This window comes from Erpetoichthys calabaricus, chromosome 12 (assembly GCF_900747795.2).
Source record: "Erpetoichthys calabaricus chromosome 12, fErpCal1.3, whole genome shotgun sequence".
Lineage (NCBI taxonomy): Eukaryota > Metazoa > Chordata > Cladistia > Polypteriformes > Polypteridae > Erpetoichthys > Erpetoichthys calabaricus.
Genome location: NC_041405.2, coordinates 26879718 through 27023896, shown reverse-complemented (window position 1 = coordinate 27023896; position 144179 = coordinate 26879718). Strand labels below are relative to the sequence as shown.

Here is a 144179-nt window from a genome sequence, read left to right as displayed (position 1 = left end):
AGACAAAGATGAACCTCATCAGAGAGATGGCGAGCAAAATGTGGAGATCAAAAGGAACTGCCCAAGATCCTAAAGCACACCACCTTATATGTTAAACATGGTGATGAGGGTGTTATGGCTTGGGCAAGTATGGCTGCCACAGGTCCTGGCACACTTGTCTTCATTGATGATGGAACTGCTGACAGCAGTCGCACAATGAATTCTGAGGTGTGTAGAAACACCTGATCTGCTCAAGTTCTAGTAAATGCCTCCAAAGTCAAAAGACGGCGCTTCATCCTACAACAAGATAATGACCCCAAACACATCTTCTAAGACAACACAGGAGTTTTTCAAAGTTAAAAAATGAAAAATTCTTGAATGGCCAAGCCAGTTACCCGATTTAAATGCAATTGAGCAGGCCTTCCATATGCAGAAGAGAAAACGTAACAGAACAAGCCCACTGGAACAAGCAGGAGATGGAGATAGCTGCATTAGAGGTTTGGCAGAGCATCACCAGAGAAGAGTTCAGCACCTGGCGATGTCTATGAATTACAAACTTCAAGCAGTCATTGAATGCCAGGAATATGTGACAAAGTCCTAAATATGACAATGGCTTTAATAGACCTGCCATTACTATGTCCCAAACATTATGGTGCCCTCAAATGGAAGGATTGTGTGTAAAAACTATTGTCATTTCTACATGCTGAGACCAAAATGTATGCAAATCCCCTTAAATGAAAGTCTGCAGTGTGCACTTCAACCATGATGTCTGAATTGTTTGATGTGTAATTTTATGATTTCTAATCAAGGAAGATTGTGTCTTTGCCCCAAACATTATGGAGGGCACAGTAAGCACTGATTACTTTAGACATGATTCATACTGTGACTTTTTGACTTTTTTTCCACTCACATAGTTCAACAATTTTATTCAATTCAGTTTAATTTTTTTAGCATTTCCTTCTTTAAAATATTTTTAAGTACTAAATGTGGGACAAGGCCGAATACCAGACGAGACATTTTGCATCTTATGGGTACCTAAGAAAAGTACATCACCATCCAGATCCCCACTTGTGAAGGAGGTTTATTTCCATGGCACATTTTCACACAAAAGTGTAGCTCAAATCTTTACATATAATACGCTACCGTGCCTGTTCGTTTTGTCTGTCCAGGATTTTAAATCACCTGTAGCTCGCAAACCGTTTGACCTATTGACCTGAAATTTGGTACACATATACTACGTGACATCTACTATCCGCTTTCAGGGTGATGATTGACCTCCAAGGTTATTCATCTTTTTATTTTTATTTTATTGTAGAATCAACTCTCGGCAGCGGCCATGGCGGTTCTCATCCCTTCCACCTTCACCGTCACTTCCCCTACCTCTTCATATCTTAAATCATTCTTGAGGCAGATTGAAGAGTTAAGTGCCAGCTTAAGTAAAGAATTAAAGAAAACATACTAAGTAATTGCAACACAAACTCTGACTTAATTAGTTTTAACACGAAAAGATGCCGACAGAAAAAGAGAAGAAGCGGGCTGCTAGGGTAGAGGAAAGAAGAGCTGCTCAGGAAGCAGCAAGCGCATCAACCTATGAGCAAACGAATGTTTAACATACAGAGAAAGAGGATGAAAACTAGGAATGCTGAGGTCAAGTGTATTCACTGCACGTTATCGTGTGGTACGCCGTTACTGGTTGTTTTATAAGAGGTGAAAGAAAGAATTACAGTTGCAATAAAAATATATAGAGAGTACAAATAAATAAATAGAAAGTATTCAGTCCCTCTCACTTTCTGCACACTTTATTGTGTTGTAGATTTCATTTTAAATGGAAACGTGCCTTTTCTGACTGTCAATCTACACTCATTAATATCCAGTGTGTTTTCAAATCTTGCGACGAGATGTGATCTTTTGAAGAGAGACAGAGAGACACTTTCATGCCCCGTCGAGATGGTCAAGTCACGTCGTACTTACAGCCTTTGGAAGTAAGTTCCGTGATACACATGCAGAGCAGGTTAGAGATAATGGAAGTATGAACATTGGAAATTCTCAAAAAAATGAGAGTAAAGATCGCATTAGCGCAAACAAAAGGAAAATATTACTGGGTGAAATAACGGAACAGTGAAAAAAGAGATTGCATAGTGTTTGAGGATGTCTGGGGGAGAAGAGAGACAAGGCAGTGAGACAAAAAGACATCTGCTGTACTACTTTTAAACATTCGAAGCGCTGCATGAGATGCAAATCATGTGGCACTGCAGCAGCAGCAATCCAGCAGCTGATCGAGCAAAGAGGGGGTAAAAAAAGGCAACTGTTGTTTGTTACTTATTGTATCACTGTTTAAGAGGGGTTCTGGAGGAGTGGCCGCGTCTCCTTGGGGTGCGTTCAGCCCCCCTCTTCACAACGGCACGTAGCAATGGTGGGGTGGGGGAGGAAGGGGTTGGCGAGCGAAGTGAGCAGGGGGCAAGGCCCCCTAGTTAATAAAAAATAAATTTTCAACAAAAATTGAAATCTCTCATTCATATACGTGTTCAGAGCTTTCCTGTGGCACAGCAAATTGTGGCCAGGGGCATCACGTTTGCTTTAATTCTTCTTGAGATGCGTCTAGAAGTTGATTGACGTCCACTTGCAGCAAACTGAATTAAATGAACATCATTTAGAAAGGCACACATCTGTGTATCTAAGGTCCTATAATTTATACTGCACGTCAGGACAAAAACCAAGCCATGAACTCCAAGGAACTGTCTGTAGACTTCCGAGATTGTGGTTAGGCATTGATGATGGCGAGGAGATAAAACCATTTCTAAAGCTTTGAGTGTCCCCAGCAGCACCTTGGCCTCAATAAGTAGGAAACGGAAGATGTTTGGAACCAGTCAGTATGCGAATTGAAGTTTACATTCAAGTCCATAACAACCCCTAGATTCTTTACTTCTGCCTTGATTTTAAAGTCAGTTTTTTGCTTAGATCCTCACTTTTTATTGCTGTCAATAACTAAAAAATGTTTTTTTTTCTGTATTTAGTTTGAGGACATTAATACTAGAGGGCTTAGAGTCTCAGGGTCATTTGCCGGTATTGATAATTAAAGCTGTTTATTGCCTGCAAAGCTGTGGCAGTTTATCTTGTATGTTGAAATAATCTGTCCTAACAGGATGTAAATTGATGAGACTTTGTTGCTTTGCTATTTGCACTTGTAAGTCAATTTTAATGATGTTTGAAGGATAAGAAAAAACTAAAAAAAGAAAAAGTACACATTTATACACATATTTATCCATTCAGTTTTTAAAGGTGATCTCTTATGCTGTAGTAATATATCATCAAAGTCCAAATAAATCATTTGCTGTAGATATTGAACTGAAGAAGAAAAACTCCAAAGTTAGTGTTTATATACAGTAAGTAGTTCAGTTATAATTCAAAGTCTAGAGGCAAAGTTAGCCCTGGAGACCTCAGTCAACTGACCACCCAGCTCCACAACTTGTCATCCTAGTCTGTGCTTGGCCATCTAATAAGATGACAGAATCTTTCCGTCTTTAGTCACATCCTAACAAGTTCGGCTGTTCTGATCTCACTATTACGTTGTAATAAAACGCCTCCCTTTATCGACATAACGACTCGGCGACTAGCTTCACATGAGGTGTACAAATCTTGAATCTATTAATAAAGAGCAGGTGTGAACCTATGAGTAAAGAAACATAATATTTAGCACGCAAATAGCAAACTGTTTGGTAACGCCTTTAAACTATAAGTAGCAGTACAGAACGGTAACATTTTACAAATATAAACTTACTGGCTATGCTACCATAGGCTTAAACAGGCGGGATGAACTTCGCTGTATGTATTTGTGGCAGATACATACATCACTTACATTGGGAATGCCCCACTGTAAGGCGGCTCAGGAAGGACAAATATCACAAAGTAAGCATATCTAAACATAACAACAGTTTATAAAATTAAAATGGTTAATAATTAAGCATTTTGCACATCTTAACAAACATGACACCGGCCATAAACAGTGACAAATCTACTAAAACACCTAGTCGTAAGGCGTCTGTATTGCTTCTTCCTTAATGTCATACTTTGCATTCACGTACACTTGTCTCATATCAACCTACATCTGAATTTTGTCCAGATCCCTCTGATTCTATTTTGCTGGCTCAGTGGCAATTGCTGATTCAGATAAATGAATTTTACCCAAGTGTTCATAACATTTTTATCTAAATCATGCATCACTATCATCAAGCTCTCCGCATTCTTGAAGAGTTAACATAAATATCTTTGCTAAGATGTAGCTCATTCAATTTCAGTAAGGCAGAATGTCTTTCTTAGGTGTATTGTATCACCATTCCTCCACACTTTTGGTATTGCCTACTTTTTTGTAATTTTATTTTATACAGTATGGGATTTAAGCACTTCATTGTATGAAGAAGTCGGGAGTGGCAGAGAATTACTGTACGTAAGAGTTGTACAGGATATGTACGAGGGAGGTGTGACAGTGGTGAGGTCTGCGGTAGGAGTGACAGATGCATTTAAGTGGGAGGTGGGATTACATCAGGGATCGGCTCTGAGCCCTTTCTTATTTGCAATGGTGATAGACAGGTTGAGAGACGAGATTAGACAGTGGACTATGATGTTTGCTGATGACATTGTGATCTGTAACAATAGTAGGGAGCAGGTTCAGGAGACCCTGGAGAGGTGGAGATTTGCTCTAAAGAGGAGAGGAATGAAGGTCAGTAGGAATAAGACAGAATACATGTGTGTAAATGAGAGGGAGGTTAGTGAAATGGTGAGGATGCAAGGAGTAGAGTTGGTGAAGGTGGATAAGTTTAAATACTTGGGATCAACAGTACAGAGTAATGGGGATTGTGGAAGATTGGTGAAAAAAGAGAGTGCAGAGTAAAGATGTTAAGATTTGCATTGGGTGTGACGAGGATGGACAGGATTAGAAATGACGACATTAGAGGGTCAGCTCAGATTGGACGGTTGGGAGACAAAGTCAGAGAGGTGAGATTGCGTTGGATTGGACATGTGCAGAGGAGAGATGCTGAGTATATTGGGAGAAGGATGCTAAGGATAGAGCTGCCAGGGAAGAGGAAAAGAGGAAGGCCTAAGAGAAGGTTTATGGATGTGGTGAGAGGACATGCAGGTGATGGGTGTGACAGAACAAGATGCAAAGTACAGAAAGATATGGAAGAAGATGATCCGCTGTGGCAACCCCTAGTGGGAGCAGCCAAAAGAAGAAGAAGAAGAAGAAGAAGAAGTGGAATGGGATTTAGGCACTTAATGTTACTGTTATAATGTACTTAGTATCAGAGTTACCAGTGGGCAGATATTGTAAAGAGATGACCAAAGAATGAATAAGACCTATGAAGGACATCCATACTAGCAGATGGAGAGCTCCATTGCACACCAGTGTGGGGGGTTAGGGACCACCAGGGCAATGGAAAGTAATGCTTATATGAAAGCTCAGTGGACATCAGCATTAGAGTAAGAACACATACTGTAGCTACAGTATATATAAAGCATATAGCAGCCATACCACATGCACTTCAGAAGATGTCATCCACCTGAAGCTAAGCATGTTCTGTCCCAGCCAGTAGTTGGATGGGAGACCGTCTAGGAAGGTTGCTGGTGGAAGAAGTGTGACGCCAGCAGGGGGTGCTTACCCTGTGGTCTGAATGTGGATCCCAATTCCAGAGTGCTGTAACGGGGACACCATGCTGTAAAAATGGCACAGTCCTTCAGATGAGGCGTAAAACTGAGGTCCTGACTCTCTGTGGTCATAAAAGATCATAAAGAGCAGGGTGAGACTAAATTGCCCTCCATGACCTAATCATTCTGGTCCCCTGATCATCCCGTGTCTCTAATTGGCTAACTTTCTAACCATTTCACCATGTGTAGTGAGTGTACTGGCACATAAAAAATGGCTGCCGTTACACCAACCAGGTGGGTCAACTCCTTGTGCCTTTTTTTTTATTTTGCTCTTTGAGATTTTTTTTAACTTGATACGTGTGTAATAAATCCTTTGTTTGCCCTGTCCAATGATTTAGTGTCACACTAGCATTTCTGAAGAAACATTTATATTATTTTTCCATTTCCCTCTTTTTAGGGCCTGCTAGGCCTAAGCCTTCAGGGAGTGTCGAGGAGTGGCAGGATTGATGTGGGCCTCTGCTGGGTAGTCCAGTTTGGATTCTGGCCTGCTCCGCAGATGCCTCACCTTATTTTGCTTCAGATGAAACTCCCAAAGCGCAACACCTGAGCCTTCACTTGTTCTTAAACAGCTGGTGTGGTTATCTCGATATCCAAAATGGGAAGGTGAAACTTTCAAAAACTCTGGCCACACTAACAAACCTTTAATAATTAAAGGTATTTATTTTAAGTAATATATACCAAAAACATGAAAGAAGCAAACCTGTTAAAATCCAAAAATATCAATAGTTCAAATTTAGGAAGCAAATAAGATAGATAGATAGATAGATAGATAGATAGATAGATAGATAGATAGATAGATAGATAGATAGATAGATAGATAGATAGATAGATAGATACTTTATTAATCCCAAGAGGAAATTCACATACTCCAGCAGCAGCATACTGATACAAAAACAATATTAAATTAAAGAGTAATAAAAATGCAGGTAAAAAAAGACAATTACTTTGAATAATGTTAATGTTTAACCCCCCCCCCCCCCCCCCTCCTGAAGAGTCGCATAGTTTGGGGGAGGAATGATCTCCTCAGTCTGTTAGTGGAGCAGGACGGTGACAGCAGTCTGTCGCTGAAGCTGCTCTTCTGTCTGGTATAATAATACAAAATTACCCATCCAAAAATCCAAAAAAACAAAGAAATACTACGTTAGGAAACTAAATTAATTTCTGAATTCAACAATACTAAATAAATTCAAAACTAATTTTAAACTAAATGCTTAAAAGAGCATAAAATTTAATTTAGCACCAAACTAAGGAGAGAGCACAGCTAATGTTAGCAAATGCCACTGCAACTAGTAGTGACCAAGACAGCTGCTTAAATAGAAGTTTCCTCTGAGGTGTCTACAGTGACAATTACGACAACACCTGAGAGGAGTTTACAGTTATGGAGACTCATGCTTATGCATAAAGACGTAATTTCAGGTAGAATATCAAGAATAAATTAAAAATACAAAACAAAATTAAAACAAAGCATATATAAGGGGTTGGTAAAAAAAGATAAAGCCAACAAAAAGTTAAACCAAGGATAAGAAAAATATGATGCCCTTAAACAGTTGGCTTTCTGGGACAGCCTTAGCCTGTGCATTCCTTTAATAAGAATGACAAAATGCTGCTCCCTAGCTGGTAGACAAGAGAGTATCGTCCTCCTGCAAGTGCTATGTGTACTCGAGCCTGGTCAGAGTCTCTTTGTGAGTGGGGTGCCACCTGAGGACTTCCTGTCTCCTGCCTGCCCTCTTTCTTTCTCACACAATTGCCTGTTGGGTCACCTGTCCGCTAGTATCTTAGGGGAGCCCTACAACCTCCTTGTCTGAATGTATCTGACTTCATTTGTGCCCCTGCAGATTGTCTTGAGACACCAAACTCACATGCCGGACATACGGTTACTTCGCTCCCACAATGTCATGTGCAGGAATTTTTATGTCGTGAGTGTGTCTTTTTCTCTTCTTTGGTGGTATCTTGCATGACATTAGGCTGCTGTGTACTAACTGAAAGATGTCCGGTTTGTTGACTGTATTTTGCCAACTAAGCATCCCTTCATACAACACTGAGCAGAAAAAAAAAATTACCCATTTTTTTCTTGCTTTAAGGGGGCATTAATGCGGCTGAGAGCAAATTCAGACCTCCAATTTAAAAGTGTTGCTTTATTTCTCACTTTCATTTGCAGAAATAAAAGAAACGAGTCAAACAACAATGCTGTTTCATGTTCCTGTTTTCTCAGTGACCATTTCCTCTTTAAAAGTTGTCCAGACAGAATCAACCTCTTATCTTATACACGCCCTTTTGCCCACTTCTGCAGACAGAGACAAACAAAAGTTTTGTTTGTTGCATTTCTGTAGAAAACATTACCCCCCCCCCCCCCCCCCCATCACACCCTCCCCACAATTGCAACCTACCCTTGAATTACTCTCCGAAAGGATAAGTGCTTCATTGTCAGTACACCAGAGTGATAAAAGGGTCTTTCAGGTAGGCCGTAAACCAATCCTGGGCATTTCCTATGAGGGTGTGCCTTCACCTTCTCCAGTATCCCGGGGGGACCTCAGTTTTGGGAGTGGTTGTATTGTTGAAGAGTGTGAAAGCCAGATGGTGAATTCCGGTTGAAAAAGAAGAGCTGCAACTTGAGAATTACACAATGGAGGACTGGAAAAATGTATATATTATTTTGCTATGTATTCCATTTAAACCCAAACTCATGTAATGACTTTCTTTTTATTCAAGTTTTTTAAATTCTTCTGGCATTGGACAAGTTCTCTTTTTTAGGAAAAGAAAACACATTCAAATGGGTTGAGAAGTGCACTGCAGTGATCAGTTAATAAATTGGGTTTAGACCGAAACAAGAAATATGAATGCTACCTTTGGAACAGACAAAACAAAATAAAACAGAAAATGTCCACACATTTGCATCAGTGGAAGAAGAAAAAGGGGGAATGTGTGAAGACAGAAACATTTCAAAATTAGAAAGTTAGTGAATTAACCTAGGCGTTATGTTATTACCTACAGTTCATGTATGCTGTGGTCAAAGGAAGACACGGTAAGGTGCCAGTCAGGTCACCTCGGCTTAATACTGCATCTTTCTTACAGAAAACAAAGAAGCACACAACAGGCAAATGCTGCTATTGAAAAAGAGGTCAGTGCTGCTCAACAGAGTAGGTCTGTCATGGTGGACATCTGTTCCAAGTGAGACCCCCATCTTCTGGGCTGTCAGATTTAATATGACTCTGACTAGAAGGAATGGAATCAGTTGCCCTCATAGGGAATCTTGTCAGTGATGTGGATGAGAAAAGAGATGATGCTGTTAGTGATAGATAGATAGATAGATAGATAGATAGATAGATAGATAGATAGATAGATAGATAGATAGATAGATAGATAGATAGATAGATAGATAGATAGATAGATAGATAGATAGATACTTTATTAATCCCAGGGGGAAGTTCACATACTCCAGCAGCAAAAAATATTAAATTAAAGAGTAATAAAAAATGCAGGTAAAAAACAGACAATAACTTGAATAATGTTCAACGTTTACCCCCTCTGGTGGAATTGAAGAGTCGCATAGTTTGGGGGAGGAATGATCTTCTCAGTCTGTAAGTGGAGCAGGACAGTGACAGCAGTCTGTCGCTGAAACTGCTCCTCTGTCTGGAGATGACACTGTTTAATGGATGTAGTGGATTTTCCATTATTGATAGGAGCCTGCTGAGTGCTCTATGCCAACAATAGAGCCTGCCTTCCTCACCAGTTTGTCCAGGCATGAGGTATCCTTCTTCTTAATGCTGCCTCCCCAGCACACCACTGTGTAGAAGAGGGCACTCGCCACAACCATCTGATAGAACATCTGCAGCATCTTACTGCAGATGTTGAAGGATGCCAGTCTTCTAAGGAAGTACAGGCGGCTCTGTCCTTTCTTGCACAGAAAATCAGTATTGGCAGTCCAGTCCAAATTATCGTCCAGCTGCACTCTCAGGTATTTATAGGTCTGCACCCTCTGCACACAGTCACCTCTGATGATCACGGGGTCCATGAGGGGCCTGGGTCTCCTAAAATCCACCACCAGTTCCTTGGTTTTGCTGGTGTTCAGTTGTAGGTGGTTTAAGTCGCACCATTTAACAAAGTCCTTGATGAGGTTTCTATACTCCTCCTCCTGCCCACTCCTGATGCAGCCCACGATAGCAGTGTCGTCAGCAAACTTTTGCACATGGCAGGACTCCGAGTTATATTGGAAGTCCGATGTATATAGGCTAAACAGGACCGGAGAAAGTACAGTCCCCTGCGGCGCTCCTGTGTTGCTGACCACAATGTTAGATCTGCAATTCCCGAGACGCACATACTGAGGTCTGTTTGTAAGATAGTCCACGATACATGCCACCAAGTATGAATCTACTCCCATCTCTGTCAGCTTGTCCCTAAGGAGCAGAGGTTGGATGGTGTTGAAGGCGCTAGAGAAGTCTAGAAACATAATTCTTACAGCGCCACTGCCTCTGTCCAAGTGGGAGAGGGATCGATGTAGCATATAGATGATGGCATCTTCCGCTCCCACCTTCTCCTGGTATGCGAACTGCAGAGGGTCGAGGGCGTGTTGGACCTGTGGCCTCAGGTGGTGAAGCAGCAGCCACTCCATGGTCTTCATCACATGTGATGTTAGAGCGACAGACCGGAAGTCATTCAGCTCACCAGGACGTGATACCTTTGGGACTGGGGTGATGCAAGATGTCTTCCAAAGCCTCGGGACTTTCCCCTGTTCCAGGCTCAGGTTGAAGATGCACTGTAGAGGACCCCCTAGCTCTGATGCACAGACCTTCAGCAGTCGTGGCGATACTCCATCTGGACCTGCTGCTTTGCTGGCACGAAGTTTCCTCAGCTCTCTGCTCACTTGCGCTGCTGTAATTGTGGGTGGGGATGTCTCTCCTATGTTGGTATCAGCAGAAGGATGTGTAGAGAGTGCAGTACCGAGGTGAGAGTGGGTTAGGGTGGTCAAACCTGTTAAAGAAGATGTTCATTTGGTTTGCTCTCTTCACGTCTCTCTCGATGGTGGTACCCCGCTTCGAGCTGCAGCCAGTGATGATCTTCATCCCATCCCACACTTCCTTCATGCTGTTGTTCTGCAACTTCTGCTCCAGCTTTCTCCTGTACTGCTCCTTCGCCGCCCTGAGCTGGACTCGGAGTTCCTTCTGCACGCGCTTGAGCTCATGCTGATCACCGTCTTTTAAATAGTCTTTTGATAGCGCTCCTCTCCTGTCCGCTCCTCTCCTATCCTGGAGTGGAAGTACATACTGTAACTCTGACAACCATGGAATTTGAACCTCCAACACACATGTGTGATAATGTTCAGTGTGTGTGTGTATGTGTGTGTAATTTGTTGTTGAGACACCTAAAGTTTTATATTGTTAGTCTGGTGACACCCTTTCATGTTTAAGTTTTTGTATAGCTGTCACCATTATGTAATGGTTTCATCATTATTTATGCTTAACCCATGACAAAAAGCCTAAATATTTCAAAAAAAGCCAGAGAACGCAATAAATAAATCAACAAATAAATAATACATTTTATTTATTTAGCATCTTCCCAATGCTCAAAGCGCTTCACAGATACTTAAAGGAATTCAATAGGAAAAAAAACAAGGATGAAGTTAATAACACGGGGATATAAACTGATATCAAACATTAAATAATAAAATAATTTTATATATATGTATTATTATTATTATCATAAATGTCTACGCGTGGAAGTGTGTGTGTGTCTGTCTTGCCTGGAAGTGAGAGGTGGAGTCGGGGTTAGGGCTCCACCTCCGAGGATACACATCAGCAAAGTGAAACCTCCGAAGAAAGACTCACTCTCTTAGTGGCTAATACAGAAGCGAGGCGAGCACATCGGCAAAACGGCATCCCTTTTATTTTTCCTCCTGCCGCTAATACACAAGCGAGGTGAGCACGCCAGCAAAAGTAAACCTCCGAAGAAAGACTGTCGCTTAGCTGCTAATACACAAGCCATGCAAGCACGTCGGTAAAACAAAATCTCCTAGGAGAGAGATGCCCTGAATAGTTCCTTTCAATTACCTGACATCTCTATATTTCATTTTTTTTTCTGATGAATTCAATAGTTTTTAGGACCCCAGGCTTTTTACAGCATGGGCTTACACAGCTAGTAACAGGTAAATAAATGAAAGTCAAAGTTCTAAATTAAGATTATGAAGCCAACATTAGAAGAAAGATATGAACAAATAATACAATTTACATAGGCTTACATGTAGCAAAATAAATGAAGACGTTACAATCACCCACGATGGTAAGAAACAATGGATCAGTCTTAGACCCAAACACTAGAAGGACATCAACCACTACTGAAACTGACTGAGAAGACTTAAGGACATGTCCTCCTCTGAGAGACTCAGAATTAAATCTGTTTAGTCCTGGGTAGAGGAAAGTATGTGGGAACCTAATTCAAGTTGTCAAAATTCTGGGGATCTAATCCACGTGGTCAAAATTCTAAAAGGCATTGGTGAACTAAATCCATGCAAATTCTTTCAACTTAATGGTGAATTATCTACTCGAGGACAATGTTGGAAATTAAGGTGACGTGCATTTAGGACTTAAGCCAAGAAGCACTTCTTTACATGAAGAGTTGAGGGAATATGGAACACACTACCAAGACATGAAGTAGAAGCAGAAACCTTGACAACCTTTTAGAAGAATCTGGATGAGATATTGGGACACCTTAGGTGGCTAAACCATGACCTTGATGGACTGAATGGTCTCCTCCTGCTTGTCAAATTTCTTATGTACTCATATAGTCCATGTTAGCAATTGGTGGATGGAAGACAGACTGGCCATGATGGAGCATATCAATGAAAACATAGACACGCTACTCACAGAGATTTAGAGCGACCAAGATTGAAGAAAAGCCTGAAAATGCCAGTAAGTGCAAAGTCCACACACAGAACAGCCCAGCCTGTAATCTGACTAGAAGCCATGTGCCAAGTGTGAGTATCATACTGCACTTCTTAAAGATATGTTTTTTGACAACATGGTCTTTGTGAAAACATTGACGCTTCACTGTTGAGTTAAGATCCCGCCATGTTACGCTCCATTTCCCCTGTGACTGATTATTATTAATAAGAATGTGTAAAAACTAAAAGCCCAAATGGATGGCTAGCTGGATGCACTTAATGATTAATAACGCTGTTTCTCCATTGTTGTCCTAGTAGAGAATTTCCCAACTTCAGTCAAGGGGTTAAACCATGTTTGTCAAATTTCTTCTGTTTTTATTCAATGGCTAAACATATAATATTCACTTCAGACCTAACCATTCCAGGTAGACCCCCAGACAGAGTCGCCTCATTTAAAGATGTAAACTCCTCACGTTTTTTTCTGGTTTTGTATGAGATGTTAAAATTGCAGTCTGCAATGCATCAGATAGGATAGGGAAGGGTAAGTAGGCTTTATAATCCCAGAGGGAAATTTGTTTTGCAGCAAGAAAGTGCAAAACAGAAGATATTCTCACACAGATACAAGAAAATAAGCCAAGACTAGTGTTATCATAAATACACACACTCGAGATTAGTACAAAGAAGAATAATTACCTTTAAAATTACACAAAATAACAACTCTGAATTTAGCAGAATCCCTACAAGTAACAGAATTCAAAATGCTTACAGCTCTGGGAATAAAAGACTTTTTAAATCTGTTGTTATTTATCCTCAGGAACCTTAAATTGGAGCCTGATGGTAAAAACTGAAATTTAAGAAAAAGAGGATGGCGACTGTCTGGTTGTTGGCTTTCACTCTTAAGCATACCGGATCTGTAATGGCACTATATGGTCCTTTACTGGGTTATGTGGTTCTTCAAAGAATAATTGCTTGACCATTCTGGGAAAGGTTCTTTGCAAAAGAAGTAGGTTCTTTGTGCTTTGAAAAACATCCTAATATGTAGAAAAAGCTTTAATGTATGGTAAGCTACCGGGCTGAACACTAACAGATTAACCCTTAACTACACGCGCTGGTGTATTCTGTACACCAATCTCAGTTATTTTTGTACAACATCCTTTTACTTGAACCTACCGGCAGCGTCCGCCATCTGTGCTCAACTTGATTCACTACAAGTACAGTGTTGCAATGGTTTCCCTCCAGTGTGCCCCCAGCCAGATTTATGAGTGGATGGTAGTTTGTTCCATATGGTGCTTTTTGGTACTTACGTATGTATAAAAACGATGAGATGTTCCTCTTGCAATGACTTTGTCTACAAAGAACATTCAACATCTGAAGTGAAATGTTTCGCATGGGCAAATCCTGCAGTAGATGAAAGTGTGACAAATGAGCACTGGAGAAGTGAATCAGGTGTATATTCAGATAGTTCTAGACTGTGTCATACTATTAGGTAATATGGAATTAAATCACACTAAAAACATGTACAATTTAAATTATTGTAATATTTTATATTACAACCTCACAGCAAGCATATAAATAGCCAATTTAACACTGCTGCATAAAGTACACCACGCGAGTACTTAACAGATGAGAAATGGTGTGAATAATTAAAGGTTAAGAAAACCTGAATTTAGCCTGAGTTATTCTATGCAGCAAGAGTCTTCGAAATCACGACCCATTGGTATTTCACAAATCTGTTACCATCTATTCATGGATATTTACTCAATGAAGCCTGCTATGGATCTAAATAAATAAAAGTTCTTTCTGGAACCTTCATGTGGATGAATCTTTTGGGAACCAAAACTGGTTCCCCCATGGCATCATTCGGAAGAACCACTCTGCCACCTTTATTTGTAAGAGTGTTCTTTCTGATGTGTTTGTGATACAGTTCAGTTACAGACACCTGCTGCAAAACAATTACTTTACTGCTCATTTTTTTTTTACAATATTGTCAATATATATTTTTAATTTTGAGGTTGCCATACCAAAATTTAAAATGTAACAACATATTCTATAAAAGTGTCAATATGGTTTAGTTCTCTTTAAAACAATTTAATTTCCTAAGAAAGAATGTCCGCCCTTTGTTGTAAATTTGTTCCTTGTTAAGATTAAAGTTTAGCTCGTTATCCAATGATTGTTCCTAGATATTTGTAGTGCTCCACCTTGTCCACAGTCTCCCTTTTAATTATTGTTTGATAGTGAGATGAGAAGAACAACTAAAATCTACAACCACATCCTTAGTCTTAGAAGTATTTAGCTTGAAAAAGGAACAATCACACCGTTGAACAAACTCATTGACAACAAGTCCATGGTGTCCTCCTTGTCTTGTAAAAGACTCAAAATTAAAGAGTCAACTGCAAGATTCAGGATATGTCCGTCCACTTGTGAACTCTGGCAATCCTTTGTGTACAAAATAAACAGAAGAGAAGCCAGACAGTGGCCTTGAGATGATCCCATGAGATCCAGTAGATGAGTTAAGACTAGAGCTCCATTCCAATTGAGAAGGTAGTCTCTTTATATCATATGTCTGGTTACACTATGGATAAGATTAGAGTTGAGGGAATGTTATCTGAATCAAGTCATGTAAACCAAGTCACAAAAACCTGCAATCCAACTGGCTGTCCAGCAGAGCTACTGAATCGTGGAGCTGCGGAGGTCTGCAGCAGGATCCATCTCAGAAAAACAGCCATTACCACTCACTATTTGTGAGAATCCACTGAGTCCTCCCCAAAACTAGATAGTTCTAGTGCTTTACCATTGATAAGCCACATGTTAATTACGGCAATGATAGATGTAAGAATGTTTGTTGCACACAGATCCATTGCCAGAGTTTATTTCAATACAAAGCAGATTTGGTGCTTTACTCTTATGATAATAAACCCTGAGTGGGATGGCATACTACAAAATTAAAAGAGCTGATGTGCTCCCAAACAACAGCCTGGTGACTTTACGAACATACTGCAGAATTCAAAGTATATTAAGATTATTCCAGTTCTAACCATTTACTATCGATTGAGCATTTAACACACAGAAGTTCATCACAATACCATTTCAGCATAGTAGAAACTCGAGAAATGGCAAATCTGACTTAGAGACTGAACACTGGGTCAGTAAGGAAGAGCAGCAGAGCAGAGAAAGAAAAGTTGAACACAAGTCCAAAAAAAGACATTGAGATGTACACAAATTAATTCAGTAGGGCTACTGCATAACTAAAACAATCCAGAGACAAGAAGAGGCCTTATCATAGCAGCACCAGGCTGAGAACATAAACAGATGGCGCTGGTAGTAGCGGTTCTAACAGCTGTGGAAGTTGCAATTTTAGTAAAATCAGAATTCAAAGTAAAATACAAATTGATTGAGAAGAAGGGAAACAGACTTAAAAAACGCAAAACACAATGAAGATAAGTGAAAAAGTGTAAAAAAGTAAATAAGCAACTCAGTCCTTGAAAAATGGGAGAGGGGAACCAAAAAAACCCTTTCCCAATAAAACAAGCCTTGAAATTGTATATTTAATTTAATATGTGAAATGTGAAGATATTTTTAAAAACTCAAAAAAAGTCAAAGGAGATATTGGTAGAAGCAACTTAACGTCCACGGTCCCATAAGTCTATAGTAGAGTTCAGAAATTTCAATTGAAGAACTGCTTGTAGCAGAGGGAGCAAACACTAATATCTCTTGTATATAAAAACCATTGTGCTGCCAGGTATATAACGGTACAGTACTTATATAACCTATAATAGTCTTGATAGTCATAATAAATATCCATGTTGCTGACTTATGTATGTAGTGTACAATAGTTTCTATCGTTATTTAGTGTGAACTTTCTCTACTTACAAATAAAACATACCATATAACAGTGTATTCTTCGACTTGTAAGCAACAGTGCCAAGTCTCATGTGTATCATGTGTGACACGAGTATTATGAGTGTTATAGTGTTATCTCTGTTTAATTTTCGTTCGAAAATATTACCATGAAGTACATGAATTTCCCATTGGGATTAATAAAGTATCTATCTATCTATCTATCTATCTATCTATCTATCTATCTATCTATCTATCTATCTATCTATCTATCTATCTATCATGGCACCCATGGTTGAAACTTAATAGTGTATGTGTACAGTATCTTGGCTATTTTGTCAATACAGGTACACTACAGTATCTCATATAGCTTTGCTAAGTACTGAATATATTACGGTGTTTGCAAAACATCTCAATCCCATAATGCCCTATTTTGCAGAAGAAATAATGAAAATTATGTGACACATACCTGCACAATATATTCTCCAAAAGAAAATAATAATTACAAAATTCAAATTTTGCATAAACAAAAAGCCATCAAATCCAAAAATAACAGAAGAGCACAAAACATGAAGAGAGTAACAAAAATGGAGCTGACCATCATAAGCTAAGTAGAAGCTGAATCCTCAGCCCAAGGCATGCTGGGACCTTAAATGTTAAGATCTGAACTTCTCTATCCACTCTATCCTTTTCTATCCACTTTTCTGTATTCTTAGAAGAGTGGAAGCACTGAGTGGAAAGGGCTCAACATCCATTAGTGAGTTTACTGATGAGAAGAATGTTTCTTGTATAAAATCAGGTAAAAGTTTGAATGCAAGACACATCTGCTGGTTACTCTTCTTCAGCTTCTTCAGTTATTTCATATACAGCTGGAAACAAAATCATTGAAGAAGACGCCCCTTCCAAACATCTGAGGAAATCGAAAATGATTTGCAGACTGAGTTAAATATTCCTTCAGATTGTTTAGCTGGTGCCATTAAAGTCGAGGATTTGTAAGAGAGTAAACAGAGTTTAAGATGTACTTCCATCCTCCAGATGTTTCTAACAATTGAATGGTTGTACTAGAAGGGGACAGAGGGAAGGTAGTAGCGGGGACATGATTTATCAGTTTCTGGTCACATAAGAACTCCTACAAAGGTTGTTAATATATTCCATCTTCCCATCTCATCTGTTTCTTCAACCTTTCTGTAAAAAACCTTTTGGGTGCACTCAGAGCCTAAACTTTAGAAGAGGGTTCCATAAAGAACATGTCAGATGTTGTCTTGATTTGTTTATAATTTCAGAATTATAATTCTTTTGAGGTTTTCTCATTTCCACTTCATTTTATTGCAACCATAATCATGTGCTTCGTGCCTAGAACTCCCCAAGTGTAATGTTTCACCAGGGAGCCATTGTTGTTTATTTCAGGCATCCCCATGCTTGTTTACAGTTGCTGTAATTTAAACATTCATAAATACGTTTCAGGTAAATGTATAGACAAAAGAAATGAATTCCTCATGAACTAAAAACCTGTAACGGGAGGATCTTAGAGTCAAAAACAGAACAAAGAAGTTCCAAAAATTCAAAATAATCCCAGGTCATAGATGAGCTGAAAAAAAGACAAAAACACAATGAAAAACAAAATATCAAATGTAGTAATTTTAAAACATTTACATTGGAAAACACACAAAAATAAGCAAAAAATAACAGAGGAAACAGAGACAGGGATTGGAACACTGGCACCACCACATTGGATTTTCAAAGGGCTGTGGCCATGTTTTTAGGTTTACAATGTTAGTTGGTGGTCATGTCCAAGAGATTTATATATCGCATTGTATCACCCCTTAACACACACACCACCGCCTATCTATAAATGTTGGCAGTGGGGTTTGTTCTGCATCCAAAGCTTTTGATATTCTTAAAAAGATAATCTTTTGCTGGAGACCTTTGCAACTCTCTTTTGTGATTACTGACTTTTGGATTTTGAACGGACAATCAGGAAAATCTTATTAACTTCCTGGTTTCTGACCTCCGTCCCTTCACACAATATTGATAATCTTAGTCATTATTCTTTTTTTTCAAATTGTACAATTTTCTTTCACACCATTTCTCTAATAGCCATAATCTGTTTGTTTTTTTCAGATTAACTGGTCATGACATTAACAAGAAGCTAAAATCCCAGGCCTTATGGTCAAGCCCACAGAGGATTACTTCACCTATGCCCAAACACAACCCGTGAGTGCCTGCCAATGTGATCTATTTCCTAAAGAGCAAAACAGTGTAGCGCTGAAAAAGTGAAAGGCAGAAAAGATTAACAAAAACTCACAAACATTACATGATTAAAAAATAGGAAGGAAAATGTATGTGTGAAATACACAGGACTAACAAGGTGATGATCTACCAATTTTTACAAGACTACTTTGATAGGGAAAAAAAGAGAAAAATTGGTTTAATGACACAATACAACTCATGTGGCCATGCTCACCCTAACATTTAGCCAAGCTTCCATTGCTATATTTTGGATCCTAAAAGTTAATAGTGGATGACCGCCGAAACATAATAAAACGAGAGAGAAAGAAATGATCAATTATCATGTTTTTGAGGTACTTCTTAATGAGGAAATACCACATAATACCAGTCTTTTGGATTGTATGCATGGAAAACATTCCAAACAACTCACTCTTCTCACTTTTTGGCCCCGAGGACAGTCAACTAGAACTAGACTATTGTGAGCCATTCTTGTGTGTGACAAGGAGCAGGGTGGGCGTAGAGCCCTGTAGTAGACCACCCATTTGTTAGCAAATTTAAGTCTGAGAAAAAAAATAATTTTACTTTGATTTATAATACTTCTGTTTGGCCATCCATCCTCCTGATTATTTTATTTCATTTGTTGTACCATGGCACTGGGACATAGCCCAGCGGCAACAGGCTCAGGACAGAAGCTCTGTGAAAGAGATGCCAGACTGTTGCAGGTAATTTCTTGTAGTCTGTGAAATGTCATTTTCAGATTCAATACCACAGAATGAAGTACACTACAACTTTATCCCCTTTGGCTTTTCATTTTTGCAGTTCTTTCCCAGAACACAGGCATTGCTCCAATATGAGCATTTTAATTTAATTCCAGACGGATTCTCCTGACTCCATTACCCATAATGCATTGATCCATAAAGAGTCACAGAGAAGCACTTGGTTTTCACTCAGCTCAAACCCCTAAAGTAATGTTTTTGGGTTTTAGAATGTAGAAGCATTTTAGCATTGCAATCCATCAGCAGACTTTCATTTGTGGATTGTTTCCATTTGAATCTTGACGCACAAGTATCAAAAGGTGTCTTAATTGACAAGTAAGGTTCTTTTTCATTTGGTTGTAGTTGTTTTGTAATGTATACAATTGTCATAAGTGTAAGCATTTATGTTCTATATTACACAAGCAATTTCCTGAGCAAAGGATGTGAAAACTGCTCTGGCAATAACAAATTTAAGACTAGAATAAGCCTTGACCTTTTAAAACATAATTGTATGAATTAATATTATTAAGACTGGGTACAAAAAACAAATAGATGAATGGATTAAATATACTAGTATATTGCATTTCTAACAAAAATTAGTGGGGACACAGAATGAAAATTATTGGCAGTTATGCTTCATGAATCTTACTGGGTTTATGGTTTTTCGGTTTGGCCACATGTGACTGTCTGTGTGATCATCGAGTTGTTACTTTGATTCCTGGCTTCTGTTGTCTTACTAATTGTTTTGTTGTGGCAGGATCCTAAAGTGACCCTCTTCCACTTTACACTCTATTACGTAGATCATAACAGAATACACCACATCCCATTCTCTTTCCACATTGTCAGGATTGACTGCTGTTGTAGTTTAATACCTCCTCCTTTCTTCTACATCTAAGACCCCAGGCAATTAGATGAGAGTACTAGAACAGTCAGGATAGAAAGTTAAAAAAATATTAATCACAGATATAGATAAAATCCATAAAATAATAATCACAGTAATATGATTGTGAAAAACATGCCCATTGTAATCTAAATATTGCATCCATAAGCTTAGCACCAGGTGGCTTGCTTTTTCAGCATGTTAAGTGGTCTCTAGTCTGGCTTAGTCTTTGAATGGAGATACTGATTGGCTGGCCTCTACGAATATAAAATGGCAGAGAGAGAGAGTATGCCTTTGCAGCCCGTTTTTTAATCAAATTCTAATGGTCCTTGACACACCTCTTGAACAGTTGGGAGTGTGCAGTTCCCAATAATTCAGCTGAGGTAGATTCACCTCCCATACCAGTACTTACTTATAAAGATGTTATAAACTCTATCTGTTTCATTCCAGGCCATGCTGGCCTGTTAATGGCCTTTTATCTCAGCCTACCTGTATTCCCCCAGGCTAGCTGACTAGTCAGATATTGCTTTGGAATTTCAGCATGGGCTAAAATCTTATGTGATGAATGGACTGGATTAAATATTAAAATAAAAATATAAAGACAATTAAATAAAGACAATCTCCCCGTGACCCTATGTGAGGATATAGCGGGTTGGACAATGACTGACTGACAATCTACAAAATATTTATCATGTTAGATATTACATTTTCCCACTCCACTACACTAGTTTTCACTTTTAAATTTCTGTTTTCATTAAGACCCAAATGCACATATTGCTGCTAATAATTTAAATAGAAGGAATAACCTCAAGCATGACAAGAGATGCTAAACAGATTTCAGAAGGACTGTCAGAGGTGCCAGAACTCACACTGGCTAGCTGAAGAGGTAGTCTAAACATAGCCGGACATAAGTCATTGATAGTAGTTTTTCTTGGACTTTTAGAATTTACTTGTTGCACTTGGTGAGGAACAGATGTATCAAGTAGAGTAATATTTAAGTATTTAATTTTATACTCTGATACTCTAAGCAGTGTGAGCTGTGGAGCTGGACGCACCTCCAGAGAATACAGACGCTGCTGGGAAAACCCCTGAAAAACGTTAACAGACTACCTTCACATTCCTCCTTACCTTTCTGATGGCTCTGTCTCGTAATATGCCTCTCGCGCGGTACTCTGCTTACTTAAAAAGCTTGTACGGGCTTCTGTCAGTTTGGTATTGATTGTTTGTGCTTCTCCTTCTCTCCCTCAGACTTTTCCTGCTCCTGATACGTACTCCTTCAAAGAAGAAGATACCTATGCTTACTTTTAATTGAGAAACAGAAGTGTCGACTCTATTCTGTCAAGGAGCACATTTTAAACCTTTAAAAGAGACCAAATGTTTGTTTGCAGTGTTTGAATAAAGTTCCAGTCTCTTCAACCTCCTCTGTCTTCTGTGTAATTCTGTGACCCAAGCGTGACAGCAGGCACACATTGTCGTCTTGATTTAAGAAATGTTTTGAAAATTACCGCAACTACATAGGAGACCTCGGGTAGGTTGGCTTCACTATTGCTGTTCTTGATGGATCAACTGGAAAGCCTTCGAGAAATGCGAGGCTTGATCAAGCAGGGCTGGTTCCCCTCGTCAAAAACTCATTACTTAATGGTTAATAAATGTGCTTCAGCTTTGAAATATGGACACGAGATGGCACCACTTGTTTATGTCAAGTTCATTAAACAAAGGGCAAACTGAATTTTGCATAGAATGACACGATTTGAAATTGCCAGGAGAGACACTTCCAGTGGAAGTCATTGGGCCGAAAGAAGAAGGTGCGAGAAGAAGAAAAAGAACTTAGAAGACAGAAGAAAAAAATAATGCTGCAGTATCTAAACAAACACCTCATAGCAATGAGAAGTCCGTGCCAGAAAAAAAGATTGCGATTCTGCAGACACCGATAGAAGCCACACGAGTGGAATTCATAACACTGTTTGAACAGAAACAAAACTTATGGAAGGAAAGAGACATTTACGAATGTAAAACCATGCTACTTAACAAGTTGATTCCAATCCAGATGTTTTTTACCTGGTAAATTTCTTTTCGAGAGATGCCAATGATCACTTAAAGTGCAGTAAAATCAGAATTGCTATAATGTGATCTTGTGTTCTTCATAATACCATTTTTGGCCGGTTCACAATAAAAGCTGGCAGCAGTAAACTTCGACATAGAAAACTAGCTGTGGTACCTGCTGTTGGTCAGGTATACTTATATAAAGGGTTTAGATGAAAAGGCAGACATTTGTGTGTTCTTTTTAAATGTTGCCCTTTAATCATTACTGGCTGATCTATCATCTACACTAGCTAATATTTAGACTGGCGAGCTTTGTTGGGCTGAATGGCCTGTTCTCGTCTAAATTGTTCTAATGTTCTAACACTAAGAACCACTGTGACAGCAAGTGACTCACCTGAGGACACCGAACACTGACAGGTAAACACTTCCGATTCAATTATTTCTAACAGATTAATTGTTAGGAGAAAGATTCACTGCTGCCTTTTCTATGCCTGTCTTATTATTTTTTTTTTATAAATGCACCTAAGTCAAAAAGTTTTGGATCATCCATTAGTGTCATGATTCATTCAATTAGCCTGCATGAAATCTATTTTTTCTCCCAGTTTTTATGGGTTTCAAGAAGACAGATGTCACTAATGAATCATTTTGCACTTAAGGGAAAAATCTGAAATTAGTCGAGTTAGGGACGTGGATTCGATCGTCAATTGATTCTTTATATGCCAGAACTGCCTAGGGGACAATATCCAAGTTAAATGGAAAAATTGTGAATGAGAAAGAAAGAAAGTCCAGCCATGTGAATATGTTGCTCTTTTCAAACTAAACTTTTGCCTTACATATTGAAAAAATATAAAATTATTCGAGTTGTGACTAGGAATGTGGCTTCGATCGTCACTCAGTTCTTTATAAGCCATAGCTGCCTAGAGAACGATGTCTAAGCTAAACGGAATAATTGTAAATGAGAAAGAAAGAAAAAAAGAAAGTCATTGTGTGTTGTCACACATGTGCGCATGGGAGGCAGCTAAAGGGCTTGAGTAAGGGCAGTTCCGAGACATACCGGGATGTGGCAGAGTGCACTGACTCTTTTTCTCCCTTGCCTGCAGACCATTCACGGGAGATTCCACCTGGTCCTCTTGACGTCACTTCCGGGACCGAGCCAATGGAAGGAGACCTTGCCGGCTCCGGACCCTGTGATGTCACGTCCAGGCTCGCACCAATGACAGAAGACCTACATGAGCCCGACCCCTTTGACTTCACTTCCTGTCTTCCCCTTTAAAAGCCTCCACCTTTTCCCTATTCCCTCAGTTCTATATTGGACTCGGTTGTGTGCACAGCAGTGCTATCAACTTAAAAATGATTTGCAGCCAGGATACTATATTATACAGGTGGCTGCCCCAAACCTTGCTATGTCTCTTTGTGAGTTTTGTGACAGTGTGAAAACGTTATTCTCTTCATATCAGATTTTTACCTTACATATTAAATTTTGCTGTCCGTTCTTTTTGTCGTACTGGTTTTGCCCCCTGCTAGTTTTCTGTTGCTAATTTCATCTACTGATCCCTTTGCTCTTACCAAACAATTATATTTTGTGTGCTGCTTTTTCAAGGTAAGACATCAGTAATTTCAAGCCCTTTCTAAGTATAATGTCCACCACCCATATAAACAAGTGCCTTCAGCGTCCTGTGTTCAGATATCTTCTTTCATTTCTAGCTTTGCCCTGTGTGCTATGCAGCAGGCTTTGCTGGAATGAAGAGGAGGATGTGAAAGTAATCCCTTTGCTTTCCCACAGGTATTTAAGCATAGATCATATTTTAATGTTTCCGATTTCATGCTCCTGACCACATGTCCCTGGAGACCAAAGCTCTGCAGACACCCGAATCTTCTGTTCAGATAAACTGTGTCTGGTTTTCTTGCTTTGCTGCTCCATGTTTGATTAGTTCAGGCAGTATGGGCAGAAAGAAAGAAAGAAAGAAAGAAAGAAAGAAAGAAAGAAAGAAAGAAAGAAAGAAAGAAAGAAAGAAAGAAAGAAAGAAAGAAAGAAAGAAAGAAAGAATACAGCCATATCATCTGTACTGAATGAAAACTCCAAAGATCCCTGAGGTGCAGACTGGTGTCCATCATTTTCATCTCTTTACTGAAGAACAGATGTTGAAGTGAAAGTTGCTATCATTTTATTGGACCTTTCCACACTGGAATTTAAAATGTTATGCTCCACCTTCGATGATTTTTCTCTACTATTTTTTTAACAGACTGAACAAACCCCTCCTGTTATAATTTTTCCTATGCTTCCTCAGCCTTCAAAGTTGTGGTAGCTTAATATTAATGTCACCTCTATTACTCCTTCTTGATCAAACATGTTCATTATGTTAACACTTGGCCTCACAAACTGTCAATATTTTTTTAGCAGGACTTCTTGACTTCTGCGGTGGGTTGGCACCCTGCCCGGGATTGGTTCCTGCCTTGTGCCCTGTGTTGGCTGGGATTGGCTCCAGCGGACCCCCGTGACCCTGTGTTCAGATTCAGCAAGTTGGAAAATGGATGGATGGACTTCTCGACTTTGTGCACCATACAACAATATGGCCCCAAAAAATTACTTATTTTATTACATCAACTTTGTCACGTTTCAGCCAGGCCAGGGTTTGTTTCTTGGCTTCGTTTCATATTCCTTTCCTGTGTCTTCTTTGTTTATTTTAAAGCATTATTTTTCACATGTTTATTGTATTGTTTTGTTTTATATTGTCTTGTTTATTTATTTTTATTATCTTTGTGTAATATGTATTACAGCCAGTGTGATATAGAGGTTAAGGCTTTAAATCTCAAACCCTGAAGTTGTGAGTTCAAGCTACTGACCCCATGTGACCCTGAGCAAGTTGCTTAACCTGACAGTACTCCAACTAAAAAAACAAAGGAAATGTAACAAACTGTACCTCAAATGTTATAAGTTACCTTGGATAACACTGTCAGCCTGATAGGATTTGGGGTCCTCAAAGGCCGCCAGTGTTTATTTCCATCGTTAGGTTTGCTTCCTGCATTGCTAGGGGCATGGCCTCTGAGGTCTGGACATGGCTGGATTAATGTGGGTGCTATTGATGCTGCAGCATTAGGCCCATTCCTGAAATAGGCCCAGATGAAAACAGACGAGAATTTTCCGGAAGCTGAACAGTTTTCCTTTGCTATATTAATCTCAAAATTTGGAGTCTGACTTTCGGACGCCTAGACACAGCGTTACTTATTATATAGTTACTATTGTTCTTTACGCTGTGACGTAACTATAACATCGTTGTGTTTATTGTTAGCCGAAGATTTCAAGTTAATGCTATCAATTTTACGTTAAACAGTTTACTTAGTAATTTTGCTGCGTTTTTTGCAATATCTTGGGGATTCTTGCCACTTTATTATTGTTCTATAAGTGCCATGTAGTAAATTTTTCACCTTGAAAGTTAGTTGTACAGTAAAAATCGATGGCTATTTAAACGGTTATCTGTAAAGGTAAAACTAAAAGCTGGCCCGCGGGCCCGGCATGGATGTTTAGAATTTTTTAAATCCTCGACAGGATTCTGGTCTATTATGAAATTTAAATCGTGGACAAATTTTTACCCTCAAGAGCCTGAACTGAGTCACTTTGACCCAATATCTCTGCAAATTCATTTTTTCTTACTCTGTTTCGTAAGAGAATTGCGAAATTTTCTGTATTTCATTGTTAGGTTTTCTGCATTAAGTGCACTTTTCAGACAATTGCTATTGAATGTTGATGTTACATAGTTTGATGTTAATCTCGGGTTTTTATGATACTACGTCGTTATTATTATTCATGTTCAATAAAGGCTGGCTGGTTGTATCGCAAGCAATTAAGGCTCCTTGGTCAATCTGAGTGCGCATGTACGGCCTTTTTTGCGCTGCAGCATCAGGACCAATTTCGTCTTAATCCGGGCCTGGGTCTGGACACATGTGTAATCGACGTGACAGGATGAAATGACAGCCACGAGTACAAATCCTTATCCAATCTGCGGATATCAACTCTCCAAAGCATTGAAAGTGTTTCTTTGTTCTATTTTTTCATGTGTACTTTCTCGTTTGTCTCTCTTGTTATCTCAGACCATAGTTATTTTCTCTCATATTGGGGTTCGGTTTCATTTTGTTTTATATATTTCTTTGTTTTTCTATGTTTTTATGCAATTGTTGCTCAAAACTTTACCTGCCTGTTCACTGGCCAAAAAAAAAGTTATTCTCTTATGTTACTTGTATTTTGTGGTTGGAGAGCCAAGGGGCAGGGCCACCCTGATACCACCACTGAAGGAGGAGAGTGGATCCATCAGTGGTTCATTGTTGTTTCACTGAGTGACTTTCTTTGTATTGATTGTTCGGCTTCTTAATTTTGCTCCTGTTTTGTTGATTTCCTCTCGATCAAATTGCAATTTAGGATTAATTTGCTTTGAGTTGCCTTATAGGCAAACCCTTTTTGTTTCTTGATGTATTTGTTGTTATGTTTGCACTTCTGTGCATTTGTTGAAATAAGTATCTTTAGATAAACATTCTGCTTTGTCCTTATCCCTCCTAGCCAGAGGTTTTTTTTGGATTTTATCCCTAGAATGTCATGCCATGTATTTTTGATATATTTTGGAATATTAAAAGAGTGTTTTAAAACTTTACAAGCAAGGGCCCCTTTTAGGTCTGAGTGAGCCAAAGCCATCCTTTGGGATTTAGGGCAAGGCTGCCTGGGGTAGGCCTTGTTTGTGGATTCTTTGGCGGCTTCCACCTTTTTGCTATTAGAGTGCACTAATTTCATGCCGCTTTTATTGTAAATAGCGCTGAGAGGTTGCATCAGCCAGGGAGGAGTCACCCATAATATAAGCTGGCATTCCATTACACAAATGAGCCACTCCAAACTCAGTGGCAGGTGTGCCTACAAAAGTGGCAAGTCTGCAATGTGGCAAATAGTTTTCCATTTAGTGTGGCTACGGCAAGCAGTCATTTTAAGGATAGCAAGCCAACTAAAAAAGTCAAGTGAAGAGCAAAGGATCCATTTCAGCATTCGATGCTGGTGCTACAGTGGTGTTAGAAATGGATCTGTTTAAGGTCACCTAACAAAACAGATGATTTATGCACACCATAAGTCGGAGTGATGACGGTACAAAATTAAGAAGCAGTGCAAGCAAACTTGAAAGCATATTCTTGTTGTCTCATACTCTGTAGGCATCTCTACCCACGGTAAGAAGCCAGTCAATCATTATTTAATCTGAATAGTCCTAAACAGGGTTGCCAGGGGTGCTGGAGTCCATCCCAGCTAGTATCGGGTGTAAGGCAGGAACAAACTTTGGACAGGGGGCCAGTGTAGTACTGCCAATCCATCCAACCTACATGTCTTTGGACTGTGGGAGGAAACTGGAGCACCCTGAAAGAAAGAAAGAAAGAAAGAAAGAAAGAAAGAAAGAAAGAAAGAAAGAAAGAAAGAAAGAAAGAAAGAAAGAAAGAAAGAAAGTTATCTTGAAGAATACCACCAATTCATCTGAACTGAATGAAAACTCCAAAGATCCCAGAGGTGTAGACTGGTGTCTATCATTTTCATCTGTTTACTGAAGAGGAGATGTTGAAGTGAAAATTGCTGTCATTTTATTGGACTTTTCCACACTGGAAGCCACATGTCAGATTTGCCCATTAGTGGTCCCCAGAGATATCCTTGACCCCAAATTAGTCCTAATGTCTTTAATCAAATACCTAGCTGCACATATTAAGACTACCACTCCCCGCTGGTGTCAGTTACTGGCGATTCCAGTTCAGTGTCCTAATCTTGTTGATCATGGGGCTGAAAAGTGATGATTGTATGTTGGCCAGACATTCGTCCAAGAATTTCATCATATTTCGTACACGTTACGCCTACTAAGTGAGTAGTTCAATACGCTCTTTAGTTGTGTGCCAGCAAGAAAGGAAGCCACGCTCTTTTCTCCACTTTTTTCATTTTTCATGACTAGTAACACTTAGCCCTCTAGGCAGGCCACCTCCTGTATCTTCTGTGAGCCGTAGTCGGTGCAGGACGCCACAGCCGGATGTTGTGGTTATGGTCTCAAAAGCAGAAGTGAAATTGAGGAGAGTGAGCACTAAGGGTATGCAACAATATAAAGAATTTCTTTTGTAATATGAAGTTTTGATTTCACACACTATGTAGGAGGTGAAATCCAAGTTGGGAAGGTTCCTCCGAGTGATAGCTCCCGAGTCCTGAGTACAATTTGGAAAAGGGCATGAGGATGATCACTCATCCTGATGATGTGTTGAGAGGAACACTGGCAAAGGGGAAGTTGCCGTAAGGGAAAGACACCATTGTGAAGGGGCAACTGACATCTTAACTATGACGACTGCATGTTGATGTGTGAACAAAAGTGACAGAAACTTGAGATCATTTGGCTGAAATTGGCAATAGAACGTGAGAGTAGATACTTTGAAAAGCAGTCTGTTAAGAAAGATACTATGTTTGGATTGAAGTGAAAATGGAAAGTAACATAATGTGGACCACTTGGGTGCGTACAGCCAACCCAGCCCCAACACAGACAGGCAGAGACACAAGTCCTGCACTCAAGTCACGTTTATTCCAGTGGGGAGACATTTTTGTCTCATTCCTCACAGCACAGCACAGTACAAGCACCAGACAACACAATACACCATCCTTTTTTTCTCTTGTCTTTCGCTCTCTGGTCACTTCGTCCTCGCAAGCTTTGTCCACCTCCTCCCGACTTTGTCTCCCTGAGTGGCTTCTTTTATAGGACACCCAGAAGCTCTCCAGGTGTCCAATGACCTCCTTCCGGTAGCAGTTCCGGGTGTGGCAGCAGTGCTGGCAAACAGGGCTCAGCAAACGTCCAGGGGCCTCCTGGTGGTTGCCACGGGCACCAGCAGGATTGAGCTTCCATGCTCTAAACCCATGATTCTGCTGCAAGTGGGGGGTGAGCTGCACTGTTGCGTAACGGGGTAGATAATGTCCTCAATAAGCTCAGTCCTTCCACTATTGAGGCATTACAAAAGTGCCGCCACAACAGAAAAGTTGAAGGAAAGTTTGTGTCCCAGACGGGAAAGCCCCATCTTACATATAAATCGTCATATTACAGCCACATACAAGCCAGTATTACTGTAACAGAAAATATTACGGACGTACAAGCCTATATTACTGTGACTATCTACTAACAACATGCCACCTAAAAAAGAAGAAAAAGAAAATGAGCGTCAGAAAAACGCTAAAAGAGAAAGACTCATAAGAGCAAATACTGTAGATCTATAAAAGTAAAGGAAAATGAGCATAAAAAAATAATGATAATCACTACTGTTCTAGCGCCCGTTATTGTAACGGGCTTAATGTCTAGTCTATATATATATAATTCTCTAAGCCGCCGCCAGAGCGGCACGACACCCATGAAAGCACGCAGGAAGGAGCCATATATGGATTCTCTAAGCCGCCGCCAGAGCGGGTAAGACACCTATGAAAGCATGCAGGAAGGAGCCACGCCCACCAACTCTAAGACCATTGGATACAGTGAAAACTCACAGAGCCACGCCCACCAACTTGGACGCGACGCCTCGAAAAACATGCCGTCATTTCTGTTTGTCTGTGCTACAGTCTGCATGCAGCTCTGAGCCACATTGACTTTTCAGTTACGACGCACGACTGAGTGCAACATCGCAAACTGTTTTACACGCTACATACAGCAATTCGCATCCGCGACAAACATGCGTCTTCTTAGATGGTCCTGCAGGAACACGGAAAACGTTTCCCGCCCACCAAAGCAGGACCATGTAAGAAGAGGCATGTTTGTCGTGGATGTGAATTGCTGAATGCAGCGTCTAAAACAGTTTGCGAGGGGTATCCCATGGGATCCTTAAAACAATCCTTTAAAACTGAGGTTAAAACACAATGAAGGAAGCAATCTTTAAAAACCAATAAGCCCTGTGCCTCTGTTTCATTAGTGTCTCACCTGCTTCACCGATGCAGGCCCTGCAACAGTCGAGATGCTCTCTCAGCAGCTGACCTTCTCTGTGCCTGACTCCACTATAGGCTGCAACAAAATTATGAAAGTATGGGCACATTTTTTCACACAAGCTGTGTGGGTGGGTGTTAGTTAATTAGTTACTCGAAGGATTCCAAGATGTAATATGCACAAGCGGTAACACTGCAAAAGCAGCCCAAACCAGAAAAGACGGCTGGCAAAAAGTGGCCGACAAATTAAACGCGTGTGCATTGTACTTACTGAAAGCAGCGTTACGGATTTTGCAGATGTTCATTTTTTTCCCTCGGTATGCAGCGTGTAAAACAGTTTGTCGTGGATAATTTGCCTTTTACTATTACACGAAGACAATTTCCTGTTAATACTTCATTACATTGATATAGCGGTGTTCTCAGTATTCAAAGCGCTATCCACACAGGGAGGAACCGGGAAGCGAAACCACAATCTTCTTACTGCAAAGCAGCAGCACTACTACAGCGCCACAAGGCAGTTAAAGAATACACCGGGCTCGATTTTCTTATCACTTCTGTTTACAGAGATCGGGTCGTAGATAGCATTGTTACAATGTTACTTTTCTTGGTGGCTTATTACATTATACGGATGTTTCACATGTTCATTTTTTCCCCTGTGCTTAAAAGACATTAGCAAAGTGTTTCTCAACTGTGACTCCGGAACATCTCAGTACGCAAGCTATATTAAGCGTCAACAACGAAGACTCGCTACACCTTAATGTACAAGTACTGACACTTATCCCTACCGACGAAGTAACTTTCACCAGCATGGCCTTCTTCGTCACAGATGATCCCGGTTTCAGTCATGGACAATTATATGTTGCTCTCTCCAGAGGTCTATCTTTTCATTCACTCACATTGGTATCCACAAACCCACCCCATTTGGACAACTGTGTCGTTTAGGAAGTGTTCACCCATCAATACATAATTATGCGGTGTATGCTACGCCGCGGGTTGGCTAGTATTATATATTAGTAAACCTTCAAAATAATGTGCAGTTAAAGTCTCAACAGCATTCTCAGCATTTCTGGAGCTTAGTAGAGACAGATAACTATAAGAATCTTCACCAAGCAGCTCTGAAAATGTCTGCTTTGTTTGGGTCTCCATACCTCTGTGAGTCTGACATGAATGTCATGAAATCAAAGTTCAGAACAAGACTGACAGACGAACATTTAAAGGACTCCATAAGAGTGAACCTAAGTGGCTCCACTCCACCATACACCTCTGTGCCAGTCATCTGACTAACTAAAAAACACATCACATAATGCAACTGGACATGTGAATAAAGTGACACAGTGACATGGGACAAAATGACAAATGAATAAGTCATATCTGTGTATTTGGAATTGCATTGTTTTCTTTTGACAGCATTCAAGTTTTAATTCAATCGTGTGAGATACGCTAGAAAATGTATACAGACGTACAAAATGCACTTGCAGGTGAACTAAATATTTTTTTGTGATGTTTTAATGCAAAATGTGAGTTGTGGACACCAACATTTTGTAAATGTTCAGACAAAAGCAAGCTTATTCAGTTTGTTCGGGTTGAAATTAGCTATGTGAATAAACGTTAGAAAACATGAGTAGCTCTCGGCCATTTTCATTTTGTAAAAGTAGCTCTCAGGGGTAAAAAAGGTTTGAGACCCCTGGCATAGACACAACTGTCACTTGGGTGCTTAAAAGGTCACAGCATTATGGGCTAGTGGCAGAAGAACACCCAACACTTTGGCTACAGTCTGCCAGAAGGTGCATGGAAAATTCAGCTGGAAGAAGGTCCTGCAGTCTGATGGGAGTAAAATTGAGCGTTTTGACCATCAGACTAAACGCCATGTTTAAACAGTGCACATTACTTGAAACACAACATCCCCACCGTCAAGCATGGTGGTGGCAGCATCATATGGTGGGAATGCTTGTTTGTAGCAGGCCCTGAAAGGTTTGTGAGGGCAAAATGAATGGTGAAAAATCCAGTGTGGAAACCAGGGGCGCTCCAGTCGCCCCAACCCCGACACAGACAGGCAGAGACACAAGTGCAACACACACTTTATTTCTGTGGGGAAACGCTTTTCCTCGCTCCCCACAGCAGCACAATACAAACAACAAAGCACCAAAGCCCTGTCCTTTTCTTCTCTCTTTCTCCGCCTGCACTCCTCTCCCAGCAAGCTTTGTCCACTTCCTACCAACTCTGGCTCTCCGAGTAGTGGTGGATGGCTCCTTATATAGGACACCGGGAAGGTGTCGGACCCAGGTGTCCGAAGTGCTGCCAAACAGGGTTCAGCAAATGTCCAGGAGACCCATGACGGTGGCCATGGGCGCCAGCAGGACTGAGCTTCTATGCTCCAAACCCATGGCCCCCACTGCAAGCCAGGGGGGCTGCCCTCTAGTGTTCCGGGGGAGATAGTGTCTGGAATAAGCTCTCTTCCATTATTGAAGCGTCCCAGCTGGGAAAGGGCCCCGGCAGTCCGTCACACCAGGGACAAAGTGATGTTGTCGGCAAAAATAAATGCATCCTGCAAGACAATGAAATGAAAATGAAAGCTACCTAGGAGCAGCTTAACAGAAACAATGTTAATGTCTTGGAATGGCTACGTCGGAGTCTAGATGTGAATCTAAATGAGAATTTGTGGTTGTTCACTCACGATCTCCATGCCACCGCACAGAGCTGGAGCAGATTTGCAATGTGAAAAAATGTCAACGTCCAGATATGCAAAGCTGTTAGAGATCTGTGCACACCGACTCAAGGCTGTCATGGCTGCCAAAGGGGCATCTGCTAAATACTGACTTGAACGGGGTGAATTCTTACGTGATTAGCTGTTTTGCGTTTATGTTTGTAATTAATTTAGACCACTTTGCAGAGCTCTCTTTTCACATGTGCACTAAAGAGCCTTCTATCTGTTGAACAGTGTCATAAAATCCAAATGAAATGCAATGTGATTCAATTTTGCATAAATAAATAAAATGTGAAAACTTCCAAGGGGGTGAATATTTGTTGAGGCCCTGTATTTATGGGCAAACCTTAAACCTGAACTGAAATGAGCCATTTTTAAAAAACGTACTTATTGAAAAGCAGCATGCTTCCTGCATGTGAAAATGTCAAACCTTGGAGTGCATTCAACTAACAGGCAGCTAAAGAATCAAAATTTACACTGTAAGGAAATCAGTTGGAATTCCTCGCTTTGTGAATCTAAGAAAATCATTTGTCAACAGTACAATTCTAAAAATTTAAAACAAATTTTGCTTGATTTACCAAACACATAAAATGTCAGGGTGGCATGGTTGGCACAGTGGTAGCACTGTTACCTTAAAGAGACTTGGGTTAGCGTTAGTGTAGAATTTACATGTTCTCCTTTTGTCTGATTGGGTTTCCTCCCTCTGACCAAAGACAAGCATGTTGGGTGAATTGGCAATGCCAGCTGTGTGTGTTTGGTGTGTGTGTGTGCCTACCCTCCAATGGACTGACACCTACCTTGCTCCGTATGCTAGTTGGGATAGGCTCCAGCCCCCCTGGCGACCCTGGTGTGGTTTAGAAAATGACATAACATGACATAAAATTTCAGCAGGGTGGCACAGGAAGTAATGCTTCTGTCTCACAGCTAGATAATCCTAGGTTTGAGTCCAAATTTAGGAATCACAATTATTGAGTTTGCACTTTCTCCTTCTGGTAGCATCGCTCTTCTGGATTTTCTGTATAAGCTAATTTACAGCTTTAAATGTGTCTGTTATGATTGAGTGGTCAAGTGTGGGCTATAGTGGACTGGCATCTGGGCAAGGTGAGCTCCAGCCTTTGGTCAATTAATGCCCAGATAGTCACTGTAACAGGCCATGAACTCAATTAATATTCAATATGTCATTGTGGTCTGTGTATTCAAAATGCAATTACAACCATATAACTGCTTATGAAATGTTCTTCTTACATGCACCATTTCTTCTTCTTCTTTTTCTTCTTCTAGTTCAGGGCTCTCCAACTCCAATCCTGGGGACCTACTGTGGCTTCAAGTTTTCATTCTAACTCTTTTCTTAATTAGTGACCAGTTTTTGCTGCTAATGAACTAGTTCCTTTTATTTTATTTGACTTTTCTTGAGGCTCTGACTGCTGAACTTATTTTTTTTTCCTTAAACGACACCTAAGCATAAATTTGATGTGAAGTGAGCCACCAGATGATCAACTAAGTTGGGGCCTCAAACTCCAACCAACTTCACTTCATTCAGTTTCTTAATTTGAAGCCAATTCTCGTTGCTCGTTAAACCCGTTATTTAATTCCATGGTGCTCCTTCTGCCATGGCAGACATTTCCAAAAGTGTTGATTTTCTTTTTTAAGGGCGCTGTCAAAATGTTTTGTGGACCTGAGCAGATCAACATCACTGAGGCCTTCACCTTTCTTTTTTTTTCAGTTATTGTGTGATTTACGCAGTTTTTTGTTGATGTGTTTTTACATTTTGTGTCTTAGTATTGTTTGGTTGCTAATTAAAGAAAAAAGAAATAATTAAGGGGCCTGAGTCTTAAGATGTGCATCAATTAAAATTAAGGCGAAGCGTTAATTAGCAGCAAAGTCTGCTCACTAATTAAGAAAAGGGGTAGAATGAAAACCTGCAGCCATAGTAGCTCTCCAGGACTGGAGATGGAGACCCCTCTTCTAGTGCATTACTTGCTTTTTTTCTTTATATTATAGACTCTTTCTTTTGTTTTCATTATTACACTGCATCAATCTGTGAGAAAACATTTTTTGGACAGCGTAAGAATAAATGCTGATAAGGTCCTTTGATTTCAAAGATTTTCTAGCAAGAGCTGATGAAGCTCCTAGTTAGACACTGATTGGTTTATTATGCCAAAACAATATTATCTTTAACTTATAAAAGGGGTTGCCAAAAAGGGTTTGAGACCCCAGAACTAATGAATCCCTGCATGTTGGGTCACCACAGCTGTTCAACACCGGAACTTTTGAATTGCGGCCTCCTGTAACCTTCAAACCAAATGTTTACTACCTCTGAGAACATCTAGAGAAGACAGCATCCGAATTACTGAGAGGACTTCAGCTAACTGCTCCATGCATTTCTTTTAACTTTAATTGGGGTCTCCTGGCAGACCCTGATTGTGGATTTTTATGCTGAATTTGTACTACAAAGTTAGGGTTAGGGTTATTTGTGTTGTGTTCGTCACCATGGTGGCATTCAGGTAGCACTGTGAGTGGTCCCAGCATTTAACCTGGTCCATTCGTGCAGCTAACACTCCTTGCTGGACACAGCTCCTCACAACCCATAATGGAATAATTTGGTGGTTAGAAAAAAGACCAATAAACTAAACAAAGTTTTAATTATAACTATGGCACGCTATACCTTATTGGTCCCTAACAGTTTGGTCCTGTGCCAGTCAAGGCCTTCTATTTCAGATCTTCTTTTACTTTATCCTTCCACCTCCCTCACCTTCTCTTCCCCTACACTTCCATTCCCATCATTCCTTTGCCCACATGTTCATTGTATCTCCTTATCACATGTCCTTACTACTTCAATCTACTTTCCTGTGCTTTCTTTGATATCTCTCCCACTTTTGTTGTACCTCTGATTTTCTCATTTATTTTTCTGTCCTTTTTTGTAACTCTACAAATCCATCTCAACTGCCACATGTAACTTCTTCTCCTGTGCTCTCATTACTGCTTAGATCCATACGTCATTGCTGGTCTTACAACTGTCTTAGAAACCTTATCTTTAACCTTCACCTTACTTTTTTGATGACACAACACTCCTGATACTTTCTTCCAATTGTTCCATCCACACTACACTCCATGGGTTATTATCTCTGCATCTAATTTTCCATCTTGAGCTAACACTGATCCTAGAGATTTAAATTTATTCACTCTTTTCAATAGCTCCCCCAGTAGGCTAATTTCTTTTAAGGGGAACTGCATTTAAGGCTGAAGCCAGGAAGAACTTCTTTGTGCAAAGAGTTGTGGGATTCTGAAACAAACTACGGAGACATGGAATTGAAGAAGACACCTTACCAGCCTTTAAGAAGAATCTGAATAAGATATTGGGGACAACTTAGCTATTAGCTAAACAAACAGGCTTGATGGACTGAATGGTCTCCTCTCATTTGTAAGATTTTTATGTTTCTCACGTTTCTTCTGAATCCCGATCATCATTAAACCTCATATTTTCTGTCTTCTTATTCCTATTTATCAGCAATCCTCTACTTTTCAAAGCCCTTCTTCATTCTTCCAACTCCCTATCCACTTCCTATTTTCTGGTGCTACACAACGCAACGTCATCAGCAAAAAAGCACATACCAGGGGGACTGGACTTTTATCCCTGCCATAAGCAGATCAAAGGGGTAAGGACTCAAAGAAGATCCCTGTCTTAGACCATCTCTAATTGGGAACATGTCTGATACCCCCTAAACTGGTTTTTTACTTTCTTATATACGAAGTATAGGGAAAGTATTGGAATCGTCCAAAAATTCAATTTCGAGATTTTGATGAATCTCGATGTTTTAGACCTCCCTGAGTTCGAAAGAAACGTTTTTGGAATTATGTTTGTGTTTCTGTCTGAGTGTGTGTGCGTCTGTAAACATGATAACTTGAGTACGCTTTCACTTCAGTCAACCAAATTTTGCATACAAGTATTAAGTACAAAACGTAGATTTCTATCAACTTTTCGGCTATTTCCGCTAACCAGAAGTGATACTTTACCTGAAACGCTTCCACAAAAATATAAAAAATTTGATAATGTCACATCATATTATGGTAAAGCATCACCTTCTGAGCATTTTTTGTGGCTTTGCATTTTTTTGAAAAACGACCGTTTTTTGAGATAATTGCAGTTTTCTGTTTGATATTCAAATGGTAATACATACATATTTGAGAACATTTTTGCTTTACATTAACAAAATTTTATGCATTACACATTACTAAAATCTCTTGTAACTTTTGACCCACTTCCACTTAATGAAAGAGGTAATTTACCTGAATTGTTCGCAAAAATAAAATTATCATTGCAAATTTGTTATTCATGCAGCTGCAGAGTCGGAATTATTCAACTTTACTTTTTTAATAATTGTTCAATATATTATTAATTTGATTTGATTTGTTGTTGATGGTTCTTAAATGTGTATAATATAAAAATATAATCATTGTCTTGTGGTTTACTCCTCAAATATCCATCCCCATATCTGAGTATATGAGAAAGTCTAGAGGAGACCACTCTTGATTTTTAAATACTGTATTGTGGAAGTGTTGTATCATAAACCCTCGACTGCATTATGTGAATTAAGTGTATCAGCTCATGCTTATTGAGGATATATAGGCATAAGGGATGGAGATTATTCTGGCAGCACTGAGAATGAGGCAGGACACAGGTTGGCTCCACACTCCACGGTTGTATCCAGGAGCCTCTTGAGCCCAGAAGAGTGGCGCAGTGGTAGTGCTGCTGCTTTGCAGCAAGGAGACTGCGGAGGATTGTGGGTTCACTTCCCGGTTCTTCCCTGTGTGGATAGCACTTTGAGTACTGAGAAAAGCGCTATATAAATGTAATGAATTATTATTATTATTATTATTAAGGATGAGCCGGACAAATGAGGACACCCACAGTCAGCAAGGGGTTGGTGCAAAGAGGAGAACAATGTACAAAAGTGCTTCAAAGTGTCAATAAGAAAATTATCCATAAAATCCTGTCAAGTGGAAGTTAAAATATCCAATAATCCATTAAAACAAGGTTAAATTCTTAGATGGAACCCGTCCTTTAAAATCCAATTCTGAGCCACAGTGCCTTCTTCCTAAAACACTGAGATCTCCCCTGCTTACCACATTCACCAACAGGTGCAATCAACCTTAACACGGCTCGGGCTACCTGCCCATCCCACATTGAGCCTTCCTTCTATGACTCTCACTACTACTCCTTACCCAGGAGTCCTACTGGAGTGGTCAGTCACTCCTGCCACTCAAGTGTTGAGGGGTGTGCTTCTTCTCAACTGCCTGCTTCCATTTCATGGGCACCTCCTCTTACTTGATCCTGCCTTTCTTTTTTCTGTCATTAACCTTCGTCCATCTTCTCTCAGTTCCTTTCCTCTTTTCCTGCTGATTTTATGAACAGCCACCCTTAATGGAAACAATTGGGTGCAGGCGCTGTCCTCCACCTGCTCCGAGGTGTGAATGATTTGCACGTGTATACTGTCACACACGTGCTAATAGGAGGCAGCTAAAGGGCTCAAGTAATTGTAATACCACATCAGACCAGGGGGCAGCGGAGTGCACTGACTGTCTTTCTCGGTTCTCTTGCAGACCCTTCCCGGGAAATCCTGCGTCTCGATGACGCCACCTCTGGTTCTGATAACATCGCTTCTGGTTCTGGGGCCTATGACAACGTCATCTCCGGTTCTGGTGCTTTTGATGACATTACTTCCGGTTTTGGTGCCTTCGATGACGTCACTTCTGGTTCTGATGACATCATGTCTGGTTCCGGGGCCTATGATGACATCACTTCTGGTTCTGGCCCCCAGGATAATGTCACTTCTTATACGGGCCTTTAAAGCCGCCACCATGCCTTTGTTTAATCAGTTCTGTTTTGGACTTGGTCTTCTGAACAGTTCTCTTTGAGAATTCAACGTTTTTGCAGTTATATGAGTGGCTGCCCCAAACCTTTATTATGTCTGGTGCCTTATTGTGTCACAATACACAATCAGTTAAGCCACGGCAAGATGGCATAGATGCTGACACATATGCCTGCATGCTCAAGGACTCACGATTATTTATTAAAAATCACCACGAACCTCTTAATCACAGGACACCACTATATCTCAAGGCCCACACACACATACAAACTAAGTCCAAGTTAGAATCTCCAATTAACCTGCACATCACATGCCCTCTGCTCTTCTGTATTTATATACTTCCCCTTGGCCATATTATTTGTAGCTTTGGACTGGGTTATCATTTTTATGCAGATAATACTCAACTCTTGTGTCCTGCGGTGGGTTGGCACCCTGCCCGGGATTGGTTCCTGCCTTGTGCCCTGTGTTGGCTGGGATTGGCTCCAGCAGACCCCCGTGACCCTGTGTTCGGATTCAGCGGGTTGGAAAATGGATGGATGGATGGATGGATGGAAAATGGATGGATGGATAATACTCAACTCTATTTCAATGTTAAAAGTGGAACTTCATCAGTGCTTTCTCAGCTCACAACTTGCCTCAGTGAAATTAATACCCGGATGGAGCAGAACTCTTTAAAATTAAATTGCAAAAAAACTGAACTCCTGCAAATTGGGACTAAAATGCAACTTAATAAAATGAACTCCTTTCTAGTCCATCTTGGCGGTGATCTCATCAGACCTGCCTCTACTGCAAAAAATCTTGGTGTCATTTTTGATTTCCCTCTTTCTTATTCCGCCCACATAAATCACATTAAGAAACTTTCTAACTTTCACCTCCATAACATGTTAGCTCCTTCCTCTCCTTTTCTAATGCTGAGAAACTTGTCCATGCTTTTATCACATCCCGCATCGATTATTGTAATTCCCTACTGGCAGGTGCCCCTTCTAATCTTATATCACAGCTCCAGCTTATTCAAAACTCGGCTGCAAGAGTCCTTACATGGACCAGCAGCAGCGAGCACATCACACCCATCCTGCTCCACCTTCACTGGCTCCCTGTGTCCTACAGAATTTAATATAAAATTCTACTAATAACCTACAAATCCTTAAACCACCAAACTACATCAGTGACCTTCTCCATCACTATCTGCCTGTCTGCCCACTACGGTCCTCTGATTCTGGCAATCTTGTTGTACCCCACACTAATCTACACTCCATGGGTGACAGCAGGGCCTTCAGCTGTATAGCACCCAGACTCTGGAATGACCTACCGAAATTAATCAGGTCAGCTGACTCCATGAATTCTTTTAAAAAACAACTCAAAACTCATCTGTTCAGGAAGGCTTTTAGCTCTACTTGACTTTGTTACCCTTTTCTCAGTTTACCTCTATGTCAAGATGTTCATGTAACCTGTGTGTGTGTGCTATGCCATCAAATATGTTGTCTGTTAGGCTTTTCTCTGAATTTACTATCTTAATCTTCTTTATTTATTTATCTGGTTTACTACAATGCTATGTACTGTATACCCTGCCGTTCTTTCTTAAACTCTGTGAAGTGCCTTGAGCATGGGAAAGGCGCTATATAAATAAAGTGTATTATCCATCCATCCATTGTTCAACCCGCTGAATCCGAACACAGGGTCACAGGGGTCTGCTGGAGCCAATCCCAGCCAACACACGGCACAAGGCAGGAACCAATCCCGGGCAGGGTGCCAACCCACCACAGGACACACACACACACACACACTCACACACCAAGCACACACTAGGGCCAATTTAGAATCACCAATCCACCTAAACGGCAGGTCTTTGGACTGTGGGAGGAAACCGGAGTGCCCAGAGGAAACCCACGCAGACACGGGGAGAACATGCAAACTCCATGCAGAGAGGACCTGGGAAGCGAACCCAGGTCCCCCAACTGCGAGGCAGCAGCGCTACCCACTGCGCCACCATGCTGCCCTAAAATGTATTATTATTATTATTATTATTATTATTATTATTATTATTATTAATAATAATAATACTGCGGTGGGTTGGCACCCTGCCCGGGATTGGTTCCCTGCCTTGTGCCCTGTGTTGGCTGGGATTGGCTCCAGCAGACCCCCGTGACCCTGTGTTCGGATTCAGCGGGTTGGAAAATGGATGGATGGAATAATAATAATAATAATAATAATATCATCATCATCTTTGGGCATGGGGGAAAAAATACAGGAAAACCTGGAGAAAAACCTACACAAAAACACAGGGAAAGCATACAAACTCCACAGAGACAAGCAGCCAGGTGCTGGAGTCCAATCCAGGAGAGTACTGTAGATCCAATTCAAAGGAAATAGGAAGGCAGAGAAGCTTTTGTAGTTATCGTCAGTTACATCTGCTGTGAAAGAGAAAAAAAATGAAGTGAAAAATGAAGAAAATCCGACTTGTAGTTGTGAGTCTTAGGACAATAGGAGGTTAGAAGTGTTGGCGCATGTTTCTGTTAAAGGAAACAACTGTGGTTTTTAAACGTTCACTTTGTAAATGTGGTGTTCTGTTGTGAGCCAAATGGTTACGCATTTTGTGTGTATTTGCTGTTATTGGGGGACTGTTATAAACCCTAATGAACGTCAGTGGTTGGTGGGCGTCCTTAGCAGGTCCTGTGAAGTCAGGTGTTTCCATTATTTTCTTACACTGTGTATTCATACTGTAGTTAAGCCATCATTTTAAAAGGAGCTGAGCTCCCAGGCTGCAAGTCCTACCTTGCCTGACACTGATTCCCCTCCACTTTTTCAATAAAGGTCTCCATTTTCTCAGCTTCTCACCTCTGTACTTCAGTGAGTTGTGTCACCATTAAACGTTCTGCTCAGTCATCACTTAACCTTCTGGATCGTGTGCACCCATGTGCTGGCGTCTTTGCCAGGAGGCAGGAGAACTGGTTTGCAAGATACGTGACCCAGGGGCAGTTTTAATAGTGCTTGAAAACCGACTAACAGGGGCCATTAGCGGATATTTTCATCTTGACAAACTTTTCAAGAAGTGAAAAATTAACCCAGGTTTTAATTAATTTGTCTAATTGGATCAGTGGGTAATTTGCCCTGCAAGCGGTAGACATTGAGGCTTTATGAACTGCAAACGATTTAAGTGCTTTTATCAACTGCCACCTAACACACATGCAGAGCTCAAGTTGGATTTAATAGGAAAAAAAAAAGAACTTATGAGTTTAATAGGATGGAGAACATTAACGACAGGGTGTGAACTTTAAATTGTGCTGCATGTTCTAAAGTCGACGTGACAGCTCAGTCACGGGGCCATAGGAATAGCGAGTGGGTGAGTGAGCAACTCAAGGCACCTGAACGAGGCGACATTTCGGTGGAATGCCTGCTTCTGTGACCAAGAACCAGGCAGGCAGAGAGGCCAGGATGGAAGTGAAACCAAACTGACTGTTCATAACAGCTCACAAGAAAGTAAAAACTTGCTACTCTGGCTTATCCTTTGATTATGCTTCTTCTAAGTGCAAATGTTGCTTTTTTTAGATTTATTTTGCTGTGTAGCACTGGCCAATAGGCAGCAGCCAAATGTGCATGGAATGCCAGTCTGGTTCAGCCACAGTGTTGGCAATGCCCGCTGCAAGGTCAGCCCCTTTCCACCTTAGCAGTAGCAGCATTAGTATTGCCACCAGTCCATAAAAATGGTAAAGGGTCAGAGGGCATCTATAATACAGGGTTGCCAGGGTGAAGCTTGGTGTGATAAAATCCCACAACTCCAAGAAGTAACAGTATACCAATCAGTGTGGGTAAGAGGTCTCAATATATTTATGGGGGCTAAGCCCAGCTAAATGACACCCTGGAGCCGGGCCTGACTGTCACTTGTAAAGAGACATTTCCACGTGTATGTTTGGTCACGGGCAGTACGGTGATGTAGTGTTAGCACAAAGGCAGAACGGTGGTGCATTGGAAGCTCAAAGAGTCCGGGGTTCAAGTCCCAGGTGCTCCTTGCTTTGCATTTGCATGTTCACCTTATGTCAGCGTGGGTTTCCTCTGGCTGCTTCAGTTTCATCCCACAGTCCAAAGACATGTAGCTTAGTTGAATTGCCGTTGCTAAATTAGCTCTACGGTGCGAGTGAATGTGTGCATGTAAGTGTTCACTCTGTGATTGGCAGGTGCCATGTTCAAAGATTGTTCCTACCTTGCACCCAATTTTTACTGGGATAAGATTTAGCTTCCTCACGGTGCTGCTCTGGATAGCCGGGGTTTGGAAAATGGGAGGACTGAAGTTTTGGCCATGCAACATGTCATCAAGATAAACAAGTTTGAATTCAAAAATATTAACTCTTTTATGGCTGATGTCGACTATTGTCAGAATTCAGGGGTAGAGGACGGTAATTGGCTGTAAACTGTGACAAAACTTGCCCTTATGTTTTAGGTCAACTCTCTTTGCTAGAAGGAAAGTTAAATAGCTTAGTTGATTTAACTTCTATTCCCTGCACGTGCATGAGTAGTGAAGAGCCAACAAACTGTAAAATGGCATTAACGTCTGATGAGACACTAAAGCGAATGTGCAAATTAAAAAAGTTCATGGACGTTTTACGTATTATCACTGAATCGGACTCTGGAGATGGATATCGAAAACGAAAGTGAGGTATCAGCATCAGCTGATCAGTCCCCAACTGATTGTGGTGCTGAACACATTCATGTAGCTGATACACCTACAGCAGCATTCACCTGGGAAGACCACCACTTTTGATGACAAGAGGTACAAACCATATTGTGCCACACTGCGACTGCCACCACTGCCCACCTGCTGTGCGAAGACAGCCAGGAAGCCGGCCCACCGTGCATTCCTGCTGGCCATCGAGACACCCCTGTGCAGCCACTGCCCCCAGAGATGCCGAACATTCGTGAACAACAGACACAGCTTATAGCAACAGACATTTTATGTTGAATTACGTGGGAAACCATTGCTTTGTGTGATTTTAAGAAAATTGAGTTTTTTGGAAAATATATTCAGCCCTCAAAGAGTTAAATGAAAAATAAAAAGATATTGTGGTTAAGCGAAGACACGGGGAACCCAGATGGGTCTCCCCATTTAATACGTTCTTGTAAACACAAAAGTAAACAAGTGCATAGTGGTGCAAAACTGAAAATAATAAGCAAGGGCTGCCTCAAAACAACTGTGATTGCTCAGTAGAGCTGGTCTGGCATGGGAGAGCTCCATCCTGCAGTCAGCTCTGGTCTAAGTGAGATGCTTCCTTCCGGGGACAGCTGCCTTTTTTAGAACGCCGATCAGAAGAGGTGGAGTCAGTTGTCCTCATGGGGCAATATTAGCAGTGCTGTGTGTGAGAAAAAGAGATGATGCTGTTAGCGACAGTGCCCCCTTGTGTCCCGGAGTGGAAGTACATCCCTTCGACCAGCCTGGAAGGTGATCTCCCAATGTCCATGAGTGACAGAGTATATCACGTATCAATAAGCTGCTTCTGAGAGGACGTGGCTGATGTTTGCTGGCTGGCCGATCAACCATAAGCGTTAACTGGTAGGTAACCACCAAAATAATCAGATTGCAATTCAGAACTAAAAATGTAATACTGTACTTCGATCTTCACCCTGTCAAATAAGTGAACTGGCCGCCATGGCGCAGTGTCAGAGGCTTCACTTCAGGCGCTAACATCCAAGGTTCAATCCCCATAAAGGGAGTCAAAAGTGTATACTCCTGGTGAGCCCCAATAAGGCCGAAACATGCGTTGTGTACTCTTTGTATTATTTGGTAGATACTGTAACATATATATATATATATATATATATATATATATATATATATATATATATATATATATATATATATATATATATATATATATATTGCGACACATGAGTCAATGTCTTGCAAGAGTACTTTAGCAAAACCATTTTTATTCCCCTCAAAACAGGAACAGCAAGGTTATATATTGTAGCAGGATCTACCTTTCTACTATACACAGACACAGGCAGTGGCCAAGTTATAATGTTCCCTACATCATCCATCAGCAGTCAGCTTTTAGTTGTTTCTGTGGCGCTGCTAATCTGAGGTTGCCTCGGCAGCGGACAAGTAACCCTCAATAGATGCAGCAGTCATCATGCTTCTGCATGTCGTTCCATTGGGGAGGGTCTCAAAAGAGTTCAGAAGTCTCACAATATATACTGTATATCTCTCTATTATAATAAAAAAATCTTGGGAGATGAGACTTTTTATCCTGCGACGAGATGTGATCTTTTGAAGAGACATTTTGGAATGAAGTCCTGCAAGACTGAGACTTTTAACATGAGATTCTTTCAAGTCAAGTCATACTTAAAACCTTTGGAAGCAAGTCCCGCGAGACGAGACTTTGTGCCAAGAGATTTAACCATGCCCAACTCAATTAAAAGAATAGAAAATCTTCCTCTTCATAGGGGCGCGCCTCGGGAGCGGGACCCCAAAAGGAGGAGAGGATGTCTAAGGGAGAAGAGAGACAAGGCAGTGAGACAAAAGGACAGCTTGCTGTAAAGGCTTTTAAATGTTCGAAGCACCGAGCAAGCAGCAGTAGAAAGCTTGCACCTGATGAAGCAAAGTCAAGTCAAGTTGGGGAGCATTCACTGGTATGGTGCGTTGCCACTCCCACTACATGACGAAACAACTCGGGATCCGCGTTGGCAACCCCCCAGGCAGACACGCTGTCCAGTCCCACCCTCCAGAAATGACCCTCTATCTGCCACAGCCAAGTGTTATGTGGGTGACCCCTTGGCCTGGTCCAGCCCTCGGGTCCACCACAATGAGGATGTTGCGAGCTGGATCACCCACGGGGAAACGTGCCACATGGCCATAGTGCCGTAACTGACGCTCCCTCACAATGCAGCTAATGTGCCTCATTCGAGACTACATGAGCAACACAAAGTCAAACCAACGGTACCCAAGGATTTTCCAGAGAGACACAGTACCAAAGGAGTCCAGTCTTCGTCTCAGGTCATTGGATAGCGTTCTTGTCTCGCAACCATATAGCAAGACAGGAAGCACCAGGACTCTAAAGACTTGGACCTTCGTCCTTTTGCATAGATATCGGGAGTGCCACACACTCCTTTCCAGTGACCTCATGACCCCCCATGCTCTCCCAATCCATCTACTGACTTCATAGGAAGAGTCACCAGAGACATGAATGTCACTGCCAAGGTAAGTAAACCTCTCAACAAGGTCAACACTCTCTCCGCAAACAGATACACTGCTGATGGCTGTGAACAGGATGAGGGCGGCAGGTCCTTTTATATTGGCTAACCCTGAAGTGCTTCTGCTCTTCTGCCCACATGGTCTGCAAGCACTTCCGGGTTAGGCGGAAATCCCATGCCATATGACTCTTCCATTTTTGCAGCACCCCCTGGCAGCATCCGCAACACCCAACAAGGCTGAGACAAAGAACACCAAGTCCTGTAGTGCCCTGTGGGAACCCGGAGCACCACTGCAATCCGAGGAAGCTGCCAACTAACGTTCTGGGAGAGGCAATGCACCAAATCCATTGTTCTCCCCAGCCCTTCCAGTATACTGGCCACCTGGATTGGTATTGTTCCTGAATATAACCCAGCCGGGACGCATGTGTATTCTTCCTGGTATCGACATCCTGTGACTCTGTTCTGAGCAAGGAAGAGTTTTCTTTGTCCCGTTTCTTGGAGTGGCATAGGGCAGACCTCTGGTCCGGTTAAGGAACCACTTTCCATCCCAGCCGGGATGCCAGCCTCTGCATATTGTCCATCACATCACTTCTGAATTGATTGATTTGTAATTTTAAGGCCTCAGATTGAGTCTCATAACATAATAACTTACAGATAACAACAGCCACTGTAAGAAAATGCATATAAACTGACACAACTGACTGATACAACTGACTGATACAACTGACTGATAGGCAAGAGTTTGTTAGTCTTGGCAACAGCAGATCCAACTCCATGCCAGTCACACAAGGAGTCCCTCAGGGCTCTGTCCTCGGTCCTCTGCTTTTCTGTATTTATATGCTTCCCCTTGGCCATATTATCCGTAGTTATGGATTGGGTTATCATTTTTATGCAGATGATACCCAGCTTTACTTCAATGTTAAAAGTGGAACTTCATCAGAGCTTTCTCAGCTCACAACCTGCCTTAGTGAAATTAAAACCTGGATGGAGCAGAACTCTTTAAAATTAAATTGCAATAAAACTGAACTCCTGCAAATTGGGACTAAAATGCAATTTAATAAAATGAGCTCCTTCCCAGTCCATCTTGGCAGTGATCTCATCAGACCTGCCTCTACTGTAAAAAATCTTGGTGTCATTTTTGATTCCTCCCTCACTTATTCCGCCCACATAAATCACATTAAGAAACTTTCTTACTTTCACCTCCGTAACATATCCCGTGTTCGCTCCTTCTTCTCCTTCTCTAATGCTGAGAAACTTGTCCATGCTTTTATCACATCCTGCATCGATTATTGTAATTCCCTACTGGCAGGTGCCCCTTCTAATCTTATATTACAGCTCCAGCTTATTCAAAATTCAGCTGCAAGAGTCCTTACACGGACCAGCAACAGCGAGCACATCACACCCATCCTGCTCCGTCTTCACTGGCTCCCTGTGTCCTACAGAATTGAATATAAAATCCTACTAATAACCTACAAAGCTTTAAATAACCTCGCGCCAAACTACATCAGTGACCTTCTCCATCACTATGTGCCTGCCCGCCCACTAAGGTCCTCTGATTCTGGTAATCTTGTTGTGCCCCTCACTAATCTACACTCCATGGGTGACAGGGCCTTCAGCTGTATAGCACCCAGACTCTGGAATGACCTACCAAAATTAATCAGGTCAGCTTACTCCATGAATTCTTTTAAAAAACAACTCAAAACTCATCTGTTCAGGAAGGCTTTTAGCTCTACTTGACTTTATTACCTTTCTCTCAGTTTACTTCTCTGTCAAGATGCCAATGTAACCTGTATGTGTGTGCTATGCCATCAATTATGTTGTCTGTTTTTTTTTCAGAATTTACTGTCTTAATCTTCTTTATTTATTTATCTGGTTTGTACAATGCTATATACTGTATATTCTGCCATTCTTTATTATATTCTGTAAGTGCCTTGAGCATGGGAAAGGCGCTATAAAAATAAAATGTATTATTATTACAACAAAAGGCACCCACCATGCTATACATTTCTAGGCCTGGTGGGTCCATAAGGTCTGTGATCAAATTTGATTGAAACAAGGCAAAGTAATTTCAAAGGGATCTAAATGTATCTGCTACTGGATTAAGAGGTAATGAAAATTGATATGGTGGTCAACAGAAGATGTTACCGGAGTAGTCTAACTGAGATTGACCCAAAAGAAGATCAGTAATAAATGTTAACATCTCAGCTGGCTAATTCTGAATGATGGAAACACACACATTTACTGCTTACAACATCTGAAGTAGACCTCTTCTGTCATTTTCAGCAAATAGTCCTTCTTTTAGCAACTACTAGATGGCTATCCAAATATCTATTTACAAAATGTAATTATTTCATTATGGGCAGGGCCATGTTAACGTACGGGCACAATGGGCACTGCCTGGCGGACCCTGGACCATAGGGGCCCATGATGTTTCTGATGATATACTGTATGCATGTTTCTGTTTTGCTATCATAACAGGAGCCCCAGCGCGCTAAATTGCCAGGGGGCCTACAATGCTGTCAAGATGGCCCTGTTTATGGGGTCAGATTATGAAGCTGCCTTGTACTGTAAGAGCATCAGAAACAAGGCAGGAACAAAGGCTGCAAAGGTCACATTTATTGATACCATACAAATTCAGCGCCACTAATTCATTTAAGCACATTATTTTAGGAGGTTTGGGGAAAAGTTTGAGGCAGACACATGGAATGGGCAGCACTGAACCCAAAGCGACGACTGGGCCAATTTTTGAACCCATACTCAAGGTCAGAATAAAGCTGCAGAGAAAAAAATTCAACCCCCCGAAAACATGGGAAGAATAACCAAACATTGCATAGAGAGTGTTTGTGACAGAATCTGAACCCAGCAGCATTATCCACTGCACCACCATGCATCCCAACTACTGGTTGTTAAAATCAAATATGGATTTAAAATGAAGACAAAGACCCTTAAGTAAGGAGGTGCTCCTCCTACTCAAGGTTTTCACACAGGCTAATTCAGCTTACTCGGTTACGTTGATGTAATTTGATGCCTACGTTTATTTAATGATTTCACGTGTGGCTGTGCTTAGCCATTCTGCTTTAATGGTTGATGTACAATATCAGGGTTCAGAGGCTTTAGTTTAATCACAAAATACTTGAATGTAGAAGACCACAAAACGACCAACCGGTTCATGATTAAGTTAAAATTCTAACAAAGTGAACATCAATTAAGGATGCAGTCATTAATTATTAACAATGATGATCTGCTGTTTGGCAATAACGCTTCCTGAAATATTAATGAAAGAATGAATAAATGAATCATGACACAGGGAAGGAAACTGTAGTGTGGCTGAAAATCAAAGCTCTCCAAGTCAAACACCCAATTGAAGAAGTGATTTAACAGATGACTGGAAAACTTCTATCTATCTATCTATCTATCTATCTATCTATCTATCTATCTATCTATCTATCTATCTATCTATCTATCTATCTATCTATCTATCTATCTATCTATCTATCTATCTATCTATCTATCTATCTATCTATCTATCTATCTATCTATTGCGGGGGTTGGCTGGGGGTAGTGCCCAGTTGCCATGCCTGGACGGACCAGGAGAGGGACTGTGCCTTCTCAGGACCACGAGAGGGCAGCCACCCCACCTGGTATGGGGGCCACGGGGATTGAACATAGAAGCTCAACCCTATAAAGGCCTGTGGCCACCACCATGTGGCGCCTGGACAATTGTGCATCCTCGGACGTCAGCACTTCTGCCACACTCAGAGGTACTGGCGGAAGGAATACCGGGGACACCCGGAGGGCTTCCGGGTGCTCATGCGGCACTTCCGCCACACCAGGAAGTGCCACAGGAAGTCAATCAGAGAGCACCTGGAGCGCGTCCGGGTGAGAATGTATGGGGCTGCCTCCCTCAAGTCGACAGCTGGAGTCGGGAGGAAGAGGACAGAGCTCAGTGGAGAGGAGTGGAGGCGGTGCAGGACCATTGGAGGGCCCGTAAAGAGGGTGTTTGGGGATGAAATTTAGATACATCAGAATCCAAACAACAGTCAAAACCATGGAACAACACCAAAGAAGTTCAAGGTCTATGCCAGTGCCAAGATTATGTGCACAATTTTTTAAGATGTTAAGGGTGTGGACCATATTGATCACATGCAGTCAGTATTCTGTTGATTTGTTTTGGCATCTGTGTCATTCAATAAAGGAGAACTGGCATGGAAAGCTATCAACGAGTCCACTTCCTCAGTTCTCAAACTGCATGGACTGCAATGGTTTCTTTACAAAATTGTAGAGTCGATGACGAGCCACACCAACCCCAATGCCCAGACCTAGACTGAGGTGAGTAGCACCTACTCCCCTGACTGAAGTACCACCTATGAGGGACATGATATGTCTATGATGAAGATGACAAGTCAGTTACTGTAGAGTGGTTACATAAACAAGTCAAAATGTTTAATTTAGCTGGCAGAGAAATCATTTCTGAACATTGTGACAAGTGTATTAGAATTCAGGAGTATTTGTTAAAAAATAAAACTGTTTGTTGTGGTGCTTCTTTTAATACGTCAAGCTCAAAACTTTGTTAACATCCCATTTTGTGTGTATATACCATATGTGTGTGTATATATAATATACATAGTGGTCAAGCAAGGGAACACACCAGTAGAAAATATATTATATATCCATCCATCCATTTTCCAACCTGCTGAATCCGAACACAGGGTCACGGGGGTCTGCTGGAGCCAATCCCAGCCAACACAGGGCACAAGGCAGGGAACCAATCCTGGGCAGGGTGCCAACCCACCGCAGGACACACACAAACACACCAAGCACACACTAGGGCCAATTTAGAATCACCAATCCACCTAACCTGCATGTCTTTAGACTATGGGAGGAAACCGGAGCACCCGGAGGAAACCCACGCAGACACGGGGAGAACATGCAAACTCCACGCAGGGAGGATCCGGGAAGCGAACCCGGATCTCCTAACAGCGAGGCAGCAGCGCTACCACTGCGCCGCCGTGCCGCCCTTATTATATATACAGTATGTATATATATATAGTCTCTATATATAAAATCCTAAGCCTAAAAGTGCAATGATTTTATGTGACGTTTTTATGTCACGGTTTTTGTCATGCTTTATATTTTAAAACCTACATATATATATGTTTGGTATCATTCTTTTCAGAATTTATCAAACTTTAATGTGATGTTATTAGATTTTAAGATTCTTATTCTGTTTTTAAATTATAAACTAAAATATCAAGAACTCACATTCCGCAAGATGAGATTTTGTGCCAACAGATTTAACCACACCCGGGGCCAGAAATAAAAGACAAAGAGTAGGACAGCCGCTGTGCAGGCTTTTAAATGTTCAAAGTACCACGCGACATACAGATCACACAGCACAGCATCAGCAACAGCAGCAGCAAGTCAGCAGCTGATCGAGCAAAGAGGAGGTATAAAAAAAAACTGTATTTGTTTCCCATTGTGTCACCATTTAAGAGGGGGTTTCGGAGGAGAGACCGCATCTCCTTGTGGTGCGTTCAGCTCCCCTCTTCACAACACGACCGGCAGAGACGTGAAGTGGTGGCACGTAGCACAGGCAAGGGCGGTTTTGGCAAGCAAAGTTAAGCCCCCTAGTTTATCCATATGTATTTATTTATATATGTATAGTCACACATGTGTGAATAGCAGACAGTTTAAAGGATCTATTGATGGCAATTCCCTGCCGCTATCAGGGTTTGGTGCTGTGTGCTTATGCCATTTCTCTTCATCCCAATGCTAACCAGAAGATTAAAAGCTATGCCACTGTTGGCATTACTAACACTGTCTGTCTACCTGGGCCTGACTCTCCCAGAAGGACTTAAAACCAGAAGATCTGCCATTTTGAATCAGTTCATACTTAGACATATGTTCTCAATATTATTTTGAATATGTGTTTGTTGTTTTGACAACAATATACAGGGTTCATCTGTATAAGTATATGTGTGTATATAGCTGTACTACCCGTGTAAGATGTGTTGAAATGTAAGTAATCAATGTAGACCTCAGCGTTAATGGTTGCAGTGCAGCATTTATTGGAATGTAGTAATAGAATGCATTGGATTTGTCATTCCAACAGATGGCACATCACAAACATATGTAGTAATACATTAGTACAAATGCCTTTGAAGCGCTATTTGCTGGAATGACATATCCTTTTAGTGGATATATATACATATATATACTGTACATATTGTATATACTGTGTGTGTATATATATACAGTACTGTGCAAAAGTTTTAGGCAGGTGTGAAAATATGCTGTAATAATATTAATAATTATAATAATAATAATACATTTAAACAAAGAATGCTTTCAAAAATGGAAGTGTTAATCATTTATTTTCATCAATCAACAAAATGCAGTGAATGAACAAAAGAGAAATCTAAATCAAATCAATATTTGGTGTGACCATCCTTTGCCTTCAAAACAGCATCAATTCTTCTAGGTACACTTGCACACAGTTTTTGAAGGAACTCGGCTGGTAGGTTGTTCCAAACATCTTGGAGAACTAACCACAGATCTTCTGTGGATGTAGGCTTCCTCACATCCTTCTGTCTCTTCATGTAATCCCAGACACACTCGATGATGTTGAGATCAGGGCTCTGTGGGGGCCATACCATCACTTCCAGGACTTCTTGTTCTTCTTTACGCTGAAGATAGTTCTTAATGACTTTGGCTGTATGTTTGGGGTCGTTGTCCTGCTGCAGAATAAATTTGGGGCCAATCATACGCCTCCCTGATGGTATTGCATGATAGATAAGTATCTGCCTGTATTTCTCAGCATTGAGAACACCATTAATCCTGACCAAATCTCCAACTCCATTTGCAGAAATGCAGCCCCAAACATTCAAGGAACCTCCACCATGCTTCACTGTTGCCTGCAGACTCTAATTATTGTACCGCTCTCCAGCCCTTCGACGAACAAACTGCCTTCTGCTACAGCCAAATATTTCAAATTTTGACTCATCAGTCCAGAGCACCTGCTGCCATTTTTCTGCACCCCAGTTCCTATGTTTTCGTGCATACTTGAGTCGCTTGGCCTTGTTTCCACATCGGAGGTATGGCTTTTTGGCTGCAACTCTTCCAAGAAGACCACTTCTGGCCAGACTTCTCCGGACAGTAGATGGGTGTACCAGGGTCCCACTGGTTTCTGCCAGTTCTGAGCTGATGGCACTGCTGGACATCTTCCGATTTCAAAGGGTAATAAGCTTGATGTGTCTTTCATCTGCTGCACTAAGTTTCCTTGGTCGACCACTGCGTCTACGATCCTCAATGTTGCCCGTTTCTTTGTGCTTCTTCAAAAGAGCTTGAACAGCACATCTTGAAACCCCAGTCTGCTTTGAAATCTTTGTCTGGGAGAGACCTTGCTGATGCAGTACAACTGCCTTGTGTCTTGATGCTGTGCTCAATCTTGCCATGACATGAAACTGTCTTCCACAACCTCACCTTGGTAGCAGAGTCTGGCTGTTCCTCACCCAGTTTGAAGCCTCCTACACAGCTGTTTCTGTTTCAGTTAATGACTGTGTTTCAACCTACGTGTGACATTGATGATCATTAGCACCTGTTTGGTAGAATTGGTTGATCAGACACCTGACTAGAATCCTACAAAATCCCTGACTTTGTGCAAGTGGACCTATAAGAATTGATGCTGGTTTGAAGGCAAAAGGTAGTAACACCAAATATTGATTTGATTTAGATTTTTCTTTTGTTCACTCACTTTGCATTTTGTAAATTGATAACAATAAACAATCATTATTTATATTTCTGAAAGCATTGTTTGTTTACAGCATTTTTTCACACCTGCCTAAAACTTTTGCACAGTGCTGTATATATACAGTATATATTTATATATGTATATATATATATATATATATATATATATATATATATATATATACTAGGACGCTTTGCCCCTTCTCGTTTCGCTCAACCCACACCCCCATATACCCCCCCCCCCCCCCCAGCCTGGGGGCACACTTCATGCTCGCCACTTCGCGGGGGCTGGACACACGCTAAGGAGATGTGGACGGATCAACTGCTGCTACTGAGCTGCATGGTCTGCATGTCGCGCTGCGTGTCGATTATTTAAAAGCCTGTACAGCAGATGTCCTTTCATCTCACTTCCTTGTCTCATGGGACATTAAAGTGTGTCCGAGAAATTGTTTGTAAGTAGAGTGCGACATGCAAGTAGTCTCGTTGGACTTCAAAGTGTCTCTCTGAGATGATCACGTCTCAACCCAAAATTTTTTTATATAATAGATATATATATATACAGTGTATATATATATATATGTATATATATATATATATATATATATATATATATATATATATATATATATATATATATATATATATATATATATAGTTGAAATAGTTTACTGTCAAATAATGCAAAGAGTACGCGACACGTGTTTCGCCCTAATTCTGGGCTCATCAGGCATACACACTCATTGCACTCCCTTACGGGTTCGCCTGGAGCGCTGACGTCCGCGGTTCGATTCCCGTAAGGGAGTGCAATGAGTGTGTACGCCTGATTAGCCCAGAATTAGGGCGAAACATGTGTCGCGTACTCTTTGCATTATTTGACAGAAAACTATTTCAACCATTCTATGATCTGCTTCTCGCAACTGAAGGAGGGCACCGTGGCAGATGTTAGCCGACTTGCTGACCAACCACAAGCGTTACCTGGTAGGTAACCATCCATACAATCAGATTGTGACACAGACTACGAATGCAATGAATATATATATATATATATATATATATATATATATATATATATATATAGATATATATATAGTCATGCATGTGTGCTTGGGAGACAGATTAAGGTCTCTGGTGATGGCAGTTACCCACTGGACCAAGGGTTGGCACTTTTTACTAATGCCTTCTCTCTTACTCCCTCTGCAGAACAGATGTTTGACACCTGTTGCACCTTCAACATCCCTTCCTGCCTGGAATTTTTGGGGCACCAACCCAGTCATCGTTGTAAAATCAAATCAAAAATCAAACAAAAGTTTGAGATGCAAAATTAATATCAAAAGGAAGTTGTCAGGCTTTGTAAGGTCTTTGGAGTCAGTCAGCAGGTAGGAGCTCCTCCCTGTGGTATGCTCTTTTCACAGAGTCATGCCTCCTTCCGGTGGTCTCAAGATTTATAGGTGGGGGACTGGAAGGGGTAGAGTCAAATGCCCTCACTGGGCATCTTCTCGGTACAGTGGAGGGAACAGAAGAGGACATAGTTAACACCAGCGCCCCTCTTGACCTGGGGCAGTAGTACAAAGTGTGATGCCCTAATGTGCATGTGTGACAATTAATAGTATATTCATATCAGTATATAGACTGTAAGAGAACAGAGAGACCACCCCGGTAACCTGTATAATTAAATGAATCAAAACAATAGAAAGCATGCAATACATTGCAGAGACATCTTTTCAGACCCAGGTTCACAACAGAGCTGAACTAAGATGGCCGATCTTCCGACTTGGAGGAATTCCTGCTGGGTGAGTCAGGTCCAGGAGAACGGACAATGGATGTCATGTCAGGTGGTGGTAAAGCCGTTAATCTTCTGGTCTTCAGAGGAATGAAGAGAACAGACATTATTATACAGCACCACCCCCTGGAGTGGTGGGTTATCACCATTAAGAGAGCCCTTAAGCTGTCCAATGTGCACACACAAGTGACAACACGTACATGTACTCTTTATATACACTGATGTCTAAAAAATGTACTGTGTATGTACACACTGTATATACTGTATAAAAGTGTGTGTACTTTTATATTTAGATGCACATTTTGGTAAACATTCTCTAATATCTTATTCTTTCATCTTCTTATTATGTGTTTATTTACATAGTGAGATTATTCAAATGAGTTACCGTTTCTTATTTTCTTACCCTTTTGAATAACTTTATGAATCAGAGATTTAAATATTTTGTTCATTAAAAAAATATAAATCAAATTTAATATGATGTGTGCGTGAACTGATCCTAATTTTATACTTAATAAGGAATGCTTAAATGTTATTGTGACATTTAAAGGAAAGCAATTATTAAATGATACCATTCTTAAGCAAAGAAGTAGACATTAAAAATTCAGGGTCCCATGGGCTTGACATTTAATCAGTTATTTCACCAGCGCAGTGCTGAATTCGATATGTAATCCTGCAAGCCCACCCCCCCCACCACCACCACTACCACCACGAGTCCCAGGTGTCCAGTTTCAGAAATCCTCATAATTATAACAGTCATTAAGAATCATTGCAGCTGTTAAGATAAGTCAGTCGAACAATAGAGAACTGTCCAACCTCAGCACAAGACTGAGTAGCGAGAAAATGAAAATTTGTATTAAAACCCCATCATACTGAATAATAACATAGCATGTCAAGTCACAACTACAGGAATGAATGAATTCAAAAGACACCTATTGAGTTAGCATACAAAAATAAATTGCCTGACCTAAAAAAGCATTATATAAATAAAATAAAAAAAGAGACTAACATTTGATGTTATTATGCCCTGCTTCCGCTTCATTATGTAAACAGGCGTTTTACAGTTTTCTGTGCATTTACTGTAAAGAGTAAGCTACCATAATGCTGTCAGGTCCCTAGATGAACACAGAAATTAATTGTTCTGGTTTGCTCTGGAACTCAGTAAACTGAATTAAATGTGTTTGGACTTCACTGTTGTCACGATGGCTAATTTGGATTGGTGTGAGTGTGGGTCAGCATGCCCTTCCATAGGCTAGCACCTTGTCTGAGGTGAATTCCGGCGTTTTCTGTGGATATGGATGGTTCATCTGACGTTTGGAAAAAAGACCTGCTTTCTATCGGCACACACATTTTGAGGTTTCATTCATTCACTTGTTCCTGCATTCATCTCACGAGCACCCTCGTGCCTCCACCCAGTCTAACTAGCTAGTGACATTAGCCTGCATGCCTTTAGTGTATGATGTGGGAATCTGGAGTGCCAGAAGAGCATGCAAACTCGTTACATATGGTGACCAAGCCTAGATTTGAACCTAGGGCTCAGGAACTGTGAGATGTTTTTCCTTCTGTATGCATGTTAGTGACTCAAAATAGTTTCTGTGTCAATATGTGTTTGAATATGTTCTGTGATGAACTCCTGCCCAAAGACTGTCCTGAGCCTGAAGGTTCAGCCCATGTGGCTCTGAACTGAAGCAGATTCGATAACAGATGGTAATATGACATTGACCATATCATAATAGAACTGCTGCCTCAATGTCCCCGAGTCCTAGGATACAGTCCTGGGCACTGTCTGTATGGAGTTTGTGTGTTCCTCATGCGTCTATCAGGGATTTTCTGGAGGTACTTCTCTTCTCCAAAGATATTTAAGAGAATTCATCACTTTAAATTGAGTGTGTTCTTGAGTGTGTCCTGCACTGTCTTGAGGATTTTTTTACCTTTATGACCAAAATGTTGCAACAACAGACACTCTCACTTCTTGACCCGGAACTATGTACAGTGGTGTGAAAAACTATTTGCCCCCTTCCTGATTTCTTATTCTTTTGCATGTTTGTCACACAAAATGTTTCTGATCATCAAACACATTTAACCATTAGTCAAATATAACACAAGTAAACACAAAATGCAGTTTGTAAATGGTGGTTTTTATTATTTTGGGAGAAAAAAAAATCCAAACATACATGGCCCAGTGTGAAAAAGTAATTGCCCCCTGAACCTAATAACTGGTTGGGCCACCCTTAGCAGCAATAACTGCAATCAAGCGTTTGCGATAACTTGCAATGAGTCTTTTACAGCGCTCTGGAGGAATTTTGGCCCACTCATCTTTGCAAAATTGTTGTAATTCAGCTTTATTTGAGGGTTTTCTAGCATGAACCGCCTTTTTAAGGTCATGCCATAGCATCTCAATTGGATTCAGGTCAGGACTTTGACTAGGCCACTCCAAAGTCTTCATTTTGTTTTTCTTCAGCCATTCAGAGGTGGATTTGCTGGTGTGTTTTGGGTCATTGTCCTGTTGCAGCACCCAAGATCGCTTCAGCTTGAGTTGACGAACAGATGGCCGGACATTCTCCTTCAGGATTTTTTGGTAGACAGTAGAATTCATGGTTCCATCTATCACAGCAAGCCTTCCAGGTCCTGAAGCAGCAAAACAACCCCAGACCATCACACTACCACCACCATATTTTACTGTTGGTATGATGTTCTTTTTCTGAAATGCTGTGTTCCTTTTACGCCAGATGTAACGGGACATTTGCCTTCCAAAAAAGTTCAACTTTTGACTCATCAGTCCACAAGGTATTTTTCCAAAAGTCTTGGCAATCATTGAGATGTTTCTTAGCAAAATTGAGACGAGCCCTAATGTTCTTTTTGCTTAACAGTGGTTTGCGTCTTGGAAATCTGCCATGCAGGCCGTTTTTGCCCAGTCTCTTTCTTATGGTGGAGTCGTGAACACTGACCTTAATTGAGGCAAGTGAGGCCTGCAGTTCTTTAGACGTTGTCCTGGGGTCTTTTGTGACCTCTCGGATGAGTCGTCTCTGCGCTCTTGGGGTAATTTTGGTCAGCCGGCCACTCCTGGGAAGGTTCACCACTGTTCCATGTTTTTGCCATTTGTGGATAATGGCTCTCACTGTGGTTCGCTGGATTCCCAAAGCTTTAGAAATGGCTTTATAACCTTTACCAGACTGATAGATCTCAATTACTTCTGTTCTCATTTGTTCCTGAATTTCTTTGGATCTTGGCATGATGTCTAGCTTTTGAGGTGCTTTTGGTCTACTTCTCTGTGTCAGGCAGCTCCGATTTAAGTGATTTCTTGATTGAAACAGGTGTGGCAGTAATCAGGCCTGGGGGTGGCTACGGAAATTGAACTCAGGTGTGATACACCACAGTTAGGTTATTTTTTAACAAGGGGGCAATTACTTTTTCACACAGGGCCATGTAGGTTTGGATTTTTTTTCTCCCTAAATAATAAACACCATCATTTAAAAACTGCATTTTGTGTTTACTTGTGTTATATTTGACTAATGGTTAAATGTGTTTGATGATCAGAAACATTTTGTGTGACAAACATGCAAAAGAATAAGAAATCAGGAAGGGGGCAAATAGTTTTTCACACCACTGTAAGTGGTTTTGCAAATGAAACAAGGGATTTCCAATAGTTCCATAGATTTTCTGGAATTTGAATGCATGGGGTCTTAAGATATGATGGAGGAGTGCTAATCAGCGGGGCTCAATACCTCAACAAAATGCATTTCAGATACCTTATGTTAATTATATAGGAGAGCTATATAAGATATCTTGTATGTTAATTTTGTTTGCCACTAAATGTTTTGTAACTGGCATTGGCATCAACTTCTTCCTTTCCTAGAGTCGAAACCTAACCCGCTGTTCTTATAGCACTGATGGCAGATCATATTCAATATTGACACTGACTTGCTCGGTTTAAGAAGTTTGGAAGCCAAATTACGTTCATGATGAATTTGAGTTCTCGTCTCGGAAATGCCACGTGAATGCTCAACAAACTTTAAATTTTGACTCGGTCAATTCGGACAAAACAAAGCTACCTGATTGTCAGAGCTGTGACGTAATGCTGACCTTTCATCTTCATCAGCTGTTAAAAAAATGTCTATATATATATATATATATATATATATATATATATATATATATATATATATATATATATATATATAAAATCCAGCATCTGTTTTGCTGTCTGTCCGCTTTTCATGAGAGAACTACTTAACGGATTTAGATCTTTTTTTTTCTAGAATTTGCTTGAACATCCCATTTGATTTTGTGACTTATCTCATCGCCCTAAAGTCATAGTTGGTTTGCGGCACCGATTTATTTGCGTGAATCCGACAGACAAGCTGCAGGTTTGGAGTGGGACCTCAGGAGCAGGGAGCCAGGCGGGGCCCTCCTCACTCATGTGCCAGTCTCCATTCGAGTTGCTGTACCTCTCACCACGTGTTGCAGCATACCTCGCCTCCGCTTAGCTGGTGATACCTGTTTGTTCACCAGACATTATCATCTAGAGATTGTTAAAGAGATAAGTTTGACGTTTTTAACAGATATCACAGCTACATGTATTTTAGAGGGTAGCTGCTGATTGCCAGAGATATCACGGACACGTGCTCTTCTTCCCATGCGAGGGACGATCTCCCATCAGAGCTGAACACCATCAGATACAGTGGCAACATTTCACGTTGCAGCATGCCTACCTTCTACATGGCCAGAGATTCCTTTGCCAACGTTTTACATTTCTGGCAAAGAGATCACATCTACATTCTCACCCCTGATAGTAAAACCATAAATATTGTATATCAAGAGGCCCTCGAATACAAAAGCTATCAATTTAAATTCTTCTCAATACAAATAATTAATTTTTTTTGTACATTTTTTTATTCATTTTTAAAGTTTGTCCTGTTTCACTATTATGCGGGCGAAGCCGCAGGGATCATCTAGTATATATGTATATATATATATATGCATTCCATGCAGTTCTTGCTCAGCGGTATACATAGGACAAACTTCAAAAAGAATTGCAACACATATACAGGAACATCGCAATGCCGTCAGAAGAAAGGACTCACTATCATTGAGCTATACGCATACTAAACCAACAGGACATACATTTAACTGGCACCATGTACAAGTCAAATTTAAGGCCAGTACTAAAAGTGCCAGAGAGCTGGCCGAATCTTGGCTATCAAATGAGAACTCCATCAACAGACACTTGTACATAAATCCAGCATATGCAAACTTAAGACGAACATGTTCATAATAAATAAACTGTACACCCAATACACCCCCCCCTGATCACACTGACTTAAAAACCTACCCCACCCCACCCCCCACCACGTAATGTTTTGCTATATATTGCCTTTTATTCTTGTAAGTCTAAGCATTATCCTCTGATTAAGAACCCTGGCAGGGGTTGAAAGCTCAGGAATAAAAACTATTTTATGATACTTGAATCATTTTTCTCCCTTTGTGGATCTCCAGCTGCAAATATGCAAACCGTATCACAGACCTTCTCTTCCATATATATATATATATATATATATATATATATATATATATATATATATATATATATATATATATATATATATAATATATATATATATATATATATATATATATATATATATATATATATATATATATATATACATATATATATATATAGTTTACTGTCAAATAAATGCAAACAGTACGCGACACGTGTTTCGCCCTCATTCTGGGCTCATCAGGCGTACACACCCCACTCCACTCCCTCTCGGGAATCGAACCTCGGACGTCAGAGCCAGAGGCGATGCCCCTAACGTTGCGGCACGGCGTGCGGTTCATTTATTTGACAGCATGTAGATCGGGGTAATTACATTCACGGCATTCGTAGTCTGTGTCACAATCTGATTGTATGGGTGGTTATCTACCAGGTAATGCTTGTGGTTGGTCTGCAATCTGCTAACATCCGCCACGGTGCCCTCAGTTTGTGAGGAGCAGATCATAGAATGGTTGAAATAGTTTACTGTCAAATAAATGCAAAGAGTACACGACACGTGTTTCGCCCTCATTCTGGGCTCATCAGGCGTACACACTCCACTGCACTCCCTCTCGGGAATCGAACCTCGGTGTATGCCTGATGAGCCCAGAATGAGGGCGAAACACGTGTCGTGTACTCTTTGCATTTGTTTGACAGTAAACAATTTCAACCATTCTATGATCTGCTCCTCACAAACTGAGGGCATCGTGGCGGATGTTAGCAGATTGCTGGCCAACCACAAGCGTTACCTGGTAGGTAACCATCCATACAATACCTGGGAGTGCAGATGGACGATAAATTGGACTGGACTGCCAATACTGATTCTCTGTGCAAGAAAGGACAGAGCCGCCTGTACTTCCTTAGAAGACTGGCATCCTTCAACATCTGCAGTAAGATGCTGCAGATGTTCTATCAGATGGTTGTGGCGAGTGCCCTCTTCTACGCAGTGGTGTGCTGGGGAAGCAGCATTAAGAAGAAGGATGCCTCACGCCTGGAAAAACTGGTGAGGAAGGCAGGCTCTATTGTTGGCATAGAGCTGGATGGTTTGACATCCATAGCAGAGCAACGGGCACTCAGCAGGATCCTATCAATTATGGAGAATCCACTACATCCATTAAACAGTGTCATCTCCAGACAGAGGAGCAGTTTCAGCGACAGACTGCTGTCACTGTCCTGCTCCACTGACAGACTGAGAAGATCGTTCCTCCCCCAAACTATGCAACTCTTCAATTCTACCAGAGGGGGTAAACGTTGAACATTATTCAAGTTATTGTCTGTTTTTTACCTGCATTTTTTATTACTCTTTAATTTAATATTTTTTTGCTGCTGGAGTATGTGAATTTCCCCCTGGGATTAATAAAGTAGGGCGGCACGGTGGCGCAGTGGGTAGTGCTGCTGCCTCGCAGTTGGGAGACCTGGGGACCCGGGTTCACTTCCCGGGTCCTCCCTGCGTGGAGTTTGCATGTTCTCCCCGTGTCTGCGTGGGTTTCCTCCGGGCGCTCCGGTTTCCTCCCACAGTCCAAAGACATGCAGGTTAGGTGGATTGGCGATTCTAAATTGGCCCTAGTGTGTGCTTGATGTGTGGGTGTGTTTGTGTGTGTCCTGCGGTGGGTTGGCACCCTGCCCAGGATTGGTTCCCTGCCTTGTGCCCTGTGTTGGCTGGGATTGGCTCCAGCAGACCCCCGTGACCCTGTGTTCGGATTCAGCGGGTTGGAAAATGGATGGATGGATGGATGGATTAATAAAGTATCTATCTATCTATCTATCTATCTATCTATCTATCTATCTATCTATCTTTTCTCCCACAGCACTGAGAAACCACCCAAGTATAGAGAAATAGATTAAAGAACATTCTGTATTTCATTTGGCTTTATTGAATGCACCATTGAGTGCCTGTTTTGATTAAGGATGGTGTAAATGTTAAAAGATGCGACCCGGTTGGTGCCTCAACACCTCCTCCATGACCAGTGTACTCTCTCAATCAACAACATATAACCTGGTCAGGCAGAAATGCTATTTTTTATTGAATGTGAAATGATACATATTCGATATGATTATTTTGCTCTTTATTTCTGCAAAAAGTGCCATTTACCTTTAATTTAATTCTTTTTTTTTTAACTTAAGTAACAAATCAAAAGCGACGTTGCATTTTTCTGAATAGTCCAACCAGAGCTCAGCAATGAATGCAACATTAGTATCGCTGTCACTGTACCAAACAGGCTTGCACACAAAACACTGTTACAGTGTCCTCTGTTAAACTGATTATGGTAAAGAACATCCCACTACTGACACCACTATAATCAAGATCAGATTCGCCCATAGCACCCACTGTAATTCATCATATGCTACTCCATTGACCTGGTTTAGTGACTCATGCCTAGTGAAAGAAACTCACTACCCCACTGCTGTTACCAAATAAAGAAATAGGCTGATAAGACAAAAGTTCTTCATTTTAGACCCTTATTTGGTATTTTTACTATAATTTAACATTTTTTTTTACCCTTCTTAAACATGTTTTGTCTATCAGGTGATTGGAAACCAGCAATGACATCAGGTAGGATGCGGCTGTCAATCATTGCTTCTGCAAAGTGAGGACGAGAACAAGCATTAGGCAACAGCGCCAACCCCTGTTGGGAGTGTCATTACATTTATATGAGCCTTGAAGTTGTCTAACAATATTTGTAATATATACTGCTCAAAAAAATGACAGGAACTCTTAAATTACACATTGGATCTCGATGAGCGAAATAGTGGAAAGTGGAAAATCTTTACTGAGTAATACTATGTAATTCCTTGAGAACAAAATGATGTAATAATGGTCAATGGAAACCAAAATCACCAAATTTTGAATGCTGGACTCCACATCTGACTGAAAATCAAAGTCAAAAATGAAAATCACAGGCTGATCCAACTTGTGTGCATTTGAGGACGGCAGTTCATAATGTAACTCTGTAGTATGTATGCCCCACGTGCCTGTTTGCACCCCAGACAATGTCTAAGCATGCTACTAATGTGACAGAGGATTGTGTCCTGGGGGATCTTCTCCCAGATCTGGATCGGGACATCAGTCAACTCCTGGACAGTGTGTGGCACTGCTTGGCAGTGTTGGATGCACCGATACATAACGTTCCAGAAGTTCTCAATTCAATTTAGTTCTGAGGAACATTGCGGGACAGTCAATGGCATCAATGCCTTCATCATCCAGGAACTTCCAATGCACTCTGTCCACATGAGGCTGGGCATTGTCCTGCACCAGGAGGAACTCAGGGCCCACTGCACTTGTGTAAGGTCTGAGAACAGCTCTGAGGATTTCATCCTTGTACCTAACATCAGTCAGGGCACCATTGCCTAGCATGTGGAGATCTGTGAGATCCTCCAAGGATATGCCTTCCCAGACTATCACTGACGCACCACAAAACCGGTCATGCTGGATGATGTTGTTCACCATCACATCTCCAGACTCTTTCATGTCTGTCACATGTGCTCAGTGTGAATCTGCTCTTATCTGTGAGGAGAATAATTGACCAGTGGTGGAGCTGCCATTTCTGGTATTCTCTGGCAAATGTCAGTTGAGCTTCACAGTGATGGGCTGTGAGCACAGGTCCCAATAGAGGACATCGGTCCCTCATGCCCTCATGGAGTATGTTTCTAAGAGTTTGGTCAGAAACATGCATAACAGTAGCCAGCTGGACGTCATTTTGTAGGGATCTGCAGTGCTCCTCCTATTCCTCTTCACACAATGGACCAGATACCGGTCCTGCTGCTGGGGTGATGCCCTCCTATGGACCTGTCCAGCTCTCCTCACGCAATGGCCCATCTTCTGATATCTCATCCATGCTCTTGAGACTGTGCTGGGAGACTCAGAAAATGCTTGAATATTGAAATATGGTTGAATGTTCCAGCATAGGCGGCACGGTGGCGCAGTGGTAGCGCTGCTGCCTCGCAGTTAGGAGATCCGGGTTCGCTTCCCGGGTCCACCCTGCGTGGAGTTTGCATGTTCTCCCCGTGTCTGCGTGGGTTTCCTCCGGGCGCTCCGGTTTCCTCCCACAGTCCAAAGACATGCAGGTTAGGTGGATTGGTGATTCTAAATTGGCCCTAGTGTGTGCTTGGTGTGTGGGTGTGTTTGTGTGTGTCCTGCGGTGGGTTGGCACCCTGCCCAGGATTGGTTCCCTGCCTTGTGCCCTGTGTTGGCTGAGATTGGCTCCAGCAGACCCCCGTGACCCTGTGTTCGGATTCAGCGGGTTGGAAAATGGATGGATGGATGGATGTTCCAGCATATTGAGTTCATTTTACCCTCAAGAATGAGGGCTCTGTGAAGAAGTCAGTGTAACACCTTTGGGTCCAAACCTGCGAAGGAGATGCTCCTCAGATATCTGAAACCAGTCTGATTAAAAAATAGGATTATTTTTGTGTGACTGCAAAAGGCATCTTTTATCATTTTAAATGTTTATTCAGAAATACAGTAATCCCTCCTCCATCGCGGGGGTTGCGTTCCAGAACTCCCGCGAAAGGTGAAAATCCGTGAAGTAGAAACCATATGTTTATATGGTTATTTTTATATTGTCATGCTTGGGTCACAGATTTGCACAGAAACACAGGAAGTTGTAGAGAGACAGGAACGTTATTCAAACACTGCAAACAAACATTTGTCTCTTTTTCAAAAGTTTAAACTGTGCTCCATGACAAGACAGAGATGACAGTTCTGTCTCACAATTAAAAGAATGCAAACATATCTTCCTCTTCAAAGGAGTGCTTGTCAGGAGCAGAGCATGTCACAGAGATAGAGAGAAAAGCAAACAAATCAATAGGGCTGTTTGGCTTTTAAGTATGCGAAGCACCGCCGGACAAAGCTGTTGAAGGCGGCAGCTCACACCCCCTCCATCAGGAGCAGAGAAAGAGAGAGAGAGAAAAACAAACAATCAAAAATTAATACGTGCCCTTCGTGCTTTTAAGTATGCTAAGCACTGTGCAGCATGTCGCTTCACGAAGCAGAAGCACAGAAGAGAGCAACGTGAAGATAATCTTTCAGTATTTTTAGACGAGCGTCCGCATTGTCTAGGTGTGCGAACAGCCCCCCTGCTCAATCCCCCTACATCAGGATCAGAGAATGTCAGCGCAAGAGAGAGAGAGAGAAAATAAGTTGGGTAGCTTCTCAGCCATCTGCCAATAGCGTCCCTTGTATGAAATCAACTGGGCAAACCAACTGAGGAAGCATGTACCAGAAATTAAAAGACCCATTGTCCGCAGAAATCCGCGAACCAGAAAAAAATCCGCAATATATATTTAAATATGCTTACATATAAAATCCACGATAGAGTGAAGCCGCGAAAGGCGAAGCGCAATACAGCGAGGGATTACTGTAGTGCTTTGCACATGTTGGTTGGGTGGGACTACCTGGAGAAGCCAGCACAAAGCAACTCCATGAGTAACATTTTGTGGGGAGGAGGGCAGACACAGCCCTTATACAGCACTTCATATGCAGTTTCTAGGTGCTAATCCCATTAGCCCTGATGTGTGGCCAGCTGGCACTCCTTGGATGTAGATTCCAGTTGTGGGATGGCTCGTGGAGCCGGGGGAAAGTGTTGGATGCGGGTTACCTCTGACCCTGGCAGAGTGGAGTGAAACAGAGCCCAGCGACGTGTATCAAAAGAAAAATGGACAAAGTAGCTGGCAGTGCATGTCAACACCAATGACCTGAACAGTGTGGTAGAAGTGGCCACTGAAAAGTCTGAAGGTCCTGTTTAGGCACACGCACCAGCAGTTGCTGTAAAATGGCTAATTCTTTACCTCCATCTCTTGCGACCCTGGGTTCATTACAATATTTTAACACAAAGTCAAGTCAAGTTGGGGAGCATACACTGGTACAGTGCGTTGCCGCACCCACCACACAACGAAACAACTCGGGATCCCGGTTGGCAACCCCCCAGGCAGACACACGGTCCACTCCCACCCTCTGGAAATGACCCTCTATCTGCTGCAGCCAGATGTTACGTGGGTAACCCCTTGGACTGGTCCAGCCACTCGGACCCTCAACAATGAGGATCCTACTAGCTGGATCACCAACCTCGGGGAAACGCGCCACATGGCCGTAGTGCCGTAACTGACACTCCCTCACAATGCAGATAATGTGACTCATTCAGGACTCAATGTCAAACCAACTGTACCCAAGGATTTTCCAGAGAGACACAGTACCAAAAGGAGTCCAGTCTTCGTCTCAGGTCACCGGATAGCGTCCATGTCTCGCAACAATATAGCAAGACAGGAAGCACCAGGACTCTAAAGACTTGGACCTTCGTCCTTTTCAGGAGCGCCACACATCCCTTTCCAGTGACCTCATGACACCCAATGCTCTCCCAATCTGTCTACTGACTTCATTGGAAGAGTCACCAGAGACATGAATGTCACTGCCGAGGTAAGTAAACCTCTCGACGCAGACAGACACACTGCTGATGGCCATGCCCAAGAGGTCATTAAATGCCTGAATCTTGGTTTTTATCAGGACACTCGCAAGCCCAGACACTCAGACTCCTCACTCAGTCTCTCAAGCGCCCCGATCAGAGTCTCCATTGACTCCGTGAAGATCACAGCATTGTCACCAAATTCAAGATCTGTGAACCTTTCTTCACTAACAGATGCCCCACAGCCGCTGGACCCCACGACCTTGCCCAATACCCAGTCCATACAAGCATTGAACAGAGTAGGAGCAGAACACACCCCTGACAAACCCCAGAATCAACTGGGAAAAACACAGAGGTTCTGCCTCCACACTGCACAGAACTCACAGTACCAGTGTCCAGCAACCTCGATATCATGAGCAGTCCCTCTTTTAACACCCATAACGTTAAATCTCAATGTCTTGTGAAATTCAAAAGATGTGGGTACTATTTGTTTCCACGATTAAAAGGTAACAAATCCTGTAATGTAAAGTGCACCATCTCCTCTTTTCAATACTTTCCTTTCTTTAAATATCTATAGTAACTGGCCAACCAGTTTATAAATCACCATATTGCTAATTTAGAAATATGCAACACCAGAAGACTCTGTGTTGGACTTTGGGGGGGGGGGGGGGGGGGCGGGGGGGGGGGGTTGGGGGAAGCAGGCACTGATTGTTTCCATGATTAAAATGTAAAAATTCCTGTCCTGGCGCAGTGGGTAGCGCTGCTGCCTCGCAGTTGGGAGACCTGGGGACCCGGGTTCACTTCCCGGGTCCTCCCTGCGTGGAGTTTGCATGTTCTCCCCGTGTCTGCGTGGGTTTCCTCCGGGCGCTCCGGTTTCCTCCCACAGTCCAAAGACATGCAGGTTAGGTGGATTGGTGATTCTAAATTGGCCCTAGTGTGTGCTTGGTGTGTGGGTGTGTTTGTGTGTGTCCTGCGGTGGGTTGGCACCCTGCCCAGGATTGTTTCCTGCCTTGTGCCCTGTGTTGGCTGGGATTGGCTCCAGCAGACCCCCGTGACCCTGTGTTCGGATTCAGCGGGTTGGAAAATGGATGGATGGATGGAAATTCCTGTCCTATAAAGTGACCCTTCTCCCCCATTTGATTCACTGCCTACCACCTCCTTGTCTTACGACTTAGTTATTTCGGAGAACCACAAACTAGAAGGAAGGCACTTACAAAAAAATAAGCCATTTATTTATTTAACCATGTGCACTGCTCAAGCAGATTACCAGTCACCGTATTGACAATTTCGCAATACGAAACGCAAAAAGATTCAATGTTAATCTTGTTATTCAAAAGGTAAGTGAGCACACTTTTCATTACAAACGGCAGAGAAGGGTCAGCTATCGCGTCCCGATAAGACCGCCCAAAAGACACTCTTCAGAGGTTCATTATGTGACACTCATTTGTTTCAGGTCATTGAAACATACGTGTATTAAGAATCTGCAGCATGTCATCCGATCTCAAGCGAGACATCTGCCCTACTGAACACCTGTTAAAAGTGAGCGTCAGCCTCCTAACATCTGCTCGTACGCGAGAAACTGAGGTGAGTTGAGCTTCTCCGAATCTAAAGCAAGCCTCGTCTTCTAACAGGTCTGTGGGCGGGGACCAGGCACATTCATCTCACATTTCTAAAGAGCCGCACACTCGATTCTGAGCTACCCAAGCGGTGGCGGGCGGAGCATGAAGAACGCTTAGTCGTTTACCACGCCCCTAATCTTCCAAAAGAGGCGTGGTGGGCGGGGCCAGGAGTTCGACTCTTTAGTGCCCGTAATAAGTTGAGTGAAGGCGGGCAACGGGACTTTCCTGCGGTGAGTGCTGGCAATGTAGAAAATCTAGATTAATGCTTTTATTTTTTTTTCGCATTATAGTGTACATTTATTTAAGTTTATATTGTCCAACAGAAGTACAGCATGATACTAGTTTTCCTACGAAAGCTTTACATTTTCGGAATCTTTTTCACAGCCACAAAGTGCGTCTGATAAGATGTTTCTCAGTTCAAAGATCATATAATTTGCATTTCTGGTCTTTCATGTGAATAAAGTTTTACAAAATTTCGCGATACTGAATTTTGAATTTTCATAGATTTTCAGTATATCGTTAGGCAACTAGGCACTTTATGTTTAAATGGAGACGCACGATAAACAATACCATTCTTTTTGTGTGACTGCAAAGGCAATCTTTTATCATATTTTTGTACATGTTGGTTTCCCTTCTTAATTAACACGCGAAACGGAAAAAAAATCTGCCCCCCTTTTCCTGTCTAACTAAGAGGAAATTGCATGGCAGCATAAAGAAAACCACAGGTCGGTGGCGCTTAATAGAATAGTCGTCGAGACAGACTAATACTTAAATAAGGTGTAAAGTTAAAACTTTATGTTTAAATATACATTTTTTTTATGTACAGCTGATTTTGATCAAGACGCCGTAGCAAGGCACAGAGAGGATTAGGAAGTCTTAAGCAGGTGGCACCGCGCAACCTCCTTCAGTTTTCAGTCAAGCAGATGCTATCGCTCTTCATAAAGTTATCTTTTTGTTCCCGTTTTCTTTTTATATTGTGTGCATAATACGCATGTACATTGCTCATAGAAAAGAGCACGAAAACGAAATCGTCATTATGTTTTATGTATACGCTACTGTCTGACGCGGTGTACACTTCGAGTTTGAATTTTTATCTCATCTGTTCCTCCAAAAGCGCGATTTTTTTTTAAAAAAAGACGAGTTTTAAACTCCGTGATGTTTCTCAGGAAAGTTTTCATCGCTCTGTCCGGTGCCACTTTGGCTTGCTTCTTAGTTGTGATGCAGATTAAAACCCGCATAGAGATGCGAGGCGATACATCCGCTGCTTGGGTAGCTGCCCAGCCTGCTGGCACAGGGGAAGAGGCGAAACAAAGCAGCGCAGAGTCCCGGAACCCTGGCGCGGCGACTACAAGAGCCGAGAGCGCTCGCGGGGAGCCAATTCCGACCCTCAAGGCTGCAGACATCTTCATCGCTGTGAAAACCACTGGCAGGTTCCACTCCTCTCGTCTTGCGCTACTGCTGGACACTTGGATTTCCAAGACTCGTGATCACGTAAGTGCATTGGGGCTGACGAATGCGTGTGTGTGTGCGCGTGCATGTGTATGTCAGTCACAGTTACTAGAAAAATTGCTGTGTACTTGTTGAAGTGGGGTAGAGAGGGTTAATCGGACGCTTATTTTATTATGGCAGGCCTGGCCGGTCCTAATCGCACAAGAGTGGCGACTACATATAGTAACGGAGATCTGGACACTTGGATCGTCTGGAAACGGTGGTTACAAAGGACCATATGGCATTCTGTAATACGACCTGACTTTCGGAAGGAGTATAATGAAAGATCAGTGACAGAAGGGGTGCATAGTGCCATGTAAGAAACTGGGGACATTCTAATAAAGCAGTGGTGACAGAATATCTGCGCAACAGAGTGTAAAGCTGATAATACATCGTCACAATGTGGACGGGCAGAAGACCTTAATGTGTTATTAAAGACAGATGGGTTATGACAGTGTTTGATAAGTGAGAGGTCACAGTTAAGAGTTAGAATCGTAACGGTGTAGCGCTGAAGTAACGTTCTAATTCAATGTTTTTGTCACAGTGTGGAAGGCTGAAGCGACACTCGCTGCTAATGGAAGTTGTTTGGCTGAACCGAGTCGTAGAACGCATTAGGGGCCTTCATCACAGTGTCCTGACAGTGAAAGGTTTAATAAAGCATAGCAGATCCATCGTGTCATGTTAAATTCAGTTGGCGAATGGGCTTTACCGAGTGTAAGAGAGTGCAGAAATGTTACTAAACCATTGCTGACAGAACTAACCCGGCTCCCGGTATAGCGCACATAATTGAGCAAGCTGACGGAACAAACCAAAGACAATTCAATGCAGCATTTTAGAGACTGAACTAGAACAGCACCCTGCACCATCCCTCCATAGCACAGAGGTGTATATCAGTGCCCAAAATCTAAACTGAAGGGTGACTTCCACATTGTGTCTGGTTTGAAAACATATTCTGGACTGCTGAGGACGTTTTCTTCAGCACTGTTGGTGATAGGTGTGCACATGATGAACCATCAGCGCAAGCACACAGTTAAACTAAGTGATGCTGCCCCCATCTGATAATATCTACATTTATGAGAGGTTACATTTTTATTTTTGTCTATCTACTTTTTCTCTTTTTTTGGCCAGCCAATGTATGCTGTTCTTTGGCAGTTTCCTGTTTCAGTCTCTTGCACATTTGTGGTTAGCTGTATCTTGTGCTATAGTGAAGCACACAAACACACTCTCATGCATGTCAAGAATATTTTACTGGAAATTTATATCCAGTGGGAAACAAATATTAGTAAAATAGAAAAGAAAAAAATAATACATTCAGAGTCTAAGATTTGTGATGCATGAAAGTTATATTAAATATGCTTCTGAGTAGTATGGCTTTATGTATGATGAAGACAACATTTATAAATGGCTATTCAGCAACATGAAATGGTACAGAGAGACTTCTCTCAGGGTGAAGCAAAATAAATGAAGGAGTGATAGCTTGAAAAATTCAAGAACATTTCTAAAGTATCAAAATGGTTGAGGCTGAGAATTTGCTACTGAGCCTCATATATTATTAAAAACATACAACACAGGGACTGGAGGAGAAGCATGATCAAGGACAATGCATCCTCCAGTACAAAAGGTGGCAGTGCTCCTCTGCTTTGGTCCCAGTTTTGACACCCACAGTTTTGCCTGGGACTTGTAGTTTGGAAAGACAGCTCTGTCAGGGATGGACCTCCCTATTTTGTACAACTTCCATATGACCAAAAAGCATTTCTGTCGTGAAATTTCACGACACCGGAATCACTCTCTGGTCCAATTTAAAAGGAGGGATCTCCCTTCACTCAGGGAGTCAGAGTTGGGAGGAAGAGGACAATGGTCACTAAGAAGGAGTGGAGAGGAACAAAAAAGCAATTACTGCAGTGTACTGTGTTGGACTGAACCCATTGTGCTATTGTTATTTAATAAAATAATATTTTACTCCAGGACTGGGTCTGAGACTTTGGGGCTTAGTGGCAATGGTCAAAACCTAATGGTCACACTATCTATCTATCTATCTATCTATCTATCTATCTATCTATCTATCTATCTATCTATCTATCTATCTATCTATCTATCTATCTATCTATCTATCTATCTATCTATCTATCTATCTATCTATCTATCGTAAGCTATTTAGGAACTCCAGCGAGAGTAATACGTTCTTTAGCTCACTTAATAACTTCTGCCAGTCTTTCTTCACAAGTTTAAATTGTCAAGAAGTTGTGAAGGGTGAAAGTGGAACCAAGGTGGTACACGACAAAGTTAGATTTAATAGGATCTTTAAAAATAGGGCAATAGGACACCATGATTCTTCCTGGTTGTATGTGACAGCACAAAGTGCCTGGCTGGGAAGGAGAGATCGTGTAGTCCTTTTAATGCAGGAAGAATACAGCGGCCTTTAACTGCTAGTCAGAGCTTATAAGTGCAGGAACCCATGACCTGCCCTAGGAGTCTATACCCTGGTGGGCCTGTTCCAATGGAGGGGCTATCCTTCACTCTGTATCTTTGAAGAGAACCAGTCAAGTTATAAAGGCAAAAGTTGACTGAATCGAGTCAAAAAGAGGCCAAGTGTGTTGAAGTCTGACAGATTCAAGTGAAGAAGACGTACATTGGTGTAGCAGCAGGAGCTGGGAAAGTGGAGAAGCATACAGAGGCAAGGAAGATCAGTAAGGGTGGGCCCAGAAGGGCAGCTGTTTCTTAAAATGTGGTGTGTTTGATAGTTGTGTTCTATTTTTGTTTGTCCCTCCTTGTGTTCAGGTTTGTTCAAGTGATATTTTTATAATTGTAGGAGTATTCTGACATGGTGTTGTTTATTGAGAGATACTCTGTAACATCTCCTAATTCAACGTTTTCCAATACTGTTTCAGTCAGTTAAAATGAACATTCTGTACCAGTTGTGAGATCGGTGATAATTACAAATGACTTCCATAAGCACCATAAAAAATTTAAATTAAATATTTATTAGGACTGTTTGGGGGACTGTGTTGTAAGTAAATGAAATCAATTAATTCTACACTTGTCAATTTTTTGTTCCCATAATTTAATAGTTTAACTTCATCGAGACAACTGAGCCTATAGCCTTTAAACTCATTAAATGATTAGAGCCTGGTTCGGTTGTTAAAGTCATTAAAAAAACACTCTGATTACATTTATGTTTGTGTCCTGTTCTTCTCAAAATGTAACTCAATTGAAGCCATGGACCCTAGTATACTTATTTTTGGCACTTCAAAGAACGCAATGTGCATTGTACATCGTGTTCAATGAAGTGATGGAAGTTTGAGAAGACTCAAGAATGCTCATCATATGAATGGTGGATGTGATTGTTACACAGGATTAGTTAGTAGACCCTCAAAGGGTCTGCAAGTACAATGGACACCAATAAGCCCAACTCACTTACTGCTTTGTAATGGCATTGGTCTTGTTTTGTAGAAGGTGCATTAATTTAAGAACATGCAACATTTGTCAAATGGGAGGAGTCCATTCAGTCCATCATCCTGTTTTTTTAGCTAATAATAACATGTCCAAATGTCTCATCCAGATTCTTCTCAAAAGTCATCAGGGTTTCTGCTTCAACTCCATGCTAGAGTCCCACAACTCTTTTCGTAAAGAAGTGCCTCCTGGCTTCAGTTTGAAATGCACTTCCCCTTAATGTCCACTGATGTTCTCAAGTATGTGATTCACCGTTATTCACTGGATATACTTTATCAATACCTTTAATGATTAGGTCCTCACACAGTCTCTTCTACTTGAAACTAAACAGGTTTAATTCTCTGAGTCTGTCACAGTAGGACATGTCCTGATGTCCTGGGATGCACTTGGTTGCTGCTCCTCTGCACAGCTTCAAGTGCTGCTATGTCTTTTTTGTACTGTGGTGACCAGAACTACACACAATACTCCAGATGTGGACTTGTCAGTGCATTATATGCCATATATACTTGCATATAAGTCGGGGCTTGAAACCTGAAAAATCGATCATAAAATCTTATACGCCCAAAAATACAATAATTATTTTTTATTTTACATCTTCTCGCTTCCTCCAATCTCACATCAGACACAGCAAATTTTGTTGCAGCAGTGCAGCTACCAATTTCTTTCACCACTTTAACGACTTTTAATTTAAAACCAGCTTCATATTTTCTTCTGATCGAACGCTCCGTCATAGATAAGGGATGCTCTTACGATAAAGATGTATGAGGGTGTGAGATACAAAAAACACAAATCAGTGCAAACGTTGCTTCAGAATAGTTCGGGTATTACCGTTTGTTCATGTAGGCACAATAGACAGAAAAAAAGGCCATGTGCTCTGTGGTTACTCTCTCAGGTGGGCGTTAGCATATCATTACCCCTTTGGACCAATAGCACCAGTTTTCCGCATTCGACCAACATTATAAAAAAACAGAAATTATACGGTAAAATCTGGCCCCGACTTATCCACGGGAGAACTTAAATGCAAGTATATACGGTAGTCTGAGCCTAACATCCCTTGACTTAAATTAAAACAATATTTATGATGTAACCTAACATTTTATTTGCCTTTTTAATTGATTTTGTACTTTGCTTAGTCGATGAAAATGTTGCATCAGCATAAACCCCTAAATCCTTTTCAGAGTTTGCTTCCCGTATGAAAGTGTCTGCCGTCTTTTATTTATAATTGCACTTTTCTACATTAAACTGCATTTTCCAAGGGTTTGCCCAGTTCTGAAGGTTGTCCAGGTTTTTTTTTAATTCTTTTTGCTGCCTCCTCAATGTCTCTCTAATTTTAGCGACATCTGGGAATTTGACAAGTTTACTAACTATACCAGAATCAATGTCATTAATATACTGTATATTAGATAAAGTACAGTATCAGTCTGAAGACAGACCCTGAGGGACTCCACTGATGACCCCATTCTCCTCTTATCTGTACTCTTTGTCTCCTGCCAGTTAACCAAATAGAGAATCAGTTTTGTAGGTTACCTCTGATGGCTACAGCTTCTAATTTCAGAATTAAATTGTTAAATTGTTTTCGTCATGCTTTTGAAGTTTCTTTTTTTCTTATTTAAATGTTGTCCCTTCCAAGTGACAATGATAATATAACACTACAGTTAAATTGATTTACATTCTTTGCTCTTGACTTGTCAGTGATGGATAACGTTACTGTGATTTTTGAGAGTACTAATTCGGTTGCTGCCCTGGCTATCCTGTTGCTGTGATCCACTCTCGCTACCCTTTTGAATGAGATACACTCAGGATATTTCACAAATGCCCTTCAATGTATCTATACCTTTTAAACCGGTCCACCTGTTACTGGTCCCTCGCATTGAGATTTACTCAATGGTTTTTCATTCAACTTCGTTAAAGTAACTTCGTATGGGATTGTAATCAGAATAATAAGTTTAATGTCACTGTGCTCTGTACAAAAGTTATTTTATAAATCCACTCACATGTACAGGCCAGGTCAAAGTTAGCACACAGGGTCTCTCAGCATTTAGAACTGCTAGGGAAGCATTTGAAGAGAGGTACAACTACAAAAATGGGCATTGTACTATTTTTGTACGTTAGAGATGAAATTGAATCTCCTTGTCTTGTTTGGAACCTAAGTAAGGGCCTGCACGTGGAGAAAACAGTATAAAAGACTTGGACAGCAGCCAAGTCTTTGAAGCCAACAGACGGATGGGTGATAATGTCATCCGTCCTTAAAATCCTCCCATCGCAGCGACGAAAAATGGCAGACTGTATACATCAAGATCCCACCTTGGTAATGTCTTGCTATGGCTTCCTTTCGTCTGTAATGCAGCATAAATCATCATTAAAGAAACCTGTTATTTTCTCTTACGTGATTTCTTACCACCATATCACTATGGGAGGGATAGCGCCTTTTAATATTATATCTATATAGTTTCAGGTTACTTAAAACGCTGCAATTTAAAAGAACTTATTCCAACTAGGGAGCTAGCGCCCCCTACAGGAAATAGGAATAAATGTAAATCTTCTGGCCTCTTTTTTAGTTGTCGTGCAGGTGTCACATTTCAATGAACACTTATCAGTCCAATTAATGTCACTTCTCAAATGTGCCTGCTAGGGTAACATGGCTGTCCTCAGTATGATGTATGATGAACTGGCCACATTTTATCATTTAACATCCCTTCGTGTGACAGCAAAGCTGTTATTACTAAGGGGGTCGTGGTGCTTCTGCTGTTTTCTCCCAAAGTCCACAGTCAGCTCCTTTGTCTTGCTGACATTCAGGAGAAGACTGTTTTCCTGACACCAGTATGATAGACTCTGTATTTCTTCCTGGTAAGCCTGCTTATTGCTGTTAGATATTAGAATTGTCCCAGCAAACTTGACCACGATGTTAGAGTTATGTGCAGCTATGCAGTCAAATGTGTAGAGGGCTCAGAACACAGCCCTGTGGAGCTCCTGTGTTGAGAGTGAGGGATGATGAGTTGTGGCCACCCACTCAAACCACCTGGGGTCTGCTTGTCAGGGAGTTAAGAATCCAGCTGGACGTAGGTTCCTGAGCTTGGTGATGACCTAAGAAGTTATTATCATTTTAAAGGCAGAACTATAATCTATAGTTAGCATTTACACATAATTCCGTCTCTTGTTGTCCAAGTGGGCTAGTGCTATATGAAGAATCAAAGGGATTGCATCCTCTGTGGATCTACTGGAGCAAGATGCAAACTATAATGGATTCAGTTCTTTTGGCAGAGAAGAGCATATGTGATTTTTGACCAACCTCTTGTAGTACTTCATTGTTTTAGGCATTAGTGTGACAGGAAGTTAGTCATTCATATCGGCTGGACTTGCCTTCTTAGGCACGGGTACAATGGTGCATTTTTTAAAGCATGTTGGTATGACAGACTAGGTTAAGGAGAGATTAAATATGACTGTGATCAGAACAGATCTTGAAAACACATCCTGGCATGCTGTTCGGACCTGCTGCCTTGTTATTTGTGATTTTTCTTAGAAAGAAAACCAACTATTTTACATTTAAAAGAAATGTGGCCTCTTCCTTATGAAAAACTATCTTTCAATTCTGCTACACTTGCAGGGTATATGTTGACCAAAAAAAAGAAAAATGATTGCAAGTCTAGGTGGGCAAACTCAACTTTATCACGTCTTAAATTAGAAGCTGTTCAGTATTAAGTGTTTTAAACACACTGCCGGCCGAAATGTCTTGATTTTACTTAAATACTGCATCCCCCCTCCCAAGTTTTCCTTGTTCTTTCCAAGTTTCCTTGAATTGTTAAAGAGTCTTTCGTTTCCTTCTGGGTTTTTTTTTTTCTGTTGCTTTTTGGTTTTTTAAATGTCAGTACTGAGTCCACTAATAGTAAATTTGCTACTGATTGGAGTTATTGTAATTACAAACAGAAGTCCTAAAATGGGCCATCTAAATTATCTGGTGTGCTCAGCAAGGATCTCCCCATAAAAAGCCAGACATCTTTCTTATTGAACTTATCTTGTTTTGACATGAAATATAAAGAGTTTCTCTTCTTTAAAATAATCATCAGGCCAAGGGTGAGTAGTACAGCGGTTCATTTTCATAGAGATGCAATGCCTGAAACATTTATAAAAAGCTCTTTCTTGATTGATCTGGACTCTTCTCTTTGTATTTGCCTATGTGCACAGAAGGCACAGTATTGGTCCAGTCGCTCTTCTTACATTTGGACTATTCACATACTCTTTAAATCGTTCTGACGAGTCTTATCTATTGAAAGATAATCGTAACTTCACTTTTTTTTATCTTTTAATGAATTTAATAAAAACATATAACATTCCATACAATCAAGTCAAAACTTAACAAAAGTAAATGCAAATCAACCCCCACCCATGAGAAAGAGTGGAAGGCCAACAGCCAGAGTAAAACTATTGAGAGTAGTAAAGAGAGTAAGGAGTCTTTCTCCCCAATATAAATTCTTATTCTAAAATGTTATTCATTAGGTCCCGCCAGGTTTTAAAAAAGTTTTGTACAGATCCTCTAAGTGAGAATTTGATTTTTTTCAATTTCAAATAGTATATGACATCAGTAACCCACTGACTGATAATCGTAACTTGAATGTTGCCCCATGGTTTCTATTTAAAGGGCTAGTCACCTATAATTGCTGTCGGTTCTAAAGTATAATATAACCTGCAAGACTCATTCCTGACAAGGTGCTCAGAACACTGGGAACTCCTGGCAGCCATGATGTACGTGCGAAAGCATTCTGAGCATGAAGTATCAGCCGAGGTCACGCTACACAACTTTTAGTCATGGGGCATCATAGACAGTTGCTGATGTGGTCGCCAGAAAATGTCCATTTAAATGACTGGAAATCGCTGGGCGTGTCTTATTTACCAACTGCATGCTGACTTTCCAGAGCAGTCCGATTCACCCTCTTCTGTATCAGCCAATAGCGTGCTGCCTGGAAGAGTTGGTGGTGTATGAAAAGTTAACAGCTACGGCGATTTGAGTCGCAATCTCTAATCCATTTTTGTTTTTCCTTTTCTCATTTGGGTGAGACATCAGACAAGCTGCTCTTCTGTTTGTCATTTCTTATTCCGTATCTCTGTATTATATGCGCTGTACTTCGAGAGAAGCATTCAGTGGGGTTGTCAGCTTTCATACACACAGCCCATTCCTATAACTAAAGACAAAATTAAACCTGATTGATTTTGTCAGAGCGACTCAAAGACTAGTTGGTCTCAGTGGCTGAGCATGTTGTATTGTGCACCTGGTTTCACAATAGCGTGAGGCTCGGACTCAATAAGATTATAAGCAACGACTGAAAATCACTGGAAACGTGACCCCAGACATACCAAAGACCAGTATAGGTTAAGTACATTGATGCCCCCAAAGGGACAGAGAAGTGCCAAGTGTGCCCCAGTAAGGTCCATCTAAATCCTCTGGTGTGCACAGTTAGGATTTCCCCATAATTAGTCGAATATCATTCATATTTAACCTCTTATTTTGATGTTAAATATAAGAAATTGCACCTTGAGTGCACTGCAAACTGCATTTTAAGCTAAAATAATCAGCAAGGTAAGAGTTTTATTACATCGTTTCATTTTTTAAAGATGCAACACCTGAGGCCTCAATTTTCTTCCCAAAACTCTATAATGTAGCGTCAGTATAAGGGTCACATGGTTGGATTTTTGTTTAGTCATAGATTTTCTTTTATTGCTTTTCTTTATGTTTCTCATTATATATTGTGCCACTTTATCAAGTGCGGTCCTACAAGTAGGCATTTCATTGTGTTGTATACATGCCTGTGTTTTATTCGCATCTGTTACAGAACTGGCACCTTTAAGAGTCCTAAGGGGCCAAAGCGAATTTCAACAGCAACTGTGAGTAAAAGATGTAAAAAAGAAACCTTGGCTGGAACTTAAATTGTCAGTCCATCACAAAGCGCTCTTACTCACTCAGTCACCCAGAGGCCAATTTAAAGCCAGCAATTACCTTAAAAAGCATCTCTTTGAGATGACTATGGAAACCCAGAGTATTTGAAGAAGGCTTCAGACAGATATAATGAGAGATAAAATCTTCACCGAGACCCAGAATTCAAAACTTGCAGTTATGAAGCAGCAGCACTAACCACTTTAACTTGAATTGGCTTATAATCTACTTCTGTATCCATCCATTTTTCCCAACCTGCTCATCCAGTTGTGTGGTGGGGGCAGCTGGAACCTACCCCAGTAACCAAGGATGAAAAAAAACCCTGGACAGGACGCCAGTCCATCACAGGGTGAACACCAAACCTGCGTGTCTTTTGATAGTGGCAGGACACCCACAAAGTCATGGGGAGAAATTTCAAACTTCACGCAGTAAGCAACGATGGACCTCAACTCCAGTTTATTGTTAAACAGCATCATACCACCCCATATTCTACTTATGCACTAAGCTGCTGACCACAGTCATCATCTAGAAACTCCCTAATGTTAATGTGTCACCTTCCCGCTCATTCATTTTATTAAACTCAAGTCATTAAAATTATGGCCTGCTTTTAGGAGCTTTGTGCATCTCTGACTTCCCTTTGAACCTCCTTCCTTGCTCTCTGTTCTCTTGTTTACAAAACTCACCCGCGACACTCCGCCAATTGAGCAGTCTGTTTAACGGCCTGCTACCAGACCCTGGTTAAGCTGTTAAATAAGCAGCTTCTCGCCCGCTATTGTCTGCTCCTCAGGAAACAGAAGGTGGCCTCCCTGCTTTCAAAGCATTCACACCCCCCCCCCCCCCCCCCCTTACCATGCCTGTTCACAAGTTGTCATTAGTCTCGCTGCAGTCGCCCCATTCGACACCACCAAAGTGAGCATTGACACCATGTTGTGAAGAACGTTTGTTCCGCGTGGCAGACAATAAGACTGCAGGAGAGAGCCGTCCAACTGTTAAAGGGCTGTCAATGGCCAGCAGGACCCTCCCGACCTCCTGAGCTGGTGTGGGGATCATTTTATGGCTGTCACAAATGTTCCTGTGCCACTTGGAGCAGCTTCCAAACAAAAGAAGGAGGGTTTTTCACTTTTTTACGCTTTTACATTTTTTGTTAGGTATCTGCTTCTAATGTTTTCAGCTTCTGCCCTTATGCGATTTCTTTACTTTAATATTTCAACTCCAGGATTTTTTTTTTTATTATTTATTTAGATTGTTTAAAGTGACCATGTTTTGTAAATTATTACTTATTATTATCCATCTGTTCTAGATGGAAGCTCAAATATTTATTACCTGTTATGCACTGCTTCCTGATGCAGTGCCCATAGGTCGGCTGCCACCCGTCCATGCTGTTTCACCTCTTTGATCTTGGAACATCTCAGAATGGTGGACCACAAATAGGGACAATTCACTACCGCTCCCTTTCCTACAACCTGCCCTAAGATCCCCAATGTACAGTAACTTCCTAAAAATATGTGTCAAGGGCTTATATATGTCTTCACTAACCTCCTTAAGAACTCGAGGATACATGTTATTTGGTCCTGGTGTTTTGTTTGATTTCAGCCTTTTAAATCTGAGCAGCACGTCTCTCTCTTCAATTTCCAAATCCCTCAGCACCTCCTTAGTAGTCCCTTTTACCGCCAGGAGGTTATCTACTTCTTCCCATATGACCGCCTTAGAAAAATGTGAGAAAGTTAACAAAAATTCCAGCACGAACAGAACTCTGTCAAACTCAAACTGCTCCTCAGTCTCTTTGTATGTTGCAGGTTCATTCTCGTACTGCTGTTCAATGAGTTACCATGCTGGCTATTTTTTGGTTGGTTTATTCTCAGGTATGGTGGTGTCTTCTGTCGTTCATACAATGTCCTTATTTCAATCTCTTGCTTACCAGGTGCTCAGTCCTGCTCACCTGGAAGGAAAGTCTGCATTATAAGACTTTCATTTGATTTTAGCCAGTGATCCATAATACAATAGTGAAGGTGGATTTAAGGGATTGCTGTTGCCAGGGGTTGATTCTTGATGTATACATCAATTAGGACTTAAAGCAAACAAATTCCAAATAATAGAGGAGTTATGTAGTATGAGAGAGTAAGATTGAGAATTTGAAGAAATTTTGAAAGAACAATCACTACAAACGTACAGGACTGAAGCAGGAAAGAATGGTTTAGAAGTAGAACACGTTACTGTCTGCATGAAAGTCAGGTGGTTGGTGACTCAACATAGTTTCATTTGGCTTTATCAGCAAAACAGTTCTTTTAAGTCTCTAGAGTTTCACAGAATGGTGTGAGAAGCAATAAACACCCAGTGAGTGGCAGTTCTGCAGACCGAAAAGCCTTGTTGATGAGAGGGGAGATTGAGCAGGCTGGTTTGAGCTGACAGAAAGGCTACGATAACTCAAGACAACCACGCTGTACAACTGTGGTGAGCAGAAAATCATCTCAGAATGCACAAAAAACCTTGAGACTACAACAGCAGATCATGTCGAGTTCCACTCCTGCCAGCCAAGAGCAGAAAGCTGAGGCTGCAGTAGGCAGAGGCTCACCAAAACTAGGTAGCTGAAGACTGGAAAAGTGTAGCCTGATGTGATGCATCTCGATTTCTGTTGAGGCACAAAGATGGTTGGGTCAGATTTTAGTGCCTACAATGTGAAACCATGCACCCAGCATGCCTTGTGTTAACAGTTCAAGTGGTGGGTGTGTATTGGTGTGGGGAGTGTTTTCTTGACAAACTTTGGGCCTGATAATACTAATCTTTATCCATCTTCTAATGGCTACTTCTAGCATGATAATTCACCATGTCACAAACGTCGTCATGAACATGACAATGAGGTCAGTGGCCTTCATAGTCGCTGGATCTGAATCCAACTGAAAACCTTTGGTATCTGGTAGAAAGGGAGACAAGTCTGCAGAAATGGTTTGATGCGATCATGTCTACATGGATCAGGTTCTCAAAGGAATCTTTGTGGAATCCATGCCACAAAGAAATGCAGCTGTTTTGATAGTAACACTAGGGTCCACCTAGTACAGTGCTCTGAATCACTGTGTAGGTAGAGAATGCCATATCCGCCCAGTGCACGACCACAGGCAGAAGCTGGCTGTAGAAATCATTCTAACCATCTAGAAGTGAATATGAAGATTGTCATCAATCAGCTTGTAGATGATAATGAACAACAGTGGATGATATTTTCCAAGTTTGAATATAAGTAAGCCCATTTGGGAGACGTTTATATTTTGATTTTAAATTAAACTCCGTCTTTAGCAAGGTATTAGAAAGCAGAGTTACAGTCATGTTGTCATTTTGATTATTAGATTTTATTGTGCTCCTACAGTGTAATATTCCAGTTGAAGCTCTATTATTATAATTAAAGTATTACTATTATTATTATTATTATTGTAACAGCACTGTCGGCGGCAACAGCAGTACCAGCGATTGTATCCGAGCTGGCAGAAGTGCATAATGGTTTAAAACTAGGCAAGGTGTTAGGCATATGAACTTCTTATTCCCAGTACTGCCAGAGGAAAGCTAAAGTCACTCCACAATCGTAGTCAGTCATCTGCTGTAAGTGTTGTCGAAATTTAACATCTTATTAAAGAAAGAAACATCCTCTAATAGGACAATTCAGAAATCAGGCAGGAGAAAAGCTGTTCATTGTATCTGTTAATTACTCCTCAGAAAAAGAAGAGGGAGCATTCTTCAAAAGCAATCCGTTAACAACATGGTCAGAATGGTCAGAGAAACAAAGGATAGAGTTTAATTTTAAAAACTGTTGAATTTACATACAGTGTCAATCAATGCATGCATTTTACTCTGGTTGGTTCGTTGGTTTACACCCAAATGATTTATATTAAATAAAAGTCTATTATATTATATTATATTCTGGTTCTTCTTAAGCCTTTTGAGATGAGCTACCATCCTTGAAATTTCTGTGCATATAACAGTTGTGCATTCTGGACTTCTTAGTCATCACTCAGTACATTTTGTATATTACATCAACCTTTCTTCTGGTACATTCTTTATTTACTTGACCATCTCAGTATTTTTCCTAAACCAAATGTTATATTTCAGTGTACATTTTGTTGTTCACTTGACCTTTATTTGGTCTCCCACATTTATTAACCCTTTATGCTATTTCTTTACGACGAATGCTATGTTACCCTAAAATTATTCTTCAACATATGTGAGCGAGTGGTTCTGCTGAGGATAACGAGCTAAAAATGCAGAGAATATTATCTACTTCCTGTCTGATCAATCTGTACTGTGAATTATTATTATTATTATTATTATTACGAGGGACATTCAAAAAGTTTCTGCACTTTTCTTTTAAGTCAATGTATTAAGAATTTCAAATACAAATGACATCACTTTTCTACATGGTCACCTTCCTTTGCAATGCAATTTTCCCAACGTCATCTATCTATCTATCTATCTATCTATCTATCTATCTATCTATCTATCTATCTATCTATCTATCTATCTATCTATCTATCTATCTATCTATCTATCTATCTATCTAATCCTGCCTACTATACTAAAATCTATCTATCTATCTATCTATCTATCTATCTATCTATCTATCTATCTATCTATCTATCTATCTATCTATCTGTCTGTCTGTCTGTCTGTCTGTCTGTCTGTCTGTCTGTCTGTCTGTCTGTCCGTCCGTCCGTCCGTCCGTCCGTCCGTCCGTCCGTCCGTCCGTCCGTCCGTCCGTCCGTCCGTTTGCCGTTTTTCAGCAGATTGAGGTAACCTTTTCTAGAAAGAGAGCGGAGGTTGTTTTGTATATAAATGTAAATGTATAGTATTTTTCTTTATTTGTTCAGATGTTTACTTTTCTCCACTCCATTCTTCCAGAGTGGCTTATATTCCAGGGTACTCACTATCTTTCTTTCTTTTTGTTTGTTTCTTTTTGCAGACTTATATCTTCACTGACATGAATGATGAAGAGTTATCAAAAGGTATGTTTGTGACCTGGTGTTTGGCTTGTCAAAACAATTTCTTACCAAATGACCTGTTCTGGTTTTAGTTTGTTAGCTGTGCCTGCTGAGGTCCCACTCGTTGTATTCTGATAGAAGAAAGGTTGTTTTTAGGGATCAGGGATATGCCTCGTTTCTTTTCTGTAACTTTGCAGAAGTGTCAAAAGGCAACAAAGAAAGACTTGCATTTTTTAACAGCTTCTAATCATACTTATTCAAAATGTCAGTGAACAGTTGCTAATATCATAAATATTTAAGTTGATGCCAACATGTAAAAGGTGTTTAAAATTAATGTGAGCAATATTAAATGAGAGTGAAAATTAAGACTACTAACTGAGGTAGAGGGCATGTGACTTCAGTAAGGTGAAATTTAAATTTCAGTGCAGATAAATTTGTTCAATTTCTTTATTTTCTCTATTTAAAAATTTCAAATAATTGGTTATAACAAAATTAATATAATGCTGTTAGGATAAAGACAAATGTAACTTGAGCAAATTCATACAAAAAATATTAACTATTCAAGCACAATACTTTGCTTCACTTTACTTAGCCTGTAGTGCCTAATTGTTATAAGTTAACTTCAACCTTCCTTCTTTAACAGAGCACAAGAGACCTTTCGCACACCCCACACACTTTTTCAGATTTTTCATTTTTATGATTTTCTCTGTAAAAATGCAAATTCCAGTTTTATTTGTGATAGGACATTGAATTTGAAAATCAATAAAACGTCAGGCAGGGTCTTCTCAGTTTGCTTGTTGTTACCACATTTCAAGATGGCCTCACCAAGCGAATAATTTAGTAACTGAACATTATGCTTATTTTCTTGTTGTGTTTCCATCCATCCATCCATTTTCCAACCCGCTGAATCCGAACACAGGGTCTGCTGGAGCCAATCCCAGCCAACACTGGGCACAAGGCAGGAACCAATCCCGGGCAAGGTGCCAACCCACCGCAGGACACTCACAAACATACCCACACACCAAGCACACACTAGGACCAATTTAGAATCGCCAATCCACCTAACCTGCATGTCTTTGGACTGTGGGAGGAAACCGGAGCACCCGGAGGAAACCCACGCAGACACGGGGAGAACATGCAAACTCCACGCAGGGAGGACCCGGGAAGCGAACCCAGGTCCCCAGATCTCCCAACTGCGAGGCAACAGCGCTACCCACTGTGCCACTCTTGTTGTGTTTCACACCAAAAAAAAAAAGAACTTGTTAAATTGTGTTAAAAAGTTTGTACATAAATCACAAACAAAGTGAAAAAAACCTTTCAGTCCAAATACAAAAAGGTGAAATATTGTTTTGAGCTGAGAGTGGATCCCTTAACTGAGCCTGCCTTCCTCATCATCGTGTTGGGCCTCTCTTGAAGTGATGTTCCTGGTGAAGCCCGTCTTAGTTAATTTAATTTATAAAGAGCACTACAGTAAATTTCCAAATGAAAGAGGACAGTGGTACCTCATGACAACTTGTACACAAGATTGTTAATTGAGAAAATTAAAGCATATTCCAAATGTAGGTGCCTGCCTGTTCAATACCCTCTTGCTGTGCCCCCTTTCCGCTGCCCTGTATTGTCAGAGCTTTATTGAAAAGTTCACCAAGGTGCTTCTACAAAAATGACCAAAGTGAGGCACCAATTTTTGACAGTAATAGTAATATACAGTATAAAAGATATAAAGTCGAGTCACTTTGAATATAAGAAAAACTTCCCTGCCAAGTTTCAGGACTGGTATTCTGCCACTATGATTGTTCTAGCTGCTGATGATGATGACGTTGCTGCCCATGCCCTGGTTAATTAGATGTTATCCAGACAATCCCTTTTTTATTTCTGTAGGACACCATCTAGTGGTAACAAATTGCTCCTCCGAGCACAGCCGAGAAGCTCTCTCTTGTAAGATGGCGGCCGAGTACGATGCCTTTATTGCTTCTCAAAAACTGTGAGTTGTGTGATCTCATTAAATGTTGTTTGTTTCTTTGCCTAAACTATATGTTTATTGCTCAGTCGTGTCGTATCACTCATGATGTCTCTTTCTATTTATCTCTGTCTTTGCTCCGTAGGTGGTTCTGCCATGTAGATGACGACAACTACATGAACCCGCACACTCTTGTCACACTCCTGTCGACGTTTTCGCCCAGCAGTGATGTGTATATCGGCAAACCCAGCTTGAACAAGCCGATTGAAGCAGTAGAGTCGCTGCCAAACAATCGCTCTGTAAGTCACCTCTGTTTGCCTACATCTCCTGAGCAGTCGGTAATGACTTTAAAAACAGGGGTACACCAGGGTCTAGAACTAAGCTGATCGCCTTGTACTTCCATATCATGCATGCATGTCCAAGGAGGAGTTACTTTTTTGTTGATGTGTGTGACGATGCGGTTTCTGCTTCACGCTTCCACTTCCCTTTTGGGAGCCTTTGAACCCAACACACAGGTGGCGCAGTGGTAGTGCTGCTGCTTTGCAGTAAGAGACTGTGGAAGATTGTGGGTTCTCCTCCCTGTGTGGATAGCTCTTTGAGTACTGAGAAAAGCGCTATATAAATGTAATGAATTATTATTATTATTATTAATGTAACCAGATGAGCCAAACAAAGCAAGGGGAAAGGTGCAAAGTGCAGAAGTGCTTTTATTTAAAAAAAAAATTCAAAACTAATCCAAACAAAATCCCAAAATAAGTGCAGTGCTTCAAGTGTTTATAAATAATCCATAAAACAGGTATAATCCAGACGTTTAAAACAAGGCTAAAACGAGATTCAAATCCAGTAGCAGACATTTGGAGCAAACCAGCCAAGTACAGCTCCTTCCCAGTCTCTCCAGTTTAGCCAAGTCATGCTCAGTGGGTGAGACTTCAGCCACCACGGTCCTCACGCTACCGACCCCCGTCTTGGCTGCTTCAGTCGGCATCTGCCAGACCGCTCAGGGTCGGTTATCCTCCTGTCATCCTTCTCACACTTGTAGTCGTCCCTCAGATCCCTAAGGCCGACTCCTCCCTGATTGTACCCACTCTCCCATTCAGTGAATGTGATCCATCTCTTGAACGCTGATCCTTCACTCCATCCAGGACCCCTGACTGCGCTGACCTCTCTCTTTCATGCTGGCTAGCTGGCCTGTCCACTTCTTTTCACCCCAATGCTGCTCTCGTTCTCTAAGCTCTTCTTCCATTCCGTGGGCTCAGTGTCTGAATCTCACACTGCAGGAAGCCGATTAAGCAATTGAGAATGATCGTACCCTCACATGCAGGCGTGACTTGCCCCAATTACTCCATCAACTCCACACGGCTGCACGATAGCACCCACGGAGAGTGACATGGAGAATGGATTATTTAAAAGCTGCCAATCTTTCGTAACCGTGGACCCGCTACACCACAATGTGTAAACAGCATTTTAAGTTCTTTGGCAGTTTTGGAGTTATTTGTGGCATTGCATGCAGCAGGAGGTTCATTGTGATAGGGAATGTGTCCTTTTTATACTGTAACCACTATATCGCTAACCAGTAATCACAGTGGAGATGTTAGGACAGAGAAATATGCTACTGATGAATGGATATATTAAACTCTGCATTTACTCCCATATGCAAACAACCGCAGAAACCCATAGAACAATACGGTTGTCTTACGATGCTTCAATGGGGTCTTCAACAATCATATCCATCTTCGAAGAGTAGTTCTGCTAGGCACAGACAGAAGGATATACTGTATCTCCAGTTTATCTATCAAGGAATAGTGTGGACTTTGCCACTTTTATATCCTTAACCGTTTTTGTTACAAAAATTATCAATCAGGTAAGAACAATAAAAAATATAAGGGAGAGGATATACACGAATGTACCGAGATTATAGAAATTGCTGCAACAAAAAATGAAGCTGTCTGAACCTACCCTCTTAAAACATTACTTTTTGATTCACCCTCTAATTACTGAATATTGTTACAAAAATATTTAATAATAAAACATGTGATAACTGACTCTTGGATGAAGTAACTCAAAAAAAAAATGTGAAATTCTCCAACTTTCATATCAGCATAGTTCCCCGAATGCACTTGAATGTTACGCCATGCATACGTTTTCTAACATGTTTATAGTTCAAGCCCAATTTACTAGGTTATAACCTTGTGTTTTGTAACATCTTAAGCTAAACACAACCACAAATCCTTTTAACATCATGTAAAACAAATTTATAAAATAACAGATCCTTTCTTAGCGCTCTAATTTCTACAGAATCCATCACCGCGTTTTCTCAGTTGCAAAGTCATTAATAGAATCCGCAAAACTCACCTGACGTAAACACTGCAATTCGATGGACAAAACCAATCATTCAATCATTCCTGTTACATCGAAAGTATTCTTTCATGGATTTCAGACCATCATATTTAAAAGGACTGCTCGTTCAGCCTTGTGGAATAACTGAAATCTGCCTGAGGTGGGAGGCCACTTCTATCCTGAAGAGTGGTGGAGGGCCATTAGAAGCATTGAGGTGATTTACATAATGGACCACTAAGGTTCAAGTTCTTGTGCATTCCCACCTGCTGTAGTCGCATATAGTTGTTGTCACCACTCTTACCGTTGGCAACTGTTACAACAGCAACTAATTTCCACATGGACCATCTTGGGCCCACACATAAGCCCAGGTATTCAGAGCAAGAGTTCCATCTAACCAGTCCCCTCAGATCCTGAGACCCTGCAAATCAGTATAACCATCTAACTTCAGCTCTTTGAGTAACATAAAGATTTACAGACGCATCCTAATCAGGCAGTGGCTTACAAATCTTGGACTGAGTTAATGTTACTAAAAACACATGTAGGAATTCCCTCATACACATACTCTCTAGCAGGAATATTCCTTGACTTAATACATTTTGTTCCTCATTTTCTGTATTGCCATGACTTTTCCTTTCTGTCTTAACATGGCCTTTTCCCATATGCTGTTGATTTCCGCTTGAACCGTTACACTATTAGTTATTTAGTAATCGTTTTTGAGATGGTAAGTCACTTTGACAATTTATACTGACTCAGCTTCAGATGTCTTCTTAATTCTTTCAGGCTTGTCACAAATGAAATTTACTTTAAAACTGAGTCTCGTTCTCCATGCTTTACAAGCACATGGTTTGGCTGGCCTTGTCAGGTGTGCCCCACAAAGAGTGAATCTTCTTGAAAGCTGACAGAACCGTCTTTGGCTTCTGCATGGTTCATTTAACAGCTCAGGTCTCTGTAGCAGCAGTTTTGACAGGTAATGAAAATGAACTGAACTTCTATTGGAGTTGGATTGAACTGAGTGTTTTGTGGATTCCCTTTCATAAAGCATATTGTAAGTTGTGTCCCCCAGAGAGTGGTAATACATCATGCCACTTGCTGCTAAATAAAACAACAACATTCAGCTTATTTAGAGACTGACGTGATGCCCTCTAGGGGAGCAGTTACAAATGAAGTGAATTAATTTTCTGTCAAATCAGAAAGGAACAGACCCTAATTGTCTTAAAATGTATATGGTCCTACTGATAGTTATACAGTAAACCCAACCATGACCCCCAGGGGCAGCTGCTTATAATGGGGATGTATGGTCAATAAAGTCAAACAGTGCCCTAGAGAGGGCAGTCTCATGTAGTGCTAGTATGATAAACAGGTGATAAACAGGTTGAGTGCAGTACCTTATAATGTCAGCTTCTATGCAGTAATGTGTGATGTGAACTGCGTGCAAATGAAGACTTTAGCGCTTAATGTAGATTCATATTCGAAAAATTGTGAACTGAAACCTGTACTCTAGAAATCAATCACAAAAATGACATCATGAAGACATATATTTGAAATTGTTCTGCCAGTTGTGAGGTTTCTAAACTCTTTTGCGACTGACCCCAATGGGACGACACGCCAAAAAGCGTCCCGAAGCACAATCACTGCGCCTGTGGAAGACAGCTTATCTGTTGTTGGGGTAACCGCAGGCTCCAAGCGCTGCAGCAGCTCGCCGCGAAATCAAATTCGAGCCGATCGCGGTCGCGCTATAAGCGCCTGTCGGAGATGGGTGATGCAAGGAATGTTATAAATGCAGGGAACAGTATCACTTGGCCACTAACCTGACTGCTGTGTCTGTGTAGAGAAGAGTGGTAGATCCCACTACAATAAATAACCAAGCTGTTTCTGTTTCAAGCTGAATATAGCTGGTTTTGCTAAAGTACTAAGACTCAGCCTTGTGTTTTCAGGTGCAAGACAGGGACTCACTCAGACCGGGAAAGCTTAAAACAAACCACGAAAGGCCACTTAATTCTGTAATTAAACCCATTTACATTTACATTTATTTTTTTTTATCAGACATGATTATCCAAAGTGACTTAACAAAAGAGGTCAACATAATCAAGTAAATATCAGTCTGAGTGGGAATCGGTTTGGGAACAAATGTTACAAGACAAGGTTAAAAAAAAAGATCACACCGCAAAATACAAGTGAGTTACAATTCCTAGGTTACAAAATCCTAACAGCTCAGTTAGACAGAACTTCACCAAACAAGAGAGGCTTCAAACGCTTCCTAAACGCATTTAGGGAGTCAGAAGTTCAAATGCAGGTGGGCATCTCATTCCACCAGTGAGAAGCTACACATAACAAGGGTCTGAACTGAGATTTGATGCCAAGGTGGCATCACCAGACGATATTCATCAGCAGACCTGAGCAGTAGAGAAGGAGCGTGGGACCTCCCGACTGTCTCCACATATTAGGTGCAGACCCATTAACTACTCTGTCAGAAGACATAAAGGATGTGAACTTAATATGTGCTGCTACTGTAAGCTGATGTAATGATCTGCAAAGAAGAGTGACATGTACCTGCTGCTGGTTTATAGCCGCACTGCTGGGGAGTGAAAACTTCTGCAGTGGCTCTGATTCGTCGTTTGATGATGGTGCAGGGGCTGCTGGGGACAGGGAAGCCGACACAAGATTTAAAAGGAGGCCTGTTACACAGAGAAAGAGAGTTTTTTTTTGTTATTTTGTGTCTGTAGTTCGCGCTCTGTTTGCCTTCCCGTTCAATGCCTGTGGATTTTTGTTTTTGTCCTGGATCGTCTCCTGTTTTGGGAATATGGACTGTCTGGTGTCTTCCAGCTGCACGAGGACTGTCTGAAGATTAGTTGTTGACCTGCGTAGAAAGGAGTGCTGCTGATCCCGTTCACACGTCATCATCTCATCAGGAAATACCGGTAGGACTGACCTTTACATTCACATATAGCGAGCTGATCTCTGGACTATCTACCTCCATCATTTCATTTCATTAATTGCCATTTTTCATGGACTTCATCGTGTGTGGTTTTTGTTAGATGTTTGTTTATTGTTGAATTTGTGTTTATTGTATAATCGCCGGAAGGGAACTGGGGTGGGATCGTTGTCGTTTGCATAGTTATATTTTGTTTATTAGTGTTTAATACATTCCTCAATTTCTGTTTTATTACCATTTGCTTTTTGTCTCTGTGAGGGAGTGGGAATGAGTCGGGCCAAGGCTAGGTGCGTTCCTGGGATCCCCACCAAAAAAATAAATAAATCACCGTCAAAGGCGGCGTGAATCTTAGCTGGGTTTTTTAGTCTGCTACAGGTTGATTGCCATACTTGTCATAGCGTTTTAAATCATCTGCTGTGGCCTGGTAACAGACCTGCCAACAGAGAATTGCAGTAATCCAGACACGACAAGACCAAAGCCTGGACCAAGAGTTAGGCTACATACTCTGTCAGATACGGTCTGTTCTTTCAGATACAAGTAAGCCCGCGATTCGCTAGCGAATCGGAAATCCAGGAATGGCAAACAGTTTCTGTTCCGTCTGATATCTGGATGGATGACATATCATGGAGGGTGGGTGCGTCTGGGGAAATGTCATTTAACTACATAAGCATATCTGTAGTAAAGTGGTCTCATTGTGTGGAGACGTGATTCCGTTGCCTTTGCTGACACCAACTGCTGGCAGAGTTTTGCACAGCAAGTTCACTTTACAGGTTATGGTGTTTGTGTGCCAGCCACTGAGTGTGGGAAGCCGCTGGGTTAGAGTCTGTGACCGTTATGTGATCTATATTACTGGCACAGTGGATTAGAGCAAGGGAAGCCGCCGTGGTTTGGGAAGTCGCTGCGTTTGACTCTGGGGCGGGCGCCACAGCGTTTTGGGATACCGCTGCATTTGACTCTGGACTCTGAGGCGGGCGCCAAACTGAATGACCGTTATGTGATCTACATTACTCGTACAGTGGATTAGAGTAAGTCTAGTTTACAGGTGGCGGGCTCGTTGCAGTGCGGCAGTGCGCGTGACATCCGGTTTACAACCTTCTCGTTTCTGTGTTTTCTGTGCAGTGCGGCAGTGCGCGTGCGCCTCGATGCGCCCTGCGCCCAGCGCCCTGCGTCCATATCCGGTTTACAACCTTCGGTTAGTAATATGGATCTGCAAGGCAGAGAGACCATAGCAACATGGTCCATGAAAAACAGCTGGTCATCAAACTCATCCACAAGGTTGCAAAAAGTCTCGCCGGGTGTTAGCGATAATGAGATGAGCTGGACAGACTTGGGGTGCAGAATAGACAGAAATGACAAGGGTGCAGAAATGTCAATAGGGTCTACTTTTTCCAGGTGGAGCTGGAGATTATGCTTCATCCTCTCGGTTGTAATGTCAATAAGACTCAGCGATTCTAGCGGATACCATGTGATCCTCTGGAGAGAATGACAAGTAGAGCTGTGTGTCATCAGCATAGCACTGATAAGAAAAAAATTTGGTACAGAGACCAAGAAACAAACTGTGATGATGCAGGTTCTGCTCCATGCTCCCATTTTGCTTCTGTGAGCTCTGAACCCGACACCGTTGGTAATGTCACTGATGAGCTGGACAGTGAGGCACAACAAAGCAAGTGGATGGAGCAAAAAGTGCAAAGTGCTTTTATTAAAAGCAGCAACAACAAAACAAAGTGTCCAAATTAAATAAAGTGCAGTGTATCAAAATAAGTCATTAAATAAATAATCCATAAAACAGGTGAAAGGTGGAGGTTAAAATCCAATACAAAAAAAATCCTTTAAAACCTGAGGTTGAAATAACGGCTGGAAGCAGTCCTTTAAAACACAAATCCTGGTGCATCCTTCTTTAACCCAGCAACTCCTTTGCTTCTCCCTTCCAGGCTCCGCAACAGGGGAGTCGCCCTACCAGCATATGCAGCTCCTTCAGCACTGGTCTGGTAGCCCTCCGATCCCCGGCTATGTCAGGCTCCAGCAGGACCGAGACTTGGGTTTCTTCCCCCAGCAGCCAGGCTGCTCAAGCTGGGGCACAACACGCCCAAAGCTTCCACGACTCCCGCTATCGTCAACGGCCAGTCGATTACACTCCAGCTACTCCCAATTACTTAGCTGGAGCGAATGCTTCAATCTGCCTCCTCCGAGAGTTGGCCAGACTGCTCCGGGGCTTTCCTCCCAGCTGCCTGTCTTTGCTTAAGCAAGCCTGCTGTCTCTTGCTTGATCACTCACACCAGCTCCCCACTTCCTTTCTTCTTCTTCTTCTTCTTCTTCTTCTTCTTCTTCTTCTTCTCCCTTAACCTCCCGTTCTCTCTCTCTCTCTTCTTTTTTCACCCTTCCTAGCCATCTCGTGCTTCTATTTCTTACAGGGAATGTGGATCCGGTGTGGCAATTAGCAGCTCCCACCAACAATTACGGATGCAGATGACTCCTCATCTGCGCACTTAAATGAGGACCGTCCGCATCACCCGGGAACGGCTCCGGCCACACATACCACTCCCCTTCTCTAAGCCGCGAGTGGGGCAATTATTTATTTAAAAAATGGCCTTTTTGACGTGAGCTATGGACCCACTTCACCACACAAACGCAGAAAAACTTAACCAAAAGTCATTGAGTCTAGTGTTTTAATCAAAGCAACCATCCTGAAAAGGTTTTGTGTTAGTTTTACAAAGAAAATAGAAATGCATTAATCCTAAGGAAAAAATACTGAAGGTCTGAAGACCCTGACTGGTATCAACATATACAGTGATCCCTCGCTATATCGCGCTTCGCCTTTCGCGGCTTCACTCTATCGCGGATTTTATATGTAAGCATATTTAAATATATATCGCGGATTTTTTGCTGGTTCGCGGATTTCTGCGGACTATGGGTCTTTTAATTTCTGGTACATGCTTCCTCAGTTGGTTTGCCCAGTTGATTTCATACAAGGGACGCTATTGGCAGATGGCTGAGAAGCTACCTAGCTTACTTTTCTTTCTCTCTCTCTCTCTCTCTTGCACTGACTTTTTCTGATCCTGACGTAGGGGGATTGAGCAGGGGGGCTGTTCGTACACCTAGACGATACGGACGCTCGTCTAAAAATGCTGAAAGATTATCTTCACGTTGCTCCCTTCTGTGCAGCTGCTTCGTGAAGCGACATGCTGCACAGTGCTTCGCACACTTAAAAGCACGAAGGGCACGTATTGATTTTTTTATCTGTCTCTCTCTATCTCTCTCTCTCTCTCCCTGCTCCTGACGGAGGGGGTGTGAGCTGCCACCTTCAACAGCTTTGTGCCGCGGTGCTTCGCATACTTAAAAGCCAAACGGCCCTATTGATTTGTTTGCTCCTTTGAAGAGGAAGATATGTTTGCATTCTTTTAATTGTGAGACTGAACTGTCATCTCTGTCTTGTCATGGAGTACAGTTTAAACTTTTGAAAAAGAGACAAATGTTTGTTTGCAGTGTTTGAATAACGTTCCTGTCTCTCTACAACCTCCTGTGTTTCTGCGCAAATCTGTGACCCAAGCATGACAATATAAAAATAACCATATAAACATATGGTTTCTACTTCGCGGATTTTCTTATTTTGCGGGTGGCTCTGGAACGCAACCCCCGCGATGGAGGAGGGATTACTGTACTTTAGATTCATATTCAGTGATATCTAAAGGGGCGGCACGGGGGCGCAGTGGGTAGCGCTGCTGCCTCGCAGTTGGGTGATCTGGGGTCCTGGGTTCGCTTCCCGGGTCCTCCCTGCGTGGAGTTTGCATGTTCTCCCCGTGTCTGCGTGGGTTTCCTCCGGGCGCTCCTGTTTCCTCCCACAGTCCAAAGACATGCAGGTTAGGTGGATTGGTGATTCTAAATTGGCCCTAGTGTGTGCTTGGTGTGTGGGTGTGTTTGTGTGTGTCCTGCGGTGGGTTGGCACCCTGCTCGGGATTGGTTCCTGCCTTGTGCCCTGTGTTGGCTGGGATTGGCTCCAGCAGACCCCCGTGACCCTGTGTTTGGATTCCGCGGGTTGGAAAATGGATGGATGGATGATATCTAAAGGGGACATTGCCCTCTAGGGGAATATGGACCGCATTACAACACATGATGACACAGTAGTGTCAGACCTGTTCAGTTCAGGGTTGCAGACGTGCTTATGGTTAGGATTCTTTATTTCATAAACTTTTTATTTTACACCATTTTCTGAGGTTCTAACACTTGATTTGTTTTTTCTTTTTCTAGCCCACAAATCTGATCGTGCAATTAAAGTTTTGAATTTAAGCTTACTTCATTTGTTTTTTGTCACCATTGTGTTATTTATGGGTGCCACCATTTTGTGTCTCCTGTTGTTAGGACAGCGACCTATGTTGTTAGGGACGTATCCTCAGAGGCCAAGACATCCCTGTAATGACGGGTTAAAAAAGTTGTCAGTCATAGTTTGTGGAAAAAAAAAAAACTTTTTCAAATGTCCTTGAACCATTTTGAAACTCTTCATTTCTGTTTTTTGACTTTAACTTGTGCTTACTTTTTGAGTATGATTTTTATATCTTATTTTGGCTTTGGTTGTGGTGTTGATTGATCTCCTGACTTAAACGTCTATTTCAACTTTTGATTACATCTTTTCTTCCTGGTCACCATCATAAAATTCTCCTTGCAGGAGTGTGTAGCATTACAGCCTGAAGCCTTTTCCTGATAGCAGAACTTTACAATAAATTGAACTAAAGAAATGAAGAACAGAACCTGTAATGTTGACTTTAGAGTGAATTACATCCTGCAACTGAAGTAAAACTGTGTTGTGTGACCCCTCTGAAAAATGTCACAAAGACAGCGCCCATGGAGTAGCGGTAATACAGAGGATGTGTTCATTTTCGTTAAAGACTGTAGTGAACATTACTGATCAGCAGACGTTAACGCATAGGATATGTTTCATTTTAATAAATCTGTGATATAATAGTACAATGTAAATTCTTAATCAGTACCATCTCAAATGAGATGACTTCAAGGAGGAACAGTAACTATGAAAAGTATTCGCTCCCTCACATTTTACTATTACCTTACATTGAGTTACGGCGGATTTAATTGGACTTTTTTGTCACTGATCAACAGAAGAAGACTTTAATGTCAAAATGAAAACAGATCTCTGAAATGTGGTCTACATGAATTACAAATATGAAACAACAAATAACTGATCACATAAGTATTCATCCCCTTCAAGTCAAGATTTATCAACTAGACCTTGGACAGCCATGACAGACTTGAGTCTGTGCGCATTAGTCTCTACCAGCTTTACACATCTGGACACTGCCATTTTTCCACCATTCTTCTTTGCAAAACTGCTCAAGTTCAGGGTGCATGGAGATCAAGAGTGAAGAGTTTTTGTCAAGTCCAGCCACAAATCCTCAATTGGATTGAGATCTAGACTGCAGCTCAGCATCTTCAGGACCTTCACGTTGTTCTTTCTAAGCCATTCCTGTCTAGCTTTAGCTTTATGCATGGGATTCTTGTCTTGCTGGACAAGAAATCTTCTCCCAAAATGTAGGTTTTTTTCAGACTGCATCAGGTATTCCTCCTGGATTTCCCTGCATTTTACTGCTTTCATTTTACCTTAAATGACAACAACATTTATTTATATAGCACATTTTCATACAAATAATGTTGCACAAAGTGCTTTACATGATGAAGAAAGAGAAAAAAGACAAAATAAATAAGAAAACAGAATTAGGGAACACTAATTAACATAGAATAAAAGTAAGGTCTGATGGCCAGGGAGAACAGAAAAAACTAAAAAAAACTCCGGACGGCTGGAGAAAATAAATAAAATCTGCAGGGGTTCTGAGGCCACGAGACCACCCAGCTCCGTCTAGGCATTCTACCTAACATAAATGACCTCACAATCAGTCCTCATGGTATTCAGGGTTCTCATGGAAGAACTTGATGATGACGGTCATGTGGACTTCTGGCCTTTAATCCATCAATGTAGGGACATCACGGTGCTTTGATCAGGTGGTGGTGGCGCAGATCACCACCACAGAAAACCAGAAAAAGAACAGAAGAGAAAGTAGGGGTTAGTATGGATTACGGAGCCACCATGAATGATATTGATAATTAAATGCATATACAGAGTATCAGGATTAAACTAAAATGAAGGTATGAGAAAGCCATGTTAAAGTAATGCCTGGTGCAGAGGAGCATCCCAACAGCATGACGCTGCCATTACCATGTATCCCAGTGTGGATAGTGTGCTTTTGATAATATGCAGCATTCAAACACAGCGTTTAGTCCAGGATTCTCAGACTCTGGTCCTGGATGGCCGCAGTGGCTGCAGGTTTTCATTCTAACCCTTTTCTTAATTAGTGAACTGCTTTGTCTGCTAATTAACGTCTTTTGAATTAATTGTAATTGACTTTTTTTTTAAGATTTGTTTCCCTGATTTTCTTCATCGTTCCTCTGAATTGCTTCATTACTTTCTTTAAACGGCACCCAAACAGAAATTAAATGTGAAGAGAGGGAGCCAATAGAAGACCAAGTAAGTCAGGGCCTCAAACGCCAACCAGTTTCATTCCAGCCAGTTGCTTAATTAGTCGCCAATCTCAGTTTGTTAATTAAAGCCGTTATTTAATTCCATGACTTGTTGCTGCTCACATTGTGCAATAGCAGACATTTCTCTTTTCTAAGAGCTCTGTTAAAATGTTTTGGAGACCTGAGCAGATCAGCAATCCTGAGACCTTTACCTTTCTTTATTGTACGATGGACACAGTTTGCTGGTCATGTTTTGGCTCATTTTGTATCTCGCTATTGATTGGCAGCTAATTAAGGAAAAAGAAACAAGAGGTCTGAGTCTTCAAGAGCAAATCAATTAAAATTAATTCAAAAGAAGTTAATTAGTAGCAAAAACAGGTCACTAATTAAGACAAGGGTTAGAATGAAAACCTGCAGCCATTGCGACCCTCCAGGACCGGAGTCTGAGAACCCTGGTTTAGTCTGACAGATAACAGAACATATATTTATATTTTTTATTGATTTTAATTAGAAACAGATAACATTCCATACACTCAAATTTAACAAATCAAAGCAAAATTCAACCCCCACCCAAGAGAGAAGAGAGAAGAGCCAGCAACTGAAGCTACTCTATCAAAGGAGCAAGAAAAGAAGGGTACCCTTTTCCCCCAAAATGGAAGGTTATTCTAAAATATTATTGATTAGATCCTACCATATTGTTAAAAAGTTTTGAACAGATTCTCTAAGTAGGCAGAGTGGTGGCTCTGACGTTAAGGATCTGCGTCATCAATCTATCTATCTATCTATCTATCTATCTATCTATCTATCTATCTATCTATCTATCTATCTATCTATCTATCTATCTATCTATCTATCTATCTATCAATCAGAAGGTTGCCAGTTCAAATCCCATGAACACCAGAAAGTGACTCTACTCCATTGAACACTTACGCAAGGCCATTAATCTGCAATTGCTCCATCCTGGGTGTGATGTAAGCAGGTCCTCAGATGTAAGCAGGTCCTCCAACTTGCAGGGAAAACTTGGGAGTTGGTGGCAGGATTGGCACTCCAGCCACCATAAAAAACCTCACACTGTTCAGTGTGGTGCTGAGGTGTCACCTGTTGCACAGCTGGGTGGTTTGCTGTGTGGTGGGAGTAGCAATGCACTGTAATCACCTCATGCTCCCAACCTTAGATTTTATTCCAGTTTCAAGTAGTATAGAGCATTGGTTGCCCACTGACAAACAAGAACAAAGCATGATTTTGGTCTCTGGAGACCATAACAATAATATTTACTTATATAGCACATTTTCATACAATTGATGTAGCTCAAAGTGCGTTACAAGATGAAGAAAAAAGATAAAATTAGGCAATACCAAGTATCAAAGAATAAGGTCCAATGACCAGGAGGACAGAAAAAACAAAAAAAACTCCAGAGGGCTGGAAAAAAAAACAAAATCTGCAGGGGTTCCGAGGCCGTGAGACCACCAGCCCCCACTGATTATTCCATCCATCCATTCATTTTCCAACCTGCTGAATCTGAACACAGGGTCACGGGGGTCTGCTGGAGCCAATCCCAGCCAACACAGGGCACAAGGCAGGAAACAATTCACACACCAAGCACACACTAGGGACAATTTAAAAGCGCCAATCCACCTAACCTGCATGTCTTTGGACTGTTGGAGGAAACTGGAGCACCGGGAGGAAACCCATGCAGACACAGGAAGAACATGCAAACTCCACGCAGGGAGGACCCAAGAAGCGAACCCAGGTCTGCTTACTGCGAGGCAGCAGCGCTACCACTGTGCCACAGTGCCGCCCACTGGCCATTCCACCTAACATAAATGATCTCAATAAGTCCTCATGGTTTTCAGGCTTCACATGGAAGAATTAGATGATGACGGTCATGTAGACCTCTGCCCTTCAAACCATCAATGTAGGGACCACATGGTGCTTTGATCAGGTTGTGGTGGAGCAGATCACCACAACAGAAAACCAGAAAAAGAACAGCAGAGAAAGTAGGGGTTAGTATGGATTGTGGAGGCACGATGAAAACGATAATTGAATGCATATACAGAATATATCAGGGTTATGCTAACATGAAGCTATGATAAAGCCATATTAAAATAAGGGGTTTTTAGCAGTTGTTTAAAGTGCTCCACCATATGAACCTGGCGAATTTCTATCGGTAAACTATTCCAGATTTTAGTTGCATAACAGCAGAAGGCTGCCTTACCACTTCTTTAAATTTACTCTTGGAATTATAAGCAAACTCTCATTTGAAGATCTAAGGTTACGATTTGGAGTGTAAGGTGAAAGGCATTCCCAAATATAGACCATAGAATCTTTTTCCATCTGACATCAAGGTCTTTCCAATGTCTGCCAAGATGTCCTCCAGGTTTTTTTTCTCTTTTTCCCAGGGTGTTGCTGCACAGTCTGTCCAGTCTAAGCCTCTGTAGCTCTGTAACTCCCTCAGAGTTCTCATAGGGTTCTTGATGACCTCCCACACTTCTCTTCTTTCATGATCACTCACTTTCTGTGGATGACCTTCCCTAGCAGACTTCCAAATGTGTCAAATTCTTTCCATTTCTAATTGACTGATTTAGCTGGAGTCGAAGGTAAATTCAGTATCATGGAGATTTTCTTTTCTCCATCCCATGACTTGTGCTCAGTGACATTTTCAGAGGGTTACTTGGAGTGCTGTTTTGCCCTCATTATGTAGTTTAGGTCACCATACTGACTCACCACAAGTTGGATCTTCTAGATTAGCTACATTTATACTACAACCAACTGAAACCCCAGACAGGTGATCCCCATTGAACTAATTCTGTGAATGTTAACACCAATTGGCTGCACCAGTGATGATTTTGGTGTGTCTTATTAAAGGGAGTGAATGCTTACTGTATGTGATCAGTAATTTTTTGTCTTTTATTTATGACTCATTTAGACCATTTTGCAGAGAACTCTTCACTTGGTCATATCACTTTCTGTGGATCAGCGTCAATGAAGCCATATTAAATCCTAAATGTGAAGACGTCCAAGGGGGTGAATACTTTTTGGCAGTGCATAGCAGTTCATTACATAATTCATATGCTTTTTACATATTGTGCCTTTCTCTGTTGATCAGTGTCAAAAAAGCCAATTTAAATCCACTGCGAATCAATGTTGTATAACAATAAAATGTGGAAACTTCAAAGGAGGTGAACACTTCTCATAGGAACTGTCTGGGTTCCTATACAAAAACAAAGAAAATGGCTTTCAGTCGACAGTAACAAATAGTGTTGGCTCAAATTCAGCTGCATCTGAAGTAAACAGCATCCTCTGGGGGGTCAGAGAACTTAAGTTGAAGCCAAAGTAAAAATTGACCCTGACTGCAATGTGAATTCTTAAACTTTAAATTCCAGTTTCTACCAAGTCCTCAGAAGGAAGTGAAATGTATTTTGGATTCTTGTTCAAAACTCTCAAAGGAACATCACCCACCATGGGGGCCTTATCACATAGAATGAGTCTGTTTTTGGCAAAATCTGGAATGAGCCGTGTCAGTGGAATAGTATACAATAAAATCTCAAATGAAAATGATCCAGTAGGCAGCAGTAGATAATTTGAGTTCTTATTGAATAAAGACTAAAGTGGCCTCTGGGTGTCGGTAACATACGATTTAGATTTATATTCAGTAAACGGGAGCTGCAGCAGCAGTTTTTGGATGCTTAAAGGAGCATTACAATAAGGAGAGATGAAAATAAACCTTGACCACTAGTGGACAGCAGACCATAAGCTGAATTCCTAACCTTTTAGGTTACTGGAATTACAGTATGTCCTCCAGGAGCAGAAGCACATACTGAAGTTTCCTGTTTAAAAATCATGGAAGTGAACATTGTCCTTCAGAGAGCTGCAGCATGCACAGTGACTTCATTTTCAATAAAATCAGAAATGAAGAATGTCATCTAGGGGTTAGTAACACAAAACGTGTAACCCTGTTGAATAAAGAGGTCTGAAGAAGTCCTCTGGGGGCAGCTTCGCATAATGTGCATTCCTTCTGAATAAAGACAAACATGATTCATGTCCTTCTGTTGTGACAGCCACACATGTTATTAAAAAGGAATGAATTGTGTTGTTCAGAGGACAGTAGAACATAATGTAAGATCTTGAAATAATCTGAAGCGATTCTTTGCTTGCAGGGGCACAAATGTACATAAATACTGGCGAAAATAATGGCAGTAATGCGCCTGCATAATGCATCACTGTGACTGTGACTGCCAAGTCAGAAGTTTGCTTTCTTTTAAATTTTCTTCTTTTTTAGCCATAGTGGTGTGTGTTCAGACCAAAGTGTGTTCATACACACACACACGTATATTTATATATATATATATATATATATATATATATATATATATATATATATATATATATATATATATATACACATTCACATTGCCTATTCATATATTTATTTATTTAAAGAGCTTCTGTAAAATGGGGCGGCACGGTGGCGCAGTGGTAACGCTGCTGCCTCGCAGTTAGGAGACCCGGGTTCACTTCCCGGGTCCTCCCTGCGTGGAGTTTGCATGTTCTCCCAGTGTCTGCGTGGGTTTCCTCCGGGCGCTCCGGTTTCCTCCCACAGTCCAAAGATGTGCAGGTTAGGTGGATTTGCGATTCTAAATTGGCCCTAGTATATGCTTGGTGTGTGGGTGTGTTTGTGTGTGTCCTGCGGTGGGTTGGCACCCTGCCCTTGTGTCCTGTGTTGGCTGGGATTAGCTCCAGCAGACCCCTGTGTTTGGATTCAGCGGGTTGGAAAAAGGATGGATGGGCTTCTGTAAAATGGCATCTTTCCCGCTGGTGATAAATAAAGTTTGCTAGTGCAAGGCAGTAGAAAATGGGGACCGTTGCCGAAAAGGGAGGACAAAACAAAGTGGGCGAAGGCTCCTATTTCAGAATATGTTTAGCCCCCTGGCAGCAACCCAGGACCTCAGTAACCATGAGGGCACGTGCAGGGCATAATGGGAATTGTAGTGCTTCCAGAGAGTGCTTTGTGTAGTGAGAAAGCCCTACATAAATTTAACGAATTATTATTATTATTATTATTATTATTATGATGATTCCTGTTTGTATGGGGTTTTGTTTGACCCGGAAGTCCTTCCATTGGGCTATGACCTGGCACTGGAAGTACTCACAGTTCCGACATAAAAGGAAGCCATCAAGTTTCCTCCAGGTGAGTCGGAGTCAGGAGGAAGGAAGGCAACACTCACTGGAGGGAAGTGGATGGAGGGAGAAGGGAAGGAGGGAAGGACATTTGGAGAATCCTTTGTGAGGTATTATAAAAAAAATCCTGGGACGAGACGTGACTTTTTCAGAGAGATACTTTCACGTCCCGCGAGACGAGATTCAGTGACAAGAGATTTAATCACGCCCTGGGCAGGAAATAAAAGACAAAGAGCAGATTGATCGATCGATCAATCGATCGATCGATCTATCTATTGTCACAAGAATGAATCGGAGACATCACAAAGGTTTGGGGCAGCCACCCGTATATTATGCTCGGCTGCAAAATTGCTCTTTTTTAGGCACACGATGTGAATAGTTCAGAGTCCAAAACAGAACTGCCTGTACTGAGGCAAGATGGCAGTTTTAAAGGCCTGGAAAGGAAATTACGTCAGCATAGCAGGAACTGGGAGTGGCGTCCTCGTGGTCGGATGTGATGTCATCTTTGGGGCCGGCAAGAGGCGGGATTTCCCGGGAAAGGTCTGCAAGGGACTGAGAGAGATAGTCAGTATACTCCGCCGCCCCCTGGCCTGGCGTGGAACTACAAGTGATTAGGCCTTTCAGCTGTTCCCCATGCGCACGTGTGTGACACTATCTATCTATCTATCTATCTATCTATCTATCTATCTATCTATCTATCTATCTATCTATCTATCTATCTATCTATCTATCTATCGTCTTTTTTTTTTTGATTTTGACATACCGTATATTTTCGAATCTAATCCGCACACTTCATACATTTTCAGAGGTCTAAAAAATCAGATTCTATCTATCTGGTTTTCAATAAATTAGGAAATAGTGTATCCTCAACCTCAAAGTGGGGGAGATTACTTCAATATGGGAGCTGAACCTGCACATTGACATCTAGAGTGCATTACCTTATAATTTGTGAGTGAACTTAAATTAATATTCCACACAAAAGGGATATGTTTTACAAATTTTATATTTTACTTACCCTGAGTTGTTTGTAGTGGTGGCTGAGAATATTTTTTAATCTCCTGTATTTATGCAGAATGAGTAACAAAGTAGTTATGATTTGCATTTATTTTCTTTGTTGTGTTAATATTACAAATTTAATCCTGTTTTTCTTTTTATTGGATTTGCTTTGGAGTTGCAGAATTCAATTATATTATTACTTCTTCTGAATTCTTTCATTGTAAGGTACTTAAAATGATTTAACGTATTCCTGGGATGCCATCTTGGGATTCTTGCATGTTGCTGTTTTGTGTATATGTTGCTAAGGAGTTGTTATGGAGGGAACAGTAATAAGCGAACCCCACTGAACTTGCTTTGCCTTGAATTTGGCGAAAACACAGGAAATGTTTGAGAATTTCAGAAAATTTGGTGAAATGCATTGAGGTCAATGGAGAAAGAGAAGCTGATGTAGTTCTGAGAAGATTATAAGAGTACAAAGGGGGTTATGGAAGTGTCTAAAAACTGTGCTGGACAGAATATTGTAGCTAAAATGTGATCTAGGCTGTGAGGTAGCAGTGATAAGCACTATGCCTCCCTGAGATAAAATGATACACCAAGTTCACACTACTTTGAGTCCTTTATCTTTCTCTGCATCACCCCAAGCAAATCCGGCTAAAATATCAGTTGGGTAGAGATATCACGCATGTGTGTATATGCCGTAAATTATTCACGCATGCACAAAGATGATGAGGTCACTCCATAAAGTCTATCTATCTATCTATCTATCTATCTATCTATCTATCTATCTATCTATCTATCTATCTATCTATCTATCTATCTATCTATCTATCTATCTATCTATCTATCTATCTATCTATCTATCTATCTATCTATCTATCTATCACATTAATATAAATAAAAAAAACATCTACGATACCCAGGACAGACACTTCTGGGACTCCACTGATGACCCCACTCCACGTGGATCATTCTCCTCTTATCTTTACTCTTTATGCTGCTGCCGGTTAACCAACTTGTGATCCGGCTTTGTAGGTGTATGTAACAATCAGAGAAGGGTCTTCAGTTTCAATGCTTGGTCACGTCTGATTGTGTTTCATTCTCATTCACAAGAACATCCATCCGTCCATCTACTACTCTACTACAGGGTCACGGGGGTCTGCTGGAGCCAATCCCAGCCAACACAGGGCGCAAGGCAAGAAACAAACCACGGGCAGAGGGCGCCAGCCCACTGTAGAGCGCACACACACACACACACCCAGACACACACACATACACCAAGCACACACTAGGGGCAATTTAGAATCGTCCCAAGAACATTTTCCGGAAATAATGTTTTAGGACGTTGTGAGCATTTGACAGGATGTCTTGACGTGTGGATAATTCTTTTTGATATCATTTGCTGTTGTCCAGTGTTAGGCACCATATACACCTATTCTATCAGAAACTTTGTTGTGTCTGTTTTCTATGACAATCTGACATTAAAGCTTTTTTTCATTTATCGCTACAAATTATACAGGATAAGGAAATGTATAATTTTTTGGGTGGAATATTTCTTTAAACTTTCTGTTTCAAGGATCAGGGACTGAACTGAGATTTGTCCTCTTTGTGGATCAGTGGTGAATAATAGATTACTGCTGCAGAGAATGATTGAATCAATCCACACCCTCTAGGGGCAGTTCCAGATGGTTTGAGTACTTAATGATTATTGAACTGAAACCTTGTCCTCCAGGGGGCAGCAGCCTCTTAGAATCACAGAGTGCTGATTTTCTTTCTAGAGGTGACCAAAGCAAGCTGGGTCATCCTGGAATAAAAGAAAGCAGAGCAAGAGAAAGACAGAGCAACCCCCCCATTAAGCACTAGGCCTTCTCATTAGGTGGGATAATACAGCAGCAGAGATGTAGGTGAACTGAAGCAGCGCAATCAGAGCTCCAGGTCTGACAGCAGGATATGAACTGAGACGAAGAAGTAAAACGGGGAAAACGTTTCCTTTCTTACTTTTAATCCCATCCGGCACTGTGTGGATGTGAAACTGGGTTGGGGGACTTTGTTTAGTTCCTATTTTAAATCAGAGTTGTATTCCATGTTTCAGTTAAAAAAATAAAATAACACAATATAAATTTGGCTTCCTCTTCAAGGAGCTGTCAGGCAAATCTTTTGTTAGCACCGCTGTGTGATACAGAGCTTCAAATAAATGCCTCTTAAGCGTAAGACAGAGTATAAAACAAACTGCCTGCAAATAAAAATTAAAAAAAGCTTTTTTTCCCCCACTGTTTTGGCAGACTACATTTCTGTTGATTTCAAGAAGCTGAATGATGGTAACCAAATTAGAATTATAGGATATTAACTTTAAAATCGTGAGATGTGCATGGTAATTAAAGAGAAGTCATACTCTCCCGGGAGCCGGAAGGCTGCGTGGCTGGTGAATTTTAATATGAGAAGCACAAACGTCTTGTAAAAAGACAGGCAGCAGAGAGCCTGATAGATATTGAAATGAAAAAAAGAGTGTGCAGCCTATAGAAAGAAACAGGAATCGGCTGAGTGAGTTTGTCTGTTCAATGGCCACCTAACATAACTGAGGCAGGAGACTGCAGTACCACCAGGCCAACTACTGTGGTCTTGCAGATTTGTCACTCAGTGCCTTTATACCGGGCTATTCAAAATGAAAGAGCAGATTTCAAAAATTTATTTCAAACAAACCGTATAAGACAGAAACACAGCTGGGTAGAGGAAAGTTCAAAGTTTAAGAGCCCGCCTAAAAGTACCAGTGAATGCCAACGAGCGGTGTTTCTCGTTTATAGTAAAATGGCGACAACACCACAAGAGAAATCATTTTGCGTGGAGGTTCGCCGTTACCAGAATGACACCATTCCAGGATGATGGATTGAAAGAGGTGGACAACAAGATCTTGCTCATCGTCTATGGCAGGGGTGGGCAAATTCATTCCTGGAGGGCCGCAGTGGCTGCAGGTTTTTGTTCCAACCCAATTGCTTAATAAGAAGCACTTATTGCTCTAGAAACACTTCTGCTTCATTTTAGTTATCTCCGTCATTAAGATTTTGAACCCTTATTGCTTATTTAAGTCTTAAACAGCTGCATTCTCAGTTTTTAATTGCTCCTTATTAGCAATAAGATGCAAATGACAAAAGAAACCAGCAGTTATCCATTTTGCTTGTTACCCTTTACACATGTGTGTATTTATTATGCACTATTTGGTTTAATTAAATACTTGGAAGGAAAGAGAAGAGAAAAAAGTGAAGGATTGAGAATTACCCATCCGTTTTACACTTCAAAGTATTTGGATGATATCCTTAGAATGGAAAAAAAAGCTAGGATATGAGAATGACTTGACATAGCAGAGTTAAAGCACTAACAAGCCATGAAATGTAATTATTGGCAAGGATTGTTTTCTAATTAAGCAACTGGGTTGGAACAAAAACCCGCGGCCACTGCGGCCCTCCAGGAATGAATTTGCCCACCCCTGGTCTATGGCTTCCCAGGTCTCCAGACCTTACCCCCTGCGATTTTTATCTATGGGGGTACATTAAAGAAAGAGTGTTTGTTCCACCTATATCCGCTAATCTTCGAATTGAGGAAGCTGTGAATTTAGTAACTAGGGACCAGTTGACTCGTGTGTGACAAGAAACAGTCTACCGTTTTGATGTTTGTCGTGCTACACATGGTGCTCATGTTGAGTGCATGCAACTTCAAGGACCATAGGACCAAACTTTGAACTTTCCTCTATCCAGTGATGTGAAGAATGTGTTTCTGTCTTATACAGTTTGTTTGAAATACATTTTTTGAAATCTGCTCTTTCATTTTGAATAACCTTGTAAATACACACAAAAATGGGATAAGGTGAGAAATCTGGTTATTTAAAAACTTGCGCAAGTATGCTTCTGGAGTTCTCCTTTGGCAATATACTCAGATGTCATTAAGCTGCACAAACAAACGAAAGCTAGTGATAATTTTCTTCTGTTGTATAAATGCGTTTAGTTCTTCTTGTGCTGTGAAGTAAACTACAGCCATCCCCCTTTTTATATCCTCAACCTAAGCCACCGATGTTTCACGATATGGACACTGGCCACTGTGTCACCTGATCACACTGGTTCAGCATATCTATAGCAAACAGCAGGATTAGAATGATGCTTTATTTATAAGTTTCTGTTACTGGATTGCACACAGCACACTCTTTTCTGCTTGGCTGTCTGGTTGAGCCCTGCAAAGGAGTGGCATACCAGTACATGTGATTATTCCCTTACACCCAGTGCTGCTGAGGTAATCATAATGCAGGTACAGTGGAACCTCGGTTCACGACCATAATTCGTTCCAAACTTCTGGTCGTAAACCGATTTGGTCGTGAACCGAAGCAATTTCCCCCATAGGATTGTATGTAAATACAATTAATCCGTTCCAGACCGTACGAACTGTATGTAAATATATTTTTTTTAAAGATTTTTAAGCACAAATATAGTTAATTACTCCATAGAATGCACAGTGTAATAGTAAACTAATGTAAAAACATTGAATAACACTGACACAAACACCCAGGCTCCCTGCTCAGCTGCACAAGCAGGCTCGCTCGCTCTCAGCTGCATGTGCCCTCTCTCTCTCTCTCTCTCTCTCTCTCTCTCTCTCTCATCAGCGCGCGAGCCTGCTCTCTCTCTCTCTCTCTGTAACATTGCAGCAGTTCGCGCTATAGCCTTGCAACCAATCGCTGTGTAAACACTTTTATTTTTATTTTTAATGAGTCAAGCACAGGGGGAAAAAAAAGAACATTTGAACAAATCTGAACTTTATTTAAAAACCAACCACAAGCAACCAAGAAAGTAACATTTACAGGAGTTTCTGCTATAGCCTTGCAACTGATTACTGTATAGACACTTTTTTTAATGAGTTTTAAGCACAGGGGGAAAAAAAAGGAACATTTGAACAAATCCGAACTTTATTTAAAAACCAACCATAAGCAACCAAGAAAGTAACATTTACAGGAGTTTGCGCTATAGCCTTGCAACCAATTGGCTGTATAAACACTTTTTTTTTAATGAGTTTTAAGCACAGGGGGAAAAAAAAGGAACATTTGAAAAATCTGTAATACAAAAACTAACCATAAACCACCAAGAAAACTAACCTTGCATGAGTCGAGGTCTGGCATGAAGTGAGGAGAAAATGGGTGGACAGGAGGTTACAGTTTTGAGGGAGAGTCTGGCTCCGTGATGGAGGGATGTTTCCCTTCAGGTGTTTTCTCTCTTGTGATTTCTTGGGTTTCTGGCGTTTTTAGCTGTTTAGCTGGTGGGAGCGAAAGCCTTGTGCAGCCATTCCAAAAACAAAGTCCTTGTGACCCAACACTTCATGTTTGCCCTCCACATCACTGGCAGTCTGGCTTTGTTTACATTGTGCTTCTTGAAAGCACAAGTGTTCTCAAATTGGTAAATGAGTAAACTGGTAAACAGTTTTTCCACCTCTTCCAGCACTTGAGGCCTCTGCCTGGTTAACGCTGTAACTCCTTTTGCAACATCAGCTGCTTTAATAGATTCTTTCTGCTTTAGAATAGTCGAAATCGTAGGTTTTGACTTCTTGTACCCGGCGGCAAGATCAGTAACACGAATGCCACGCTCATACTTTTCAATAATTTCTTTCTTTACTTTGATTTCAATTTTCTGCAAAACGTTCTTCTCACCACTCTTCACTTGCTTAGAAGCCATGGTTAACTGCAAAAGCACACGAAATACTGTAGCGCACAAAGAGTTCACAGGTAAAGCACGCACGTCTGATTGAGAACAATGAACAGGGAGAGGCTGAACACGTGCTTAAACACAGTAATCAGCGCGTATGAACCGGAAGGGAAACTGGCTTGTTCGTATACCGAGTGTGTGGTCGTGAACCGAGGCAAAAAGTTTGGCGAACTTTTTGGTCGTAAACCGAGTTGTACGTGTACCGAGACGTTCGTGAACCGAGGTTCCTCTGTATCATTTACTTCAATAAAACTGGTATTGTGTTATGGGCCCCACAAGTGGGCCACAGCAACAAAAATGACAAAGTAGCATATCCCAAATTGTATGCGAGCTTCGGCTCCACCAGAGGATGAGCTGCTTTAACCAGTTCTGGAACTGAACCCCACCGACCTTCAATGGTGATGGCAGAGTCTGGGACTTTGGCCCTGAAGTCTTCTATCAGTGGAATATAGGGAAAGTGGAGCAGCAATGAGAGCACACCGCTTTCAGTCCGATATCTAAGTTGCATCTCTTAATTTACATTCAATAAAGTCATTATGACCCTACATATGTATATTACACCATTTCAGTTCCAGTGTTTTCCCCCTTTTGATTTGTCTGCATAAATACCCATCAGAAGTGCAGGGTGTCCATAAAGTCTGTATGCAATTTAAAATAGTTGTAACTTTGTGAGTATTTGTAATAGAAATAATTCGTAAAAAGGATTAGAAAGCTTGACGTATCTTGTTTTTTTTTTTGTCTTTAGAAGCTTTATTTTTGCCGTATTTGGGGAACTGAAAATCCACAGGAGTCTGTTGAACATGAAAGAGATTCTCACAGAGTTAATGTGTGGTGTGCTTTGGGAAAAAATCGAGTCATAGGGCCATTTTTTTTTGAAGGGGGTGTTGTTAATGGTGCTAGCTATTTAGAAATGCTGCAAAATGACTTTTTTCCTCAACTTGAACAATTAGGACTCATAGAGAATACAGTGTTTCAATAAGATGGTGCTCCTTGTCACTTTGCTTTGCATGTCAGACAGTTTCTACATGAGAAATTCCCTAATAGATGGATTGGAAGAGGTGGACCATTTTCTTGGATTCCACATTCACCAGATTTGACTCCATTGGATTTCTTTTTAGGGGGACATGTGAAAACTAATCTTTATTCAACCAAACCTCGGTCTTTATAAGACTTGCAAGCTAGGATAACTGAGGTGATTTCTGGTATTACTGAAAATCAGCTTGAAAATGTTTTCCATGAACTACAGAATCGTATTACCCTTTGTATTAGTAATAATGGTGGAGACGTTGAAAATTAACAAGAACAATAAAAAATGTAAGTGTTTCTTCTTTTTAATCCTTTTTACAGATTCTTTCTATCACATAAACTTACAAAGTTACTGTAGCTGCTAAAATATATAAGGTGTCATCAGGCACGGGTAAGACGCGTGTCAAAAGAATTCTCAGAGTCCAAGAGTTCGTTTTAAAGGTATTTAGTGAAAGGTAAAAGTAAATAGTCCACACAAGAATAAAAGAAAAAATAGTTACACACGTAGAATAAAAGGCAAAAAAAAAAGGAAAAAATTAATCTATAAACTTAGCTTTTCTTGAAAGAGTTTAGTATTTTTATACTTAAAGGTTCTTAATTTCTTCTTTCCTACTTAAAGGTTCTTAATTTCTTCTTTCCTACTTAACTCTTTCAGGGCTAATGTCGACTTTTGTCAAAAGGAGGAGTTGACGATAGTAATCAACTGTAAACTGTGACAAAACCAACTATTACGTTGGACTCTCATTGCTAGAAGGAAAGTTAGATTCATTGGTTTGACCAAGATTCTATGCGCTCACGTGAGTAGCAAGGCGCACACAACGTCAAAAATGGCACTGGCATCTGGCGAGAAGTCAAAGCAAATGCAAAAAGCAAAATGCTCCATGGGCGACATCTTGCCTATTATCTCTGAAACTCGACTATGATTTGTCGGACTCAGATTTTGATAGAAGTGATCGAAAACGAATGTTAGGTTCCAGCTTCAGCTGATTGGTCCGCAGCTAGTTGTGGTACTGACAAAGTTTGCCAGGGAGGACAGCCACTTAACAATCAAAATGTAATGCACTGCGACCATGACTTCCACTGCTGCTGCCCCTGCCGCGCAAAGACAGCCTGGCAGCAAGCCTGCAGCTCATTCTTGGCAAACTGGCAGCCACAGCATTCAGCAACAGACGTTTTATGTTGATTTCTGTGTGAAACCATCGTTTTTTTGGAAAATATATTCAGCCCTCAAAGAGTTAAAGGTTCTTATTTTCTTAAAGGCTCTTAAGCCAGTTGGCACATAGGCAAGTGCCTAGGCACGATAACGTGCGGTCACGGTTAAAAAACGTATGCCTCCACACCTTATACAAGGCAAGGCAGACACTAACTAACTGAACAGTGATGTTTACTCCAAGCTATTAGAAATGGCAAGAACATACCAAAACGATTCTATTCACGGGGGTTATAGGAACCTTCCATAGTTTATGCATTGTCATCTAATAAACATTCATGAATCTTATAGAACAAGGAAAATGGCTCTTACAGTTACAACTATTTTAAACTGCATACGGACTTTATGGACACCCTGTATCTTTCCTATTGTGTATTCCCATTCTCAGGTGTGTTCCCAATATCTCTTCATTCCACCAAGAGTCTCAATAAACAGGATCACATACACATACAGATGTACATACAGTAAGTAATCCCTAGCCACTAGCCCAGGGGTCTTGTTCTGAACTTTGATTTCAAGACATTCATGTCAGACTCACAGAGGTATGGCGACCCAAACAAAGATTCTTATAGTTATCTGGCTTTACTAAGCTCCAGAAATACTGAGAATGCTGTTGAGACTTTAAGTGCACATTATTTTGAAGGTTTACTAACATATAATATATAAAATCCAATGTCTGTCTGTCTGTCTGTCCGCTTTTCATGAGAGAATTACTTAACGGATTTAGATCAGGTTTTTTTTCTATAATTTGCTTGAATATTCCGGTTGATTTTGCAACTTCTCTCATTTCTCTATGTATCATAGTTCGCTTGCGGTACCAATGTATTTGCGCAAATCCGAGAAACACACAGCGGGCCGAGGGGAGGGGGGCCTTCCTCACTCAATCGCCAGCTTTGGACCGTGTTCCTTAACTCCGCTTAGCTAGAGAATGAGAGAACAATTGAATTCAACTTTGTTTGATATTTAAAATAAAGTGTTACTTAGGTCTTGATGAGTTTGATGAGTTTGAGTCCAGATATTCTCTTAAGTGTATGCCACATTGAGAAGATAGATTGCAATTCAGATTGTGGATCGTGATTTTGTGTTAAATGGATCGTGACATGATTTTTTGGAAAAATTGCTCACCCCTTATTTGACTAATCAAGTTTTCAGATTTATGTAGGATTCATTAGCCCTTTGGTGATCTACTTGGAAAGGGGTTGAGAGCTACCGGCAGCACGTGAGCGATGTGTTGGAGGCCCCTGCGCTAGGGTAATAACAGAAAAAGACTACAGAAATACTGTATTTAAAGCAAGCTATGTCCTGGGCCAGAACATTTGCCCTGGATAAGATTATATGCAGAGGCACAACTAGTTTCTTTTTTTTAAATAACATTTCTAAAGATATGAAACAACAGCATTAAGCATTAGCCTAAAGCCGTCTATGCTACTCTTATCATATTTCAAATACTTTCATAAACTGTTTCATATTCCTACATGTATAACAGAATACAGCAGTAACCATTCATCACAAACATGTCAGCCATTCTATAACTTATTTACACCTAATACAGTTTACAAAATATACATTTAACAAGAATACCAAGTGTTTAGGAGCTGAACAATTACTTAAAAAGCTGCACTCTTGTCTGGGGAGTGATCCACAGCACCGCCATCTATCTGCATCGTAGCAGCGGTCTTTGCAACTGAGCAGCTTGCCGCCTGCATTTAGTGAGTTTTAACTTCCCTTCTCTTTAGCAATACTTATCGCCATACTACTGTAACATTCTGAGTATACTTGACTCTCAGTTAAAAGGTAAAATCTTTTAATTTATTGTATACTGACCTGTGGAATATAGGCAATGTGGAACAGCAATGAGAGCACACTGCTTTCAGTCCATTGTCCAAGCTGCATCTGAGGGGTGGGCAGAAGTTCGTCCCTTCACTGCAACCCTGACAGAACCACTTCAGTGTGAAACACGTTCCTACTTATTACTGCTCCATTCCACAGTCGGTTTTCACTATCCACTCTACAACAGGAACCCATTATTTCCTAAATGGCATCACTGATTTATTACATTAAGAAAAAATCTATTGTGGCCAGTCTTTTTATTTTTTTTTGAGTGCGCCACGATTGCATTAACTTTCTCACTAAGACTGGTTTCTTCTTACCACTTGAAGTTTATGCTGAGAACACAATGCAAAGTGTGCATGTGGTGAGCGACAAAACACATTGACACTTTTTGCGGCCTGTTTGATCAGCGCATTGATTGCCTCCTGGCCAGTAAGTGACATTGTGTGCTCAGTCTTGCGTGGCTAGCAGTGTCACAGCAGAGGATGTGGCACTCTTGATGGAAGAAGAGTTGTGCCAGCTATTACTGACTTTAAGAGGAAGAAAAGGTGGAGTGTCAGACCCATTTAACAAAAGCGGCGAAGGTAAGGTTGAGTAAAATATTCAAATAAATGGGAGACCTACATGATGAGCACATGCATTTCAAATGCTTTTGCTCATCTCCCTTACGTTTTGATGACCTGTTGCGTCATATTCAGCCCTACGTTCAACCATCTGACACCCATGTTACCAGCCTCTCTTGGAAATATCACCATTTAGGATACATGACGCACGACCGTACAAGAGCGTATCTGTGCAATTTCAGACATCATTTTCACTACACAGCCTTCGCTCCCAGCATAGACGCGTCCTTTACACAACTTAAAAAGGAAATTTGATTTAGTCAAGTGTGTTACTCCCAACACTGCCCCTGAGATTGTGCTGCTGACGTTCAGCTCATTAAAATAAATTTACAGATTTCTAAAATATTGAGACAGATTGTTTCAACCAGAAGATGGAATAATGCATCACCCAAGCATTAGCTTCAGGAAAAGTTATCTTGTGCAAGCTTCTACCTGTGGTTGACCTAAGCAGGTGAACAGAGTGCAACAGACATCCTCAGACTACGAAATCCTTGAGTGTAACCCGGTTAAGGGTTTACATGGACAAATAACTGGGTTACTTGCGGAAGAATCTACCTGTATTAATCCAGTTTCTCAGAGACTAATAATCCAGTTTCTAAAACCGGAATAAACGTTTACATTGCAATTTAGAAACCAGGTTTCTGTAAATAACTGTGCTGTTAAAGCGCACGAAGACGCACTCACTGTGGGACTCTGACCAAGTGCATTAGCCTGCCTGTGCTCCTCTATAAGCATCTTGGGATGTATTTCATTATAGAAAGCTACAATAGTGTAGTAAAGTTTGTTCTGTAAAAACGAAAGATGGCCGGCCACCTCCAAGCTTGCTTTATCAATCTTTGTTTTACATTGCACCCTTCACAAAGTATGCCATACTAAGGAAGAACGTGACAAGATAAAATGCTACATTATGCCAGTTAAAATTGTAACAATTATTAGCCCTTAAACCGCCGCAGCCAGCTATAGCTGGTTCCCAGTGCAATTTGCCAGCACGCTATAGCCGAGTATATTCAGCGACGTACATTCATTGAATGCTGCATCCGGCTATAGTTGGTTCCCAGTGCAATTTGCCAGCACGCCGGAGCTGATTGGTCAGTGTCGTACATTTGTTGAGCAGCCCGGTCATGACCACTGCCACCCCCTAGCGAATCAGCATCACTGTCCCCGGGATTCAACCCCTGAACTAGACTAGCCTGCAAGAATCAGCATTTACCTGTGTGTGCTTACGTGCAGCCAATTCAAGTGCAGTTGGCTCGGTGATTTACTGAATTTCTTCAATGGCATCAGTTGCACCTTGTTCATATAATAATAGATTGTTGCAGTAGTTTCTTTCATAGTTTTTACAGTTCATTGGCAGTGTGTAAAATGATCAGTGTTGTAGTAATTGTGATGCTCTTTGCGTGAAAAAAAAAATTCACTTTTTCTTGGTGAATTTTGATGTTTCCTTAAAAAGAGCAGCAAAAAAGTATTTGGCATCCAGGGGTGCAATAACCCCCTAAGTATGTGGAAGTTTAAAGGTTAAGACCTCAGTGACTTGTCTAGGACTATTACTGGTTAACATGAAGACACACTCACTGTGGGACGCTGACCAAGTACTCCTCTGTAAGCATCTTGGGATTAATTTCATTATAGAAACCACAATATGTAAAAAGCATGTGAATTATGTAATGGAAGCAGTAAATCATATGGAAGAAAGTGCTATACAGTGCATATGAAAAGTTTTAACCCCCTACGAAGTTTTCACATTTTACTGTTGTACAACATTAAATCGCAGTGGAATCAATATGGCTTTTTTAAAACTGATTAACAGAAAAATAATCTTTTTTACGAGAAATGAAGTCACTGTGTATGCTACTGCTCCCTGAAGGATGATGTTCGCTTCACACTTTTTAATAGGAAACTTCAATATGTTCTACTCCTGGAGGACATACTGCAGCTCACAGTAAAATAATATCTTAGGAGTTCAGATTATAGTCTATCATCCACTAGCGGTCAAGGATTATTTTTGTCTCTCCTTGCATTAAACTTCTTTGTAGCTTCAGCAGCGGCAGATCTGTTAACGGAATATAAATCTACATTGCATGTTATCGACATCCTGAGACCACTTTAGTCTTCATTCAGTGAGAACTTAAATTATCTACTGCTACCTCCTGGATAATTTTCATTTGAGTTTTTATTGTATAATATCCCACTGACACAGCTCATTCCACATTTTGCAAAAACAAAGCTCATTCTATATGATATGGCCCCCCGGTGGGTGATGTTCCCTTGAAAGTTTTCAACAAGAATCCAAAATACATTCTGAGGACTTGTTATAAACTGGAATTTAAAGTTTAAGAATTCACATTGCACTCAGGGTCAGTTTCCACTTATTACAAACTCGCAATATGTTCTATGAGCCACTGGGAGGCGCTGTTCACTGCCAACTTTACTAGATATGTTACTGTTAGTTGAAGGCCATTTCAGTGATTATTGTACAGGAACCCAGGTTATGTATAGCTACAGCACACTGAAATGCATTCACCTCCTGGGATGCTTTCATACTTAAATCATCACTGGTGCTGCCAATTGGCTTTAGAAGTCATATCTCTCTATTATAAAAAAAAATCTTGGAAGGAGATGAGAAGTGATTTTCTCGGAGAGACGCTTAAACGTCCCGTGAGCCAAGTCCATGCCCGGGTACCGGAAGTAAAAGACAAAGAAGATGACAAAGTAGAACGTTGTAAAGAATTCGAAAAACGTTGACGTGATACACATGCAGAGCAGGTTAGAGATAATGGAAGTACGAAAATTTGAAAGTCTCAAAAAAAGGATATTAAAATCGCATTAGCGCAAGCAAATGGAAATTATTACTCGGTGAAATAACAGAACAGCAAAAAGAGATCGAATATATTGTTTGCATTTAAACTTTAAGTCAGAGACTTATAGATCATCTAATTCTTATTGCCAGCGAGAATTTAAAGATTCCAAAAATGTTGGCTCGTTTTAACATAAGATTCTTTCAAGTCATACCCTACTTACAACTATTTTCAAACAAGACCACAGTCATCTAACTTCAGTTGTGTGAATGCTTTTGTCAGACACACTTCCTGTGCTCTCAGCTCTTCTAAATTTTATCAGGACAATAACTTTATACGTTCTAAATGACATGTCAACGACTAAGCAAAGAATGCACGGACAAGCATGGACAAACATTCGAAAAAGTCGAAAGAAACGATATTCACTCACAGGCAGTTATACGTTGCGTGGTCACGATGTAAGTCCAAACACGGAATCAAAATTCAATGCGATCTTGAAGAAAAGTTAATTCCAGATATTTTTTTTTACTAAAGTTTTAAAGTAAAAGTGAAAATAATGCATATGTAACAATTCCCATGAAAAAGACAATCTCTTTAAATTGTTTATCCGGTCTGGTTAACTAAACCTGGGGGTGGGTGAAGTTTCCTAGTAATTAATTAAAATAAAGATTACTTTTCTGTGGTTTTTATTGATTTTAGTTTAATTGCGTTTCATCTAGAAGATCCATGTTGTCTTGACTTATTTATGGTGGCCTAACTTACGCAGTTAGAACAGAAGAACACTCCAAGAAACTCAGTGAAAAGGAGATTAAAGAGAAGAAGTCAGGGGATAGCGATCTGGGCCTGTAATCCGAATCCCGTAAACGCCAGGAGTGACTCTACTCCTTTGGGCCCTTGAGCAAGGCCCTTAACCTGCAATTGCCTTGTCTGTGGGACATTAATCTGCATCCAGCCCTGCAAGCTGGTCCTCTGACTTACAGGGAAAACTTGGTAGTTGATGGCAGGATTGGCACTCCAGCCACCGTAAAAAAATTCACACTGTTCAGTGGGCTAAGGTGTCACCAATCCAGGTGGTTCATCGTGTGGTGGGTACGGCAGTAAGCTATCAGTGCATACTCCCAACTACTACTGCTACTGAATGTCCCTTGAAGTCCAATTCAATCAATTATTAAGAATTGGAATGAGTGTGGCACCGCTGTACATCAGCAAGAACATGCCATCCACAAAAACTGAGTGATCTTGCTATAGAAAAAGACTAGTGAGGAAGACCATTAAGAGACCTCTGAAAATTTGAGGAAGTTACAAGATATAGTGACTGAGATTGGAGAGGATGCTTCACCATTTGCATAGCGTGGCAATGAAAAAAAACACACACATGACATCTTGACGAGAGTTTGCAGTGACTCTGAACTCACTGGAAGAAGGCTCTGTTTTCTGATAAGACTAAATTTGAGGTTTTTGGCTATCAGACTAAACTTCACATTTGAATGTTGTACATTATCAAACACGTACTGTGCCCATCGTGGCAGCATCATGCTCTGGGGATGCTTCTCTAAAGCAATCCCTGCAAGGCATGTGAGGTAGAGGGTACAGCCAAATACAGGGAAATCCGGGAGGAGAACCTAATGCAGTCTGCAAGAAACCTGCACCTTGGGAGATTTGTTTTCCATCAAGAGAACGACCCCAAGCATAAAGCCAAAGCTGCACAGGAATGGCTTAAAACAACAATGTTAATGTCTTGGAGTGGCCATATCAGAGTCCAGATCTCAATCCAATTGAGCACTTAAAAAATGCTGTTCAGTCTTGATCCCCTCACAGAACTTGAGCAGTTGTACAAAGAAGACTGAGATCTGTCCACACAAACTCAAGGCTGTCATGGCTGCCAAAGGTGCATCTACTGGATACTGAGTTGAAGGAGGTGAATACTTCTGTAATCAATTGTTTAGTTTTTTTTTATATTTGTAATTTTTATATTTGTAATTCATTTAGACCACTTTGCACAGATGTGTTTTCACTTTGACATTAAAGAGTCTTGTTCTATTGCTCAGTGTCAAGAAAGCTAAATTAAATCTACTGTGATTCAATGCTCTGTAACAATAAATTGTGAAAACTTCCAAGGTGATGAACACGTTTTATAGGTACTGTAAATTCCTCTTGTGGATCGTCTTCTCTTTCATTTTTTCTCTTTTGTCTTTTATCACAACCTTTAAATTCAGTGTGTATATTTTACTTACTGTATTTTTTTTCTTGTTTCCTTCAGAGATCAGTATTCTTCTGGTTTGCCACAGGAGGTGCAGGTTTCTGTCTCAGTAGGAAGCTGGCAGAGAAGATGGCACCCTGGGCCAGGTGAGTGACTACCAACTTGAAGGGTCTTTACAGCTGTGTATAGACTCCTCCAGAAATTGAGTGCCAGCGCTCGATATCTTCCTCATCAGTATGAACAGTTTGTAATGAGTTGGCTTCCCAATTCATTAATCTGAGCACAGAGAGTAATCTAGGTGCTAAATGGGAGAACAGTGAATCAAGCCAGACTCACTCTTTGTATGTGATTTGCTTTTTTCAGTCACTCAAAATTGACTGGGGACTTCAGTGAAACTTTTACTTTTTTGGGGTAAATATGGCAGATAGTGACAGTATCTTTGCAGCAATGCATGGCTGTGCTGTAGCTTATGGTATGAGGCTGGACTCGCCACTTCATCCGTCTCTGTTTCACGTTTAAGAATTTTGTAAATAAATAATTCTGTGAGTCTGTGAGATGTAGGTAGTATCTGTGTGAAAGATGCTCTACCAAAGAAGATCCATTCATCTCTTTATAAATCTGTCTATCCAATTCAGGATTGTAGGAATGCAGGAAACACTGCTAGATAGGCACCAGTAAACTGGCCAGGCTAAAGAATGATCTATCTATCTATCTATCTATCTATCTATCTATCTATCTATCTATCTATCTATCTATCTATCTATCTATCTATCTATCTATCTATCTATCTATCTATCTATCTATCTATCTATCTATCTATCTATCTATCTATCTATCCTGCCTACTATACTAAAATCACAATGTTTTCTTCTATCTTGCCAACTACACTAAAATTTCTATCTATCTATCTATCTATCTATCTATCTATCTATCTATCTATCTATCTATCTATCTATCTATCTATCTATCTATCTATCTATCTATCTATCTATCTATCTATCTATCTATCTATCTATCTATCTATCTATCTATCTATCTATCTATCTATTGTGGGGAACACCCCGGACACAGACAGGTAGACATGTTGGTTTCACCACACACACGTTTATTGTACATAATATTTACAGTAGAAGTGCACAATCCCAGTGCCCCAGCACCAATCACCCCTTAAGTCCTTGGCCACACTCACAATGCCTTTACAGTCTCTGGTCCGCCTCCACTCCTCTCCACCAAGCTTCGTCCTCTTCCACCCGACTCTTGCCCCCGACTAGAGGGAGACAGCCCCTTTTATACACCCCGGATGGACTCCTGGTGCATCCTAATGGCTTCTGTAGCCACAACCCTGTGTGGCAGAAAGCTCTGTCGGTGTATCCGGAAGTCCTCCGGGTGTCCCCAATACTCTTCCACCAGCACTTCCGGGTGTGGTGGAAGTACTGAGGTCCAGGGCTCCCAAGGCATCGGGGCGCCCCTTGGAGGTGACCATGGGCCCCTACAGGGTTGAGCTTCCAAGCACTGTACCCGTGGCCCCCAAAGCCCCTCGTGTTCTGGAGGAGGCACAAGCCCTCATCCGGTCCTCCTGGGCATCCCGGCCGGGCATGAACCCCAGCTGGGTACCACACTATCTATCTATCTATCTATCTATCTATCTATCTATCTATCTATCTATCTATCTATCTATCTATCTATCTATCTATCTATCTATCTATCTATCATATAGTGCCTTTTTATCTCTTTATCTATATACATTTCTCCATAGACAGTCTATGCATGAGGTTGTGCTTACATATAGTCACCAACAGGGGTCATGTTCTCACTGTCTTGATGAAAATGCTGTAATGTGCCACTTGAGCACATAATGATTTTTTCCTCCTCTTTGACTGATGAGTTTGCAATTAACATATCACAGAGATTCGCATTTATGCAGATGGCTGCAGAAGTCCATTTCCAATTGTGTTTGGATCACTCAGCCTAACGCCATCTGTTTGATTGGTCAGCAGCAGTTTCTATCTCAATGGCTTATAAGCGCTGCCTGCCTCAAGTTGCTTGATTATGATTTGAACAAAAAAAAAAAGAAAAGTGTTTTGTTTTTGTCTCTTCATTGTGTTTCCTTCCCTGCTTTTTTATCCCTTCTAAACTTAGTGGTCCAAGGTTTGGCCTCACGTCTGAGATGATCCGCTTGCCTGATGACTGCACAGTGGGCTACATTGTGGAGTGCCAGCTGCAGGTGCCTCTTGTCCACAGTGAGCTGTTTCACTCCCATCTGGAAAGTCTACAGATCCTTAAACGTGAAGATTTCCACAAACAGGTAAACGTTTCCTCTTTAGATTCCTATTTGTTTGAATCCTGTCATGTGTCATTTAGATTAATTAAAGCCATTCTTGTAATGTAAACATCCACCCAACTGCTGCCACATAAAACCCCATCAGTATTATGAACTGCAGTGCAGACGGCACAGAGCAATAACAGGCAAAGACCTCTGGGCACTCAGTGGGGTGGCAGTATTAGCTAAAATGAGTTTGTAAGAGAAAAAAAAACAAATAAAATGGACATATGGTTATAGGCACGTTACCAAATGTTTGCTGATACAGACCACAAAAGAATAAATTGAATTGAAGATTAGTAAAGATAAGAGATGAATGCAATCATTCTGTGAATTCTTATTACATTCTCTCCTATTTGCTTTTATTTCTCCTATTCGCCTCACATTTATTTTCCAAGCCTTTAATAAAGAAAATTAGCATTTTTGCATTTTTTTTTTAACTTGGAGCAATCATCTTCCAAAGATGATAATAATACAGTTATACATTCTAAAGCCCCAAGCGATTTGAGCTTCATCAGCGTCTGAATGAAAATCCATCAAGAAAAGCAAAAAGTACAGATATGTAAAACATTATTGGGCATGATGACTTTCTTTATTTTTTCCTATCAATAAGCTGTAGGAATAAATATAAATGTAGGCAAGATTTCTGCAATTTTCTAATGTTCCATTTTTAAGTCCCCTATGCTCCAAATAAATTATATTGTAGTATATTATGGTGAAGCAACAGTTAGCTTTTATGCTTAATAGTTCTTACAGGCCTAGCTCATACACTGCCTATGTAATAATTCTTTATATTTATATAGCGCTTTTCTCACTACTCAAAGCGCACTCTGCATAGGTGCTCTCGAGGGGTCTCGTTTATGAAACTTTCCATGCATGCGTGAAAATATACTTAGGTCAAAAAAAATCTGAATCGTTGGGAATGCCCGACTACACAGCTGGCAGTTACAGAGGCGCAGTGCGACTGCCCTGACTCATTAAGATTAAATAAATGAAGTCAGCGACTGAAATAACTGTGTAATGTGACAGGGCCTTTATAGTCTGTGACCCTGAAGAATACTGAAAGTGTCATGATGGCTTACAAAAAAGGACCTATTCTCTGTTGAGTAATTTACATCTGATGGTAAACTTTTCAATTGTAATGGAACTCCCCCATATACACTGAGATTGTTTGCAAATGTCACAATGAAGGACACCTTTTCTTGAGCCTAAAGTATCGGGTGGTGACAGCATACAAGTTCTATACATGAGCCATTGGGAAACAATGTGTGATATCATCATTTGAGTACACAATGGGAAGTCTGAAAATCGAAAACACCTTGTGAGGATTTGGAGTCGTAGTTCACACAACACTATCAACTGCCAGACAGTGTTCTGAAACCTTTAAGAAGGCTAACAGAATGTGAAGTTATATAGCGCCCTGATGTGTAGAGTACAAGTCCGAGGGGGTTATGCTCAAGCTTTATAATGCACTGTTGAGGCCTCATCTGGAGTACTGGGTATAGTTTTGGTCACCAGGCTATGAAAAGGACATAGCAGCACTAGAAAAGTTCCAGAGAAGAGCAACTAGGCTGATTCCAGGGCTACAGTGGATAAGTTATGAGGAAAGACTAAAAGAGCTGAGCCTTTACAGTTTAAGTAAAACTGAGGATTAAGAGGAGACATGACTGAAGTGTTTGAAATTATGAAAGGAATTAGTCCAGTGGATCAAGACTGCGACTTTAAAATGAGTTCAGCAAGAACACAATGACTCCATTGGAAATTCATTAAGGGTAAATTTTGTACAAACATTAGGAAGTTTTTCTTTACAAAGAGAACAAGTAGACACTTGGAATAAGCTACCAAGTAGTGTGGTAGACAGTAGAACTTTATGGACTTTCAAAATTCAACTTGAGACTGAAGTGTTGAAAATTATGAAAGAATTATGAAGGGAATTAGACCAGTCGATCGAGACTGTGACTTTAAAGTGAGTTCATCAAGAGCATGGGGACACAGTTGGAAACTTGTTAAGGGTAAATTTCACACAAACATTAGGAAGTTTTTCTTTACACAGAGAACCACAGACACTTGGAATAAGCTACCAAGTAGTGTGGTAGACAGTAGGACTTTAGGGAATTTTAATTTTCAACTTGAGAATGAAGTGTTGAAAATTATGAAAGGATTATGAAGGGAATTAGACCAGTGGATCGAGACTGTGACTTTAAAATGAGTTTATCAAGAACATGGGGATACAGTTAGAAACTTGGTAAGGGTAAATTTTGCACACACATTAGGAAGTTTTTCTTTACACAGGCAACCATAGACACTCAGAATAAGCTACCAAGTAGTGTGGTAGACAGGAGGACTTTAGGAACTATGAAAACTCAACTTGATGTTATTTTAGAAGAATTAAGTGGATAGGACTGGCAAGCTTTGTTGGGCTGGAATGGCCTGTTCTTGTCCAGATTGTTTGATTATTCTAATGTTATCGTCCATGATGTTGCTTTTATAGGTTGTTCTGTAATGATCTGTCTTTATTATCTAAGGATTAAATTGTCAAGAAGGCTTTACCTATGTGCTAAACTAACAAATCGATCAGACAAAATAAACTATGAATGCATTATTTGTTTTGTTTTTTTGTTTTTCTGGATGAGAAGAACTGGTGCTTGTTTAGTTTTTCTGAATAGATACTGAGTAAACTGTTCTTTTTGGCAGGTCACATTGAGCTATGGGATGTTTGAAAATAAACTAAACAGCGTGGAACTGAAGGGCTATTTTTCCAAGGAGCAGGACCCCTCTAGGTAATCCTCTGCATTCATATGACTCTTAATATTGGTAAATGCTGTGTGTGAGTAAGCCTCACTATAGCTTAAGGGATCTTTAGTTTTAATCCATTGTTGTATATGTTAGCTGATATTAATGTTATGCTCCGATATCCTTTTGAAGACTGGTCATTTCATTTTAGTAACATAAAACTGAGGACATGGGTAGAAAAGCAAATACACAACACTTCCAGAGCCACATCCCGATCAATGTTTCAGCATAACATAAAAATGTTAATTTTCGATTGGCTCCCCTTTATAACCATTAGCAAAACAACTGCAGCCTCCTCCTGAAGTTCACTATTTGATTTCCAACTGTAACATTGTCTATTTCAGTTACACCTCGATTGAATACATAACTCTTCTCATATACAAATGTGGTCAAGTTCAAGCTGACACGTTTATAGAATGCTAATTAGGATTATGGATGTTGATATAGATTAAATATTTCTTTAATGGGAAATTAAATTTCAGGGTTGATTTATGAAAATGTTAGTTTTGGAACTGTGAGGGAAAATAGGGTAGTGGAGATTAAACTTTATGATTAGGGTTTTTAATTAAGATGGAAGGTAAATATCTGTCAAAAAGGAAATTACATTTTACCATTTAGGTTGAGAAATGATTTTGGTTACAGAAAAATTACAGTTAATATTAAGAAGGAGAAAAATCATTCATCCATCCAGCACTTGCAAACACCAAATGTAAGAATTTGTAATTACTCTGTAAAGATGAAGTTGTCTGAATGTTTGCCGACACCATTTACATAATCCCAGTAGATGTGTCAAATGTTGAAAAATGTCTACGAGGATGGGCTGAAGGGAATAGTAAGTCATTAAGACTTCTCCTAGCTCCCACAATTCCTGTTAAGACAGGATCACATTGCACGACTTACCATGGAAGAGGCTGTCGACGCTGATAAGTACCGTTGTTGGTCTTTTGCGGATTACGGTCTTGAAATCACAGGGGATGACAAATTACGCAACTCTGTGATGAATTTCTAGCACTGTTTCACATTTGCAAAGTATCGTGAGCTTGCCCCCTTTTCTGACAGAGCTGGTGCCTTATGAGTGTTTTCCAGGTACATCGACTTCAACTGCCATCTTTGTCCTTTTTTTCCATTCTGATACGTAAAATGTGTAGCATCAGACAGACAAGTCCCTCTTCTGTCTATCAGGTCCAAAACACCCACATACATTATTCCTCATAGGGTACATTGTATGCATTGTACTTCCAGCTGAGAACTCGTTAGTTGTCAGCTCTACACTTACACACAAGCCCACCCCTACAACTTAAGATAATATCAGACTCTTTTAATTTTGTCAGGGTGAGTCGTTGACTGGTTGACCCAAGTCGCTATGGATATCACAGTGCACCACTAGTGGTCAATGTGCAATGACTACAGTTTTAAGTAGGATGGGATCAAGAGACATCATGTGATAGTAATACTGAGTCAAGGTCAAAGCCGGGATGATGTGATACAAATGAACAATGGCCAGGATGTCAGACAAAATCATAAGTCAAGAGTTGTAGCTAGAGAGTCAAATACCAGAATATTACGTGTAGCCTAAGCCAAAACACAACATATAAATAAGAGTCGAAGAACAGAAAAGAATTTGTAGCGTAAGAGATCAGACGAACAATAATAAACAGTTGGGGTAAATTCAGATTCTTCCACGATAATGCGCAAAACATCGTCTGCCGAGTGTTTTCTTTTCTGCACTCGCTTCGCTCCCTTGTGACATGTCGATGCCATCTTGCCTTTGTTTACATTTGTTTACATTTCGCAACTCACGCACACACAAGGATTAGTTGCCGAGTCAATGAGTCTAGCATTCCTCCAAGCACAGAGGGAATGCCTGTGACGTGACAGTGTGTTTTGTCACCACTAACAGCTGATTGTCACCCTCTATCCCTGGATGTCGACTTTTGTCGACATTCACCCTCAATCCCTCCTGTCGACAAAAGTCGACATCCGCCCTAAAAGAGCTACACAAGGATACGATTCCTTGCTGACTTAACAGATAGACTGACTGCACACTTTCCTTTTGTTCCAATCTGTTGTGAAATGATCAGACTCAACGCACTTGAAAAGGTTTGGAGCAGCCACCTGTATAATATCCCTGGCTGCAATGGGTTTTGAGAATCAGACAGTAGTGTCTTTGATGGAGTCCAAACAAGGTCTATGGAATAGTTGCTAAGATGTCAGCTTTAAATGCCAGGACCAGAAGTGATGTATGGGAACCGGAAGTGACCTCCTTCTGACATCATAACCGGAAGTGCTGTTCCTCTAGGTGCCGGAACCAGAAGTGACATCTTCAGGGATGAGTCAGACAGGTTTTCCCGTGTCTGGTGTGTAGAGATAACAGAAGAAGGTTTAGTGCACCCTAGCCTGGTGTGAAATTACCCTCACTTGGTCAATACAGCTTCCTCCTAATTGCACGTGTGTGACACTGTCTTATGTCATACTGCTTGCCTAGCAGTTCTATGTGGTGAACCCCTGTGCTTAATCTGGCGATGTGTCAGCTGTGCATGTGAGCAGAAAAAAAGCAGAATTTATTAGATAGATTTGCACAGAGCACAGTGACATATCAAACTTATGCTTACAATGGCTTGACTGAGATCTTTCTGAATTGTCATGAAATGTTCTGTATTTTTTTAAGGGCTCATCTGATTACTTTGGTCTCCCTTTGCTTCCACAGGTTTAAAAGCATCCACTGCCTGCTGTATCCCGATACCCCGTGGTGCCCTGAACGGTTTCCTGTATGATCTGCCAAAGGACTTACAGTACATAAATGCACTCCAAAACAAGCACTTTATCTCATAAACTATGCAAGAAGTTTCCCAGTCAAAATGGATCATGGACAGTTTCTTGGACTTGGAGAAATGTCAGTGTTAAATGGATCTACCAGAATCCGCATTTTATTTGATTGAAGCTCCCCAGAACTTCTTGGCTATACTTCCTATGCTGCTAAGTTTCTTTTGCAGGAAGCTACATTGATCACTGTATCCATCCATCCATTATCCAACCCGATCACTGTATCCAATCCTCCATTATCCAACCCGCTATATCCTAACTACAGGGTCACGGGGGTCTGCCGGAGCCAATGATCAATCACTGTATTTCAATCTCAATTACCTGAACCCATTTCCACAAGATTTTACTTTGCACTTGGTGAAAAATGTCTATGTGGTCACCCTTTCAATGTACAGTATGAATGTTTTTCAAGGACCCTGTATATTAAAGTTGGTGAAGGCAATTTGCTTCCCATATCCTCATGTGCCCACTGAAATTTAATTTTGTTGGACTGTTTTCAAGTTAAGAAAAAATAAATAATGCACGGGTGTAAATATGAATCCAGTTTGGTTACATGATCTCTAGATAATTGAATAAAATTCATAATTTTTTGAAGCCTTTTTCTTCATTCACTTCAAAACACTTCCACATGAATTACTTTGGAGCAACTGCGATCCTTGTAATTACTGTAGATTAGATTCGATTAGATAAAATTTATTAATCTCGTGGGGAAATTAAGATGCATACAGCAGCAAAACATGAAAAATAAGGACACAGACTCACAGGGAAAATAATACACCCAATCAATCAATCAATCAATCGATCAGTAAGTTAATGAATCAATCGATAAGTAAATAAATAAATAGAAACGAGTACATCGAGTGGAAGAATTGAACTTCCTGATAGCAGTGGGCAGAAAAGACCCCAAGAGGCACTTCTTAGAACACCATAGTGGAATGAGAAATGTGCTCCAAGATGGCATCCAATTTTGCCACCATCCTCTTTTCCAGTACAGTTTCCAGCGTGTCAAGGGTTCACCCTGTGATGGAGCAAGTTTTTTTGAAAATTATGCTTTTGAGCTCAGGTTGCTTCCCCTAGAAACTGCAGTGTAGAGCTTTACACTGGTTACAATGGACTGGTAGAACATCTCCAGCAGCTTGGTGCACACATCAAAAGACCAGAGTCTCCTTAGCATGTCCAGTCTGCTTCTGGCCCTTCTTGTACAGCCCCACTGTGTTGTCAGACCAGTCCAGTTTGTTGCTCATGAGAACCCCCAGGTACTTGTAGCTCTGCACCACTTCCATGTCCTCCCACTGGATGGTGTCTGGTTTCAGAGACTTCTTGCCACACCGGAAGTTCACCATAAACTGTTTATTTTGAGTTAAACCACAAGATGAAGTCCTCAGCAACCATCCTGTATTCTGAGTCATCTGAATGTTTCTATAGATGACAAGTACTGGTATTGTGCTGGAAGTCCTTGGAACTTCATCATCATCTATATATTTATATCTATTGTGGTAAATAAACAAGCCTTGACACAAGAAAAAAGCTTTGGGGCAGCCTCCCGTATAATTGGAAGAGGCAGCAAATGCATGAGTTGAGAAAAATGGCGTTTAGAAACATGAGTCCAAAACAGAACTGAACAGGTTAGGAAACATGGCAGACATATAGTTGAAAAACTGGAAGAGGAGGGATCTTGGGACTGGAACTGGAAATGAGGTCATCAGGCTGCGACTTCTTGGTATGTGAAAATGACGTCATTAGGAGGTGGGCTGTCCTACTGGTCTGGGAGTGATGACCTCTGGGGCGAAGTCGGAAGTGACGTTATGGGAGTCAGGTGGAATTTCCCACATTTGGTCTGTGGGGAGATAAGAGAAAGGATTAGTGCACTCTGCTACCCCGTGGACTGACCAGGAATTACCTTCTTTTGATCTCTTTAGCTGCCTCCCATACGCACATGTGTGACACAATATATATATATATATATATACATAATTCACTAAGTCCATGGCAAGCAAGACGCACGCAAGACAGACCCATGGCCGACAACTCACAGAGCCCCGCCCACCAACAATTCACTAAGCCACCGACCGTGGCACGCAAGACAGAGACCATGGGATACGCACAACAGAGCCACGCCCACCAACTCACAGAGCCCCGGCCACCAACTCTAAGACCATGGGATACACACGACAGAGCCCCGCCCGCCAACTCTAACCCTCCTCCCGAGTCCACCCTCGCTCTCGAGGCACGCAACACCTCACCAAACACTGCCTCAGTCGCTTTTGTCTCTGCTACAGTCCACATGCACCTCTGAGCCACGTTGACTTTTCATTGTTCTTTTCGGTTCCGGCTGCTTTTCTATATATAATCCACCAAGTTGCCCCCCCATGGGATACGCGCATGCATGCAAGACAGAGCCCCGCCCGCCAACTCTAACCCTCCACCCGCGTCATGGGATATGCACGACAGAGCCCCGCCCGCCAACTCTAACACTCCTCCCACGTCCATTACCTTCACATTGTTTTCCTTTTACAGTCGACCCGTGACATACGACTGGCCTGACATGCGAACAACTTGGTCTACGACAAAAATTTTTGTTTTGAATTACGACCAACATCTTGCGTTACGACCCGAATGCAGTCACGTGTATCCGCTTGTGCGATTGTAAACAAACAGCCGAGAGCGTTTGTAGGCGTCAGTCGGAGCCCAGATACATGTGTTTGTGGACGTAATTTCGGTCAGTGCAGTGATTTATATAATTTATTTCGGTAATTGCTAAGGAAGGAAGAGAAGGTAAAGAAAGTGATCACAAAACGAAGAAGGAAATTGTGTGGAAATATGAGAGTGGCGTTCGTGTGACCGATCTCGCTAATATGTACAGCATGTCGAAATACACCATCTCGACAATTTTACAAAGAAAAGATTTGTATAAGGAAACTCCTTCCAAACAATTACCACCTTCCATTTCATTCTCCTCCTTCTTCCTTCCTGCAAGCCAAAGATGCCAAATTAAATGGTGAGTACAGTATGAAATTGTTGTTTCTGGTAGGCTAGGCACTTTTTATAACTTTTTGGTTAGTACATTAGAACAATTATTGGTGTTTTTGGTAAATTATGCACATTATACAACCCTTTTTTATTAAAGGGTAAGTGTTGCTGTGGGAGGTTCGGAACACATTAAGAGCATTTCCATTATTTCTTATGGGAAAAATAGTCTTGACTTACAACCAACTTGAGTTACAACCAGCCCTCCCGAACAAATTGAGTTTGTAAGTCAAGGGTCCTGTTCAACAACAATATGGCGACATCGACTTCTCAACTGTGACTCTGGAACAACTCAGTACGCGAGCTATATTAAGTGTCACCAACGAAGACTCGCCACACCTTAATGAACAAGTACTGAAACTTATCCCTACCAACGAAGTAATTTTCACCAGCATTGACTCCATCGTCACAGATGATCCCGCAGATCAAGTTTCATTCCCCGAAGAATTTCTTAACAGTCTTACTCCCACTGGCATGCCTCCGCATAAACTCAAAATTAAAATAGGTTCAGTCGTCATGCTTCTCAGAAATCTCATGCCGGCAAGAAGTCTCTGTGATGGCACTAGACGGACTGTTACCAGCATTCACCACAATGTACTGGAGTGTAAAACTATCGCAGCTCCTACCTCACAAACTGTCCTTATTCCCCAGATTTCCCTGACCCCATCAGATTCAAATTTGCCTTTTACTTTTACACGTGGACAATTTCCTGTTAGATTGGCCTTTGCAATGCAAATTAATAAGGCACAGGGATAAACTTTCAAAACAATATGCCTGTATCTGCCAAAACCAGTGTTCAGTCACGGACAATTGTATGTTGCTCTCTCCAGAGTTCCATCCTTTCATTCACTCACAATCATATCCTCAAACCCACCCCACTGTGTCGTTCAGGAAGTGTTCACCCATCAATAAATAATTATGCAGCATATGCTACGCCGCAGGTTGGCTACTATATCTTAATATATATAAAGTAGATTCTATATTTGTTTGTCCGCCATACAAATCTGCGCCGGGCGTCCGATCGCCACCAAACTGGGCATGAGGCTGCTTTATGACCAGTAGGAGGTCATGGGGTATGTTTGGTTGGGAAAAATGTCCTTGGTGAAGCACAAGACACCTTTTGACTGACACAATGTTCAGAAAAAGTCCCCGTACTTATCATCGACAAGATGGTGGCACGTTACAACAGACATTAACAGCGGCGCCATCTAGCGGCACATTTGGTCTCTGTGCATCCCTCTTTACCAATGTTTTTTTAAATTGCCAAGACATTGCGGAAGTGTCCAAATATGAGAAAGCCAACTGCTTTCATCATGTGAAGGGGAACTGCCGTATGGATGTAAAACGTGAACGACCCAGTACGTGTGACTGGCTTTGCATAAGATTTCAGTCTTGATCTTTCTGACTGGTGCTATTTGTTCGTTTTCCGACGTATTGTAAATAACATACATTCATCTCACTCTGGTGCTTATTCCGTACGTAATACCATGTGACACATTATAATTGTCCTGCTTTTCACTAATATACCCATGCCACCAAAAAAAAAAGACATAGCATTAGAAAGTCCACTTCCGATGCCACAAAAAAGTCTATTTCAAGACCATCTCAAACATTGCGCAAAACGTCAAGTTGTTTTCATACCAAGAATTCCGAAGTTTACGGCGGTGCCATCTAGCGGAACGTTTGGTCTCTGTGCATCCCTCTTTACCAATGTTTCTTTAAATTGCCAAGACATTGCAGAAGTGTCCAAGTATGAGAAAGCCGACTGCTTTCATCGCGTGAAGGGGAACTGCCATATGGATGTAAAACGTGAACGACCCAGTGCGCGTAACTGGCTTTGCGTATTTGTGGTGCTATTTGCTCGCTTTCCGACTCACAGTAAGATTTCAGTTTTGGTCTTTCTGACTGACTGGTGCTATTTGTTCGCTTTCCGACATATTATAAATAACATACATTCATCTTCACTCTGGTGCTTATTCCGTACGTAATACCATGTGACACATTATAATTGTCCTGCTTTTCGCTAATATACCCATACCACCAAAAAAAAAGACATGGCTTTAGAAAGTCCACTTCCGATGCCACAAAAAAGTCTATTTCAAGGCCGTCTCAAACATTGCGCAAGACGTCAAGATGTTTTCATACAAAGAATTACGCTGATTCCGAATGATTTACCCTTTGATTTCAAAAGGCTAGAATTTCCTATCCATTTGGATTTTGCTATGTGAATTACTAAGGCTGATGGGCAATCACTCCAAGTTAAAGACATCAATTTGGAAAATCCATGCTTTTCACACGGACAACTCTACGTTACATGTTCTACAGAGGGCAATCCTCACAATTTGTTCAAGTTCGGAACCCCAGGACAACACAAAAAATATACTGTATCCAAAGCCTCTAAAATGACCACTTATATTACCTATTACAATAAAATGTCAATCAGAAAAATGTTTGTTCGATTTCTATGTTCTGTTTCTTTTATTTGGGAAATTCACCAGTTATAGATTTAGATTCCCGGGCAACGGCGGGTACTCCTGCTAATATGTATGTATATATATATATATATATATATATATATATATATATATATATATATATATATATATATATATATATATATATATATATAAACATAAACATCTATGCGTGGAAGTGTGTGTGTCTGTCCAGCCAGGAAGTGGGTGGTGGAGTCGGAGTAAGGGATCCACCTCCAAGGAAACAGAAAACTTGCTTAGCCGCTAATAACAAGGCGAGCACACCAGCAAAACGAAACTACAGAAAAAGACAAAGTTGTTTAGCCGCCGCTAATGCACAAGCAATGCAAGCACGTCAGCAAAATGAAACCTCATAGGAGAGAGATGCCTAGAGTAGTTCCTTTCAATTACCTGACATCTCTATATTTCAATTTTTTTTCTGACGATTTCAATAGTTTCTAGGACCCCGGGCTTTTTACAACATGGGCTTACACAGTTAGTATACTGTATGTATATAATGTATACAGTATATTTATCTGTATATATATATATATATATATATATCTGTTTTGGGTGAAGATGTGGGTCAAGTACCCGCGAGACTACTTGCACGTCACACCCTAGTTTCTCGGAGACACTTTAACGTCCTGGGAGAGAAGGAAGTGAGACAAAAGGACAGCTGCTGTAAAGGCTTTTAAATGATCGTTGCACAGCGCAACATGCAGAACATGCAGCTTGGTAGCAGCAGCTGCAGTCCGGCAGCTGTTTCGTCCGCAATTGCTCTGCATGCATTTCCCCAATGCATATGCAATGAAATGCATATACCCAATTGAGCATGCATTTCACTTGTTGAAGACTAAACTTTGGACAGAAAGGCCCACAAACAAACAGCAACTGAAAGCCGCTGCAGTAAAGGCCTGGCAGAGCATTAAAATGGAGGAAACCCAGCATCTGGTGATGTCCATAAGTTCAAGACTTCAGGCTGTCATTGCCAGCAAAGGGTTTTCAACCAAGTATTAGAAATGAACATTTTATTTCCAGTTATTTAATTTGTCCAATTACTTTTGAGCCCCTGAAATGAAGGGATTGTGTTAAACAAATGCTTTAGTTGCCTCACATTGTTATGTAATCGTTTTGTTCACCCCACTGAATTAAAGCTGAAAGTCTGCACTTCAACTGCATCTGAGTTGTTTCATTTAAAATTCATTGTGGTAATGTACAGAACCAAAATTAGAAAAAAGTTGTCTCTGTCCAAATATTTATGGATCTAATTGTATATAACTACACAGGGTGGTCCAGATCTAATTATGCAACTGTTCGACTGACAACCATCTCCCTGCCATTTTGGAATGCAGGGCAGGTGCTGCCATCTATTGGCAACAAAAAGAATTCTAAATGAAATCTCTATGTAATATATATTGTGACATGCGAGTTCATGTCTTGCACCTCAAAACACGAGGCTGAGTCTCAGTACTTTAGCAAAACTAACTTTATTCTACTTGAAACAGGAACAGCACGGTTATTTATTGTAGCGGGATGTGCCACTTTCCTATACACAGACACAGCAATCAGGCAGGTTCGTGGCCAGGTTAGTGGCCAAGTAATACTGTTCACTTCATTTATAATGTGCCTTGCATCACCCATCGACAGCAGGTGGTTATAGCGTGACTGTGATCGATCAGATCTGCTTTAGTTGCAAGTCACTGCAGAGTTGCGAGCCTGCAGTTGCCCCAGCAACTGATAAACTGTCTTCCACAGACGTGGTGATTGCGCTTTAGGATGCTCTTCGGCATGTTGTCCCGTTGGGGGAAGTCACAAACAAGTTTAGAAACCTCACAATATATAAAATAGAATGTCTGTATGTTTATGTCTGTATAATGGTAAACCCTTTCCAAAGTTTAGAAAGTTACTGTCAAGGACGACACGGACAAGTTAGGCTACCATGAAACCTGGACACCCTACCCTGTCTCCTTTATTTCATACCCTTGACACATGCAAAAAGCAGGTACTGTATCTTTATTAACCAACCAAAAATGGTACCTGGGGAGATTCTGGGTCACAGATTATGAATCTGAAATTGTATTTTTAGAAATTCAAGATAGTTGATCCAATATGGTAGACCAAAATTTTTCCATGTGAAAAATGTAGGTATGGTATCTGAGTACTGTTTTTGTTGTTTTGTTTTTTAAATGTAACCACTATTTAATTGAAACTGTGTTTTTCTGTTCACACCATCCCAGAAAAATGTTAAAAACATGTTTTAGGTGTTTCTTCCCTACACCACCAGTTGTGCACGATTGTTTACAATACATCCAAAGGTTTTCTTCAGTACTGATAGTTAATATATGGATACATTCAGATCACTGATGCTTCTGCCTTTAACACATCTGGATGCTTCCCCCCCCACTTCGTACCACAACGCAAGGCTCCCCACCACTCAACGCAGGTCGGAAACTCAAGGCTCTGTGCAAAGAAACACATGCCAAATGTGACAGAAGTGACAATCTTACTTGGCAATGCTAAATGAGAATATCTATTCATTCCATGCATATCTATGATACCCACCGATATGCCTTTCGATTTTAAGTGACTGCAATAATCGGTGCAAATTACATTTGCTATGACTATAATTAAGGCTCAAGGACAGCCACTCAGGGTAGCAGGCATTAACTTGGACAGTCCATGCTTCTTCCCTCGGTCAGCTATATGTTGCTTGATCCAGAGTGGATCCAAAACATTTATATATTTACACACAAGAGGGGAAATCTAAACATATTGTATGTTGCAAAGCTTAGATTAATTAGTTAGAAATGCTGCAACAATACATGCGCATATTTTATATAAAAGAACAAAATGATACACTATATGAATTTGAAAAATTAAACATCACTAAATTAATTTGAATATATTATTGTTTCATTTTCACATTTCCTCAAATGTTCATGTTCTAGATATAAGAAGCCTGAGTAACGCCGGGTAGTTTAAGTTTGTTTCCATACAATCTGCACAACACGGACCACCCTAATGTAGCGATTCAAGAAAGAAAGCTGGAAAGAAGAGTAAAAAATCTAGGCTGTGTTACAATTTCTCGTTTCAAATATTCCTGAAATCCTCATTTTGGAATTATTTATAGAGCAGATGATGAATTAGTTATTTAGTTTATTAGGCTAATAAGACTGAGGATTTTGAGGTACCAAGGGAGGCTGTGGCAAACCAGTTCTTTTCAGTCTCAATGTACATTCACTGAAAGTGTCCTAATAATTATTTCCGAATTATTCTAAAATTTTAATGTTATATATTAATGCCGTAAATAATATATTCCTTCATTTATATTCTGACACACTTAGGCTGATTATATTATTTAACAATATAAGATTATAAATGACATCCAGCGTGTTCGGTTTTAAATTCTCTTTCTTATCTTTTCAAATGAGACTTCATTTAGAATGTCGTTGCCTTTGAATTGCAAACTTCAATGTACAATCCTAGTAAGACATAATAAAATGATTCATCACGCCTGCTTAAGCCGTATAAGGGACTGGTGAGGCCATACCTGGAATTTCGTGTGGACATTTAGTCTCAGAAGCACTATATAAACTCCACATTACATCAAAAATAAGAATTCAAGGACAAAATGAGATTAATGAGAGATGTGATCAAAGTATAAACGTAAATATGAAGGATTCTAGATGTTTGTTTAAATTAAGAGGGATATGTGTACATATTTAGAGCAATTACAGGGTCACTAATGTCACAAGTCTGGAGCACAGTGAAATTCCTGTGTCCATATGCTGATCTCTGGCACCATGATTTGTGACTATGCCTTACCTTGAAACTCATACCTTGAAACTTGGTAGCATCTCAAGCATGTAAAATTCCAGTCTTTTCTGTCCGCAGCTACAAATTGTAGGTATTCCTGGGAAATTCCAAGACATTTCTAAGCCAGCTAAAACATATAATCCCTCCAGTATGTCCTGGGTCTGCTGCAGGTCTCTGCCCAGTGGGACATGCTGCTCTAGGGAGACATTAAGACATGACCAAACCACCTCAACTGGTTTCTCTCAATCTGGATTCTACTCTGAGGGTCTCCCAAATTTCTTAGCTTGTCACCTTATCACGGAGTGTCACCCCAGTAGACATCCAAAGAAACCTCATTTCTGCCTTTTGTACTCACAATCTCATTCTTCTGGTCATTGCTTACAGCTTATGACCATACGTGAGGACGGGGATGAAGATTGATTAGTAAACTGAATTTTTTTTTCAACAAACTCAGCTCCCACTTCTCCCACTTTACCATCATGGACCAGCACAGCTGCCTCTGCTCTAATCTGCTTGTCGATCTCACATTCCCTTTTTCCGTCAGTGGTGAGCAAAATCCCAACATACTTGAACTCCTCCACTAAGGGCAGCTGTTTCGCCCTCAGCCAGAGAAAGAAACCAGTCCACTTTTTTCCACGACAGAACCATGACCTTATATTGAGAGGTGCTGATCTTCATCCCAGCCACTTCACACTTAGCAGTGAATCACTCAGGTGCACCAAGAGGTGCTGCAAAGAGGTCAGTATCATCTTCATGAAGCAATGATGATACCCCTAGCCACCCCAAATGGACACCCACACTGCCATGGCTGTGCCTTGAAAATCACAAACAGGAGTGGTGACAAGACACAGCCTTGATGGAGTTCTGATACCCACAGTGAATGAATTTCAACAGGTATTCGGACAGAGCTCTCACTAGAACATTAGAACACTCTAGACGAGAACAGGCCATTCAGCCCAACAAAGCTCGCCAGTCCTATCCACTTATTTCTTCCAAAAAAACACCAAGTCAAGTTTTGAAAGTCACTAAAGTCTTACTGTCTACCACACTACTTGGTCACTTATTCCAAGTGTCTATCGTTCTTTGTGTAAAGAAAAACTTCCTAATGTTTGTGCGAAATTTCCCCTTAACAAGTTTCCAACTGCGTCCCCGTGTTCGTGATGAACTCATTTTAAAGTCACAGTCTCAATCTACTGGAATAATTCCCTTCATAATTTTAAACACTTGAGTCAGGTCTCCTCTTCATCTTCTTTTGCTTAAACTGTAAAGGCTCAGCTCTTTTAATCTTTCCTCATAATTCATCCCTTGTAGCCCTGTGATCAGCCTAGTCGCTCTTCTCTGGACCTTTTCTATTGCTGCTATGTCCTTTTTTGTATCCAGGAGACCAAAACTGCTCACAGGACTCAAGATGAGGCCTCACCAGTGTGTCATAAAGCGTGAACAGACCTCCTTGGACTTGTACTCCACACATCAGGGTGCTATATAACCTAACATTCTATTTGCCTTCTTAATGGCTTCTGAACACTGTCGTGAAGTCGATAGCCTAGAGTCCACTATGACTCCTAAATCCTTCTCATAAGGTGGACTGTTGATTTTCAGACCACCCATTGTGTATTCAAACCTAACATTTTTACTTCCTATGTGTAATTCTTTACATTTACTCACATTAAATTTCATCTGTCACAAATCTGCCCAAGCCTGTATGCTATCCAAGTCCTTCTGTAAAGATATAACGGATTCCAAATTATTTGCTAATCCACCTATCTTGGTATCATCTGAAAACATAACCAGCTTGTTACTCATACTCATACTCATACTCATACTCATACTCATACTCATACTCATACTCATATCTAAATCATTAATAATAATGCGTCACTAATAATAATACTAATAATTCTTTACATTTATTTAGCGCTTTTCTCACTACTCAAAACGCTCTCCCCACAGGGAGGACCCGGGAAGCGAACCCACAACCTCCTTACTGCAAAGCAGCAGTGCTACCACTGTGTTCATATAGGAAATAAATGACACACAAGAGCTGTCCTCTTACCCCATTTTCCTGCAGCACCTCCTAAAACACATGCTGAGTGGACATGGTTATATGCTTTTTCCAAATCTACAAAATGCACGTAGACTTGGTAATCATACTTTCATGCACCCTCCAGCAACTGCTCCTTTTGAATTTTGTCTTTCTTACCTGAAAATCATAAAACATAGCATCAAAATGATATACAAAATCCATTAGTTCCATTATTTCTGCCCTTTCATTATTAGCAATGCTGGTGGCAACAATAAAGCACAAAAATGAGAACAGGCCTTGATAAAATGCACACAACGGGCCAGACCTTCTCTTAATACTGCCTTGGGCCTACTAAATAGGCCTCTCCTCCTGGCTGCCTAGCACCAAACTCAACAGGCAGGCCTACAGGCCCAAAATGGATCTAAGGCAAAAATCAATAATTGTCTAAAAAGTTCCTTTTATGATCAAATATTTATTAATAAAAACTCAAACGACCTGAACATCTTCAAAGCAGAAAAAAATTATTTACAAATATAATAATCACAACATCAGAATCAGTACCTTACACGACCGCAGGCTTCAAGACCAGTTGCAAACAGGTATCAATAGTCACAGACCATAATGCTGGTGCTCCGTCTACTTAACTAGGTGAGCCCACCTCTTTAGGCTCCACAAACAGGAAGCAGGGCAGGTAACAAGAAAAACTAAGTATGCAAGGAACATAAAACACAACTTCAAAATTAAGAAACACTATATCAGTACAAATCATAACATTGCAAAAATAACGTAGTGGGAAAATGATACAACTCGACACACAGAAAAAGGTTTGGGGCAGCCACCCGTGTGCTTGAATCCTGGCTGCAAATAAGGCAAAGTTTGTAGTACAGTTGCGTACAGAATTGAGTCCAAGATCGAACTGATTACAGAGGGAGGTTATCGGGGTTTTAAGGCAGGTCGGTGGAAGTGATGCCATTGGGGCCAGAACCAGAAAGTGATTTGTCCGTGGTCAGAACTAGAAGTGACGTCTTTGTGGCCGGAACCAGAAGTGATGTCTTCAGACTCAGCCAGAATTTCCCGCATTTGATCTACAGGAATATCAGAGGAAAGGTTAGTTCACCCCGCCGTCCCCTGGCCTGGCATGGATTTACCTTTGAGTGGTCCCTCTAGTTGTCTCCCATGAGCACGCGTGACAGTAGTCAAAACAAATCTAAAAATAGAATTAATAAAATTATATTTAAATAACAAAAAGATATAAACTTAACCTAGGGCAACAGTCCTGGCTGTACCATAACAACTGAACCTTCTGTTGTAACTGGGAAAGAAGGGCCTTGGTCATGGCAGTGACTAATATCCCAATGGTTATGTTAAAGCCAGGGTTCCTCCTCTGGCAGTTTTTTTTTTTTGCTGCTTTTGTTCAATTTTGATTATTTTGTTTACATTAATGTTGCTTGTGTTTATTATTTGTATTTTTTGCTTTTCTCTGGTGGAACAGAAAGCTGGATGAGGTTTCTATTGGCTTTCCACTGCTCAGATAGCATATCTTTCTAAAGATACGGTATATTACCCTGGGCCATAGCAACATCATCAACTACTAGAAATTCATTGTCATCTTCAAAGGCATTAAGTCTTGCCAGGAAAGCTGAGGATTCAAAAAGTTTGTCCTCTGTTTGCTTTAAATGTGTGCAAATGCACAATCAGAGACAAGCCAGTGTTCAGAGCTTCACTGCAAATTCGGAAATATCCATCCACTGTTGCTAAAGAGTCCTTCAAAAAATTGAACTACCCTACCTTTTCACTTGTTGATGGTTCATTCTGTTATAAGCTATGGCACATAACTTTCAAACGGTTATAAAAAGCACCTTTAAATATAACCATTAGAGGGCGATATATAGCCAAACCCCGGCTAGTAAACATTGCAAATACTGGATCTTTATAAAAATAAAAGATTTATTTTTAACAAAAAAGCTGAGTATCATGAAATGCTATCCAAGGTGTACACAATTCAATCACAGAATACAGATAGAACTCAGTGTCACACATGTAAGTCTGAGGATCTCCTTACTGGCTCATTCGAGGTAAACGGTAACCCACCAGGGCGTGAGGGGGCACTGTTACTAACTCTATTTCCTTTTCTCCCCACAGCTCCCAGAAACCTCCCAATGAGGGAAATTAGCTCTGCCTCTTCCAGTCCTCCCATTATAAAAAGACCAGGTGCCTCCTTTTGATGAGACCTAGGAAAGCCTTCCTTTGTTTCGTCAGCTAGAGTTAATGCTGAACCTATTTTCTGTTTTGTACCCTGTTGCCTTATGTTAAGTGTTACCAGACAGCATCTGTTTAAGTTTATTGAGACATTTGAAAGAATGAAAAGGGATTACCCGGCTGGTGTCCTAAACATTTGGGATATGTTCGGCCAGCTCACATCAGAAACGTTACACTGGTTAAAAAATCCAGAAATCCACAAAAAGGCATAGCAAAACACAATTACACACCCACTCTGGAGTGCATTCACCCCCAGGTACTGTGAGAGACCCTCCAGATTTATAGGGCAGATTGCAATGCCTGGCAGTGATCAGCAGGTGGCCCCGCCTCTTGGGGAACCACTCACAAATCACATAGGAAATAACCAAACATTTCATACACAGACAATAATAATAATTCTTTGCGTTTATATAGCGCTTTTCTCACTACTCAAAGCGCTGCGCAATTGCAGGTTAAGGGCCTTGCTTAAGGGCCCAACAGAGCAGGGTCCCTTTTGGCATTTACGGGATTCAAACTGGCATCCTTCCGATTGCCATTGCAGATCCCTAACCTCAGAACTTGAGAGGATCTGCCAGGAAGAAAGCGATAAACTGCCCAAATCCAGGTGTGTAAAGCTTGGAGAGACACAGCCAAGAAGATTCGAAGCTGTAATGGTTTACGAAAGAGGGCTCTACAAGATATTGAATTATGGGACTGAACATTTATATGAAGGAGAGTTTTTGACTTTTAATTTTGACTTTTCAAAGTAGAGTTTTTTTTTTATATTACAATTTGCAAAAATAGTATTCATTTCTTTGTTTAGTGATTAGCCTTTAGAGCCGGCTTCTGCCTTGTATGCTAACAATCATCCCTGCACTTATAATCTTGAAAAATTCATTACAGCATTTTTGATTTATCTGATCAAAGAATGATCGCATGTAATAAACTGCTACTGTAAATTAAACAGGGTAATAATTTTCAAAACTTTAACAGCGCATGCAGGATAATATAATTCAACATTGATGATTGTATCCAGAAGTGGGTTAGCAGTAGCCCTTAAACATGAGTTAGTGAGTCGTGATGTTGAAGATTCATTAAATGGCATTTTGAGTTTAGCTCAAAAGTAAGGTATGTGTTTGAAAGAATGCAAATCAGAAAGAACATTTACTAAATCTACTACTGCACCAAAACTCACTCTTCAGTTAGAGAAACACAATGCCAAGAAGAATGGGATAAATTCACCAAATGCAAGTGTGCAAAGCTTGTAGACACTTACCAACAAAGGCTAAAAACTGTATTTGCTGCCAAAGGGCCTTCAGCAATTTACAAAAATTAAGGATCTTAATACTTATTTGAAGGAGAGGTGACAGTTTTTGATTTTGAATAAATTTGTAAACCTTTCTGAAAACATTTGATCATTTTGTCAATATGGGTTATTGAGTGAAGATTGATGGAAGATGAAAATGCACTAAGTTTCAAAGGAAAAAAGAGGCAGGTGCATGTTTTTATTGTAAAAAGTCTGGACATGTCCTGAACTGAATGGAAACCGAGACCCTCTATTTACATGGGGTTTGGTTGGGAGGTTGCCTGTGCCAACTACCAAGTATCCTGATCAGCAGAGAACTTAATCAGCTTGCAGCTAAATTATTAATAGCAAAATAAAACACTAAATGTTGTAAATGATGCACAAACAAGGCATAAAGGTTGGGATCATCCTCTGTCAAACCCTGTGTAATTGAAAACAAACTAATAAACACGGCTTTCACACGTCATTTTAAAAATGTCTTTCCAGATGTGAATATTAGACTGAGGCTAGATGGCGATGAAACTGGTTAAGAGGCAGGTAAGGCGGAAGAGGCGGGCTCTGGGGAATGGAACCTGGAAGTGATGTCAGTCGTCTTCCTGTCGCCAGTCATCGGGTCAGCAGAAGAAAAGAGAGGAGAGGAATTAGGGGTGGAATTACCATTAGACGAGCCCTGAAGTCGACTCCCAAGCACACGTGTGTGACACCCTAAACTTAAGAATCTCTCTTGTGGATGGAGGTCCCATTGGTACTGGATTTGTTGAGTTTGGCCCTCCCCAATTACATCTCAAAACAGCATGTCTTTATTCACAATACATTTAATTTTACACGTTAAACTCAATCATGCATCATTTTAATATTCCTGTGGTTACTATTACATGTATCCAAAATAAACTGGTTAGCTTGAAAAATTGAATTGTTATGGGGGGAATATCTTAAAATGTGTGTCAGTCCTGTTTTTCCTAGAGAAATGTATTATGGAACTCCAGAAACATTGACTGAGGAATACTCTGACTATAGAGATGTCTTCAGTAAAGAAAGCTCTGTTATACAAGTGTGTAATAAATCATCTTCTTGACCCATCATTACCCAAAGGCAAAATACACACAA

General features: G+C 40.9%; 1 protein-coding gene across 1 annotated transcript; it reads left to right on the top strand.

Moving 5' to 3' along the window:
• Positions 1-69371: 69371 nt before the first annotated feature.
• LOC114661980 (beta-1,3-N-acetylglucosaminyltransferase manic fringe-like) lies at positions 69372-128779 on the top strand. The gene is made up of 8 exons (XM_028815257.2): positions 69372-70577; positions 84893-84935; positions 86790-86892; positions 87014-87167; positions 120310-120395; positions 122389-122554; positions 125264-125349; positions 128070-128779. The coding sequence occupies exons 1-8, from the start codon at positions 70242-70244 to the stop codon at positions 128134-128136; spliced, it is 1041 nt and encodes a 346-aa protein (XP_028671090.2). The 5' UTR covers positions 69372-70241; the 3' UTR covers positions 128137-128779.
• The last annotated feature ends 15400 nt before the right edge of the window (positions 128780-144179 follow it).

Coding starts and splice junctions, on each gene's coding strand:
- LOC114661980 (XM_028815257.2), top strand. CDS start 70,242: ATGTTTCTCAGGAAAGTTTTCATCGCTCTGTCCGGTGCCACTTTGGCT. Junction 70,578..84,892: donor TTTCCAAGACTCGTGATCAC/GTAAGTGCATTG, acceptor TTCTTTTTGCAG/ACTTATATCTTCACTGACAT. Junction 120,396..122,388: donor AAGATGGCACCCTGGGCCAG/GTGAGTGACTAC, acceptor TTCTAAACTTAG/TGGTCCAAGGTTTGGCCTCA.